The sequence below is a fragment of the Amblyraja radiata genome, chromosome 4 (assembly GCF_010909765.2).
Source record: "Amblyraja radiata isolate CabotCenter1 chromosome 4, sAmbRad1.1.pri, whole genome shotgun sequence".
Taxonomy (NCBI): domain Eukaryota; kingdom Metazoa; phylum Chordata; class Chondrichthyes; order Rajiformes; family Rajidae; genus Amblyraja; species Amblyraja radiata.
Genome location: NC_045959.1, coordinates 75,675,293 through 75,819,471, shown reverse-complemented (window position 1 = coordinate 75,819,471; position 144,179 = coordinate 75,675,293). Strand labels below are relative to the sequence as shown.

General features: G+C 42.7%; 1 protein-coding gene across 2 annotated transcripts; it reads right to left on the bottom strand.

Moving 5' to 3' along the window:
- Positions 1-25,255: 25,255 nt before the first annotated feature.
- ubxn2b (UBX domain protein 2B) lies at positions 25,256-64,182 on the bottom strand. 2 transcript variants are annotated; one of them, XM_033019766.1, is made up of 9 exons: positions 63,981-64,182; positions 50,007-50,107; positions 46,807-46,881; positions 35,350-35,515; positions 31,931-32,023; positions 29,066-29,175; positions 28,436-28,573; positions 27,365-27,523; positions 25,256-25,905 (listed from the first exon to the last, which is right to left on the bottom strand). In XM_033019766.1, exons 1-9 carry the CDS (start codon positions 64,080-64,082, stop codon positions 25,743-25,745), a joined length of 1,107 nt encoding a protein of 368 aa, XP_032875657.1. In that variant the 5' UTR covers positions 64,083-64,182; the 3' UTR covers positions 25,256-25,742. The 2 variants fall into 2 exon arrangements, with proteins under 2 accessions (XP_032875657.1, XP_032875656.1); XM_033019765.1 differs by having other exon boundaries at positions 46,807-46,884; positions 63,981-64,181.
- Between the last annotated feature and the right edge of the window lie 79,997 nt (positions 64,183-144,179).

The window sequence follows — 144,179 nt, the reverse complement described above, 5'->3', positions numbered from 1 at the left end:
GTAGCAAGGTGAAAAGTAAAAGTGGCAGGCAGCCAAATCTAGGGCAAAAATCAAAAAGGGCCACTTTTCAACATAATTGTATAAGGGGTAAGAGTGTTGTAAAAACAAGCCTGAAGGCTTTGTGTCTCAATGCAAGGAGCATTCGTAATAAGGTGGATGAGTTGAATGTGCAGATAGCTATTAATGTCTATGATATAGTTGGGATCATGGAGACATGGCTCCAGGTTAACCAAGGCTGGGAGCTGAACATCCAGGGATATTCAATATTGAGGAGGGATAGACAGAAAGGAAAAGGAGGTGGGGTAGCGTTGCTGGTTAGAGAAGAGTTAACGCAATAGAAAGGAAGGACATTAGCTTGGAGGATGTGGAATCGATATGGGTAGAACAAGATGGCGTCGCGTGCACAACGCGAGGCTCTGCGTCTCCGTAGTTTTTGTAATTTAGTTATTTTCCTATTAATCATTACCTTGGTTTTCGCCCGGAGCACCCGAGCGAAGACTCTATACGGCCGTCAGGAGCTATTGGAGCTCGGCCGTCTCTGCGTAACGAGCCCCAGAAGCGACTTTCAACTGCCGCCGGAGATCGCCAGGACACCGTGGTCTAGCGGGCCAGCTTCCCCGACAGGAAGTGCCCGGAGGCGGCGCAGGGACCGCAAACAAAGACGTGGGAAGCGGGGAGGCCATCGAGCTAGGCTGAAATTAAATCCTCACCAGCCAGCTCTGCCCAGCATTTTCCTCGCGAATGTCCGGTCCCTGGTGAGTAAAATCGACGAACTAAGGCTGCGGATCACCACACACAGAAGGATCGCCGACTGCAACGCCATGGTCCTCACCGAAACATGGCTCAACGACAACATCCCAGACAACGCCATCGAGCTGGAGGGGCGCACTGTCTTCAGGGCCGACAGATCAGTGGAGGACTCCGGTAAGACCAAGGGCGGCGGACTGTGCATTTATGTGAATAACACATGGTGCACGGACGTTGTTAGGATTGGTAGTCACTGCTCTGCTGACCTGGAATAACTGATGTTAAAGTGCAGGCCCTTCTATTTGCCCAGATAATTCACATCGACTGTTATCACTGCAGTCTATGTACCCCCGGACGCTAATGCCAGGCTAGCAATGGAAGAGCTGCAAGCTGCTATCAGCAAATATCTATCTGCTCACCCAGAGGGGGCATTTATTGTTGCGGGTGATTTCAACCACTCCGACCTTAAAGCTGTACTCCCCAGGTTCCATCAGCATGTTTCCTGCCCAACCAGAGGAAACAATATTCTGGACTTAGTTTATACTAATATTACTGAAGCCTACAAAGCCCTCCCCCTCCCCCACCTTGGTCAGTCTGACCACCTCTCTCTGTTCCTGCTCCCCAAATACACACCTCTGATCAGACGTGTGAAACCTACCATGAGGACAGTGAAGGTTTGGCCTGAGGGGGCTGTCTCTGTTTTACAGCAGCAGTTTCAGCAGATTGACAGGAGTCTGTTTGCTACTCAGTCCACCTTCAATTCACAAGTGGACATCAACTCATACACCTCAACAGTTATGGACTATATAAAATTCTGCACACAAAATGTCACTACCCACAAAGAGATAAAGACCTTCCCTAACCAGAAGCCGTGGATGAGCAGGGAGGTCAGACTACTACTGAAGGCTCGCGATGCCGCTTTCAGATCTGGCGACGCTGAGGGATACAGCTCATTCAGGGCCAATCAGAAAATGGGAATTAGGAATGCTAAACTCAATCACAAACGGCGGATTGAGGAGCACTTCCAAAACAACTCTGACCCCAGGCGCATGTGGCAAGGAATCAAATCCCTTGCCGATTACCATAAAGTTAACAGCCCCTCCTCCAGACAACGCCATCCTTCCTGACGAGCTAAACCATTTCTATGCTCGCTTTGACCGGGACAACAAAACCCCAGCCATCAAAGTTGCTCCACCCCCGAATGAACAACCCCTCAGTCTCTCCACCTCTGCTGTACAAGATGCACTGAGCAAGGTGAATGAGCGCAAAGCTGCCGGCCCCGATGACATCCCTGGCCGGGTGCTTAGGGCATGTGCTGGACAACTATCCCCAGTCTTCACCGACATTTTCAATCTCTCACTGGCCCAGGGTGTTGTCCCCACTTGCCTCAAGACATCAACCATCGTGCCAGTGCCCAAACAGTCAGCCACAGAGAGTCTCAACGATTTCCGCCCAGAGGCACTCACCCCTGTCATTGCTAAGTGCTTTGAGCGGCTGATCTTGGCTCACCTCAAAGCCAGCCTCCCCCCCACACTGGACCCCCATCAGTTTGCCTACCGGGCCAACAGGTCTACAGAGGATGCCATATCGGCGGCCCTACACTCTGCCCTGACCCACCTGGACAACAACAACTCCTACATCAGGTTGCTGTTCATTGATTTCAGCTCTGCCTTTAACACTGTCATCCCTGCCAGCTTGATCACCAAACTCAGCGGACTTGGCATCTCTACCTCCCTCTGTAACTGGACACTGGATTTCCTCACCAACAGACCACAGTCTGTCAGGGTCAACAACCTTACCTCCTCCACTATAACACTATGCTCAGCCCTCTCCTCTACTCTCTCTTCACCCATGACTGCATCCCTAAGTACGGATCCAACGCCATCATTAAGTTTGCTGACGACACCACGGTGGTAGGACTGATCAGTGACAATGATGAGTCAGCCTACAGAGAGGAGGTCCAGCACCTGACAACCTGGTGTGCCAACAATAACCTCGTCCTCAACTCCAAGAAGACGAAGGAAATTATTGTCGACTTCAGGAAGGTCAGAGGAGGCAGTCATACCCCCATCCATATAAACGGGACTGAGGTGGAGCGCGTCTCCAGCTACAAATTCCTCGGGGTACATATCTCGGAGGATTTGTCCTGGTCCCTCAACACCTCCAAGCTGATCAAAAAGGCACAGCAGCGCCTTTACTTCCTGAGGAGGCTCAAGAAAGCCCACCTGTCCCCCCAGATCCTGACCAACTTCTACCGCTGTACCATCGAGAGCATCCTGACCACCTGCTTCACGGTATGGTACAGCAGCTGCACTGTTGCGGACAGGAAGGCACTACAACGGGTGGTGAAAACCGCGCAGCACATCATCGGTGCCCCGCTCCCTGCCATGGATGCCCTCCACCGAAAGCGGTGTCTGAGACGGGCTGGGAAGATCATTAAAGACCCCTCCCACCCCAACCATGGACTGTTTGCCCTCCTCCCATCAGGGAGGCGGTACAGGAGCCTCAGGTCTCGTACCAGTAGGATGAGGAACAGCTTCTACAATTATACCATCACATTGCTGAACTCGGAGTCCCGCCGATAGATTTCTCCGGTCCCTCCGTCCCCATTGTTTAATTATTCTGTATTTTTGATTATTCTGTATCTTCTTTTTTTTAATTTCTATATGCACTACTACTACGGACTGACGCAAAACTGCATTTCGTTGTACCCATACCTAGTATTTGTGCAATGACATTAAAGTTGAATTGAATAGAGCTGCGAAACACTAAGGGGCAGAAAACGCAAGTGGGAGTTGTGTACAGGCCACCTAACAGTAGTAGTGGAGTTGGGGATGGCATCAAACAGGAAATTAGAACGTGCAACAAAGGTAAAACAGTTATAATGGGTGACTTCAATCTACATATAGATTGGGTGAATCAAATTGGCAGGGGTGCTGAGGAAGAGGATTTCTTGGAATGTACGCGGGATAGTTTTCTAAACCAACCTGTAGAGGAACCAACGAGAGAGCAGGCTATTCTAGACTGGGTATTGAGTAATGAGGAAGGGTTAGATAGCAGGCTTCTTGTGCGTGGCCCCTTGGGCAAGAGTGGCCATAATATGGTTGAGTTCTTCAATAGGATGGAGAGTGACATTGTTAATTCAGAAATAAGGGTCCTGAACTTAAAGAAAGGTAACTTTGAGGGTATGAGACTTGAATTGGCCAAGATAGACTGGCAATTGATTCTTAAAGGGTTGACGGTGGATATGCAATGGAAGGCATTTAAAGACTGCATGGATGAACTACAACAATTGTTCATCCCAGTTTGGCAAAAGAATAAATCAGGGAAGGTAGTGCATCCGTGGATAACAAGGGAAATCAGGGATAGTATCAAAACAAAAGATGAAGCATACAAATTAGCCAGAAAAAGCAGCCTACCAGAGGACTGAGAGAAATTCAGAGTCCAGCAGAGGAGGACAGGGGGCTTAATTAGGAAAGTGGAAATAGATTATGAAAGAAAACTGGCAGGGAACATAAAAACTGACTGCAAAAGTTTTTATAGATATGTGAAGAGAAAAAGATTAGTTAAAACAAATGTAGGTCCCTTGCCTACAATTTTTTTTCACACAGAGAGTGGTGAATCTCTGGAACTCCCTGCCACAGAGGGTAGTCGAGGCCAGTTCATTGGCTATATTTAAGAGGGAGTTAGATGTGGCCCTTGTGGCTAAGGGGATCAGAGGGTATGGAGAGAAGGCAGGTACGGGATACTGAGTTGGATGATCAGCCATGATCATATTGAATGGCGGTGCAGGCTCGAAGGGCCGAATGGCCTAATCCTGCACCTAATTTCTATGTTTCTATGTTTCTATGTTTGCAGTCAGAAACAGGTGAATTGATCATGGGGAACAAGAACATGGCAGACCAATTGAATAATTACTTTGGTTCTGTCTTCACTAAGGAAGACATAAACAATCTGCCGGAAATAGCAGGGGACCGGGGGTCAAATGAGATGGAGGAACTGAGTGAAATCCAGGTTAGCCGGGAAGTGGTGTTAGGTAAATTGAATGGATTAAAGGCCGATAAATCCCCAGGGCCAGATAGGCTGCATCCCAGAGTACTTAAGGAAGTAGCCCCAGAAATAGTGGGTGCTGTAATGGCTTGGTACAATATAGAACATGTATATACTGTAAATGTCAGTGCCGGTGATGTCTGTGAAGTAAAGAGGGAGATGCGATGTCTGGGCACGAAATGTAATATCTATATTACTAAAACTCTGTTCTTGACCGGTTTTGGCGAACTGTGCTGCGATTTCCGATAGAACGCCGCCACCTACGGCCGTCATTTTTGGCCACCTCGCTCAGAGCCCCCCTCCGCCGCATGTGTGCCGAGGATTTTTCCCATCAATGAAATATGACAGAGATATTAATGCTTTTACAAAATTCCCCATTCTCTCTGCTGCCCCCGCTGGAGGGAGGGGGAGGGACTATAAAACCAGGAAGTGGTGTGCCTCAATCAGTCTCTGCAAGTGGTGTGCCTCAATCAGAGCTCTGAATAACATCAAACAAATGTCTCCACAGCTGTGAGTACCCATAATGTGGTTTGAAAATGAATATATGGTTAGTTGGATGTAAAAAAGCACTGCCTGCAAATGGTTGTTTGGGTTGAAGTAAAAAGGCACTCTCTCTCTCTCTCTCCCCACCCCCCCCCCCCCCCCCCAACCTACCCCCCTCCCCCACCTCCTCGCTCCTCTTCCCCCCCCCTCTCCTCTCCCCCCCTCTCCTCTTCCCCCTCTCTCCTCTCCCCCCCTCTCTCCTTACCCCCCCTCTCTCCTCTCCCCCCCTCTCTCCTCTCCCCCCCTCTCCTCTTCTCCCCCCTCTCCTCTTCCCCCCCTCTCCTCTTCCCCCCCCTTCCTCATCCCCCCCTCTCCTCTCCCCCCTCTCTCCTCTCCCCCCTCTCTCCTCTCCCCCCCTCTCTCCTTTCCCCCCCTCTCTCCTCTCCCCCCCCTCTCTCCTCTCTCCCCCCCTCTTCTCCCCCTCTCCTCTTCCCCCCCTCTCCTCTTCCCCCCCTCTCCCTCTTCCCCCCTCTCCTCTTCCCCACCCTCTCCTCCCCCCCTCTCCTCTCTCCCCCCCTCTCCCTCTCCCCCCTCCTCTCTCTCCCCCCCCTCTCCTCCCCTCTCCTCTCCCCCCTCCTCTCTCCCCCCCCTCTCTCCTCTCCCCCCCCCTCCTCTCTCCTCCCCCCCCTCCTCTCTCCCCCTCTCCTCTCTCCCCTCTCTCTCCTCTCGCTCTCCCCCCTCTCTCTCCCCCTCTCTCCCCCCCCCTCCTCCCCCCCCCTTCCCCTCCCTCCCCCCCTCTCTCCCTCTCTCTCCCCCCTCTCTCTCCCCCCCCCCTCTCCCCTCTCCCCCCCCCTCTCCTCTCCCCCCCTCTCCTCTCTCCCCTCCCCTCCTCCCCTCTCCTCTCCCCCCCTCTCTCCTCTCCCCTCCCTCTCCTCTCTCCCCTCCCCTCCTCTCTCTCTCTCTCCTCTCTCCCTCTCCTCTCTCCCCTCCTCTCTCTCCTCCCCTCTCTCTCTCTCTCCTCCCCTACTCTCTCTCCTCCCCCCCCTACTCTCTCTCTCCTCCCCCCCTACTCTCTCTTCTCCCCCCCTCCCCCCCCTCCTCTCCCCCCTCTCCTCTCTCCCCTCCCTCTCCTCTCTCCCCTCCCTCTCCTCTGGCTCCCTCCCCTCTCCTCTCCTCTCCCCCCCCCTCCACTCCCCCCTCTCCTCCCCCCCCTCTCCTCTCCCCCCCTATCCTCTCTCTCCTCCCCTCTGCTCCCCCCCTCTCCTCTCTCCCCTCCCCTCCCCTCCTCTCTCTCCTCCCCTCCCCTCCCCTCCCCTCTCCTCCCCTCCTCCCCTCCTCTCGTCCTCTATCCTCCTACCCCTCTCCCTCCCCCCCCCTCTCCTCTCTCCCCCTCCTCTCTCCCCCCCTCCCCCCCCTCCCCCCCCCCCCCCCCCTCTTTCTCCCCTCCCTCTCTCTCTCCCCTCCATGCCCTCCCTATGTCTAGTATGTAATATAAATATATGTGTAATCTAAAGTAGAAGCTTGTGAAACTCGTGCCTGAGCCTCGTGATGGAGGTCAAGTAATTAGATTGTGTAATCTACAGTGGAAACTCGTGTCTGAGCCTCAAGACTGAGGCCAGGTGACCTTTAATTATAAAAAGCAGTGATTGCTGAATAAAGATGCTCTTTAACTCTAACTCAGTGGTGCACGTGTCTTCTTGTGCTAGTCAGAACAGAGCCTTGCCTCCGACAGAAACCTTTACAGATGCATTAGTGATAATTTTTCAAAACTTTAGGTTCTGTAGTAGTTCCTGAAGATTGGAGGGTAGCTAATGTAATCCCACTTTTTAAAAAGGGAAGAGAGAAAACGGGGAATTACTGACCAGTTTATTAGTATGCAAACTTAAAGCACACGGTATTGGGGGTTCAGTATTGATGTGGATAGAGAACTGGCCGGCAGACAGGAAGCAAAGAGTAGGAGTAAACGGGTCCTTTTCACAATGGCAGGCAGTGACTAGTGGGGTACTGCAAGGCTCAGTGCTGGGACCCCAGCTATTTACAATATACATTAATGATTTGGACGAGGGAATTGAATGCAACATCTCCAAATTTGCGGATGACACGCAGCTGGGGAGAGGTGTTAGCTGTGAGGAGGATGCTAGGAGTCTGCAAGGTGACTTGGTTAGGCTGGGTGAGTAGGCAAATACATGGCAGATGCAGTATAATGTGGATAAATGTGAGGTTATCCACTTTGGTGGCAAAAACAGGAAAGTAGACTATTATCTGAATGGTTGACGATTAGGAAAAGGGAAGATGCAACGATACTTGGGTGTCATGGTACACCAGTCATTGAAAGTAGGCATGCAGGTACAGCAGGCAGTGAAGAAAGCAAATGGTATGTTAGCATTCATAGCAATAGGATTTGAGTATAGGAGCAGGGAGGTTCTACTGCAGTTGTACAAGGTCTTGGTGAGACCACACCTGGAGTATTGCGTACAGTTTTGGTCTCCTAATCTGAGGAAAGACATTTTGCCATAGAGGGAGTACAGAGAAGGTTCACCAAACTGATTCCTGGGTTGTCAGGACTTTCATATGAAGAAAGACTGGATAGACTCGGCTTGTACTCGCTAGAATTTAGAAGATAGAGGGGGGATCTTATAGAAACTTACAAAATTCTTAAGGGGTTGGACAGGCTAGATGCAGGAAGATTGTTCCCGATGTTGGAGAAGTCCAGAACAAGGGGTCACAGTTTAAGGATAAGGGGGAAATCTTTTAGAACCGAGATGAGGAAAACATTTTTCACACAGAGAGTGGTGAATCTCTGGAATTCTCTGCCACAGAAGGTAGTTGAGGCCAGTTCATTGGCTATATTTAAGAGGGCGTTAGATGTGGCCCTTTTGGCTAAAGGGATCAGGGGGTATGGAGAGAAGGCAGGTACAGGATACTGAGTTGGTTGATCAGCCATGATCATATTGAATGGCGGTGCAGGCTCGAAGGGCCGAATGGCCTACTCCTGCACCTATTTTCTATGTTTCTACGTACTGTTACTCAAAATGGAGATCTAAGACGTTTTCAAGATTTGAAGGATAGATTTGCACTTCGGAACCAAGACTTGTTTAGAGATTATTCTGAGAGATTATTACAGTAAAAAGGGAGGCACTAGAAGAAAATAATCCAGTGATAGAAGTGATAGTTAATGCGTATCATCAAAAAACATTAAGGAGTATTTCTAAACTTTATCATAGTTTAATGGAATGTCAAGCTAAAACTACATTTTATGTAAAATTTAAGTGGGAAAAGGAATTGAACATCACAATCTCAGAAGAAGAATGGCAGCATATGTGTGTAACACTACAGACATCCACTAATTCACAAAAATGGAGAGAATTGAATTGGAAAAATTTGATTTGTTTCTTTATTATGCCTAACATAAAAAGCAAGCAAATTCTAAGGCAGCAAACATGCTGGAGGCAATGTGGCCAAACAGACGCAAATCATGCACATATCTTCTGGAGTTGCCCAAAAATAGAACCATTTTGGGACAGAGTGAATTCAGAATTAAAGGAGGTATTAGGATATATAGTTTCAAGAAGTGTTCCATTTTATACCTGGCTAACATAAATACAGTGGTGCTGAAGGAAGATCATTACTTGGTTAAAATCCTACTCACAGCTGGCAGAAAGGCCATTACAAGAAACTGGCTTGCAGTGACACTCCCAGACTTAAACAATGGTTAGACATAGTACAGGAAATATTTGTCATGGAGAAAATGACATAATCTCTAAGAGTGAAAGAAGACGAGTTTAACAGTAAATGGGAAAAATGAATTAGGTATAGAAAAAGACATCAACACTGTATAATTTTATTGACAATAATGTAAGTTATTGGAAAATGTTTTAATAAGAAAATAGTTCTGTATACTGCATTGTCGTATGTTTTGTTGTTATATTTGTGTTTTATTTGTGTATGCAATACAGACTCGGCTTGTACTCGCTAGAATTTAGAAGATTGAGGGGGGATCTTATAGAAACTTACAAAATTCTTAAGGGGTTGGACAGGCTAGATGCAGGAAGGTTGTTCCCGATGTTGGGGAAGTCCAGAACAAGGGGTCACAGTTTAAGGATAAGGGGGAAGTCTTTTAGGACCGAGATGAGAACTTTATTTTTTCACACAGAGAGTGGTGAATCTGTGGAATTCTCTGCCACAGAAAGTAGTTGAGGCCAGTTCATTGGCTATATTTAAGAGGGAGTTAGATGTGGCCCTTGTGGCTAATGGGATCAGGGGGTATGGAGAGAAGGCAGGTACAGGATACTGAGTTGGATGATCAGCCATGATCATATTGATTTGCGGTGCAGGCTTGAAGGGCCGAATGGCCTACTCCTGCACCTATTTTCTATGTTTCTATGTTTTTATAAGACAGTGAGGCTACACATGCAGTACTGCATTTGGTTTTTGGTCACCCTGCTATAGGAAGGATGTCATTAAGCTGAAAGAGTGCAGGGGTTTATGAGGTTTATGAGGATGCTGCCAGTTCTTGAAGGGCTAAACTATAGGGAGAGGTGGGGCAGGCTAGAACTTTATTCCTTGAAGTGTAGAAGGGTGAGGAGTGATCTTGTAGATGTACAGCATCATGAGGGGAACAGATAAGGTGAATGCAATCTTTTATTCAGGGTGAGGGAATCAAAAACTAGATGAGACGTGTTTAAGTTGAGAGGGACAAGATAATGATATGTACCTGGGGGGCAAATTCTTTTTTCTCTAAATGTATTGGGTATATGGAATGTGCTGCCAGAGGAGGTAGTTGAGGCAGATACTAAAACAGCTGTGACAACGCATCCTCCCTAAATACAGCTCCGATCCCCATTACTGGCAAATGAGCCATGAGGAGTTGAAGACCAGCTCCACGGATGGCACCTGCCTGTCTGAAAAAAACGTTACCCTGGACAGCGCTGAAGCCACATCAAAAAGAGCAACAGGTGCATCCAATTAGCCGGATTAACAATCCTGCCCCATTCATTAAAACTTAGGCAGTTCCAGCCAGCCTGGGGAGAGAAAGTGGGACGCTTCCCTACCAGTTGTGCTTCCCTTTGCAGACTCGAGGCAAGACTGAGCTGCCAGGACAAGCCTGGGACCACCAGGGCATCAACCTGGAGTGAGACCGAGCAGCTGGGACAAGCCTGAGATTACCGGAACCTCATCTGCCCACAGATAATGAAACTGTACCCCAAACAGTAAGCAAGACTGAGCATCAGGACAGGCTGGAAACTGCCAGCACTTCCTCCTTAGCAAGAAAAAACCAAGTGGCAGCTCAAGTGATGGCGAGGCTTCACTACCGAATGAGCTGTGTTTAACGCACCCTTCAATTGGGAAAATACTGATGTGCCTTCTCGGACTCCCATAGCTCCCAATGATATTGTAATCCCAGTCACCCAGGCCGACGTTAGAAGATCCTTCAAGAGGGTGAACCATCAAAGCACCTGGTGGACCTGATAGTGCAGCTGGTCGCATTCTCAAATCCCACGTGGACCAACTAGCTGGAACTTTTCGACGTCTCTTTATTGAGGTTTGAGGTTCCCACCTGCTTTTAAAGAGCATCAATAATACCACTGCCCAAGAAAAGTAAGGTGACACATCTCAAGCGACCGACCATGTATATGAATGCGCGAAGTATAAGGAATAAAGTGGACGAGCTTGAAGCTCAGTTAGAAACTGGCAAGTATGATGTTGTGGGAATTACAGAGACATGGCTGCAAGAGGGCCAGGGCTGGGAACTGAATATTCAAGGGTATACCTCCTATCGAAAAGACAGACAGGTGGGCAGAGGGGGTGGGGTTGCCCTGTTGGTGAGGAATGAAATTAAGTCCCTTGCAAGGGGTGACATTGAAACAGGAGATGTGGAGTCAGTATGGATAGAACTAAGGAATTGTAAGGGTAAAAAGACCCTAATGGGATTAATCTACAGGTCCCCAAACAGTAGCCTGGACATAGGGCGCAAGTTGAATCAGGAGTTTAAATTGGCATGTAGTAAAAATAATGCTGTGGTTGGTATGGGAGATTTCAACATGCAGGTAGACTGGGAAAATCAGGCTGGTACTGGACCCCAAGAAAGGGACTGTAGAGTGCCTTAGTGATGGATTCTTTGAACAGCTTGCATTGGAGCCTACCAGGGAGAAGGCAATTCTGGATTTAGTGGGTGGCGCGACTCTTGTCAGCAGCGGCCTCTGCAGTCCGTCTGTCTTTTTATTGTTTTCTGTCTTGTTCTATGTAGTTTTTATTTATTTTTTTGTCGGGGTATGTGTGTGGGGGTGGGTTGGGGTGGGGGAACTTTAAGGTCTTTCCCCTGCACGGGAGACCCGACCTTTTCTTTGTCGGGTCTCCGTTGTCGTTGGGGCTGCAACGTGGAGCGGCCTCCAACAGAATGACCTGGAGCTCCAGTCGCGGAGCTGCGGATTTACTCACCATCACGGAGCTGGCCGAGTCCGGAGCGGGTGGAGCTGTGGTGGCGCGCTGCTGTGACCCGACACCCGGAGTTTCGGAGGCTCCAACCGCAGGTCTGTGGACGGTAATGCCGGGAGCCCACGGGTCCCTGGTGGGAGACCGCTTTTCGGGGCTTCCGCAGCGGCGACTTCTCCCGCCCGAGTTGCGGGGTTGAAGATTACCTGGAGCGGGGCCTACATCACCGCCCCGCGCGGCTTGGAATGGCCGCGGGATTTTGTGAGCGCCCGCCCGGGGCTCCAACACCAAGAGCCCGCCGGGGCTCCAACACCAAGAGCCCGCCGGGGCTCCAACACCAAGACCCGGTGCGTGGCCTTGCATCGCCCGGCGTGGCTTTAATGGCTGCGGGACATTTAACATCGCCCGCCGGGGGCTTTGACTCTGTCTTTGACTCTGACAGGGGGGGGAGAGGGGAGTGCAGGGGAGAGATATGTTTAAGTTTTGCCTTCCATCACAGTGAGGAGGACTCACTGTGATGGATGTTTATGTGAATTGAATTGTGTTGGTGTGTGTCTTGGTTCTTTTTTTGTATGGCTGCAGAAACCAAATTTCCTTTGAACCTCATGTGAGGTTCAAATGATAATAAAAGGTATTGTATTGTATTGTATGTAATGAACAGGATTTGATAAAGGACCTCAAGGTTAATGAGCCATTAGGAGGCAGTGGCCAAAGCATGGTCAGGTTTAATCTACAATTGGAGAGGGAGAAGAGTAGATCGGAGGTGTCAGTGTTGCAGTTGAATAAAAGGGACTATGGGGCCATGAGGGGGGAGCTGGCCATAGTTGACTGGAAAGATACACTAGCAGGGATGACAGTGGAACAAAAATTGGGTGGGCGGCGTGACTCACGTCGCAGCGGCCTCTGCAGTCCGTCTGTCTTTTTAAATTTTTTTTGTCTCGTTTAAATGTAGTTTAAAGTGCTTTTTTTAAAAACTGGGTATGTGTGTGGGGACGGGGGGCGGGGGGCGGGAAACTTTTAAAATCTTTCCCCTGCACGGAGAACCCGACCTTTTCTCTGTCGGGTCTCCGTTGTCGTTGGGGCCTACCACCATGAAGCGGCCTCCAACCGGAACGACCTGAGACTCCAGTCGCGGAGCTGCGGACCTACTTACCATCGTGGAGCTGGCCGAGTTCGGAGCGGTGGTGGCGCGCTGCTGCAACACGACCCCGGAGATTCGGAGGCTCCAACCGCAGGTCTGGTGGACAGTGACACCGGGAGCCCGCAGGTCCCTGCTGGGAGACCGCTTTTCGGGTCTTCCGCAACGGCGACTTCTCCCGCTCGAGTTGCGGGGTTGAAAATTACCTGGAGCGGGGCCTTACATCACCCGGCGCGGCTTTAATGGCCGCGGGACACTTACCATCGCCCACCGGGAGCTTTGACTCTGACATCGGGAGGAGAATGAGGAGTGCAGGGGAGAGATAAGACTTTGCCTTCCATCACAGTGAGGAGGAGATTCACTGTGATGGATGTTTGTGTAAATTGTGTTGTGTCTTGGTTCTTTTTCTTGTGTGTATGACTGCAGAAACCAAATTTTGTTTGAAACTCAATGAGGTTCAAATGACAACAAATAAATTATATCATTGTATCAAATGGCAGATGTTTCTAGGAATAATACAGAAGGTGCAGGATCAGTGCATTCCTAGGAGGAAGAACGATTCCAAGGGGAGAAAGGGATGAACATGGCTGACAAGGTACGTCAGGGACAGTATAAAAATTAAAGCGAAGAAATACAACGTAGCAAAGATGAGCAGGAAGCAAGAGGATTGGGTAATGTTTAAAGAACAACAGAAGATAACCAAAAAGACAATACGGGGAGAAAAGATGAGAAACGAAGGTAAGCTAGCCAAGAATATAAAGCAGGTTTTGAAAAGCTTCTTTAGGTATGTGAAGAAGAAAAAATTAGTTAAGACCAAAGTTGGACCCTTGAAGACCGAAAAAGGAGAATTTATTATGGGGAACAAGGAAATAGCAGATGAGTTGAACAGGTACTTTGGATCTGTCTTCACTAAGGAGGACACAAACAATCTTCCTGATATAGTAGTGGCCAGAGGATCTGGGGTGACGGAGGAACTGAAGGAAATCCACATTCGGCAGGAAATGATGTTGGACAGACTGATGGGACTGAAGGCTGATAAATCCCCAGGGCCTGATGGTCTGCATCCCAGGGTACTTAAGGAAGTGGCTCTAGAAATCGTGGATGCATTGGTGATAATTTTCCAATGTTCTATAGACTCAGGATTGGTTCCTGTGGATTGGAGGGTAGCTAATGTTATCCCACTTTTTAAGAAAGGCGGGAGAGAGAAAAGGAGGTTCAGAATCTGCTAAGGGCATGCAACAATGCCTTTAAATCCAGGGACACTTCTGTCTACAGTGCTGCCAGGTTGAACCTGAACAAAGGTATAAAAAAGGCCAAAGACATCCGCAGGCAAAGGGTGGAAGACCACTTAAATACCGCGGACACCAGAAGCATGTGGCAAGGTGTCAGGGATATCACTGACTACAAGAGCAGGCCCGCCTGCCCCCACGGTGATATCACACTGGCCAACGAGCTTAACACCTTCTTTGCCCGCTTCGAAACTGGCAACACCACCAGGAGTGGAATAACCCCGGCCATGGCGGAGGGACAGGCCTTAACACTGAGCACTCAGGAGGTACAGTGCGTAGGATCAATCCACGCAAGGCTGCAGACCCGGATGGAGTCCAGGGAAGGGTGCTAAAGGACTGTGCTGTACAGCTGGCGGAGGTATTCACTAGAATCTTTAACCTGTCTCTATCTCTGACAACGGTCCCCAAGTGCCTGAAGACAGCTACCATAGTGCCAGTGCCGAAAAGTCTAAAGTCACCAACCTGAATGACTACCGCCCGGTTGCCCTAACTCCAATACCAATGAAGTGCTTGGAAAGGCTGGTCATCTCCCACATCAAATCCAGCATCCCTGCCTCACTGGACTCTCATCAATTTGCATACAGGGCAAATAGATCCACAAAGGATGCCTCTGGAATCAATTATAAAAGATGAGATAGCCGCACATTTGGATAGCAGTAACAGGATCGGTCCGAGTCAGCATGGATTTACGAAGGGGAAATCATGCTTGACTAATCTTCTGGAATTTTTTGAAGATGTAACTAGGAAAATTGACAAGGGAGAGCCAGTGGATGTAGTGTACCTGGACTTTCAGAAAGCATTTGATAAGGTCCCACATAGGAGATTAGTGGGCAAAATTAGGGCACATGGTATTGGGGGTAGAGTGCTGACATGGATAGAGAAGTGGTTGGCAGACAGGAAACAAAGTGATGAGTGATCACAGAGAGCCTCAACTCATGTGCAGCTGAAAGGGCAGTTTATCTTCGGGAACTAATGATATCAAGATGGGCGGCCAGGAGATGTGCCAATACTGTGAGATGTGGGAATTTGTCGACACCATTGATGTAGATGATCCCTACAGCTGCAGTAAGTGTTTGAGGCTAGCGGAACTCGAGCTCCGCATTGATGAGCTGGAGACCCAACTTCATACGCTGCGGAACATCAGGGAGGGGGAGTATTACCTGGATGTTTTGTGCCAGGGGATGGTCACACCGACCAGTTTAACTAATTCAGTAGTTAGTGAGCAAGGAAAGGAAGGTGTGGCCATAAGCGAGGCAGGTAGGGGGAACCAGGAGGAGATGCGGCAGGAGCCACAGCCCTTGTCCCTGACGAGCATGACCGAGGCTCTTACTCAATGTGAGGACGGGATCAGGGGCTGTGGGAGGGATGAGCAACCTGGCTGCAGCACCGTGGATCAGGGGGCCATTCAAGAGGGGGGAGTTAGAAGAAATGCCGTTGTGATAGGGGATAGTATTATTCGGGGGGTAGATAAGGTTCTCTGCGGCCAGCAGAACATGTCCCGAAGGCTGTGTTGCCTACCCGGTGCTAGGGTTAAGGATATCTCTGCGGTGCTGGAGAGAAATTGCAGAGGGAGGGGGAGGATCCAGTGGTCGTGGTCCATGTGGGGACCAATGACATAGGAAGGACGAGGAAGGAGGATCTGCTGAAGGAGTTTGAGCAGTTAGGGAATAAATTAAAAAGCAGAACCTCGAGGGTACTGATCTCCGGATTGCTACCTGAGCCACGGGCCAAATCGGCGAGGGTACGTAAAATTAAAAAGCTGAATGCGTGGCTCAAAGACTGGTGTGGGAAAAATGGGTTTGGTTTCTTGGGCCACTGGCACCAGTACTGGGACAGGGGGGATCTGTTCTGTAAGGACGGACTTCACCTGAACGGTGCTGGGACTGGGGTCCTGGCAAATCATATAACTAGGGCAGTAGAGAGGTCTTTAAACTAAGTAGCGGGGGGGAGGTATCAAGGGGGGTAATAACGGCAGGGGTAGAGGAAATAGAGCAGGGTATCAGTGGGGAAGCGGAAAATCAAAATGTGACAGGAGGATCCAGAATGTGTGAAGATAAAGCTCTAGATGTAAAAGGGGCAAAAACGGAAAGGAAGGGTAGTAAAAATCATCTGAAAGTGCTTTATCTAAATGCACGGAGTATTCGAAATAAGATAAATGAATTAACGGTGCAATTAAGTATATATAGTTATGATATCGTGGCCATTACGGAGACATGGCTGCAAGGGGATCAGGACTGGGAGTTAAATATAGAGGGGTACTCGACAATTAGAAAAGATAGACAGGAAAGAAAGGGAGGAGGGGTGGCCCTTTTAATAAGGGAGGGAATAACGGCAATAGAGAGGAAGGATATTGCGTTGAAGGATCAGGATAGTGAAACAGCTTGGGTACAGATAGAGAATAACAAGGGGAAAAAAACACTAGTGGGTGTAATTTATAGACCTCCAAATAGCTGTGACGCTGTTAGTCAGAACATAAATCTGCAAATAGTTGACGCATGTAAAAAGGGAACTGCTGTAATCATGGGGGACTTCAATTTTCATATTAATTGGGCAAACCAAACTGGGCAGGGTAGACTAGAGGAAGAGTTTATAGAATGTATTAGAGACGGGTTCCTAGAACAGTATGTCGCAGAACCGACAAGGGGGGAGGCAATCTTGGATCTGGTCCTGTGTAATGAAGCAGGATTAATTAAAAATGTCATAGTTAGGGACTCGTTGGGAACAAGTGACCACAATATGGTCGAATTCCATATTCAAATAGAAGGGGAGCAGGTTGAAACTCAGGCTAGGGTGCTTAGTCTAAATAAGGGGGATTATGAAGGTATGAGGACTGAGCTGATCAAAGTTGACTGGGATAGCAGACTCAAGAATAAGACGGTACATGAGCAGTGGTGTACGTTTAAGGATCTACTGTATAACCTTCAAGAAAAATTTATTCCTATGAAGAAAAAAAGGGGTAAGGGTAAGAACAGTCAGCCATGGCTCAGTAAAACTATAAAGGATAGTATTCGGCTGAAGGCAAGGGCATATAAGGTAGCCAGAGATAGTTGGAGGGCAGAGGATTGGGAAGCATTTAAAGGTCAGCAAAAAATAACTAAGAGATTAATTAAGACGGGGAAAATAGACTATGAAAGGAATTTAGCGAACAACATAAAAACTAATAGTAAGAGTTTTTATAGCTATATAAAAAGAAAAAGGGTGGCTAAGGTGAACGTTGGTCCATTGGAGGGTGAGACTGGAGAGTTGTTGGTGGGGAACATGGAAATGGCAAAGGCATTAAACGAGTATTTTGTATCAGTCTTCACCATAGAAGACACAAAAAATATTCCAACGCTGGATAAACAGGGGGCGGTAGGAATGGAGGAGCTAAATACTATTAAGATCACCAAGGAGGTGGTATTAGGGAAATTAATGAGACTGAAGGAGGATAAATCCCCTGGGCCTGATGGATTACATCCAAGGGTCTTGAGGGAGATAGCGGTGGGGATTGTGGATGCATTGGTGATAATTTTCCAAAACTCCCTGGAGGCAGGAACGGTCCCAGTGGATTGGAAAATGGCCAATGTAACACCTATATTTAAAAAAGGAAGTAAACAGAAGGCGGGTAACTATAGACCGGTTAGTCTAACATCGGTGGTGGGTAAAATGTTAGAGACAATTATTAAAGAAACACTAACGGGGCACTTGGATGAACATGACTTCATCGGACAGAACCAGCATGGTTTTGTGAAGGGGAAGTCCTGTTTAACGAATCTGCTCGAATTCTTTGAGGAAGTAACAACCCGGGTGGATAAAGGGGAACCGGTGGATGTGGTATACTTGGACTTCCAAAAGGCTTTTGACAAGGTGCCACATAAGAGACTATTGCTAAAAATAAAAAATTATGGGATTGGGGGTAATATATTAGCATGGGTAGAGGATTGGCTAACAAATAGGAAGCAGAGAGTGGGGATAAATGGTTCATACTCGGGATGGCAACCGGTAACTAGCGGGGTTCCGCAAGGGTCGGTGCTGGGACCCCAGTTGTTCACAATTTATATAAATGATTTGGAGGAGGGAACCAAGTGTAATATATCAAAATTTGCGGACGATACAAAAATGGGAGGAAAAGTAGGGGATGAGGAGGATAGGAAGAGTCTGCAAAAGGATATAGATAAGCTAGGTGAGTGGGCAACAACTTGGCAGATGAAATTTAATACTAATAAATGTGAAGTCATTCACTTTGGGAAAAAAAATGATAGGGCAAGTTATTTTCTAAATGAGGAGGAGCTGCGTTGTAATGCAACGCAAAGGGATCTAGGGGTATTAGTACATGAATCACTAAAAGTTAGTATGCAGGTGCAGCAAGCAATCAGGAAGGCCAATGGAGTTTTGGCCTTTATTGCTAGGGGGATTGAGTATAAAAACACGGAGGTCTTGCTGCATCTGTACATAGTATTAGTGAGACCACATTTGGAATACTGTGTACAGTTCTGGGGTCCATACTTAAGAAAGGATGTACTAGCCCTGGAGGCAGTGCAGCGAAGGTTTACAAGATTAATTCCTGCAATGAGGGGATTGACATATGAGGAAAGGTTAAGTAGGCTGGAACTCTACTCTTTGGAGTTTAGAAGAATGAGAGGCGATCTCATTGAAACATATAAGATCGTGAGGGGCCTTGATCGGGTGGATGCACCGAGGATGTTCCCAATGATCGGGGAAACTAGAACTAGGGGACATAGTCGCAGAATAAGGGGGGGCTCTTTTAAAACTGAGATGAGGAAGAACTTCTTCACCCAGAGGGTGGTTAATTTATGGAATTCACTGCCCCAGGGAGCAGTGGAAGCAGAAACGTTAAATATATTTAAGTCTAAAATAGATGGTTTTTTAGCTGCCAAGGGGATAAGGGGCTACGGGGAGAGGGCAGGGATATGGACCTAGGTATGGTTAGTATAGTAAGACCTGAGTGATCTCCTGGACAAGTGTCGATCGCCTGGATTGGGGTCGGAGAGGAATTTCCCGGATTTTTTTCCCGAATTGGACCTGGGTTTTTATCCGGTTTTTTGCCTCCCCCAGGAGATCACGCGGTTCTTGGGGTGGAGAGGGGTGATAGCGGTATAAAGGGGAGGGTAGTGTCTTGTGTTCTGTGTCTTGTGTCTACTGTTTGTGGGTAAGTGTGTCTGTTTAGTGTTCAGCCATGAGCGAATGGCGGTGCGGGCTCGACGGACCTGGTGGTCTACTCTCGCACCTACTTTCTATGTTTCTATGTTTCTATGATTAACGGGTCCCTTTCAGGATGGCAGGCAGTGACTAGTGGGGTACCGCAAGGCTCGGTGCTGGGACCGCAGCTATTTACAATATACATCAATGATTTGGATGAAGGGATTCAAAGTAACATTAGCAAATTTTCAGATGACACAAAGCTGGGTGGCAGTGTGAACTGTGAGGAGGATGCTAAGAGAATGCAGGGTGACTTGGACAGGTTGGGGGAGTGGCAGATGCATGACAGATGAAGTTTAATACAGATAAATGTGAGGTTATCCACTTTGGTAGCAAAAACAGGAAGGCAGATTACTATCTAAATGGCATCAAGTTGGGAAAAGGGGAAGTACAACAGGATCTGGGGGTCCTTGTACATTAGTCTATGAAAGTAAGCATGCAGGTACAGCAGGCAGTGAAGAAAGCGAATTGCATTTTGGCCTTTATAACAAGAAGAATCGAATATAGGAGCAAAGAGGTCCTTCTGCAGTTTTGGTCCCCTAATTTGAGGAAGGACATTCTTGCTATTGAGGGAGTGCAGCGTTACAAGAGTACAAGGTTAATTCCCGGGATGGCAGGACTGTCATATGCTGAGAGAATGGAGCAGCTGGGCTTGTACACTCTGGAGTTTAGAAGGATGAGAGGGTTTCTCATTGAAACAGATTGTTACGGGCTTGGACACGCTAGAGGCAGGAAACATGTTCCCGATGTTGGGGGAGTCCAGAACAAGGGGCCACAGTTTAAGAATAAGGAGTAAGCCATTTAGAACGGAGACGAGGAAACACCTTTTCTCACAGAGAGTTGTGAGTCTGTGGAATTCTCTGCCTCAGAGGGCAGTGGAGGCAGGTTCTCTGGATGCTTTCAAGAGAACTAGATAGGGCTCTTAAAAATAGCGGAGTCAGGGGATTATGGATAGAAGGCAGGATCGGGGTACTGATTGAGGATGATCAGCCATGATCACATTGAATGGCGGTGCTGGCTCGAAGGGCCAAATGGCCTACTCCTGCACCTATTGTCTATCGTCTATTGTCTATTGACCAGTGGCACTAAAACGTCCGTGCTTTGAAAGGTTAATTATGGTGTATATCAATTTCTACTTCAGCAAGAACCTGCACCCATTGCATTTTGCCTTCCATCACAATAGATAAATGGGGGACACAACCTCGTCGTTCTTCACTCTGCACTGGACCACTTGGACTGTTGTGCATTGACTACAGCTCGGCTTTCAACACCATCTCTTCCATACTTGTTACCAAGCTTGCAGAACTGGGACTCTGTACATCCCTTTGCAACTGGAACCTTTACTTCCTCATCAACAGAACACCCTTAGTATGAATTAGCACCAACACTTCCTCCTCCAACCATCAACACAGAGGCCGCCCAGAGCTGTGTCCCTGTCTCAGTCTCCTGCTCTAAGCACTCCATACCCATGATAGCGTAGCCAGACACCGCTCCAACTCCGTTGTTGCCCAAATTTTGAGTAACGATGTGTCAGAATATAGGAGGGAGGTTGATTGTCCGACTGAATGGTGCCAGAACAATAATCTTGCTCTCAATGTCAGGAGTTAATTGTTGACTTTAGAAGAAGATCAAGAATCCCCAAACCTATCTTTATCGGGTCGATGGTGGAGAGTCACCAACTTCAAGTTCCTGGGTGTACCCATCTCAGAAGATCTATCCTGGACCCAGCACATTGATATAATCACAAAGAAAACCCATCAACACCGCTACTTTCTTAGAAGATTGACGAGATTCGGCATGTCAATGAATACCCTCTTGAACCTCCACAGGTAGAGAGCACTTTGACTGGTTGCATCATGGCCTGGTTTGGTAGCCTGAGCACCCAGGAACAAAGGAAATTATAAAAAAAACTGGTGGACACTGCTAGGTGCCAGTCTCCACTAACAAAGGAATCTGTAGGAGGCACTGCTGCAAAAAGGCAGCCAGCATCATTAAGGACCCACAGCACACCGGCCATGCTCTCATTTCAGTCTTACCATCAGGTAGAAGGTTTAGAGCAGTGGCCTCTGTATTAAGAAACTGCTTCTTCCCAACAATTATCAGGCTATTGAAAGCTGCAAACAATGACTAAACAATGAACAGTCTTGGTTGCACTCAGGACTTCAACTTTTGTTTAGTTTTTGCACTATATTCTTTAAAAAAAAATATAGACCTTTTTTGTTTATTATGACATCGAGTATTGTTTTTACAGATCTGCAAGTAAGAATTAGTTCCATTTTAGTACATACTAGATGACCCATGGACGCGTTGGGTCCCCGTTGTGACGCCAGTCAAATACACACGGAAGTATTAGATCAAGATGGCGATCTGAAAATGGCGGCGAGCCCGGCAACCCTCCCCCAACTGCGCAGGCGCAGCTGACGGGCCCGGCAAGTGGGAGCGTACTGCGCAGGCGCAGCTGACGGGCCCGGCAAGTGGGAGCGTACTGCGCAGGCGCGACTGCCGCGTTGAAACTTGTCCCATTCATAGTATAAAGTTCATTAATGTTTATAAAGCGATATCACACGCTCTGCATACTTTCATCTCCGCAACATCTCCAGACTCCGCCCCTCCCTCTCCAAAGACAATACAAAAGTCCTCATCCACGCTCTGGTCACATCCCACATCGATTACTGCAACGCCCTCCTCACTTGCACCTCCAATAAACTTCTTCATCGCCTCCAATGCATTCAGAACTCTGCAGCCCGGATCATCACCCGCACCAGATCATCGGACCACATCACACCCATCCTCACTCAGCTCCACTGGCTCCCTGTGCACCACTGGATTAACTACAAGATTTTACTGCTGACCTTCAAAGCCCTACACCACCTTGCTCCCCAATACCTCTCTGACCTGCTGCTACCATACACTCCTTCCCGGTCACTTCGTTCCTCCTCAGCTGCAATTTTAACTGTCCCCACATTTAGACTCAGCACCATGGGTGCCAGAGCCTTCAGCTGCTCTGCCCCACGTCTCTGGAACACTCTCCCACCTCCCATCCGTCACCTGGACACTATCGATCAATTCAAATCACAACTCAAAACACACCTGTTTAGATTAGCATACCCGACATAACTTCCACCATGTTCACCCTGATTTTAATGACTTAAAATGTTTTGTGTATTTTTTTTTTGTTTTTGTTCTTTGTTTTTAATCAACTTGATTTTAATATTGATAAATGCATTGTGATTTTATGTCCTGTAAGGTGTCCTTGGGTGTCCAGAAAGGCGCCAGCAAATAAAATGCATTATTATTATTATTATTAAAGTGAATTACTTTTAAAATATAACAAAACTGCACACCACAGGCGACTGGTGAGTAAGGCGTCCCTAAAATTGTTGCACTATCGTGTACCCTTTTGGCTGTATTTCGGGAACTAACATACAAGATGAGACTTTTAGTTAGAAAAAAGATGCCAATTAAACACTTGAACAAAGGGACATATGAATCTGAGAGAAGCAAGTGAGAAGAATTTAAGAAAATAATTCTAAATTGTATATATTGTTTGAATGTCCTGTCACCAATGATTAAACAGTTGGCAGAATATAATGTTTGTCCAGATTGTGCAGATCTGGTAAAGCAGGATTTCGAGGAAATTCAGAGTGAATATTTCAAGTGACTTATTGGGATGCAGAACTGGTGGAAGGAGTTAACAAGACAATGGTCTTAATTGACTTAATTGACCGAGAGACGCAGGAGGTGGCAAGAGCTGATCGAGTCTACAAACATGACATAGTAGCACGAAAGCCTGGAAGACGACAAGGATATTAGGAAACGACTGCACAAAACTTCAACCCGGGTATGATGTCACAGCAGACCAAGTTGCTCATGAGCTCCCTGTGAACAATCGAGGAAACCCCCTGACCAACACCCTGGTACAGCTAAGGTCCCTAAGACAACAGAAGATCAACAAAGGGATACTAACCTTACCAGACCCTTCACCATGGATGAACTCCTCCTTGGCATCAAAGTAATGAAGAACAACAAAGCAGCTGGACTTGATGACATTCTATGTGAACAAGTCAAACACCTTGGGCCAGCCGCCAAACAATGGCTTCTTGACCTATTCAACAGTTGTCTCAGAACCAACCAAACCAAGCTACCAAAGATGTGGAAATGAGCAAAGATAGATCCAGCCGACTTCCGACCCATCTCCCTGCTCTGTCACACATACAAAATATTTGAGAGGCTAATCTTGAATTGCCTGAGCCCCATCACGGACCAGCAGCTTATTTCTGAGCAAGAAGGTTTCAGACCTGGAAAATCCTGCACAAGCCAGCTCCCGAATATGAGAAAGGACTTATTACTGGTGCCGCTTTTGTAGACCTGTCAGCGGCTTATGATACAGTCAACCATCGAATACTTGCACAAAAGCTATCCAAGATCACAAAAGATGCAAATCTGACAGCTCTGATCCAAAACATGCTGGAGAATAGACGCTTCTTTGTAGACCTCAGGGTGGATCGCAGCAGATGGCGCAGACAGAAGAATGGGCTTCCTCAAGGCAGTGTTCTTGCCCCTGTGCTTTTCAACATTTACACCAACGACCAACCCATCCACCCAAACACCAGGAGCTTCCTGTATGCTGATGACCTCTGTATCGCATCTCAGTGTCAGTCCTTCGCAGAACTTGATAAGTCCCTCACTGAAGCGTTAGACGGCCTTACCAACTACTATGCCCTAAATCATTTACAGGCAAACCCAGATAAAACACAAATTAGCACCTTCCACCTCAAGAACCATGATGCGAACTGTAAATTAACTGTTCACTGCTATGGGAAGAGTCTAGCCTACTCAGCCAACCCCATATACCTAGGAGTTACTCTTGACTGCAACCTAAGCTACAAAGACCATGTAATCAAGACAAAAACAAAGATAGGAGCCAGAAACAACATCCTGAGAAAGCTGGCCAACTCTAAATGGGGACCAGGACCAGAAACCATCCGGAGTACTGCCCTTGCACTATGCTATTCAGCAGCCGAATATGCCTGCCCAGTCTGGGGACACTCTTCACACACCAAGAAGTTGGATCCGGTGCTAAACGCAGCATGCAGAACCATGTCTGGTTGCCCCAAACCCACACGAGTTGACGACCTGTACCTGCTGTGTGATATTGTACCCCCTCCAATCAGAAGAGCAGTATCCTCAAAAGTGGAATGCACCAAGCAGAAGGATGTCCCTCGTCCAGGCACCTAAGAGGTTAAAATCCAGAAATAGCTTCCTGCATGCAGTTCAACCCCTGAATGATAACCCCCGCACCTATAGGATAGATGCTTGGGTGACACACCTACACTCAAAACCCCACACACTGACATTATACCCTGAGGAGTCCCTTCCATTGGGAGCGAAAGAGACATGGCCAGTCTGGCTCTGCCTCAATCGTCTCAGAACATGGGTCGGACGGTGCAAGGCCCTCATGCAGAAGTGGGGGTACAACAACAATGGACCAACCAAATGTGACTGTGGGGAGGCAGCCCACTATGGATCACTTACCTGCCTCCTCCTCCCAGAGCCCTGCAAACCAGAAGATCTCAAGGTCTTCAATCCACGTGCCAGAGCCCGCGTTACACAGTGGCTTGGAAAAGTGTCGCGAAAAAGATTGACTTGAAATACTTATTGCAGTTAAGCGATGGGTGCCTGGAATTCACTACCAAAAGTGATGGTTGTGGCAGCTGTGGTAGGGGCTTTTAGATAGGCATATGGATATGCAAGGAATAAAGAGAAATGGATCATGTCCAGGCAGACGAGATTAGTTTAACTTGGCATTATGTTCAGCGGTGACACTATGGTCCGAAGGGCCTGCTCCTATTCTGTACTATTCTATGTTCTATAATTTTATGGAATACATAAAGAACATTTTATTCTGCAATTATAATTACAAGCAGTATAAATTTTACTTTTATCTCTCTTGTCAGATGATAATCTAAACTTGTATACAGCCATTATGATGCATGCATATGTCTACCCTTATTATCTAGTAAATATCATCATGTCCAGATGCGTGATTTAAGGTTTCTGAAAACAAAATCTAAATTCGTAGGCTGAAAACAGTAGCAGTTTTAAAGGTTCACGATTATAAGAGTCCGAACATTCCCGTTACCGTTACACATTTCCAGTTAGTATTGTAGCAAATGATTTCCCATATTAGTAGATTTGCACATTAACAGTTCATTTCATGTATCGTCAATTGTTCTCATGTTCTCATGTTCTCAGACAATGAAGATTACCTTTTGCTGCAAACCATAGCAGTTTCATTTCTCCAAACATGCTAAAGTGTTTTGGAATATAATGTCAGTTTTATCAGATTTTGCTATTCAGCTCAGATCAGTGCACTTAAAAATTTGAAAGCTTACAAGATTAAGTTACTTCAAACGTTGAACAATCACTGCATTTAACACCTTGGCATCTTGCAGAGTTTGCTCTTCATCGGTCAGTTCTTTATTTGGGAATGTGGTCATCAGTGTAAAGGAGGTAGTAGCAAACACCGGATGATGTTCAATAATAAACTGGCGAATATCACTAATTCTGAAATCAGAACAAAACAGTCTGATTAGTTGACATTCAAGTTATTTGACGAGATTCGGAAACTGTCAAAAATTATGGAAGGGAAACTATTTTTGTTAAATTTATCTGAAATATACCATATCAAATGTTTGATATTCTGGGACGAAGCTATTTGATGAGAGATTGTGCGAGGAATAATATATTGGTTCTCTGTGTTTTCACCAGGCACGTGCCGTCAGGTAGGCACTGCTTACCCTGACTAAAATTATAAAATGGTAATTATTAAATATAAATAGTAAAAGTACAGGAGAATTATGCCTACCTAAGAGATCGATCTCTTAGGTAGGCATAATTCTCCCGTGCCTTTCATCCGCAGTACATGTAATACGCAAAAGTATGTGCAGCTCACGTGCCGTCGACGCTGCTTCAAGCCTTCAATGACAACGATCTATAAAGGCAGCTGAAATTCTGCCTTTGCACCGTGGACTGCGTGCATGTGCTATGCAGCGTAATGCGCATGCACAGTGCAAGTTTCTTGGCGGGTTTTTCAAACATGGATTGTCATTATCTTAAGAAACAAAGAGAGAAGAATGGAGTTCGTGTACAAATAATGTGGTAAGTAAATTTGTTTGAGCTATGTTTTTAAATACTTTATAGGAGATAAGGCTTCTGAAGACAAATTACTTTATAAAAGTCGACTGACTGCCTACCGTAGAGAACAATCTGCGCATGCGCTGTTTTTAAGATTTTTTAAAAGCCAACTGACAGCTTACGAAGAGGAGAACAATCTGCGCATGCGCGGTTTTTAAGATTTTTAAAAGCCGACTGACTGCTTACACCGAGTGCCTGGTTTTCACATAGTCCAAAATGAAATATGAAATGGTGATCTTAATCCACTTTTAATTGAACAAGTCATTTTGACAGAATCGCCCATGCAAGTCATGGCTGACATCACATTATCAAAATATCTGAACTCATTAATCTCATTAAGAGAGGTTGCAGAGATGGGGAAATCATTGAAGGCAGTCCCTCAGTTTATACAGCAACACTGCACATCACCATACGAGCATGAATCCTACTCATAAATGCTATAATACAGATTGCAATGTTTACAAGTTGTCAATTGTGATCAAGAGACAAATGTGGCAGTCAAATTTCCAACATGAGATACCAAACAAAATAATTGACCTATTTGTCCAGGTGTCAATTTAAAAATAATCTCAGAAAGCTATATTCCAACTTTGGATAATAGGTTGAGATCTTTTACACTGTTGGTAAGATTTATCCAAATGAGGGCAGAATGCTGACTGATGCTGTCAGCACAGGTTATGTTCTCAGTCCTTTTGCTGCAATAAAGCCACATTTTCAATTGTGAACGGTGCTCCATTTATTTACCAGAAATTAGCTGACATAGCTTTGAATTAACTTTGTGATCAAATCAAATGAAAGCAACACCTTGATATTACAAAACGAGTCTTACCTATGAGTTTGATTGAATTTCTGCACTAAGCGACTCCCATCTGCAAGACGAATTTGAACATTGGTAGTTGGCTCAGATTCATTCACATTCTCGATATTAATAAAGTATTTGAATTCTTCTTCTGGAGAAGATGGTGTGCTAACTATAGTTGGAGTGAGGCTGTACAAAAGGAAATAAAAAGCACAAACATTTCTGGGATCAGCTACAATTTAATACAAAAAAAAAACAACAAAATATTAATTTCCAGTAAACCACAGGATAAAGAATATATTTCTTTAAAATCTATCAACGTACAATATTGGTCAATCTTTTATCAAATTCTCTTTTGAAAACAGATAATATTCTGTTTCCACTTTCGCCAGATATTGGAAGAGTTGGGATATGAAACAAATACTTGAACTGATTTGTATAGGAATGGATTAAAGATTAAGAGAAGGAGAAAGAGCAGATTAAACACAGTAAAATTCTAATAATCCTTTATTCCAATGTTTAGAAATCCCAATAATTCAACATTTTGCTCATGAGTGCTAATTCACGGCTTCCATAAGAACACCAGAGTCCCCACATCCGTCAAGGCACTAGTGCTAGGGTTCCTGCACTTCCTTTAAACCCATTTGGGCCCCGTTTCCCACATTCCCTTTAAACACATGGGGTTTACCAGAAAAATGATTGTGCTAATGTACAACTTTTAAAATAATAGTCAATAAAAAGTGTGTTAATGTATTATTTGGAATAACATCCAATAGTTGTGAAAATCTGACAGTCTGGTACCAAAGTACCTAGCGTGTTAGATTAATGGAGTTTTACTATCTAAATCACACAAAACATTGCCACAAAGTTATTAAAGCAAATACAACCAGTTATTTAAAGAAAAAAAACTTTAATGCAAAACTATTTACAGAAAGTTTTAGTTTTTAAAACACTAGTTAAGAAATGCTAAGAATACGTCTGATTTTCAAGGACTAAGTTCATTGGCATTTTGATTTTTAACTTTGGGACAATCTACTAAAGCTCTGTAGAAAAGTTAAATCAACAAAATGGACCAAGAAACCACAAATACTTATGCCTGACCTTCCCAATTTTTGTCCATCGCCAGAAAATGCCTTGAACTTCAATTTATGCTTTAAATATTCTTCACTTCTGTGATCCTCCATATCCAAACTTACTTGATTTCCATGAACCAATTTTTGGAGCTCTGCAGGAATCTCTCTACATAGAACAATATACACAAGAAACAGAACATAAATGTCATATGAACAGCAAGCTTGAAATGATTACATACAAGCAAGCAGTGAGTAAAATTAGACTGAATAAGCCGTTAGACGAGAAGGAAGTAATGAAAGGACAAGAAAATAATCAGCAAAACAAACATAGCACACAATAATAAAAGGTCAAATTGACAAAGTGCTGGAGTAACTTATCGTGTCAGGCAGCATCTCTGAAGAACATAAATATGTGACATTTCGGGTCAGGACTATGGGTTAATTTGATGCGACACAACATGTATGCACAGGAAAGAAATAATGACAGGCAAATAATCCCTCCAGTTAGAAACTACGAGAAGTTCAAAAAATTCAATTAGCTTTAGACCCGTGTAATAGGTAACATAACTAAATATAAATAACAATTATATTTGTATTAAATATTCACATTTTAGATAGTTTATATAAAGCATCAGAACCACAATATGAATCATCTTACCCCTTGGTAATGCAATCCAAAAACTGTGCATTTTTGGGGTCTGCGTAGGTTCTGAGTTCCCCATCATCCAAACTAAAGCCATTTTTCCAAAGCTTCAGCAAAATCTGAACCTGTCAAGATTCACACCAAGGTCATACAAATTTATGGGCAAAAGAAGTCCTGGTAAACAGAATAATTAATGAGCAAGAATTGCTAGAAAGATCCCTTTAAAACACAGAAGTCTTAACAGTTTAGCTTTAATATTTATTACAGAGCCTATACAGAATAAACAATTCACTCAGAGGATAGTAAATATCTGGAATGAGCTACCAGAGGTAGCTATAGAAGCAGATACAACTTTTAAAAGACATTTGGACAAACATATGGCTAGGAAGTTAAGACCAGCCCAAAATGCCAAATTAGTTGACTATGATTGAGTAAGTGAGATAAGGCCTAGAGAAGGAAGCAGCTGCATGGTCAACTGAGCAGGAGATACAAAAAGAGAGGCAAGTAAAGTGGGAGTGGCCACCATGGCAGGAATTAGGGATAAAGGATATGGAAGCAGTGGTGTGTTCTTCCTGAATATTCTGGAAGATCAGGGGTATTTCCAATGTCTCCGGTGACTCTACTGACTGTACTGTACAGAGCACTCAGAGCTTTGGTTGAACCCGTTACGGAGCATCTGGGATGCAGAAAATGTCATAGCGTAATCAATGAGTTGGTCATGCCACAGATATAGAAAGAAAGAATAGATAACCATCAGGAAGGGCAGACAGTGTAAAAAAAGTGTTGGAAGTCCCCCTGATCATTCCACTATTTAACAGATATACAATTTTAGATAATATTGCTGAAGGATAGCCTCGCAAAGAAAAGCAGAAGCTACAGCCAATTTTGGTTCATTCAGATGCATAGCAGGCAAGGTCTGGTTTCAGGGCCAGGAATTTCTCAAATCAGGTACAGCACATCCTGAAGGGGGAGGAAGAACAGCAAGAAGTCATAATAAATATAGGTACAACAGGCATGAGTAGAAAGAGGTGAAGTGCCACAGTACACTGAATTTAAGAAGTTAAGGGCCTGTCCCACTTAGGTGACTTTTTAGGCGAGTACAGGAAACTCTGTGCTCGCGTCATGATCGCCACATGGTTGGCACATGTTCGCTGGTGGTCTCTTGTGAGTCTCCTTCATGGTAGAGAGGAGTTCCTGCATTCTGGGAACTAGTCGCGGCCTCAGTATGGTCGCAGCAAATTTTTCAACATGCTGAAAATTTTTCTGCAACCAAAAATTGGTCACCATGGAGAAAATCAATACTTTTGTAGTCGTAGGTGCAGTGGTAGTGGGGTCGCCATGTCGTTGTAAGTAATCGAGGTAGCCGTAGGTAGTTTTAGTGAATCTCCTTTGCTGACTGGGCATTTTCATTGGCTCATTGGGGGGAAAAAAACGTTAGCATGAGTTTTCAGAACCAAGGAAAACCGACCGGTGATGTTAAATGCCCGCTAAACTTCACAGTTGTGTATCTCTGGCTTATTAAAAGTTGTCTGGCTTCTTAAAAGTGTCTCCGCTCCTTCTCCTCCCTCCCCCCCCCTTTTAAAGGACTTACCGTACACTGTGCTAGCCGTCTTTAACCTTCCTGTTCATCACGGTGTGTGTCTGTATCACCTTGGCTCGGCACTGTGTGAATTTCAGACAGCGCTCCCCCGCTTTCCCTGGCCCCCGCCTTTGCAGTGTGTGTGTGTGTGTGTGTGTGTGTGTGTGTGTGTGTGTGTGTGTGTGCGCGCGCACGCGCACGCGTGTTCTGTGTGTGTGTGCGTGCGTTCCTCTCTGACGGTCGCCGTTCCAGTTCACGGTTCGAGTGTCTTGAAGGTCGCAGGCAGTCCACTGAAAAGTCGCCTAAGTGGGACAGGCTCTTTAGTGGGTTAGAAAGTTGAAGAGCAAAAATAGGACAGATGAAACATAGCTAAAGAGCTAGTGCTAGAGGGAGGCCATTAGGTACATGGATCATTAGGATTGCTTCTAAGGTAGATGGGACCTGAACAAGCAGCATGGTTAGCACCTAACCTGGAAAGACCAACATCCTCGGGAACTACTTTGGTGGGTTTAAACAAATTTGGCAGAGGCGTTGGAAGCATAGTAGCAGAACAACAAATGGGGAGAAAAACGTAGTGGATAAATCAAGCAGGTCCAGTGGGACCATCAACCACATTTACTTTAATGCAAGGACTCACAAAAGTCCGTCATATGAACTTAGAACATGCATCAGCACTTAGAATTCCAATGTCATTACATGCCCAAAATATGTGGTTGAGAAAAGGGCAGGATTGACAACTTAATTTTCCAGGGTATTGAAGTTTCAGATATGACAGAGTGGAATGCTAATGAGGAGCTTGAGACATGCTATTGGTTAGGGAAAGTATCACAAAATATCTTGTGAAAGGATTGTCCAAAATAGGTAGAACCTAGGACTAAGTCAGAAATTCCAACATTCCTCAGCGGTTATAAGAATGGGAAAAATCATGTTTGCATGCAGGCTTGGGAAATAAACATAGAAAATAGGTGAAGGAGGAGGCCATTCGGCCCTTCGAGCCAGCACCGCCATTCATTATGATCATGGCTGATCGGCCCCAATAACCCGTGGCTGCCTTCTCCCCATATCCCTTGATTCCACTAGCCCTTAGAGCTCGATCTAACTCTCTCTTAAATCCATCCAGTGATTTGGCCTCCACTGCCCTCTGTGGCAGGGAATTCCACAAATTCACAACTCTCTGGGTGAAAAAGTTTTTTCTCACCTCAGTCTTAAATGGCCTCCCCTTTATTCTAAGACTGTGGCCCTAAATAGGAGATAATTCCCACGACTCTGCTTCTGCCCAGCCTTCCGTTATCACAACTTACATCAAGACTAGAATCTTGTTTATTATCTTGTGAAACATATTCAGATAATTCTTGTGACGACGCTCCCAATCGGTATCCACCACCCACAAATGGCTGTAAAATAAATCAAAAACCTTTCGTTAAATATGATCATGTATACCGTGATCTGTGATCATGTAAAATACTGGAACACTAAAAATCTTTACCCAAAAACAATATATTGCCTAAATAAAAATTATTTATATTAGCAAAGTTTGCATATTACTCCAAGCTAAAGCTTTCATGTGGAACATTTTTAAATGTGAGGCACTAAACATGGTAGAAAATTACAGAAAATAATCCTTCTACGCTATTACCAGAATTTATTCAGAAATGATAGCAGAATACTAAGTACAGTAAAACTACAATAATCTGGCACATTTGAGACTTTGATGGTGCTGGAGTGACAAATTTTCTAGATTATTATTTGTTGTTTTTATTTACACTTCAGCATAATTGAAGGGGGGGGGGGATGATGGAAATCAACTAGCCAGCAGATGACAAATCATTGGGATTTCTGAATATATGGATAGAAGATTCTTGGAGTTTTCCAATCAAATTATTAAACCAACCAGTTTAATCATTGAGGTTTCTCTTATAGTTACTCTGAGGAATAAATGTCCTGCCACTTCTAGGAAAGACTTGGCTGATGAACTGACTAACGCATTCAGCTTACTTTCTCGTGCTGAGACAATGCAAACATCAAGAAAGCCATTTATCCTGTAGCTTAATTAACTTTCAACAAGTCTGTTCATCTTTCAAAATTTATACTACTGAACTTAATTTCTGATTTACCCCTCTATACTTCCCTCAATATCTCTTTCTGTTCTTCCCATATTAGAATGTCTAACTATTTTTAATATCTGACATTAAAGTGGACCGTCTATTCTATCTAAACTTGGGATTTTTAATAAAATGAATCTAGGTGCAGAAGCAATTCCTACAATGTACTCTAAATCAATTAAGACAATTGTTAACTCCTTCCACCAGTTCCGCATCCCAATAAATCACTCCAAATATTCACTCTGAATTTCCTCAAAACCTTGCTTCAACAGATCTACAGAGTATTCAACTATATAAACACAGTTTAGAATTCTCAAATTCTTCTCATTTGTTGAACATCTTTCAATTTCAAATGTCTTGTTGTTCACCTCTTATGTAGTCCAAACTCACTATAAAGTGCTCTGGTGGTTCAATGTATAAATCACAGCTTTTATTTGACAAACAAAATCAATTCATTTTGAAATTGGGAACCAATATGCGAGTTGGAAAAGCAATCAATTCGGAATTAAGTTTTCCAAAACACTTTTCAGAATGGTGTCGTTATTTCCCCTTGTCCATAAACTTATATCCCTTCCCCAACCATCATAAATTGAACAAAGCAAAAATAGCCTTCATTTCATGATTTTAATTTTTGCAGGTTAAATGTTTGATCTAATTCTTGTTTTTTTTTAATATAGATATGAGTGTTTCGTAAATACAGCACTCAGTAGTGAAACTGAAGGTCTCCAAACCTCCAGGTTATTTGCCTGTTTTTTATGTAATATACCCATTGTTCCATATCCTGTATTTTAAGTAGTATACATCATGTTGTATAGCCAAAATAATGAGATGAAGCAAAACTAAATAACTGTTTTTAACGAAGAAAAATATCAGGAAAAAAAAAGCCCTGTGTTATCTTGCCTTTTTTTGCGCGACATTTTTCAAGCAGGATTTCATCAAATCCTTAGGCTAACTTATACCAGAAAGATTATATTAATTTTGCAATTAAATAACTTTATATAGGTCAAATTCTGATTGCTTATGATTTTTATCATTTATCACCCGATTACATGGTTTTCTGAGGCCCCTAGTTTTTGCAGCAGAACGCGAGTTGCAGTGTCAATTTGGTCACGTGTTAAATGTGTGAATTAAAAGCAGAATAACCATTTTTATACATTGTTTCTTTTTTTATTGTTTATATTTTGTGTTTAAGCTTTCCATTGAAATACTTAATGAATCTAGTTTGCTCACCTATTTTAGCGATGTCTCATTCTGCTGTCCATCGCCCCCCCCCCCCCCGCACCCCATTGAGAAACGTCATGAATGTTATTTATAGCACTATAACGGGGTTTTTTTGCACTCATCGCGATTTAAAAAAAATTCAAACAAGACGATTTTAATGACTAGTGTGAACTACAGGCCTCGTGCTGGGTTAAGTGTCGACATTTTGTAAGGGAGCTTCAAAATCAGTAAGTGTCCCATATGTCATATCTTTTATAAATATTTTGTTTTCTCATTTTTTCCCCTCAAACTTTGAAAGTATTACATTTGGATCATATTTTGGTCGATTTTGATCACAAATTATCATAGGTAGGCCCATTTTCTGTGGTATTTCATTATGATTTAATAACTTTCAAATTTAGCCACCCATGTCACAGGTTGGTACCCTTATTTACTGAAACACCCATTTACTTTCTCATAATGGGCTTACACAGGCAGAATTGTTTCAGAAGAAGTTGAACATGAATTTGATGATATAGATTTTTCATGTACTTGTAAGAAAACAACACTCATTGAATGGTCCACTGTCTCCCTAATTTTTGCTGAACTTTAATGGGATAAATCATCATAGAATACATTAGAATCCCAGAGGCCATTCGGACTGTAAACGCCTATCTCACCAGGGACTAACTTTACTGAACGTTTTTCCTTCCATTATTTATTATGTAAAGGTATATGTGTGTTATGATTGTGTTTATAGTTTGTTTGGTTGTTTGGTTGTTTGTCTTTTTGCACAAAAGTCTGCGAGCATTGCCACTTTCATTCCACTGCACATCTCATATGTGTACGTGACAAATAAACTTGACTTGACTTGACTTTATTACTCGGCTGTGCTGCATATTTATTCATTTTTATTTGTATTTCATTATGTTTACTTATTAAATAATATTGTAATTATTATACCATACAACATTATTCGCCAGCGTACTTCTATACCATTCTAAGTCATTTTGGAGAAGTGGTTATAAAAACTGATAATGTGGAGTTATGATAAATGATTTTCCATCTCAAACACCAACTCTGTTTCTCTTTCCATGTGTGGTGATTCATAAGTTTGTCATGGGAGCAGAATTAGGCCATTCGGCCCATTGAGTCGACTGAATATTTCAATCAGATTTCCAGCATTTGCAGTTTTGTTTTGGGTGAACTGAACACTTGTTTCCTTCATCCACAAAGATAGGTTTCCATAATTATGCCACATAATGATTGTTCTCTTCCTTTATCATGCATTAAAAATTACTTCTGCTTTTCAAAAATGGAGTATGACAATTTTTTAATATAATCAAAAAAAGAGCAAAAATACTTTTTGAGACCCATGAATTCACAATGCCTCGTAAGGTATACCAACATTCTCTTACCACAGCTCTGTTTGCCTCGCCTACACCTTCTGCCCAGTGATCCACTGGAACTGCCCCATTTTCCTTAGCTTCTTTAAAAAGGTCATCCACAATTTCATTTAGATTATTTTTCTTTGACGGTTCAACTATTTGTTGGCCACTGTGTTCAGAACCACCTGCATAAAACCTTAAAAAAAAAAATGTAATAATGAGTGAAATCCACTGCTTTCACAAACTGACAAAAGTAGCACAAGGAACATTAACAAATGACTATCTTTATCATTACATTTGCTTGTTTCCTAAGCAGAGTATTATAAAGTACTCCTTTCACAAAATAATGCCTCAAAGAAAAATAAAATGTTTTATCTCTTGGAAGTCTAGATTAATCACCTGTAAGATAGATAACTCAAATAATGAAATATATTTGAATAGCCGCAAATATGCTGCAGTAAGTTAATACTGTAATTCAAGTAAAAAGAGGTAGAAACAAAACTGAATTTAAATAATGCCTTGGATGTTGAAGATTTTACAATTAATCACTTCTGCAGCACAAACATCATTATATTTACTGTGAGTTTTTAAAGTGGAACTCCAAATTAAAATTACTGTCCAGCAAACGCCTTTAAAACATGAGCACTCTTTGATGTACAAAAGACATCTTCTAACTGATGGCACCTCAGCAACTATGATGCATTATTTTTGCTTGATGCCAGGAATTATTTGAATCGACAATTGGCAGGTCCTAAAGATCTGCATCATGACTGTGACTATTTTCTTCAATGCCCTTAGCAATGACCCATGTCTATGTGGATAAGTACAGCTCCAATGCCACCTACAAACTTACCGATGACATCACAGTGGTTAGCCAAATCACCGGTGGTGATGAATCAACATACAAGAGAGATAGAACATCTGAGTGAATGCTGCTGCAACACCAGACTCTCTCAACATAACCAAGATCAAGGAAGTTATCCTTAATCTCACAAAGGGGATGTCAGGTGACCACATGCCAATTTTTAGTGGTGAGTCAATGGTGGAGAGTCAGCAGCTTCAAATCCCTAGGCATTAACACCTCAGATGACTGGTCCTGGGCCCAGAAAACAGATGCAATCACAATGAAGGCATACCATCAGCTCTGCTTTGTTAGAAGTTTGAAGCGATTCAGCACTTCAATAGCTACTTTAACAAACTTTTACAGATGTACTGTAAAAGTATCCTGACTGGTTGCATCATTGCCTGGTATGGCAATTCTAGTGCAAGAGGCTGCAAAGTGTGGTGTTCCAGTATGGAACAATTCTGCTCTCCATCAAAAGTATCTAAACAAGGTCATAGTTGTAGTGTATTTAGGGACTTGGAACTGACTTAAAAGAACTCTCAGATACAGGAGTAAACTAACAAGCTTCTTTATTGCAGGACGCCACCTTGAGTCTCCCCTAGCGCATGCGTCCCCTCACACAAGACATAACATATGCTAATTATATGACATACATCACACTGCTCCCCCTTTAACTTGGAGGCAGGTAACAGCATTTACATTATATACATTACACTGCTCCCCCTTTAGCTTGGAGGCGAATAACACCATTTCTAGTACATTAAATATAATTGATTAACACACAGTTGCAAAATTATATTATTTCAGTCATCTTACATAACATCCTCATAACTGTAAACTGTATCTAAACTTAACACTTATAATGGTTCATTCCACTCATCTTCCTTAAACGAAATACATTACCCCTTGGTTTATGTGTTATCCTTTTCCGTTCCCTTCTGTGTGAATTGCACACTCTTTCTAATCACTCTAGCTCTACCTGTATCTCTGCCTCTTCCCTTTTTAAATATCCTAATCTAATTTGCAGATTTCTTCCTGTTCTTGAAATTCTGCTAAAGTTAACATTTCCTCTGTTTCTGTTCCTTATTTGTAGGTGGGATCTGACACGTGACTGCAGGTTTTCGTTTTTCAGTCGCTCTCTGTCGCTCAATTTCCTGGCGCTACATATTTATCTGCTCTTGTTGTATAATGACATTCTGCAATGCATAAACATTTGTCCATTGCTCAGTGAATGAAGCTCCATGCTGGACTATACTGAAGTGTCCTAATCGCAATCGGTCCTGCATACTTTTGTCTCGACCGACAAGCCTCTCTTCTTTAGACTTTTCTATTAACAGCGTTTTGCTCATCGTCACACATTTATTTAACCGCTCTTTGCAACGTTTAAGCATTTTCTGTTGTTCGTCTATTTGTCTTCTTAAATCACCTTTCTAGTTATTCATCAAGAAGTAGGACCTATATTGTCTTTGCCATACAACAGTGGCTTTGATTTGCGCTCTGTATATTTCTCTTGAAGGGGTGCACAGTGCTTCTACCTCATCAGAGGGGAGCACTGCGGGTCAGTTCTGGGCTGACCTGGAAGAGGGGTCCGCAGAAGGAAAGACAAGTGTGCAAGGGGTGCAGGGACTGTGCAAACCTGGGACCACAAAACCACCAATACTATTGTTTGGAGACAACCTATCGAAGCAAGTCAAGGAGCTCGATGAGGAAGCAAAAACCCTGGGACTAATAAAAGGGACTCCAACAAAAACCCACTACAGCCAAAGACAGCACCCCTACGCACCCACCAGCAGAACTGGTGAAAGCTCGAAGGCCCGGTACTCAAAACATGAGTCTTTTTAGGCCATGGCCTAGGCCGGCCTTCTTGGAAGATGCGGGGACCTCCAACGCCAACCAAACCGAAAATCCAGACACCAGCGCAACAACAGCAGCGAAGAACCTACAAAAAAGAAGTAAACCTGCCACTGGTAACTATGGAGGCAGGTGGGTCTGGTTCCCTACAAAATACAGGGAGCATGGAGGTTGGGGGGAGATTACACTCTTTTCTGAATGCATGGAGCATGTTAACAACCGATACTTACATCTTAAGCAGTATCCAGGGATATACAATAGAGTTTATACACAAGTACAGCCCTCCAGTTCAACATATACCGAACCGAATGTTCGTGCTTTCTGATAAAGAAAAATCAAAAGCACAAGCTGAACTGGAGCGGCTTTACGTAAAAGGTGTAATTGAGAAAACTCAACACGAACCATTAGAATTTGTGTCCAATATATTTACCAAAAACAAAAAAGATGGTGGTTGTCGCATCATCATAGATCTGACAAAATTGAATAAATTTGTACAATATATTCACTTCAAAATGGAAACCTTTGTTACTGCTAAACAATTAATTTCCAAAGGTTACTTCATGGCCAGCATCGATTTAAAAGATGCTTACTATTCAGTGCCTATACGAGGTGACCACAGATGTTACTTAAAATTGAACTGGATGGGACAACTCTGGCAGTATAAAGCACTGCCAAATGGTTTATCATCAGCCCCCAGGCTGTTCACAAAAATTTTGAAACCAGCCCTAGCGTTTCTACGGAAACGTAAACACATGGTCATGGCATATTTAGATGACATACTCATTGTGGGCAAAACTTTGGAATTGGCCAAACAAACTGTAACAGCCACAAAACAGTTATTTGAAAAACTGGGATTTATTATCCATCCAGTTAAATCTAAGCTAACGCCTTCCACTACTATGGACTATTTGGGGTTCACCATTGACTCAATTCACATGTCGGTGACTCTGCCTAAGGGAAAGGCTAGAGATTTAATAGAGGCTTGCAATAACCTCATTGACATCAGCAAACCATCCATCAGATTGGTAGCAAAAGTAATTGGCAAAATGATGGTTGCCTTTCCAGCCACACAATTTGGACCTCTACATTACCAAAACTTACAGAGAGCAAAAATACAAGCACTCAAAATTAATGCAGGTCACTTTGACAGACCTATGAAACTACCAATCAAAGCTAAAATGGAACTAAAATGGTGGATAGATCTGGCTTTGTTCCAATCCAATCATTGTCAGTAACCCTTCCATGGTACTACAAACTGATGCCAGTGCACTTGGGTGGGGAGCCACCAATACCATCACCAGCTGTGGAGGTAGATGGACTGCTCAGGAGGCATCATTAATACTCACACTGGGCATAAACTACCTGGAAATGTTAGGTGCATTCCATGGCCTAAAGTCATATTGTACTGGGTCATATCACCAGCATGTTAGACTACAGATAGACAATACCACCGTGGTAGCATACATTAACCACATGGGTGGAAACAAATCGACATCATGTGACAATCTGGCTAATACAATTTGGCAATGGTGTATCCAGAGAGATATTTGGATATCAGCCACTTACCTACCAGGAAGACTAAATTTAGTGGCAGACACCAGGTCACGCAAATTTAATGAAAACACCGAATGGATGTTGAATAAAAAAGTATTTGCTGATATTACAGCAAAATATGGAACACCAGATATCGATCTATTCGCATCCAGACTTAACCACCAGTTATCAAATTATGTTTCATGGGAACGAGACCCTGGGGCAGCGGCGGCAGATGCATTTTCGCTGCATTGGGGGGAAATTGTTTATTTACGCATTCCCTCCTTTCTGCCTCATCAGTCGGGTATTAAGGAAAATACAACAAGACTGGTATTTTGGTAGTACCCGATTGGCCTACTCAACCATGGTTCCCAGTGGTATTAAACATGGTATTAGAACCATGTATCACCATCCCACATAGACCAGATTTATTGCTACATCCCGTAACAAGGGATAGCCACCCATGCCATAAACATTTGAACTTATTAATTTGTAGAGTTTAAAAACACCTCTACTACAACTGGGACTGACGGACCGAACAGTGAACATGATCTCGACGGCCCAAAGACAGTCAACCAAAAAACAGTATCTGGTCTATATCAGGAAGTGGGAGATGTACTGCCATAAAAACAACATCACCTACAGAGACATGAACATCCCGTCCGTTCTGGAATATCTGGCAGGCCTCCACTATGATGAGGGGCTCAGTTACAGTGCCATCAACTGCGCCAGAAGTGCCCTATCGACTTACCTATGGCAGGGGACAGAGGGTTACTCTGTTGGGACTCACCCACTGGTAACAAAACTTATGAGGGGAATTTTTAATACTAATCCCCCAAGAACCAGGTACTCCCAAATATGGGATGTAAGTATTGTCCTGAAGATGCTCAGGAATTGGTCTCCAGCAACAGCTCTGTCCCTATACAGGCTGACATTAAAAACAGTCATGCTAATGGCATTGGTCACGGCACAGAGGGTACAGTCACTGCATAAACTAAGACTGGACAACATGACTTCCTCAACAGAAAATATTACGTTTCATATTTATGAGTTAGTAAAGCAGAACAGACAGGGATCAGCAGGCCTCAATATACAATTTAGGTCATACCCAACAGATGACCGTCTCTGTATAGTAAGACATCTGTCGTTATACATGGAGACAACGAAAATCCTAAGAGGCAATGAGAAGGCACTTTTGGTCAGCCACAAGCAACCACACAAAAGAGTGACGGTCCAGACCATCTCAAGATGGCTGAAACAGGTGCTAACACAGGCTGGGGTGGATACTAATATTTTTAAATCTCATTCCACCAGGGCTGCAGCTACATCGGCAGCGATACAGTTGGATGTACCAATGGACCAAATCCTCAAGGCAGCAGGATGGTCTGGGGAAAAAACATTCCAATTATTTTACAACAAACCAGAAATGAAACCTGGAACGTTTGCAGAAACAATTTTAAGTTCTGTAAATTAATTTAAACCCATAAAAAGGGGTTATAATTTTGTGTTAACAAATTTTATGATTTCAATGTCGAATTCATGTCCATATTATGTTAACACAATTCCTCCTACAGTCATCAAGGCAGACGTGATGCATGGACTCGTTTCCAGGGCATGAAATCACAGAGCTTTAAAATCTTCACGTAGTCACTCACGTGACTCCGAAGTAAAATAGTAAGATTAAACGAGAACTTACCAGTTTGAAGTTTGATCTGTATTTTATGAGGAGTTACGATGAGGGATTACGTGCCCTCCGCTCCCACCCTTGATCATATACTTAACTGGTATCTCTTCTCTAATCTTACTATGTTTAGCCATTATAGTTATCTGTGATTTCACACCGCTGCTTTGAAGAATGACACGCATGCGTCCTGGCGGGCTTCTTCACGTAATCCCTCATCGTAACTCCTCATAAAATACAGATCAAACTTCAAACTGGTAAGTTCTCGTTTAATCTTACTATTATAGCTGCCAATCTCATTGCCTTGTATTGACGGTATACTCTGTGCATTCTAACTGCTGCTTGTATTACCATTGCTGCCTTCTGTTCGTTCCGGATCTCTCTCCGTACCTTCATACCCCTGAATGCAGCTTGAATAGCTAGGGTTGCCCTTTGGATTGCAATTTCTCTTTGCCTTTGACTTCTGCCACTTTGCATTTGCCCTTTGTCCCTTAGCACTTGACCTGTGTCATTTTGCACTTGACTTGTGTCCCTTAGCACTTGACCTGTGTCATTTTGCACTTGACTTGTGTCCCTTTGCACTTGACCTGTGTCCCTTTGCACTTGACTTGTGTCCCTTTGCACTTGACTTGTGTCCCTTTGCACTTGACCTTTGTCCTTTTGCACTTGACCTTTGTCCTTTTGCAATTGACCTTTGTCCTTTTGCACTTGACCCTTGTCCTTTTGCACTTGACCTTTGTCCTTTTGCACTTGACCTTTGTCCTTTTGCATATGACATTTGTCCTTTTGCACTTGACCTTTGTCCTTTTGCACTTGATTTTTGTCCATTTGCACTTGACCTTGGTCCTTTGAGGGACTCTCTGCCCTTTTTAGTTCAGGCTCCTTGCCTCTGGATGCCCTTGGAGGTTTTGGCGAGAAATGAGCCATTAATGCCTCCTTACACTCCTCGTACATTTTATCTGTGGGCTTCGCTGGCAGCAGTAACATACGTAAGGTCTGATAACCCTCTCTTCCTAAGCCTAATATGAACCATGCTCTCTTCTTCTCCTCTGCAGCGATATCATTGGAAATGAAACAAGCCTCCAAGACTTCGGTCCATTTCTCAAAATTACACCCATAATCTAACTGGGGCACTTTTCCTACAATTTGAAAAGCCATGCTACCTGTTTGCTATTCAGGTGCGCTATCTTCTGTTCTCTCACTGTGTATTCTGCACTAGACTTAATCCTTCTACACACTAAGAAGTGATCCAGCCCACTGACTATTACTATTTCTTATAATAATAGATTTATACTATTAACCAACATTTCATGTTAATAGACATATAGAACATTTTAACCATATTCCTGCTATGCACACAGATTTACTATTAATAACAGTGACCAATACATTACATCCAAACAGTCCCGCTTTTACTGTGAAGGAATAGTGAACAATGCATTACATTCAACAGTCCCGCTTTTACTTTCACTGGTCCAGCTTGTCGGCCTATGGACTCCGGTGCCTTCTCGACCTCTCGAGCAGTCCCCACCGGTACTTTTGCTGCTTGCCTTGCCAGACCTCCACTTTTGCTGCTTTTGCTGGCTCCTCCGGGCTTCACCGTTACTTTTGCTGCCGCTGGCTCGTTGCCAAGTCGACTACCGCTGCTCTGCTGACTTGCCTGCCCGCTGTCTCCACAGCCCTCCCGGATGCTACTGGACCCGCTGCTCGGCTCGTCGCTGGCTCCGTTGACACCCTGCGGTAGGTGTGTCACTGCTAGTTACCGCTGCTAGTCCCCGCTGTTCCAAGCATCAGGACTGTGCCCTGCCGTCGGGGGCTGGCTAAGCGCTGTGTCCCGCTTCTCTCGCACGTACCCGCTTCTCCCTCGGCCAGCTTTCTCTCGCGACTGGGCTTTCTCCACTTTCTGCTCACGACCGGGCTGACTCTACTCCCGACCGGGCTGAAGTGCTTGAGCGCTGTGTCCTGCTTCTCTCGTGCGGACCCACTCTTTGCTCGGGGCCGGACTTCCTCTCACGTCTGGGCTTTCCCCCTCGGCCGGTCCGCTTCTCTTGCGCGGCCGGACCCTCTTTTCTGCTTGCAATCGGGCTGACTCTGCTCCCGACTGGGCTTTCTCTGCTCACGGCCATCTCTTGCAACTGGGCTTTCTCGCAAGACCGGTCCGCTTCTCTCGCGGCTAGTTTTTTATTTTTATTTTACTCTGCTGGTCCGCTTCTCACGCGGTCGGCTTTCTCCCTCGACTGGGCTGACTCTTCTCCCAGCCGCGCTGACTCCATTTCGTCGGTGGCTTCACTGGACCTGTCCGTGACCTACCCGGTACTAGGCCCTCACTCGACGTCGTTGGCGGCTCCTGGGCCTGGCTGTGGGCTACACAGCCCTGGAAAACGTCCGAAGTCGGTGGCGGCTACTGGGCCTCTTCTGCCCCTTTGCCTTGGCTACACAGCCCTGGAAAATGTTCCAGGTAAGTTGACACCGTCGCTGTCCTGCTGGTTAGGCTTCCAGCTTTCTGCTGCTTTCTTCGGTGACACTTACTTACTGCCCCACCTGTTTTCCTTGCTTCCTGTTCCGACCTTTCTTTTGTTTGGCGCCAATTCAAAACCATTTGGCGCCAAATCTTTTGGCTTGGTGCCGTTCCACTTTGTTTCCAAACACAACCTTTTTTTTCTGACAGTCCTTCTTCTTTCCTTTTCTGTTCTTTTATCCTCTTCGTGCTGTTGTTGTGTGTTTTGGTGTAACAATTCACCTAAAACTTATACAAAGACTATTCAGCTTGAGGAATTTGACAAAAAGAAAATAACTCAGTCTAAAATGAGTAACAATCCGAAGGACGACATCTTGCCACGTAGACACAACATAGAGATAGCCTGACAAAACTCGCCGACTTGTACAGCTGATGTTTTAAATGCAGTCCCCGGCATAGAGGGATCTGCAGGCCTCTCTTGTCCAGCTCGCAAACAACTGCGACACAACTCCGTATCTACAGTTTAAACTGTTAAACAATCCTATGTGTTGCAAAACAGTCCTGTGGGTGAGTTCACAAACTCTATCCCATCCTCGTCGCCAATTGTAGTGTATTTAGGTACTTGGAACTGACTTAAAAGTACTCTCAGATACAGGAGTAAACTAACAAGCTTCTTTATTCCAGGACGCCACCTTGAGTCTCCCCTAGCGCATGCGTCCCCTCACACAAGACATAACATATGCTAATTATATTACATACATCACAATAGTCATAGTAATACAGTGTGGAAATAGACCTTTCGGCCCAACTTGCCCACACTGGCCAACAATGTCCCAGCTACACTAGTCCTACCTGCCTGCGCTTGGTCCATATCCCTGCAATCGTCCTATCCATGTACACGTCTAACTGTTTCTTAAACGATGGGATAATCCCAGCCTCAACTACCTCCTGTGGCAGCTTGTTCCATACACCCACCGCCCTTTGTGTGACATAGTTACCCCTCAGATTCCTATTAAATCTTTTCCCCTTCATCTTGAACCTATGTCCTCTGGTCCACAATTCCCCTACTCTGGGTAAGATACTCTGTGCATCTACCTGATCTATTCCTCTCATGATCTTATACTGCTATAAGTTCACCCCAAATCCTCCTGCGCTCCAAACAATAGAGACCCAACCTACTCAACCTCACCCTTTAGCTCAGACCCTCTTGTCCTAGCTACATCCCCGTAAATCTTCCCTGAACCCTTTCAAGCTTGACAATATCTTTCCTATAACATGCTGCCCAGAACTGAACACAATACTCTAAATGCGGTCTCACCAACCTTCATACACGATAGTACCTTCAGTATTACTTCAACGGTAATACTGACTGCTCTCAAGACATCTCCATTGACTGTCCCAAGTTCCTCAGTAAATACAGAGGAGAAATACTAATTGAGGACCTTGCCCATCTTCTGTGGCTCCACACAAAGGTGACCACTTTGATTCCTGAGTGGTCCCACTCTCTAGTTACCCTTTTCTCCCTCATGTAGCTATAAAACCTTTTCAGATTGTCCTTAATGCTACCTGCCAGAGCTATCTCCTGGCCCCTTTTTGTCCTTCTGATTTCCTTTTTCAGTTTACGCCTTGGTTCCTGAAACTCCTCCAGGGATGCATTTGATCCCAGCTGCCTATACCCGTCCCAGACATCCTTCTTGTTTTTTTACCAATGCCCCAATTTCCCTCGTCAGCCAAGCTTCCTTACGTTTGCCTCCCTTACCCTTAACTCTAGCAGGGACGTACATATCCTGAGCTTTTGTCAGCCCACTTTTAAAAACATCCCACTTGCCTGATGTTCCTTTCCCCTCAAATAATCTGCTCCAGTCAACTTGAGCGAAACCTTCTCTCATACCCTCAAAGTTGACCTTACCCCGTTGAACATTTTAACACGTGGGCCCTCTCTGTCCCTATCCATAAATATCTTAAGCCTAATTGAAATGTGGTCACTGGTCCCAAAAGGCTCCTCCACAAACACTTCATGAACTATTGGGAAAGTTAAAATCCCCTACAACAACCTTTTTTGACCTGCAGCTGTCTGCAATCTCCTGGCATATTTGTTCTTCTAATTCCCATTGACTATTCCGGGATCTGTAGTCTGTTTATGAGGTGGTGCCTCGTAAAAGAGGCATCTATCATCAAGGATCTTCACCTTCCAGATCATGCCCTCTTCTCACCGCTACCATCATGCAGGTTGAAGCCTGAACTCCCACGCCATCTTCAGGAACAGCTACTTTCTTACAACTACCAGAGTCTTGAACCAACCTATACAACCTCAATCCCATCCCAACAATGGAAGATTACAGCCAACATTTTGCATTGCCATGGATTTGATTTTTTCTAATTAGGTTTTTATACCATTGCCCTGTTTAGTAGTTTTCTTTCTTTTACAATTTTGTGTGATTTATGTACAATTTATTTTTGTGTGTTTGTCAGAGTCCATGTGCCAGTGATACTGATGTAAGCATGATTTTTTCATTGTACCTGTAGCTCACCATGTTTGTGCAAATGACAATAAACTTGAACTTGAACAAGGCATTTATACTAGATCACTGTGGACAAAAGTAAATACATTTGCTTCACTGATAACCACAAAATCCATTTCATTGTTACCGTGGGTACAAGATTGATCATGAGCATGCTCTAAGGTTTCTCTACGAATAATGGCAAATTGGTTTCAGCCAAGTTCTCAAACCTTTCTTATCTTCATAGGAGGAGATGGTGAGGACCAGGAAAAGAGCTCAAAAGTTACTTTGGTACTGATTTATAAAGTGATATTTTGATATGTTCCATTTATAGCCATCTGCTGGAAAATAATCATTGAATGAAATATATATTGATATTAACTCTGCCTCGTCAAAGGAAGTTCACTGCAGGCAAATATTTTATTCTATTTAATTGAGCAATCAGCAATTAACCCCATAGATCATCTCGGCATGAAAACACCAACTTTATGGAAAATGTCATGTGATCTCTATTTCACATTGAGGTTAAATTACCCACAGGGATATTATTTTTTTGATATTCAAATAAAAAATTATTGGTGTTTCCAAGTGCTGTTGTAAATTTCAAAGAAGCTCTTACCGTTCACCTTCATCAGCCGAACTGTTACTCTCTTCATCCCTCAAGTCTTTCAAAGAAGCTATTCGGGAAGTACCACTGCTTGAAGTAGAAAATTCAAAGTATCTGTTATTCGATCATTGAAGTAAAAGATTTTAAATAATATACAGTTCCAACTGGTAGCCGATTACAACTAATCACGTTCACAGTACCTCAGTGTACGTGACAATAAGTGAAACTAACTAACCAACTATTTTAGAGTCATAGAATCAGAGTGATACAGTGTGGAAACAGTTCCTTCGGCCCAACTTGCCCCCATTTGCCAACAATGTCCCAGCTACACTCGACCCACCTGTCTGCGCTTGGTCCACATCCCTCCAAACCTGTCCTATCCATGTACCTGTCTAACTGTTTCTTAAACGATGGGATGGTCCCAGTCTCAACTACCTCCTCTGGCAGCTTGTTCCATACACCCACCACTCTTTGTGTAAAAATGTTACTCCTCAGATTCCTATTAAATCTTTCCCCTTCACCTTGAACCTATGTCCTCTGGTCCACGATTCCCCTACTTTGGGCATCTTCCCAATCTATTCCTCTCTTGATTTTGTAAACCTCTCGCTTTAGCTCACACCCTCTAGACTTGGCAACATCCTCGTAAATCTTTTCTGAACCCTTTCATGCTTGACAATATCTTTCCTATAACATGTCATATGTGTTATTACGTCGCTGAAAGTAATTTTTGAAAGAGTTCTGATCCTTTCTCACACCTCCCTCTGGAAAATGAACCAACACTGAATGTCAGGCCACTTTGTCCTTCTTGTCTGACTTTGTCCCTCATTTACATGGAAGATCATCCAGCTTCACAGTTCACTATTTACATACAGCCTTTTTCTTCCTCCTCCCCAAATACATTTCCAGAACTATCTGGGCATAAACCAATTTCTAACTCCTCTTATTCCTCAGAAGTTAATATTTCATACCCCTAAATCTGAACTACAAGCAAAATTGAAGTGCCTGGGACTGAAAAGAATTCTGAATCATAAATGGTAAATTTGAGAGTCAAGTTTTAATAATTATTGTTTATTAACATGCCTCCTACATTTAATTAGTGGAGAGTAATTAGCTTTTTTTAGCCTACTCTGCGACAATAACTTGCATACCAACTAAGGCAATTAGTAAAAAAAAAGTGATAATGTGATTAATAGGCATAAGATGAAATGATGAAAATCCATTGTTTGGGTTTAACCCAAAAATACTTTTAACATTTTAAAATAACTTACTGTTTCATGTTTCAAGACATTGATTAATTCTTCCAAAAATAACAAAACTTTCTGCGCTTTAACGATTGCATTGCCATTTACCCAATGTGTGCTAGAAATAGACTCTTTAAAATTGCATTTCTTCAGATATTTTATTAAAAATACACATTAACATAGTGAAAGGCCTGGATTGATTTAGATATGACGAGCATGTTTCCACTAGTGGGAGAGTCCAGGACTAGAACCTCGGAATAAAAGTACGCACCTTTATAAAGGAGATGAGGAGGAATTTATTTTGTGTGTGGTTCATCTAGGAAATTCACTGTCATGAAAGGCTGTGGAAGCTAAGTCTTTGGGTATTTTGAGCAAGATTGACAAATTCTTGATTAGTTATAGCCCTGTCCCACGGTACGAGTTCATTCCAAGAGCTCTCCCGAGTTTAAAAAAATCAAACTCGTGGTAAGCACGGAGAATGAACGTAGCGGGTATGTCGGAGCTAACGGCAGGTACTCAGGAAAACTCGCTAACGGCAGGTAAGCACGGGAAGACTCGTGAAGATTTTTCAACGTTGAAAAATGTCCACGAGAGCCCCGAGTACCGACAAGTGGTCATTACCGTAAATCTCTGAGTTCGAATCAGGGCAAACTCGGGAGTGTTCTTGGAATGAACTCGTAACGTGGGACAAGGCTTTAAGGGTGTCAATGGTTATGGGGAGAAAGCAGGTGAATGACATTGAGAGGGAAAGTTAGAGCCGTATGAGGGCGATAGATCAAAAATTTGACAGATTTCTGGTAATATTAATGCATAGGAACATGAAGCTCTCAACCATTTCCACTTTGTCACCATTGATGCTGATTGGCATACTCTACCATGCTTCCTCAAGTCAATAACTAGCTCCTTTGTCTTGCTAATATTGAGGGAGAGGTTGTTGCCCTGACATTATGCTACTCCTGGGGACGCCGCACGATTGGCAGCCCCGCCAACAGTCTGTGTATTTTTTCGTCTTTTTTCTATTTTAGTTAAAAGTTTGTGTAAATGTTGTCCAGTTTGTTTTATGTGGGGAAGGTGGGGGGGGGGGGGGAGAGAAGGAAACTTTTTTTCAGTTTCTTACCTTGCCGGAGATGCGATTGATTTTCGGGTCGCATCTCCGGTCGCTCTGCGGCCTACCATCGATGGAGCTGGAGTCATCCTCGGACTGACTAGAGCCCCACCGCGGAGCGTGGACTTAACATTAGAGCTGATCCCTTGCATGGGGCACCATCAAGAGCTCACAGTCTCGGGAGAGACCGAGTCCGGAAGCTCCAACGACGCAGAGGCTCGACCAGCCCCGACCCGGGGTCCGATCGCTGGCGCGAGGGAGCTGACATCCATCGATGCAGGAGCTGATTGTCCCCTCAATGGAGGGCTCTAGGCCCCTGGCCACGGGAGAGCATTGAAGGGAAGAGATATGAACGTTTTTTCGCATTCCATCACAGTGAGGAATGTGGGGGAGTCACTGTGGTGGATGTTTATGTTAAAATGTATTTTGTGCATTACTTTTAATTTGTATTGACTTGGCAAATTAAATTCCTCGTACGTTGCAAAACATATTTGGCTAATAAAGTATTATTGTGATTGTGATATTTGATTGATGTTATTAAGTTCTTTATTGTCTTCCTAGACACTCCATTGGTCATCATCCAGACCACCTCAGCGTGTCATCTGCAAACTTTTCAATTAATTCAAAGACAAATTTGGCCGCAAGTCGAGAGTATAGTAGGGGAATATAGCGGAGCATCTGTGTTGAGAATACTTTCTCCTACACAAATGCATATTTGAACTCGTGTCTCTGATCCACCTGCCAGCCATGTAACTTAAATTTTACCATATCCAGTGATATAAAATCTAAAGCAACAGAATGGATAAAAAGAACAATTGGGTTAAAAAAGTAAATAAAAGCTGACTATACTAATTGTTACCTCTTACCTATGAACCACAGGTCTGAAATTAGTGGCATTTTTAAACGCTGGGACATCTTGAACTGTTTGATTGCCATCGTCATCCTCATAGAAACTAGCCAGAGCTAACTGCATAAGAAAACACAGCAAAAAATAAGCCAAAACATCACTTCAAATTTAAACCACCTTTTAAAATACATAATACTATCAGATTTTATCTGGAACATGATTACAACAGCAGCAGAGTGACGCAGCTGGTAGAGTTGCTGCTTCACAGCGCCAAAGACCTGGATTTGATCCTGACCTCAGGTGCTGTCTGTGTGCAGTTTGCACATTCTCCTTGTGACCGCATGGGTTTCATTTGGGTGCTTCAGGTTTCTCCCACATCCCAAAGATGTGCGGGCTTGTAGGTCAATTAGTCCCTCTAAATTACGCCGAGTGTGTCGGAAGTGGAAGCAAAAGTGGAATAACTTAGAACGAGTGACGGATAGTCGTCTCTCACTCGGTGGGACGAAGGGCCCGTTTCCATGCTGCATCTATAAATTACACTAAAATGATTCCATAAAAATATTTCACTATTACAGTTAATCATAAACAGCAGATTCTAAATTCAGGTGCACATAGTTCTTAAAATTTAATTTTGAATGCACCAGTAAAATCTAGATTGGTTAATCAAATAACTAATTTTCATTGCTGCTTGGATAGATGCAAATACAGTATATATTTTTTCAATCATGGAGGGCCATTCCAAATAACCAATTAATATACAGCAATTCCAGTGCAAACATTTAAAACAGCCAGCTAATTTTTATTGTTCCCTATTCAACGTTATTCCATATCTCAAATTTTTGGATAGTGATCTGTGAATTCTCCAAGGGCAAATTTCCATAACTTGAATAGCCTTAATGTGAAGGGTCGCCTATATTCAAATAGCTTGGAAAGGATCAATGGGAGACACATTTTATATAGACTAACCAATGAGCTTTATTAAGGAAGGTGACAACATTGATTGTCCAAAGCTGCAAAATGGTTAGGAAGAAGAAATAAATCATAGGCACAAATTATATAATTTATGACGTTCTTAGCGGTAATTTTAGTACCATGACCAAACCATATAACCATATAACAATTACAGCACGGAAACAGGCCATCTCGGCCCTACAAGTCCGTGCCGAACAATTATTTTCCCTTAGTCCCACCTGCCTGCACTCATGCCATAACCCTCCATTCCCTTCTCATCCATATGCCTATCCAATTTATTTTTAAATTATACCATCGAACCTGCCTCCACCACTTCCACTGGAAGCTCATTCCACACCGCTACCACTCTCTTAGTAAAGAAGTTCCCCCTCATGTTACCCCTAAACTTCTGTCCCTTAATTCTGAAGTCATGTCCTCTTGTTTGAATCTTCCCTATTCTCAAAGGGAAAAGCTTGTCCACATCAACTCTGTCTATCCCTCTCATCATTTTAAAGACCTCTATCAAGTCCCCCCTTAACCTTCTGCGCTCCAGAGAATAAAGACCTAACTTATTCAACCTTTCTCTGTAACTTAGTTGTTGAAACCCAGGCAACTTTCTAGTAAATCTCCTCTGTACTCTCTCTATTTTGTTGACATCCTTCCTATAATTGGGCGACCAAAATTGTACACCATACTCCAGATTTGGTCTCACCAATGCCTTGTACAATTTTAACATTACATCCCAGCTTCTATATTCAATGCTCTGATTTATAAAGGCTAGCATACCAAAAGCTTTCTTTACCACCCTATCTATATGAGATTCCACCTTCAAGGAACTATGCACGGTTATTCCCAGATCCCTCTGTTCCACTGTATTCTTCAATTCCCTACCATTTACCATGTACGTCCTATTTTGATTTGTCCTGCCGAGGTGTAGCACCTCACATTTATCAGCATTAAACTCCATCTGCCATCTTTCAGCCCATTCTTCCAAATGGCCTAAATCACTCTGTAGACTTTGGAAATCCTCTTCATTATCCACAATAATCTTGGTATCATCTGCATACTTACTAATCCAATTTACCACACCTTCATCCAGATCATTGATGTACATGACAAACAACAAAGGACCTAACACAGATCCCTGAGGCACCCCACTAGTCACCTGCCTCCAACCCGACAAACAGCCATCCACCATTACCCTCTGGCGTCTCCCATTCAGCCACTGTTGAATCCATCTTGCTACTCCTGCATTTATACCCAACAGTTGAACGTTCTTAACCAACCTTCCATGAGGAACCTTGTCAAAGGCCTTACTAAAGTCCATATAGACAACATCCACTGCTTTACCCTCATCAATTTCCCTAGTAACCTCTTCAAAAAATTCAAGAAGATTAGTCAAACATGACCTTCCAGGCACAAATCCATGTTGACTGTTCCTAATCAGACCCTGTTTATCCAGATGCTTATATATATTATCTCTAAGTATCTTTTCCATTAATTTGCCCACCACTGAAGTCAAACTAACAGGTCTATAATTGCTAGGTTTACTCTTAGAACCCTTTTTAAACAATGGAACAACATGCGCAGTACGCCAATCCTCGGGGACTATTCCCGTTTCTAATGACATTTGAAATATTTCTGTCATAGCCCCGGCTATTTCTACACTAACTTCCCTCAATGTCCTAGGGAATATCCTGTCCGGACCTGGAGACTTATCCACTTTTATATTTTTCAAAAGTGTCAGTACTTCTTTTACTTTGAAACTCATAGTATCCATAGCTACTCTACTAGTTTCCCTTACCTCACATAATTCAATATCCTTCTCCTTGGTGAATACCGAAGAAAAGGAATTGTTCAATATCTCCTCCATCTCTTTTGGCTCTGCAGATAGCTGTCCACTCTGTCTCTCCAATGGACCAATTATATCCCTCGTTATCCTTTTGCTATTAATATAGCTGTAGAAACCCTTTGGATTTACTTTCACCTTACTTGCCAAAGCAACCTCATATCTTCTTTTAGCTTTTCTAATTTCTTTCTTAAGATTCTTTTTACATTCCTTATACTCCTCAAGCACCTCATTTACTTCATGCTGCCTATAATTATTGTAGATCTCCCTCTTTTTCCGAACAAGATGTCCAATTTCCCTTGAAAACCAGGGCTCTTTCCAATTTTTACTGTCTTCTTTCAACCGAACAGGAACATAAAGATTCTGTACTCTTAAAATTTCCCCTTTAAATGTCCTCCATTTCTCTTCTACATCCTTCCCATAAAACAAAATGTCCCAGTTCACTCCTTTTAAATCATTTCGCATCTCATCAAAGTTAGCCTTTCTCCAATCAAAAATCTCAACCCTAGGTCCAGTTCTGACCCTCTCCATAATTATATTGAAACTAATGGTATTGTGATCACTGGACCCGAAGTGCTCCCTAACGCATACCTCCGCCACCTGTCCCGTCTCATTTCCTAACAGGAGGTCCAGCACTGCCCCTCCTCTAGTAGGTACCTCTATGTATTGCTGCAAAAAACTATCCTGCACACATTTTACAAACTCCAAACCATCCAGCCCATTTACAGAATGTGTTTCCCAGTCTATGTGTGGAAAGTTGAAATCTCCCACAATCACTACCTTGTGCTTACTACTAATATCTGCTATCTCCTTTCATATTTGCTCTTCCAATTCTCGATCCCCATTTGGCGGTCTATAATACACCCCTATAAGTGTTGCTACACCTTTCCCACTTCTCAGTTCCACCCAAATAGCCTCCCTAGATGAGCCCTCCAATCTATCCTGCCAAAGCACTGCTGTAATATCTTCCCTGACAAGTAAGATAAATCAAAGCAGAGTTGAAAATATTTAAATAACAATCCATAGCTCCTGGCCAACACAACTGAAAATTGACAGCTTGCTTAAGAATATTGTGCAAGGGCAAACTAGAACTAGGATTGTTGTGAGAAGATAATGAGCTTTTGAGATAATGTCAGACCAAGTATACGTAGAACTTTTGGAAGTTGCTTCATCACTCTAGTAAAGAGATATCTGCACAAAAAGTCATAAATTCAGAAATCTGTGCAAGAGCTCATTGTTGATAACAGTTCAGTTCCTTTGTAAAAGTCTACTTAAATAGCATGTCAATTTGACATCATGAAACTTCTGTGAAAGCATACATTGGTAGCCACTTCCTTAAACTTTGGCTTACTGAAGTAAAAAAGACATACAAAAGCACGCAAAAAAAATAATGTAGATAAAATGCAAAGTTTCTTTTGCCATCAGTCTAATTATAAATTCTGAATGGATCTGTTTCTACCTTTACATTCCTCTTCTCTAGTATGTCAACTGCATGTTCCACTTTCAGACATGTTAACATTTACTGTATAGCTTTAAAATTGATTACAAAATTATATGGTATCTGTCTAAATCTATTAAAAATATCTAAAATATTTACAAAGATATACATGTTCAAGATTCAATTTAATTGTCACATGTACCAATTAAGCTACAGGGAAATTTGAGTTACCCTGCAGTCATACTAAGTAAAACGCAAAAATACACACAGCACATAAAATGAAGTTTAACATAAACATCCAACGTCTGAAGAAGGGTCTCAACCCGAATCGTCACCCATCCCTTCTCTCCAGAGATGCTGCCTGTCCCATTGAGTTACTCTAGCATTTTGTGTCATTCTTCGATTTAAACCAGCATCTGTAGTTCTTTCCCACACATATGCAGTTATTTGTTTCTAAATAAAAGCTCATTGTGCAGGAGGTACAAAAATGGCAGTAACATGAACCGTAAAGAGGATAGGGATAATTGCAGCAGCATATGGACAGACATGTAGCAGATTAAATTTTATTCAGCAAAATTAGGCGATGCATTTTGGTAGAATAATCAGAGGTAATATTGGATAAAGGATACTGTTCTTAAAAGAAGTGCATGATCAGAGGGAACTGGAGGTGTGTGCGTGATAAATCATGGGAAATGACAGGGCAAGTTGAGAAAATGATAAATAAGGTATACTCAATTTTAGGTTTCATCAACAGCAACATGCTGTTTTATTTTGTGAGATTGTGACTAACAGAATAGCTGAGGCTGGAGAAATCACAGAAAAGTACAGCATAGGGACTGGTCCTTCAGCCCTTCCAGCAATCCCAATCAATAAACAGGCAGCTTTGAGGCCATAATAGAATATAAGGTTTTGCAGATTTGAATCATTAAATGGAGAAAGAATATTTCAGTTACAAACAACTATATTGTAACAAATTATTGGAAAAACATGAAGAAAGTAATAAAATGTCAAACCCCTCTGCTCGTTAAGTCTTCCGTGATACGAGCAGTGGCCAGTTGCAATGAGTCTCATGGCCTTCTGCCCATCAGAGAATCCTGTCTGCGATGGCTGGTCTAGAGAACTCGAGGGTCCTGGCATTGTTCCAATCCCAGTCCAAGGTGAAGTCTCCTCTCTCTTCAACCCGCCACCTCCCGAAGGTGAAGTCTTAAAACTAGTAACAAGTTTCACAGCCTTCTACCCATCGGGGACTTCTGCTTGTGGAGAATGGGAATCCTGGCATCGTTCCGGTTCCGGTCTTAGGTGAAGTTCCAAGACTCATAATGAAACTCCCCCTTTATACACCAAGACTAACCTAAGATAAACAACTTCTCGTGACAATTGCTTAGTCTATATCAGCAGTTTTGGAGAAAAAAAAGATAAAGAAAACAAAATTCACACAGCTGTGCATGCTAATCTGCACGTACCAATTTAACTCATTAGTTGCTGGATATCATGCCTTATGAAATGTTATGAAACGGTGCCTTATGAAATGTTATAGTATCCAGATGTGACTACACCTACAAGAATGCATGCAGGTTTGGTCTGTCTAAGGAAAAATATACCTGCAAAAGAGGGGAACACAAAGTTTAATCAAACTAATTCTTGAGATAGAAAAAGTTATATAGAAATATTAAGCATTCTGGGCTCTCGATCTATTAAGCATTCTATGCTCTCGAGGGTTTTGAAGATTGAGAGCTTTTCTCATTGAAGCAGGATAATGATTTGCAACCAGAACCAAGGTGGGGTGGGAGTAGGGGTTATAGGTTAAATATGGTTATAGCCTAAGGGCTCGTCACATACCTGAATAGGAAGACATTTCTTCACCTAAAGGGAAGTGAATCATTTCCATTATTTAGTTTTGAATTAACAAATTTTCATATTCAGACTGTTCAACAAGAACATTAATGAGAGCAGGTTATGAAGTTTTAGGAATCGTCTTTCAGTCTTGACATGTTCACTGCCCTGGCGGTCAGCCTAAATGTTAAGGGCCCGTCCCTTTAGGCGATTTTATCGGCGACTGCCAGCTACAGTCAGTCACAGCAGGACGCCGAAAAGTCGGCCTCTGGACCCACCCACGACAATGTCTACGACAACCTACCACCTAGTCGACATCAAGCTACGTCAAGCTATGACTACCGGCGACCCAATTCTTCGCGACTTAGGACATCCACCTACGACCACACCTACAACAACTTACGACCACATAGGCGACAACCTACGACAACCGAAGTCAACCTATGTCCACCCGCGACAAGCTACGACATACTACATACATACTACAACCTATCGGCCACAACTGAAGACAATTCAGTCCCCTCTGCCTGTCGCCGGTTGACGTAGGTAGTTGCCAATGAAATTCACGGACGTCATCATCCAGCAACAACCTACGTCACCTGGCGACAACCTAAGACAGTACCTACGACAGGAGAAGACAAGCTACGTCAAACCCACAGTCGCCAAAAAGTTTGAACATTTCCAAATCCAGCAGCGACAAGAAAAAAGTTACGACTCTTTTGCCGACTTGAGGAGACAACTCAGGACCATACAGGTGTCACCCCGCGACCATGTGGCGACAGCCTAGTCGCCGAAAAATTCAGGACAGGCCCTTTAGGCTACGTAATGAGTTGAAGGGCGCACACAAGGAAGACTGGAAACCAGTTAGGCATAAAGTCAGGCACAATAAGGATATACGAAGGTCAGGATTGGTCCCCAAGCCCCAATGTATCTGGATGACTTGCAGGGAAAATTGGGGGACCTGGGAGGGGAAGAAACCCTTTGCTCCTCCTAGCTATTCAATTCTCTGCTACTTTTACGATTCCCTGCCTGACTCAACAATTGGCAGACAAACCAGTAGAACCGGTTAAATCAAAAGGTTAGCAACATAATTGTTTAAAATGTTAATTAATCTTGGGGTAGGCTGGGTGTCTATCCAACTCCACCTCTGCCAAACTCAGATGAGATTAGGTTGGGTTTCATATTTCTTAATTGTAACTTCTGATACAACCACCACCACAGCTCTTCTGGCGGGTTAAAATATCACCCATCTCAGTAATGGGCCTGTCCCACTTAGGCAACTTTTTAAGGGCCTGTCCCACGAGCATGCGACTGCATCTATTTAATAAAGTGATTGTTGCATTTGTTTGTTTATAATGTAATCAAACATTATGGGCGAAAGTTCCTAAATTTCTAATATCTAGTCTGAGTCAAATACAAGGATAAATATTTAATATTCAAGTCAAGTGAAGTGGACTAGAATTGATTGGACCTAGCCCAGTCCATCATGGCGCAGCCATCCCCACTATCAAAAGTATTACGAGGAGCTGTCGCTGGAAGACAGCATTTATCATCAAGCATCTCTACGACCTGGGTCATGTCTTTCTCTCACTGCCACCATGGGCCAAAGGTTCCATACCAGCAAGTTCCTGAACAACTACTTTCCTGCAATCATTAGGTTAATGAACCAGCCTGTTTAACCCTAATCCTACCTCAACAACGGAACACTACAGATCTCCTGTTTCTCTGTCCTGGATCTCCTCCATGTCCAGAGTGAGCAACACCGGAAATTGGAGGAACAGCACCTCATATTCCGCTTGGGGAGTCTGCATCCTGTGGGCATGAACATTGAATTCTCCCAATTTTGTTAGCCCTTGCTATCTCCTCCCCTTCCTCAGCCCTCGGGCTGTCTCCTCCCATCCCTCGGCCCTCGGGCTCCTCCTCTTCCTTTTTCTTTCCTTCTCACCGCCACCCCCTATCAGCCTGAAGAAGGGTTTCGGCCCGAAACGTTGCCTATTTCCTTCGCTCCATAGATGCTGCTGCACCCGCTGAGTTTCTCCAGCATTTTTGTGTACCTTCGATTTTCCAGCATCTGCAGTTCCTTCTTGAACACTATAGATCTCCTGTTCTGCGATGGGCTTGCTTTATAATTGTCGTTAACACTAATGTTTGCACTTGCTTTTTGCAGAGTATTTTTATTTTCATTTTATTGCATAATATATGTACAATTTAATGTTGTACGTGTTGTCTGAGACTCTTTGCCTGTGATGTTGTTGCAAGCAAGAGTTTCTGTGTACCTGTACCTCACCATATTTGTGCATATTACAATAAACTCAACTTGAATATTAAATGTAAGAACAAGGATAATCAGAATGAATTATTCAATGGTACACCTTTCTATTTCATATCAAGAAGGTCAAGGTCAACAGAATGGTATCCAATCAAATAAATATATATATATATATATATATACTTAAAAGATCCAACCACAAACAAACATGTTTGGTATACAAACAATGGCTTACAAGTTTTTCTTTCATTTTGCTAACCAAATGGAAACTATCGATTGGAATCACAGAGCCATAGACATACAGCTTGGAAACAGGCCATTTGGCCCAACTAATGAGAAAGTCTAGGACCACAGGACACAGCTTCGGATTAAAATGACGTACCTTTACAATGGAGATGAGGAGGAATTTCTTTAGCCGGAGGGTGGTGAAACTGGAAATCATTCTCACACAGTGGTAGAGGCCAAGTCAATGGGCATTTTAAAAGCGGACATTGATAGGCTTTTGATTAGTAAGGGTGTCAAAGGTTACAGGGAGAAGGTAGGAGAATGGAGTTGAATGGAGAAAAATAAATCAGCAATGAACAAACGGCAGAGCGGACAAGTTGGGCCAAATGGCCTAATTCTGCTCCTTTGTCTTATGAACCTGCCCATGCCAAGTAAGATGCCCCATCTATGCTAGTCTCATTTGCCTGTATTTGGCCCATATACCTCTAAACCTTTCCTATCCATATACTGTTATGGTTATGAAAATAATCTTAATCATATACAGTACAACAGTCCATGCTCATTATTAGAAATGTAGCCTCTCATTTTGTGGAAATACTAGCTACTATAATAAATAGTACACATTCGAAAGTAGGACTGCTCATTCGTTTTGAGGATATATATCTGATAATTGAAGTTCAAGCTTTCATTAGTGTTTACTGAATTCATTAGCAGCATTAGTTCTGGCAAAACAAATATATCAGAAATAACTCCTCAAAAATAACATTCTGTAAATTGATTTTTTTTCTCATTCTTTTTTGGTGACAAAATTACCAATATTTGAGTATATTTCTGATTGCAATGCAAGATTAAACTATACTGACAGTATAAACTCTTAAAACCAACAGAATCAAATTCATGGAGCTCAGTAGCAGTAATTCACTGTACAATTAAAGTACAGTTATATGATTCACCCCTGCCACCAACCACCCATCATTCCACTAAACTAATGCACTAAACTAAACTGAAGCATTTGAAAATGTTTGTGGTAATCTTAAAAGACTAGAAAATAATTAGTTTTCTTTGGTTATATAGTTAAACTGTATCCTAAACCACAGTTTCAATGCAAGGTTAAAAGCATGAAAATATTACATTGCAATAATTGGGAAATAATAAAGATCTGAGAATTAATACTTCTGAAAAGAATACTGATATGTTGGCGTGAACTAAATATCTAGGACTGCTTTGAATCAATTACGAATAGTCAACATATAAAATTCTTAAGGGGTTGGACAGGCTAGATGCAGGAAGATTGCTCCCGATGTTGGGGAAGTCCAGGACAAGGGGTCACAGCTTAAGGATAAGGGGGAAATCCTTTAAAACCGAGATGAGAAGAACTTTTTTTCACACAGAGAGTGGTGAATCTCTGGAACTCTCTGCCACAGAGGGTAGTCGAGGCCAGTTCATTAGCTATATTTAAGAGGGAGTTAGATGTGGCCCTTGTGGCTAAGGGGATCAGAGGGTATGGAGAGAAGGCAGGTACGGGATACTGAGTTGGATGATCAGCCATGATCGTATTGAATGGCGGTGCAGGCTCGAAGGGCCGAATGGCCTACTCCTGCACCTAATTTCTATGTTTCTATGTTTCTAATATTAATAATTATTTCCAACTATTGGCTGTAAATAACCCTGTGTCTAATCAAGGGTTTCACAATGGTGCTGCTGGTAAAGCTGCTGCCTCAGAGCTCCAACAATCTTGTTTAATCCTGACCTTTGATGCTTCCCTGTGAGGAGTTTACATGTTCTCCCTGTGAATTAATCAGTAACTGCTGTGGATCTTGGGGAGCTGAACTGGGTTGTATGTGATTAGATGAGATCATATGGGTGTTGGCTAGTAGAGATGATTTGCAGAGGGAGAAAAATAAATGACTGTCTGGATCAATGGCCTGATGTTCAGTGGTAAGATCATGGTCCAGTACAGTTATGAGAATGAGTCAGAGAGCCAATGATCAAGATACAGATCATCAAACAGCACTGCCCTCATTAGCAAGTTTGATACTAATATTGGGATTGGTTCTTGGTGGACATTGATGGAGTGATCCTTGAACCAATCACCTCTTTCATACCCCTTCACAAAGGTGCTGCCATGTACTTCTAACCTTACCTTTACCCTTTTCAATTATTGCACATCAAATTTTTTAGCACTTCGTCACATTGCACAACAATTGTGCACCATATGTATATATGTAGTTTACCCTGCGAGTTTCATGTGAAAAAAGAATTTCATTCCATCCTGGTGTGTATGGCAATAGAGTAATCGGAATCTGCATGATCGGAAGTAGAGTCATAGTCATACAGTGTGAAAACAGGCCCTTCGGCCCAACTTGCTCACACCGACCAACATGTCCCATCTACACTAGTCCCACCTGCCTGCATTTGGTCCATATTGCTCTAAATCTATCCTATCCATGTACCCGTCTACATGTTTCTTAAACTTTGCAATAGTACCTGCCTCAACTACCTCCTCTTTTTTGACCATCCTATCTACCTGTGTTGCCACTTTCAAGGGAAGTAGATGGGTTAGAATGACTAAGTGGAGTTGAAAAACAGAACATTCAATATCATGCTAGCAGTGTACAAAGAATAAATCAAGATGTTATAAGGAGGGAAATGTCCAGGTAAACTGGGATCTGTACCCTGGAAAAAAGTAACACGGGTGAAATCTCCTGACCAAAGAAATAGACATGATGGCAAAGTGGAGGAAGAGAGCTGGATCATCATATTGGGCTCAAAAAGCACTGAAACACAGGGAATAAAGCAGAGGTCTCTGCTGAAGAATTATTCTTCATTCATGTTCCGTCTAGTTTTATGCAAATTTCACGTTTTGCTTCTGCAATGTTTAGTTCCAATAGGGGTTTGTTTTGCCCCTTTCATTTTGTTTACCTGTTTTCATTTGTTTCCTTCTATTTACATGTCCTCCAGGCAGATCATCTATCATTAATGAACATGTTTTACCACCACTGCTTGCCATTCAATTCCCACTTACCAAATATCCCTGCTGTTCTCACCAATGATCTTAGAGCGGAGCAAGTTGGTCCACTCCTGCGAAATCCAATGGACTGACGTGTAGTACGCACCGGAGCGTAACTTCCACCATTTCAGTAAATACGACCAGACTTCAGTTATGCCTCTCGCAGTGTAATGAGCATTGCGGAGGAACAGTTTGTGTGTTTTAAAATGTTTTAAATGATCTTTTACATTTTATTTTTAAATGCAGTAAACCTTCATCAATTTCCCCCATCACTGTCAGCAATTTGGTCGCCATTTGCTGAAGTAAGTGTGTGTGTGGAAACTTGCGTGATTGTTAATCTGACTGGAAGCCAAATCTGACTGGACACACGCTAATATACACGAAAATGGCACATACCTTGTACAGGGAGAAACTGTAGATGCTGATTTAAACCGAAGACAGACACAAAAGGCTGGATCAGGAGAAAAGGTGGATCAGGAGAAAAGGAATGGGTGATATTTCGGGTTGACTTTTTCGATAGCTGCCATGACCTGTTTGATGTGACCCTTCGCCCTGCTCCTGGTCTCGGCCCGCACCGATCTGCTATGTGTGTGTGCGTGTGTGGCGGAGTCTGAGGGGAGAAGCGCCGGCACCAAGAGCGAACGAACACGCGGACAGACGGACGAAAGCAACGATCATAGAGCGGAATAGGTGAAATAAAGAAAAAACACCCCAAAGGAAATACATGTTTAACAAAAAAAGGGGGGCCGGCAATTGCTCCGTGTCCGGGGTGGGGGGGGGAGGATGGCTTGAGTTCCACTTTCCCCTGACTCAGTCTGAAGACGGGTCTCGACCCGAAATGTCACTTATTCCTTTTGTCCAAAAATGCCGCCCGACCCCCTGCATTTTGTGTCTACCCTTTAACCTCTCAGCCTGATATAGCAGAATCTCCATGAATTAGCTTGACGTCATGATAGAAGCCGGTTATGGAAATGGCGCTGAAGCTTACCCATCACCTACTACGGATTTTTCGCGGAGTAAACCATCTTGATCTAAGATCTTTGGTTCTCATCATGTTCAATGTTCAGCTGGTGTGTACACTTTAACTTCACACTGCTGGCCATTTGAGAATGGAGAATCCGTCAGGGAAAACACACTGCAATGAAGCTAGCAGAAGACCAGGTAAACTGGCGAATTCTAGCCTTCATTTTACTGTGCAAAATCAGGCAGCAGAATACCACTTTATTTAATCCTTAGTAATAGTGACTACTGATAGTTATTTAATCCTTAGTAATAGTGACTACTGATGGTCTAATCTTTAATCTTTAAGCTTAATATAAAATCATAGTCAAAATCAACCTCCTCAATGGCCAGAGTCAGTCAAGAAGAATGCATGTCAGTAATGTTCCTGTTACATTTGTTGATAAATACAGGACCACAGAACATAAAACAAGAAAGAGCAGGAATACTCTAGCTCAACTGAATCAAGGCTGACCTACCTCAGCTGCATTCTGTTTTCTTGCAACTTCCCTATGTTCTTCGAATCACTTAATATTCAAAAATTGGTCTCAGCGTTGAATAAAATTACTGATTCCCACAACTCTCCTTGATAGAGAATTCCAAAGATTCACCACCCTTCGAGTGAAGAATTTTCCCTTGCTTTTTTTTTATCCTAGTGGCCTTGCCCTCATTAAACCCACTGACTCCCACAGCTATTTAGACTACACTTCTTCCCACCCTGCTTCCTGCAGACTCTATCCCCTACTCCCAATTCCTCCATCTACACCGCATCTGCACCCAAGATGGGGTGATCATGGCTGATCATCCACAATCAGTACCCCGTTCCTGCCTTCTCCCCATATCCCCTGACTCCGCTATTTTTAAGAGCCCTATCTAGCTCCCTCTTGAAAGTATCCAGAGAACCGGCCTCCATCGCCCTGAGGCAGAGAATTCCACAGACTCACCACTCTGAGTGAAAAAATGTTTTTTCGGAAATGTCAATTCCCTTTGCCGTTTTCACACCTTATCTATGTAGACATGTCCCCCCCCCCCTTGACGTCAATCTGAAGGGTCTCCATCCCAAACGCCTCCCCCCCCCCCCCTCCCTTTCCTGCTGCCTGCCTCAGTTACTCCAGCATTTTTGTGTCTATCCTTGGTTGCAGTTTGCGCAGTCAAGGTGGAATATTCTCCCCCCACCCATAGTGTCCACCCCGTGAGAAATGTTATATCAGTGTCAGAACCACAGCACTGCAGCCAGGCAAATGTTCACTCTTCTGCTGTGCTAACTGGAGTGGAGAGATGACCAACGGTGGCGAATAGGGACATGTTTGACACACTGGAGAGCTGCGCCAGACAGGCTGAGCCCTCCACACCCGGTCCCGGTCCCTGTCCCGGTCCCTGCACACGCACGGAGCGCCCCGGGAGAGTGAACCCCGTCACCTGCATGTCCCAGCTGGTCGTCTCCAGGCGGGCTCTGGCTCCTTCCTCCGCCGCCCCGGTTAACCGCACCAACCGCAGAGCTCGCTCCTCACCTTCCGCCATCTTCGCATTAATGTATCCGTGCCCGGGGCGGCCGCTGCCCGTGACCCGCCCCCCGCGCTAGCGAGCGAGAGCGAACCCCCGGGGCCGCCCTGCGCTCTCAGGAAACACTGGCTTTGCAACCAGCAGCCACCTGCAACACTCTGCCCGACTCGCTCCTCTATAATCTTTGTCCACTAGCATTTATCTTTCCCGCAAGCTGCCCCCCGCGAGCTCAAGCTGCCCATCGCTCTCCTCTCCAAAGTCATTGAACACTTCCAAAGAACCCGCTTACCACCTTCTACCTAATCAGCAACTCGACATTTCAACATCTTTAATGCACCCATCCTGCAGAACTGGCCAAACTTAAAACGACAGTTTGTTATATAATTTTTAATCCTGGGGCTTCTTTTTACTCCCTTCAGGATCACCTTTTCATATTCATTCCATATTCCCCCAACACGTATTACTATATATCTCCTTGCCAATCCAATTCATTGGAAATATTGAATTTACCTAATACTGAGAAATGCATACTACTCTCCGAGGTCAACACACATTTCTCAATATGCAACTCACAGTGAAGTTCTATTACACAGAGTTCTGGCGCATGTTTCCTAACTCTATTTAGACCTTTTAATTGCAATAGACAAAAGATGCAGGAGTAGGCCATTCGGTCCTTCGAGCCAGCACCGCCATTCAATATGATCATGGGTGATCATCCACAACCAGTACCACGTTTCTGCCTTCTTGCCATATCCTCTGACTCCGCTATCTTTAAGAGTTCTATCTAACTCTCTCTTGAAAGCATCCAGAGAATTGGCCTCCACTGCCTTCTGAGGCAGAGAATTCCACAGATTCACAACTCTCGGGCTGAAAAAGTTTTTCCTCATCTCTGTTCTAAACGGCCTACACCTAATTCTTAAACTTTGGCCCCTGGTTCTGGTCTCCCCCAACATCGGGAACATGTTTCCTGCCTCTAGCGTGTCCGATCCCTTAATAATCTTGTATGTTTCAATAAGATCCCCTCTCATCCTAAATTCCAGAGTATACAAGCCCAGGCGCTCCATTCTATCAACATATGACAGTCTCGCCATCCCGGGAATTAACCTTGTGAACCTACGCTGCAAATGTCCTTCCTCAAATTTGAAGACCAAAACTGCACACAATACACCAGGTGTGGTCTCACTAGGGCCCTGTACAACTGCAAAAGGACCTTTTTGCTCCTATACTTAACTCATCTTGTTATGAAGGCCAATATGCCATTCGCTTTCTTCACTGCCTTCTGTACCTGCATGGTTACTTTCAGTCACTGATGAACAAGGATCCCCAGATCTCATTGTACTTCCCCTTTTCGCAACTTGACACCATTCAGATAATAATCTGCCTTCCTGTTTTTGCCACCAAAGTGGATAACCTCACATTTATCCAAAATAAACTGCATCTGTCATGCATCTGTCCATTCACCCAACCTGTCCAAATCACCCTGCATCCTCATAGCATCCTCCTCACAGGTCACACCGCCACCAAGCTTTGTGTCTGCAAATTTGCTATTGTTACTTTTAATCCCTTCATCTAAATCATTAATGCATATTGTAAATAGCTGCGGTCTCAGCACCGAGCCTTGCGGAACCCCACCAGTCACTGTCTGCCATTCTGAAAGATCCCTGTTAATCCCTACTCTTTGTTTCCTGTCTGCCAACCAATTTTCTATCCATGTCAGTACCCTATCCCCAATACCATGTGTTCTAATTTTGCCCACAAATCTCCTATGTGGGACCTTATCAAATGCTTTCTGAAAGTCCAGGTACACTACATCCACTGGTTCTCCCTTGCCCATTTTCCTAGTTACATCCTCAAAAAATTCAAAAAAAGAGTACTCAAGCATGATTTCCCCTTCGTAAATCCATGCTGACTGGGACCGATCCTGTTACTGCTATCCAAATGTTCCGGTATTTCATCTTTTATAATTGACTCCAGCATCTTACCCAACACCGATGTCAGGCCATCTGGTCTATAAATCGCTGTTTTCTCTCTCCCACCTTTCTTAAAGAGTGGGATAACATTAGCTACCCTCCAATTCACAGGAACTGATCCTGAATCTATAGAACATTGGAAAATGATCTCCAATGCTTCCACGATTTCTAGAGCCACTTCCTTAAGTGCCCTGGGATGCAGACCATCAGGCCTTGGGGATAGAAACATAGAAAATAGGTGCAGGAGTAGGCCATTCAGCCCTTTGAGCTTGCACCGCCATTCAATATGATCATGGCTGATCATCCAACTCAGTATCCCATCCCTGCCTTCTCTCCATACCCCCTGACCCCTATAGCCACAAGGGCCACATCTAACTCCCTCATAAATATAGCCAATGAACTAGCCTCAACTACTTTCTGTGGCAGAGAATTCCACAGATTCACCACTCTCTGTGTAAAAAATGATTTTCTCATCTCGGTCCTAAAATAGTTCCCTCTTATCCTTAAACTGTGACCCCTAGTCCTGGACTTCCCCAACATCGGGCATGTGATGATCGAAAATGTACAGCAACACATTCAAACACATTACAATTTTTTTTAACGATGCACAAACTGTTAGTATTTAAGCATTACAAAGGTTATGAAAAGAATAATCATTATTTTGACAGCACATATTACATTTAATTGGGCATTGTTTGAAATGTGCCCTGACTGATGAATCAACATTGTAACATCATGGTGTTCATTCTGCAGTTCCTGTGGCCTCAGCAACTTTCATATTCTTGAGGAAACATATGGAAATACCCTAGGCAGACACAAAAAGTTGGAGTAACTCAGCGGGTGAGGCAGCATCTCTGGGGAGAAGGAATGGGCGACGTTTCGGGTTGAGACCCTTCTTCAGACTGATGTCAGGGGAGGGGGCGGGTAAAAGATAGAATGTAGTTGGAGACAGTAAGAATAGTGGGAGAACTGGGAACGGGAAGAGGATGGAAAGAGAAAGCAAGGGCTATCTGAAGTTAGAGAAGTCAATGTTCATACCGCTGAGGTGTAAACTACCCAAGCGAAATATGGGGTGCCGTTCCTCCAATTTGTGCTGGGCCTCACTCTGACAATGGAGGAGGCCCAGGACACAAAGGTCAGATTGGGAATGGGGGAATTGAAGTGCTGAGCCACCGGGAGATCAGGTAGGTTAAGACGGACTAAGCGGAGGTGTTCAGTGAAACATAGAAACATAGAAAATAGGTGCAGGAGTAGGCCATTCGGCCCTTCGAGCCTGCACCGCCATTCAATAAGATCATGGCTGATCATCCAACTCAGTATCCTGTACCTGCCTTCTCTCCATACCCCCTGAACCCTTTATCCACAGGGGACACATCTAACTCCCTCTTAAATATAGCCAATGAGCTGGCCTCAACTACCTTCTGTAGCAGAGAATTCCACAGATTTACCACTCTCTGTGTGAAAAATGTTTTTCTCATCTCGGTCCTAAAAGACTTCCCCCTTATCCTTAAACTGTGACGTCTTGTTCTGGACTTCCCCAACATCGGGAACAATCTTCCTGCATCTAGCCTGTTCAACCCCTTAGTAATTTTTGTAAGTTTCTATAAGATCCCCCCTCAATCTTCTAATTTCTAGCGAATACAAGCCGAGTCTATCCAGTCTTTCTTCATATGAAAGTCCTGCCATCCCAGGAATCAGTCTGGTGAACCTTCTCTGTACTCCCTCTATGGCAAGAATGTCTTTCCTCAGATTAGGAAACCAAAACTGTACACAATACTCCAGGTGGGGTCTCACCAAGGCCCTGTACAACTGCAGTAGAACCTCCTTGCTCCTGTACTCAGGATGGAAACGATCGCCGAGCCTGCGCTTGGTCTCGCCGATGTAGAAAAGTTGACACCTAGAACAGCGGATACAGTAGATGAAGTTGGTGGAAGTGCTGAGAATGCTGATGGAGATGGGCAGGTGTGGCCATAGTGGGATCCCGTTGGAGGTGGTGAAAATGTTGGAGGATAATGTGCTGTATACGACAGCTGATGGGGTGGAAGGTGAGGACAAGGGGGACTCTGTCCTTGTTATGAATGGGGGGAGGGGGAGTAAGAGCGGAGCTGCGGGAGATCGAGGAGACCCTAGTGAGAGCTATAATGGAAGAGGGGAAACCCCGTTTCATAAAGAATTAGGAGATCTCCGATGCCCTGGTATGGAACACCTCATCCTGGGCGGAGGAATTGGGAGTAGGGGATAGAGTCTTTACAGGAAGCAGGGTGGGAAAAAGTGCAGTGAAGATAGCTATGGGAGTCAGTAGGTTTGTAGTAGATATCGATCAATAGTCTGTTTCCTGTAATGGAGACGATGAGATCCAGAAATGGTAGGGAGATGTCGGAGATGGCCCAAGTGAATTTGAGTGCAGGATGGAAATTAGTGGTACATAGAAAAATAGAAAATAGGTGCAGGAGGAGGCCATTCGGCCCTTCGAGCTGGTGAAGTTGATATTCAGTGAGTTCATCATCTGACGACTGCAGGAGGTATCACCAACGCAGTCGTCAATGTAGCGGAGATAGAGGTCGGAGATAGGGGCAGTGTACGCCTGGAACAAGGATTGTTCGACATACTCTACAAAGGGGCAGGCATAGCTAAGGCCTATGCGAGTGCCCATAGCTACGCCTTGGATTTGGAGGAAGTGGGAGGAATCGAAGGAGAAGTTGTTGAGGGTAAGGACCAGTTCTGCTATGCGGAAGAGAGTATTGGTAGACAGAAATTGGCTGGTTCTGCGGTCGAGGAAGAAACGGAGGGCTTTAAGACTCTCCTAGTGAGGGATGGAGGTCTAGAGTGACATCCATAGTAAAGATGAGGGAATGGGGGCCTGGAAAACGGAAGTAATTGAGGAGACGAAGAGCATGTGTGGTATCTTGGAAATAGGTAGGGAGGGGTTGGCAAGGGGGGATAGGATGGTCGAGGTATGTGGAAATTAACTTGGTGGGACATGAACAAGCAGAAACAATGGATCTGCCAGGACAGTTCTGTTAGTGGACTTTGGGGAGAAAATAAAATCAGGCCCTGCTGGGCTGGGCAACGATAAGGTTGGAGGCTCTAGAGGGCAGAGAGACAGAGGTAATGAAATCAGTAATGGTGCTTGAGATTAAGGCCTGGTGCTCGTCTGTGGGGTCATGGTCCAAGGATAAGCAAGTATTAAGTATTAAGTATTCACTTTATTGCCATTTCACTGAGTACTTGCATACACAGAAGAAACAAAAAAATCAGTTTTGTCATCAGTGCAATTAATGAAAACAGAAATAAATACTTATGTTAAAAATTACCATCTCTAAAATAGAACTAAAATAGAACTAAAACAGAACAATCGATCATTAACATAGGAACAATTTAAAGTGCTGTTCAGTGGCTTTGGCTTGACAGGTGACTAGCTGTCAAGGTGTTGGGGGGGTTAGATGTGGGGGTGTGTGTGTATGGGGAGGGGACACAGTCCGTTAACCATTTTTATTGCTTGTGGGAAGAAGCTGTTTAGCATCCTGCTGGTTCTACAGCTGATACTCCTGTACCTCTTCCCAGATGGCAGGAGGGAGAAGATGTAGTGGGATGGGTGATAAGGGTCCTTAATGATGGAGATGGCTCTGCGGATGCAGCACTTCTGGTAAATCTCCAACAGGAAAGGGAGGGGGGCACCAATGATCCTGCTGACTGTCTTCACTATCCTGTTTAGCTGTCTTTGTTCGTAGGCCTTGCAGCTCCCAAACCAGGAAGTGATGCCGTAGGTCAGTATGCTTTCAATGGTACCCTTGTAGAAGGTGGTAAGGTGAACAGTGGGGAGACCTGCTTTTCTGTGTCTCCGGAGGGGGTGGAGCCGCTGCTGTGCTCTATTGATGACTGCAGTGGTGTTGGTCGTTGAGGTCAGGTCATCCGCTAGGTGAACTCCCAGGAAGTTCACGCTGCTGACCCTCACCACAGCAGCACCGTCAATGTGTAGCGGTGTTTGATGGTGTTTGCCAGCCCTCCTGAAATCGATCACCATCTCCTTTGTCTTGTCCACGTTGAGGGTGAGGTTGTGAAATCTTCACCACTCTGTAAGCAGCTCCACCTACAGCCTGTATGCTGACTCATTATTATCACTGATGAGACCCGCCACTCTTGTGTCGTCAGCGAACTTGATGATGTAATTGTTGCTGAGTCTGGCAGTGCAGTCATGGGTAAGCAGACTGAACAGCAGGGGGCTCAGGACACAGCCTTGGGGTGAGCCAGTGCTCACTGCGATGGTTCTTGATATACGGCTGCCCACCCTGACTGTCTGCTGCCGCTGTGTCAAAAAGTTAAGGACCCAATTGCAGGTGCCAGTGTCCCCCTTCAACAGCTTCAGCTTTTCCACCAGCTGCTGTGGAATGATTGTGTTAAAAGCTGAGCTGAAATCTCAGGAGCAGGAGGTGTCTGTTTCCTGTGATGGAGACAGTCTTCTTCTTTTCGTGTCCATCTTGTTACAAATGTTGACCTCGCTGTCATCGTCCGTCGTGAAAAGGACGCTAACTTCTGGCGACAATCCATCACCTATCGCAATAGATGATGGTGATAGCAGAATTAGCTCAGGATACTTCCAGTTCCCAGCCCCTCGACGTGGACACTTCTGCTTTGGGGCCATGGAGGCGGTGAGATTTCTGTTTCCTGTGATGGAGACGGTGAGATTCTAGATATGATCAATTGTGTCATCAAAAATTGTCAATAATATAATATATAAGACATAGCATATTGAAAAAAGACCTAAAAAATAATTTCTGTTTCTCTCTCCGCAGATGAAAGCAAACATGCTGATGAATATTAATAATGCTCCTCCTCCAAATATAATCATGATATCTACTCAGTAGTTGTTCAGTCATAATTTGTCACTGTTAACCTACTGTTGTGCATTGTGTGATTTGTCATGCAAACTTTGAAATTGTTAAAGCACAAATTTAATTCAGTTTATTATTGTCATGTGTAAAGCTTTTGTTTGCGAGCTATCCAGCGAAAGAAAAGGCTGTACATGAATATTATCTAGCCGCCCACAGTGCACAGATAAAGAATAAAGGTACAACATTTAGTGCAAGATATAACACTGAAGTTTGATAAAGTCTAATTAAAGATCGTTCGGAGGTCTCCAATGAGGTAGAGGGGAGGTCAGGACCGTATTCTAGTTGATGAGAGGGAGGTTCAGTTGCCTGAAAACAGCTGGGAAGGAACTGTTCCTCAATCTGGAAGTATGTGTTTTCAAACTTCTGTGCCTCCTGCCCGATAGGGGAAAGCAGAAGAGGGAGAGGCCGGGTTGAGACTGGCTTTTGATTATGCTGGCAGCCTTGCCGAGGCAGCGTGAAGTGTAGATGGAGTCAGTGGAAGGGAGACTGGTTTGTGTAATGGTCTGTGTTGCATACACAACTCTGCAATTTCTTGCGGTCTTGGATGGAGTTGTTCCCAAACCAGGCTGTGATGCACCCAGATAAGAAGCTTTCTAAGGTGTATCTGCAGAAGTTGAAGATGGAATTTACAAGAAGAAACTGACCATCTGACAGAATTACTTGTGTGTAATAGAACATATAGAACTTAGGGAGAACATAGTTCAGTAGAGACACAAGTATCTGCAGATACTGGTTTACAAAAAAAAGCATTGGAGTAATGAATGCATGGAGTAAGACAGCATCTGTGGAGGACATGGAAAGGCAACGTTTTGGGTTGGGGCCCTTCTTCAAATTGATTGCGATAGGGGGGAAAGCTGGAAAAGTGGTGGGGATGGGACAAAACCCTGCAAGTGATAGGTGGATACAAGTGAGGAATGGTTGATTGACAGATGGGTGAACAGAGATGACAAGGAGACAAAAGAATTTCAGATAAAGAGAGAAGAGTGAAATGAAAGCAGGGAGAGATTTCGATGGAAGGGGAGGGGAGAAGGAAAATTAGGGCAGGATAGTGAGAGAAATGGGTGTGCACTAGGATGGGGTGCAGGAACGAGAGGGAGGAAAAAGGGGAGGTCAAAGGTCAAAGGTCAAAAACTTTATTTGCCATTTGTGCTTACACACATAGGAACTCTTGTGCGGCTATTCAGAGAGTCAAGTTAAGTTAAAAATTAAAATTAAAAATTTAAAAATTTAAAAAAATTTAAAAAGACACACAGAAGACACATAGAGCATTGTAACTTGCACAAACCCTATATCAGGACATCAGTTCATTTTGTTGTGTTTTGGCCAAGAGTCTCACTGTTGCAGGGAAGAAGCTCTTAAAAAAGCGTGTTCTATTTGTGGCGATACTGTCCGCTCGTCTGTGCCTGAGGTTGTATGTGCAGTTTTTGTGTTTGAGCAGGGAGTGAGCTGGATGTAGTGTGTCTCTAATGATTCTCTCTGCTCTTTTTTGACAGCGCTGTGTGTAGATTGTGTCCATGGAGGGGAGTTCAGTTCTGATGATCCTTTGGCATCCATGGGAGAATGTTCATACCGTGGATTGTAAGCCACCCGAACAGAATATGAGATCATGTTTCTCCAGTTTGCATGTGGCCTCACTCTGGCATTGAGGGCGACTCAGGACTAAAAGGTCAGTATAAGAATAAGAAGAGTTAATGGTTAACAACTGGGAGATTTTGCAGGCCTAGGTGGACCATTCACTGCTCCTCCTTTACATAGTTGAGAACTAAGAGTAGACTTGGCGACCATTTTGCCAAACACGCGCTCAGTGCTCCCAGGCCTCCTGGATCTCTGCTAAACATTTTAACTCACATTTCCATACCCAACCTTTCTGTCCTGGGCCTCCTTCATTGCCAAAGTGAGGCCACGTGCAAACTGGAAGAACAATATCTCATGTTCTGCTTAGGTACTTATAACCCAACAGTATGAACATTGAATTCTCAAATTTTAAGTGACAACACCTCACTTCCACCACCGTCCCCCCCCCCCCTCCCCTCTCTTTCCTATCCTGTTGTGCACGCATTTCAATTACTATCCCACCCGCCTTTCACTTCCTCCCCCCTCACTCTGTCCCTTTCCACCTATATCTCTCCCTATGGCTTTCCTTTACTCTTCTCTCCTTACAGAATCTGACACAATTTTGTCTCCTTTTCATCTCCAGACATTGTCCACCCATCGGCCAATCATACAACCGTCACCTGTATCCATGTAGCACTTGCCAGACTTTGTTCTCCCCTACATCTTTTTCCAGATCCTCCCTTCCCCCCTCCCACCCTCCCCCCCCCCCCCCATCCCCCCACCCATGGCTTCCTCTGTCTGCAACTCCACCAATTTTGGTGTTGTCTATGAATTTACTAACCAACCCAACAGTATTTCCACCTAAGTAATTTCAATATATCAGTGGTCCCAGTGTAGATCCTGTGGAACATCACTCGTCACGGACCTCTAGCTAGAATAACACTCTTCCACCACAACCTTCTGCCTTCTATGGGTAAACCAGTTCTGAATCCAAATAACCAAATCGCCATGGATCACCATGCATTTTAATCTTCTGGAATCAGCGTGGCCGGAGGGACTTTATTAAATGCCTTACTAAAATCCATGGAGACAATACCCTGTCCTCTTCCCTCATCAATCTGCTTCATCATCTCCTCAAAATTAAAACTTTTCTTGTTTCGAGTTTTACCCATATTACCTCAGTGGATGAATCATCCAGTATGCCCTCTGTGAGTGCTGTTGTGATATTCTTACTGATTAGTAGCGCAACTCCTCCATCTCTTTTACCTCCCTCCCTATCTCATATGAAACATCAAAACCCTGGAATTTTGAGGTACCAGTTCTGTCCCTTGCGCAACAAAGTCTCCGTAATGGCCACAACATGTTCTGATCTAGACTCTAAGGTTAATTTGCTTTATCCAAAATACATCTTGCATTGAAATATACACACTTCCACCCATCATCCTCCCCATATTAATTTACCTCTCCATGCCTATACCTCCTTTGAGACTAACTGATCATTACCTATACCTTTCCATTAGTCCTTCCATTTGCTGACCTGCAGTTCTGGTTCCCGCCCCCGCCACTCTGGTAACTTTCCTGAGGAGCACAAGCAGACGTGCCTACAAGGTTGGACACAGAGTGCTGGAGTAACTCAAAGGGTCAGGCAGCACCTCTGGAGAAAAAAGATGGGTGACGATGATTATAGTTTCGGGTCTGAAGAGGGACTCAACCCAAAATGTCACCTATCCTTTTTCTCTAAAGATGTTGCCTGGCCCGCTGAGTTACTCCAGCACTTTGTGTCTATCTTTGGTATAAACTAATATCTGCAGTTCCTTTTTTCTACCCCTGCCTACAAGGAAACTGATTCCCCTCCACTTCAGGTGCAATTCGCCCTCGTGAACAAATCCCACCTGTCCTGAAAGAATACTCCAATGACATTTTGTTTTATGGGAAAGATGTAGAAGAGAAATGGTGGACATTTAAAGGGGAAATTTTAAGAGTACAGAATCTTTATGTTCCTGTTCGGTTGAAAGGAAACAGTAAAAATTGGAAAGAGCCCTGGTTTTCAAGGGAAATTGGACATCTTGTTCGGAAAAAGAGGGAGATCTACAATAATTATAGGCAGCATGAAGTAAATGAGGTGCTTGTGGAGTATAAGGAATGTAAAAAGAATCTTAAGAAATAAATTAGAAAAGCTAAAAGAAGATATGAGGTTGCTTTGGCAAGTAAGGTGACAGTAAATCCAAAGGGTTTCTACAGCTATATTAATAGCAAAAGGATAACGAGGGATATAATTGGTCCATTGGAGAGACAGAGTGGACAGCTATCTGCAGAGCCAAAAGAGATGGGGGAGATATTGAACAATTTATTTTCTTCGGTATTCACCAAGGAGAAGGATATTGAATTATGTGAGGTAAGGGAAACGAGTAGAGTAGTTATGGATACTATGAGTTTCAAAGTAAAAGAAGTACTGACACTGTTGAAAAATATAAAAGTGGATAAGTCTCCAGGTCCTGACAGGATATTCCCTAGGACATTGAGGGAAGTTAGTGTAGAAATAGCCGGGGCTATGACAGAAATATTTCAAATGTCATTAGAAACGGGAATAGTCCCCGAGGATTGGCGCAATGCACATGTTGTTCCATTGTTTAAAAAGGGTTCTAAGAGTAAACCTAGCAATTATAGACCTGTTAGTTTGACTTCAGTGGTGGGCAAATTAATGGAAAAGATACTTAGAGATAATATATATAAGCATCTGGATAAACAGGGTCTGATTAGGAACAGTCAACATGGATTTGTGCCTGGAAGGTCATGTTTGACTAATCATCTTGAATTTTTTGAAGAGGTTACTAGGGAAATTGACGAGGGTAAAGCAGTGAATGTTGTCTATATGGACTTTAGTAAGGCCTTTGACAAGGTTCCTCATGGAAGGTTGGTTAAGAAGGTTAAACTGTTGGGTATAAATGCAGGAATAGCAAGATGGATTCAGCAGTGGCTGAATGGGAGAAGAATGGGTAATGGTGGATGGCTGTTTGTCGGGTTGGAGGCAGGTGACTAATGGGGTGCCTCAGGGATCTGTGTTGGGTCCTTTGTTGTTTGTCATGTACATCAATGATCTGGATGAAGGGGTGGTAAATTGGATTAGTAAGTATGCAGATGATACCAAGATAGGGGGTGTTGTGGATAATGAAGAGGATTTCCAAAGTCTACAGTATGATTTAGGCATTTGGAAAAATGGGCTGAAAGATGGCAGATGGAGTTTAATGCTGATAAATGTGAGGTGTTACACCTTGGCAGGACAGATCAAAATAGGACGTACATGATAAATGGTAGGGAATTGAAGAATACAGTTGAACAGAGGGATCTGAGAATAACCGTGCATAGTTCCTTGAAGGTGGAATCTCATATAGATAGGGTGGTAAAGAAAGCTTTTGGTATGCTAGCCTTTATAAATCAGAGCATTGAGTATAGAAGCTGGGATGTAATGTTAAAATGGTACAAGGCATTGGTGAGACCAAATCTGGAGTATGGTGTACCATTTTGGTCGCCCAATTATAGGAAGGATGTCAACAAAATAGAGAGAGTACAGAGGAGATTTACTAGAATGTTGCCTGGGTTTCAACATCTAAGTTACAGAGATAGGTTGAATAAGTTAGGTCTTTATTCTCTGGAGCGCAGAAGGTTAAGGGGGGACTTGATAGAGGTCTTTAAAATGATGAGAGGGATAGACAGAGTTGATGTGATCAAGCTTTTCCCTTTGAGAATAGGGAAGATTCAAACAAGAGGACATGACTTCAGAATTAAGGGACAGAAGTTTAGGGGTAACATGAGGGGGAACTTCTTTACTCAGAGAGTGGTAGCGGTGTGGAATGAGCTTCCAGTGGAAGTGGTGGCGGCAGGTTCGTTGGTATCATTTAAAAATAAATTGGATAGGCATATGGATGAGAAGGGAATGGAGGGTTATGGTATGAGTGCAGGCAGGTGGGACTAAGGGAAAAAAGTTGTTCGACACGGACTTGTAGGGCCGAGATGGCCTGTTTCCGTGCTGTAATTGTTATATGGTTATATGGTTATATGGTTATATGGTTATATCCTTCTAAATTCCAGTGAATACAAGTCCAGTTGCCCCATTCTTTCATCATATGTCAGTCCAGCCATCCCGGGAATTAACCTCGTGAACCTACGCTGCACTCCCTCAATAGCAAGAATGTTCTTCCTCAAATTAGGAGACCAAAATTGCACACAATACTCCAGGTGCAGTCTCACCAGGGCCATGTACAAATGCAGTCGGACTTCCTTGCTCCTAAACTCAAATCCTCTTGCAATGAAGGCCAACATGCCATTAGCTTTCTTCACTGCCTGCTGTACCTGCATGCTTACTTTCAGTGACTGGTGTACAAGGACATCCAGGTCTCGTTGCACCTCCCCTTTTCCTAATCTGACATAATTCATATAATAATCTGCCCTCCTGTTCTTGCCAGTGGATAACCACACATTTATCCACATTATATTGCATCTACCCACTCACCCAACCTATCCAAGTCACCCTGCAGCCTCAGAGCATCCTCATCGCAACTCACGCTGTCACCCTGCTTTATGTCATCCGCAAACTTGGAGATGTCACATTTAATTCCCTCATCTAAGTCTGACAGGTTAATGAAAATACAATTGTCTAGCACATGCAGTTCTCTGCCATGTCAATAGGTGCCAGTCAATATACTTTACACTCAGTAATAATTCATAAGTTGGGATGGCAGCAGAAGGCCAATGCTCTTTCTTTATGTTGTAATGTTATTCAAAAACAAAAAAAGTGGAGAATTTCATATTTAGAAATAATTTGATTACAGTAATAGACCCTTTCAGTCGTACAGCTTTTAATATTCAAATGGGTGTGTACCATTTGACATGTTTGAGGATGATCGGCATAAACTAAGCTTTTATTTAAAATAACTGCACTTACCAGACATCAGACATTCAATAAATGAGTTTGGTATTATAACTGCGCATGCCCAGGTCATGGGTCATTCGGGATAAATAGCCTCGCCAGCTGAGCTACTGTGTGTGTACAGACCCGCGTTTCATATGTATTTTCCAGTTTTGCTTCTTTGAGGTAAGAAAATACTGCTTTCAAAACTATTAACTAGGTGTATTTATGGTTATTTTGTACAAAACTACGCTGATTTTGGTGGTTTTAATAATAATAATAATACATTTTATTTATGGGCGCCTTTCAAGACTCTCAAGGACACCTTACAAAATTTAGTAAACAGAATACAAAACATGTAAGCCGAATGAAACAAAACTAAAAATAACGACAAAAAAATAAAAAATAAATAGTAAAGACATCAACAATACACAATTCAAAGACACAATTCAAAGACACAATTCAAAGAGAGAGCAGTGGCAGCTAATCGCACCAGCGTTCACTCTCCCTTCCGGCAGCCATCCTGGAAACGGAACAATAAGGATCTTTAACATAGAAACATCCCCCCACAATGGTTACCATTATGGGGGAAGGCACAATGACCAGTCCCCATCCCCAGTTCACCCATAGTCGGGCCAATTGAGGCCTCCACAGTTGCCTCTACGGAGGCCCGATGTTCCAGGCCGTTCTCACCGGGAGATGGTGCTCCGGCGTCGGGAGAGTCCTCTCAGCGACTAGGGACACCTGGAACGGCCGCTTCCTTACCAGAGACCGCGGCTTCCGAAGCCGACAAGGCCGCGACGGTTGGAGCTCCACCACTGGCGATCTCATCGAGAGATCCCAGGCTCCAGATGTTGAAGTCAGCGCCGCCGCCCGCAGCTGCCCGCTCCGCAGACCCGCAGCTCCGCAATGTTTTTATCGGCGGTCTTCAGCTCACCGGAGCTCCAGCGCGGCGACCCAGGCAAGGCATCGCCCGCTCCGCTCCGTGATAGCGCTCCAGCGCTGTGCCGCCGCCGAAGCCGAGGTGCTGGGTGGTCCCCTCGGGAAAACGCCGCTCCAGGCCCGCTGGTAGGCCGCGAGGACGGGTCGCGAGGACGGGTCGACGGTGCAGCCCGGAGAAAAGCTGCCTCTCCGACCAGGTAGGGACCTAGAAAGTAGTTTCCCCCTTCCCCCCCCCCCTCCCCCCACATAAAAAAGTCTAGACCTCCTAAAAACAAACACTGAAACTCACTAAAAATTAAAGAAAAGAGTGAAAAAGACGGACAGCTGCTAGCTAGCAGCCGTGCCCCAAGATGGCACCCCCTTCCTTTATTACTTTATGCTTCAATGAGTGAGCGAGCGTAACGATGAATAACGTATAATTGACAGTTATTTGGTGCAGCTTTTTAAGTTGTTTCTCCCCAGTGGGTAAGAAAGCAGCCAGTAAAGACTTCAAAAGTAATCCCAAAAGTAGTGGCATTTAAGATAAGAGTATGTTGGCAATCCCATTCAGTGCTGTTGCCATTTCCCCATGTAATCTAGCCTGACCAGGTTTATGCTTTTGCAGAATAGTCTCTTTGTCAGTGGTTTTTTTCTGTTCAGTAGCAGCCTTTAGATTTGTGGTATTGTATTAGGTGTAGTGGATTGCTTCGAGGGAAATTGACCATGGTGTCGAACCTGCATTTTTGGTAGATGCCTGAGAAATTGGGAAAACAAATGGTAAGCTGATATCACAATTAGCCCAAAGGTAAGTGCAGTTATTTTAAAGAAAAGCTTAGTTTATGCCTATCATCCTCAAACATGTCATTATCGTGGAAAGGTTATTGTCACCTTTCCTTCGAGAGGTGAGATTCAGCATACTGCATAATCCCTTTCTAAACTGGACCTTATCCAAGTCAAATATTTATCTTCTCAGCAGAGATCACTGCAGACATTGGCTAGGAACAATTAAATGAAACTGATGGACTGGTAGGAGGATATTCCACCTTTCGCTTTCTTTCTTGGTTTTGTTTTTCCCAAAGTTAAAACTATTGCTTTCAGCTGCTGTGGATTGCTGCCTTAGATTAAATATATTTTTACACATAAATTATGAATAAAGATAAGAAAAATTTCAAACACAAGTAATATTTTCTCATTCCAGTAGCAAACACATTAAGGATTAAATGAAAATAATAAATTCTTTAACTTTTTGAATATCTCATAATTGCAGATTAATGAACTGAACTCGAACTGGGATTGTGTAAATTGAGTGTGAACAGCAGAAGAAGTAAGGAAGCTATTGAGTTGACAGAATTCTAGATTAAATCCTTGGTAGAATAGTTAACCATTTATACACAGTTTATACAGCCCTGCGTTCGCATTTGTTTAATCCCGAATGACCTTTGACAAATTCCATGATTCCTTCTGTTTAATGAGATAATGAACTTGCTTATTACAATAACACTGAAATGAAAATGAAAATCTGAGAAATAAACCAGTTATATAATCAGCTGAAGCTGAAGTATGTACAGGTCGTCCTGAAGTTGCAGCAGGATTCTGTTCCTATGTACTGTTGTAAACTAACACTTCACAAATTGGAAATGCAGGCACAAAACAAAGTCCCACATGGCAAAAAATGCCTGGAGAAGCCAGCAAACCCCAACTGCCCATCTCGCAAACGCTCGTTGATATGTGCAGGCGATACACATCAGGTGTTCATAAACTGGGGAGGGCTTTAAGATTAAATCTGTTTTAATAATGTCCAAAAAAGAAAAACAGTTGACTTTAATCATATCTTCAATAATCCTATGTCAATGATCTTTTTAAGATTTGAAAATTGTGAGTGATGTTCATAAAAAAGTGTTAGGTTTTGGTTGATCAAATTTTGAGGACTGTAAGAAATAAATGTGAATAATGAACATATTATGAATATATATTTCATTGAGAAAGTTCTATAAAAATCATCACTGTAGACTTAAGGATATGATATAGCATGGGAGAGCAAAGTTAATTTTTTGGTCAGATATAAAGTTATTGAATGGTGGGGAATGGTGAGCTGAATGGCAATACTCTTTCTTTATATGTTGTGATGTTACTCAAATGGAAAGAACAGTAAAGAATTTCATTAAAAATGTTTTTTAATTATAATAATAATCCCATTCTATTAGTGTTGTTATTCATATTCAAGTGGACGTGTATCTATCTAAATAAGTGGGAATTTGAAATAAAATCAGAAAATGCTGGAATTTATTATAGGTCAGGCAGCATCTGTGGGAAGAGTAGAAAATTAACATTTCAGGTTAATGCTCCTTCATCAATATTGGGAAGGCAACAATAGTGGCTTGTTAAACTTCCGGGTGGGTGGGAGAGGGGGTTAGTGACTGAATAAAACCAGAGTAACCACGAGGATAAGAGCAAAACAAGGTTATCTGGTCAATGAGTCAATGGGAGCAGTGAGAGAGTCAAAACACAGACACAAGAACGTTGACAAAATAATATGTGAATTGCAAAATGCAGAGCAGGAAGACATACTCAGCAGGTTGGCCTCTACTACCAGAGATGGGGGAAAAAACAAGCTTCCCAGAAGGTAGTGCCAGGGTTGGGAGGGGTGTGGAGTGGAAGCAGATGTGATATTGATGTTAAAGATCACTTATGCAGGCACATGAACATGCAGTTAATGGAGGAATATGATCCATATCCTTCGAAGGGCCTGTTCCAGTCCTATGATCTCTGTTCTAAACTGAGTCAACATCATGGATAGACTGTTGATACAGACAAAAATAAAATTACCTTGAGTTGTAGAATTCAACATTAAGTCCAGAAGTCGGCAACATGTCGCAGCAAAGACCATTTCAGACCCTAGATGTTAAAAATTGTCCAGTAATGCCCTGGTTGCACAAGCTGGACAAAACCAATCTGGCTAATTACCACCCAGTCAGTTTACTCTTTATCATCAGCAATGTGATAGAAAATGTTGTCAGTCAATCACGTTCAATCAATTAAAAAAAATGAAACCAGCCGACATTTTGGGCCCCATATTTGAGGAGGGATGTGCTGGCGCTGGAGAGTGTCCAGAGGAGGTTGACGAGAATGATCCCAGGAGTGGGTTAACATATGATGAGCATTCCACAAGTAGGAGAGTCCAGGACCCGAGGTCATAGCCTCAGAATAAAAGGGCGTTCGTTTAGGAAGGAAATTAGGAAATCCTTTAGATGAATCTGTGAATTTCATTGCCACAGAAGGTTGTGGAGGCCACGTCAATGGATATTTTTAAGGTAGAGGTAGATAGATTCTTGATTAGTATGGGTGTTAAGGGTTATGGGGAGAAGGCATGAGAATGGGGTTGAGGGGGAGAATTAGATCAGGCATGATTGAATGGCGGAGTAGACCTGATGGGTCGAATGGTCTAATTCTGCTCCATTCACAGATGTACATGAACTTATTTTCTTGCCAATAACTGGATGCGTAGTTTGAAATTCACCAGCCTCCCTTGGCTCCATACCTCATCATAGTCCTGGACCAAACATGGATAAAAGAGCTGAATTGTAGAGGTGAGCTGACAAAACTGCCATTGACATCAAGGCAGCATTTGACTATGTGCGGCATCAATTATTACTGGTAAAACTGAAAACAAAGGGAATCAAGGGGAAAACATTCCATTGGTTGAATACATATATTGCACAAAGGAAGATATTTGGAGATCAATCATCCCAGTCCCAAGGAATCATTGTAGGAGTTCCTCAGGGCAATGTTATAGGCCCAACTATTCTCAGCTACTTCTCCAAAGGCTGTCCTTCCATGATAAGGTCAGAAGAGGGGATATTTGCTTATGATTGCATAACAGATAATTGCATTGGCAATGGATATTCATTATTGATTGCATAATTTTCAATTTAATTTGGAATATTTGCAAGTGATTGCACAGTATTTAATTTAATTTGCAATTCCTCTGCAAATTAAGCAGCCCTTTTTTTATACAGCAAGGTCTAAGCAACGTTCAGCCATGAGTTGATAAATGGCATGAATATGTGTGTCATGAAAGTGCCAGGCAATGACCATGTCCAATGTGGGAGAGTCCAATCTTTTCAAATATGTAATTAAAAAAAAATATATATATATTTTAAAAACTTTAAAATTTTTATTGCCTTCCATCACAGTGAGGAATGTGGAATCCACCGTGGTGGATGTTTATGTTAACTTATATGTGGTTGTGTGTCGTGTTGCTTTTTCACTTAGTATGGCTGTATGGTAACTCAAATTTCACTGTACCTTAATTAGTACATGTGGCAATCAACTGACCTTGAAACCTTATCAATGTCAAGCATTTAATTATCAAAATCTTGGAGTTAACATTGACTACAAACTAAGCTACACATGCCACATAAATACAGTGGGTACAAGAACAGGTAGAGGCTAGATATCCTACCTGTCAGTAATCTCTTGACATCCCATAGACTTTGCATCTTAGGACACCATCAACCAGCATAAACATGTGTTTCTTGCACCACTGTCATACAACGGCTGCAATGCATACAAACAACATAGCAGATGATCACCCCAGCATCTCAAACACCTGACCTTATCATCAAGGCAAACAAAGGCATCGGGGTTGTAAGAACACCATTACAGGTTGTCCTTTAAGTTGTGCACCATCTTAGAATTATAGACATTAAGACATACAGCATACAAATGCGGCCCTAGGTCCAACATGCACATGCCGATCAAGATAGCCCAACTATGCTAGTTCCACCTGCCCATGTTTGGCCCATAATCCTCTAAACCTTTCTTATCCATGTACCTGTCCAACTGTTTTAAATGTTATTTTAAATGTGATTTCCAAGTCTAGATATGGAAATATATCACCAGTCTTCTTCACTGCCAAGTCCAGATCCTTTCCATCAGTTCATCTAACAGCTTCATCTAACAGCAAGATGGCGCCTGCCTGCGGCGACTTTTGCGGAGCTCCGGAAAATAAAAGGCTCAACTACAACTTCCAACAACTTACCTGGATCAGAAAAACGGCAGAAATCGGTGCCGTTTCGGACAAGCTGATTGAGATCCTCAAGGCTCTCGCAATTTCGCGAGCTCCCGCAGCTGCGGGAATCCAGGACTTTAAACTTTCCCACACTGGCTGTGGAACTCCCGACCCGACTGCGGATCACAGGTACTGTACCTTGAAACCCCGGGATGACCCCCAGAGCCGACGGGCTGGATCTCCCAGCAACAACGGAGCTGCAGTTGCCGACTTTGAGGGAACCCCTGTTCGTTATGGAGCTGGAGCTGCCGTCTGTGAGGGAATCCCCGTTCCAGCGCAGGTCCGCAGAAACAGCAGGTACAGCAAACACAGTACCTGGAAACAAAGGGGAAGCCTCCATTGTGTCCGGAAACGTGGCCGTCGGGCAGGACTTCAGGTCAGAATGAAGCGCAGGGGCCTCCGGCCCCCTCTCCCTACTATCCTACTGGCTAATGAACAGTCCCTTGAAAACAAAGTGGAGGACTTAAGGGCAAGGCTGCTTTATCAAAGGGAGCTGAGGGAATGCTCTGTGTTCTGTTTCACAGAGACATGGCTCACCCCCAGCTCCCCAGACTCAGCGGTCCAGCCTGAAGGGTTCTCCATCCACCGCATGGACCGTACCCTGGCATCTGGGAAAGGGAGAGGAGGGGGCGTCTGCCTCATGGTCAACTCTGCGTGGTGTTCCGACGTGGCAGTCCTGTCCAACTCATGCTCTCCACACCTCGAACATCTGGCGGTGAAGTGCCGTCCCTTCTACCTCCCGAGAGAATTCACCTCCGTTATCCTGACCGCGGTCTACATCCCACCCCAGGCAGACGTCCGTCTGGCACTGGAGGAGCTGCAGGCCGTGGTCAACAAACACCAGACGTCTTACCCCGAGGCATTTACCACCATTGCTGGGGACTTCAATAAGGCGAACCTCAAGAAATCACTCCCCAACTTCCACCAACATGTCTCCTGCTGCACCAGAGGACCAAACACCCTCGACCACTGCTACACCACCATCAAGAATGCCTATCGTTCTATCCCTCGCCCTCACTTCGGTAAATCCGACCATACCGCGGTGCTGCTTCTTCCTGCCTACAAGCAGCAATTAAAGAGCGCACCCCCAGAAGTGAGGACAGCACAGAGCTGGTCGGGGGGGGCAGAAGAACAACTCCAGGACTGTTTGGAGTCTGTAGACTGGGCAATGTTCAAGGACTCGGCAACGGACTTGAACGAATACGCCACAGTCGTTACAGACTTCATAAAGAAATGTGTGGAGGACTGCATCCCTACAAAAACCTTCCGAGTGTTTCCCAATCAGAAACCTTGGATGAACTTTGAGATCCGCACTCTCCTGAAGTCCAGACACAGGGCATTCACCTCCGATGATACAGTGGCCTACATGAAGACCAGATACGACCTTGGTAAGGCCATCAGAAAGGCCAAAAGGGACTTCTGCTCCAAACTGGAGGACGAGACAGATGTTCGGCAGCTGTGGCAGGGTCTGAATGCAATCACCTCCTACAAGGCAAAACCAGGAGGCAGCTCGAATGCCGGTGTAACATCACTCCCTGACGAGCTCAATGCATTTTACGCACGCTTTGACAGGGAGAATACTGATGTGCCTTCCCGATCCCCCATTCGCTGCGATGGCATTTCAGTCTCAGTCACAGAGGCCGATGTCAGGAAATCCTTCAGAGGGGTGAACCCCCGAAAAGCACCTGGTCCTGATGGTATACCCGGCCGTGTTCTAAAAACCTGTGCGGACCAACTGGCGGGAGTTTTTACGGACATTTTCAATCTCTCACTTCTGAGGTCTGAGGTCCCCACCTGCTTTAAAAGGGCATCAATTATACCGGTGCCCAAGAAGAGTAAGGTGACATGCCTCAATGACTATCGACCAGTGGCACTAACGGCGGTGGTGATGAAGTGCTTTGAGAGGTTGATCATGGAGCAAATCAACTCCTACATCGACAAAAACCTGGACCCACTGCAGTTCGCGTACCGCCACAACAGATCAACGGTGGATGCGATCTCGCTGGCCCTCCACTCCGCACTGGACCACTTGGACAACAAAAACTCATATGTCAGGCTGTTATTCATTGATTACAGCTCGGCATTTAACACAATCATCCCCTCCAAACTGGTTACCAAACTCGCAGAACTGGGTCTCTGCGCATCCCTCTGCAACTGGATCCTCGACTTCCTCGTCCACAGACCACAGTCTGTTCGTATTGGTGGAAATGTGTCAGCCTCAATAACAATCAGCACGGGAGCACCTCAAGGCTGCGTGCTCAGCCCCCTGCTGTACTCACTCTATACCCATGACTGCGTAGCGAACCACAGTGCGAACTCCATCATCAAGTTCGCTGACGACACCACTATTGTGGGGCGTATCACTGATGGGGATGAGTCAGAGTACAGAAGAGAGATCGAGCAACTGTCCATATGGTGCCAGCGCAATAACCTGGCCCTCAACACCAGCAAAACCAAGGAACTGATTGTGGACTTTGGAAGGAGTAGGAGGGGGACCCACAGCCCCATTTATATCAACGGGTCGATGGTTGAAAGGGTCAAGAGCTTCAAATTCCTGGGCGTGCACATCTCTGAAGATCTTTCCTGGTCCGAGAACACTAATGCAATCATCAAAAAAGCACATCAGCGCCTCTACTTCCTGAGAAGATTACGGAGAGTCGGATTGTCAAGGAAGACTCTCTCTAATTTCTACAGGTGCACAGTCGAGAGCATGCTGACCGGTTGCATCATGGCTTGGTTCGGCAATTTGAGCGCCCTGGAAAGGAAAAGACTACAAAAAGTAGTAAACACTGCCCAGTCCATCATCGGCTCTGACCTTCCTTCCATCGAGGGGATCTATCGCAGTCGCTGCCTCAAAAAGGCTGGCAGTATCATGAAAGACCCACACCATCCGGGCCACACACTCATCTCCCTGCTACCTTCAGGTAGAAGGTACAGGAGCCTGAAGACTGCAACAACCAGGTTCAGGAATAGTTACTTCCCCTCAGCCATCAGGCTATTAAACCTGGCTCGGACAAAACTCTGATTATTACCAACCACTTTCTGTTATTTGCACTATCAGTTTATTTATTCATGTGTGTATATATTTATATCATGGTATATGGACACATTTATCTGTTTTGTAGTAACTGCCTACTATTTTCTGTGTGCTTAAGCAAAGCAAGAATTTCATTGTCCTATACAGGGACACATGACAATAAACTAACTTGAACTTGAACTTGAACTTGTTGGAGTACTGTCAGCTGAAGGACCGCAGCAGTTCAGGAAGGCAGCTCATCACCACCTTTACAAGAGCAGTTAGGAAGGACAATAAATGCTGGACTTGGCATCAATGCCCAAGTTCTGAAAAATGAATTAAGAAAAAGTTACACATTGTCCATCTCAAGAAAAAAAAAACATAATCCAGAACAATGACCTTTTCCTGGTGAGTCTCCTATAGTGGCTTCTAACATCCCCATTTCTATATTTGCAGTTTGGTCGTTGGAACATTTATTGTGAAAGATTTCATTTCAACAGCTAAAGTTTAATAGTGGTGATTTTAAAATATATTGTGACAGGTCTTTAACAACATTTCTGATACTTATACTTGATGATGAGGGATTCCTGCAGCAGCATGGACTAAGCCACAAGTGTAGTATTGATATGAAGGTCTGTGCATTGAATGTTCATGCAAAGCACCTGGTTTGAACTAGTAACGCTAATTTCTGTTGTCTCTTTCCATTATTGGATGCCGGTTGTCAGAAAACGCGAGGTTGAAAATCCTTCCTCCTGCACAGTCAGGTAGTGCCCGCTCAAGAAAAGCGGGGTGGCACAATGACACAGTACATAAAGCTGTTGCGTCACAATTCCAAGGACCATGTTTGATTTGGTTCTGTGTGTAGTGTTTGCATGTTCTCCCTATGATATTGTGAATTTCTGTTTGGTGCTGTCTTTTCTTCCCTCATCACAAAGTGCTGTTAGGATAGTTGGTGACAGTAAATAAGCCTTAAAGTAGGTAAATGGCAAAATAATCAGAAATGAAGTTGGTGGGTTAGAGAGGGGGAGACCACAAGAGAGTGAGAGGCAGAGAGAAAGAAAATAAGTTGTACATCTGCAGGGGGGATGCAAAGTGGTTATTGGACTGATGGAACAACTCTGGGAACTGGCATTGAACTGAATGTTCTCCTTAAGAAGAAACAAGGAACTGCTGATGCTCGTTCACAAATAAAACACAAAGTATTGGAGTAACCCAAGGGGTTAGGCAGCATCACTGGTTAAAATGGATAGGTGAAAGGTCCCAATCCAAAACGTCAGAGTCTTCTTCAGAGTCTGAAGAACGATCCTGACCCAAAACGTCACCTATCCATGTTCTCCAGTGTTGCCGCCTCACCCGCTGAGTTACTCCAGCATGTTATGTCTATTTTTGGTTTCCTTAAGTGTGACATTAAGTACAAATTTAAGGTTTTGTATCCAAATCTTACCACTCAACAAAAAGAAATCCACAGCTTTGAAAAGTCAACAAATGCTTAATTAATTGCTGTTCTTGTATGAATATCAAGGAAAAATAGAATTCTGTTGAATTTCTTCAGTTGTTTAAACACTAGGTGGCAGACAACAACCATCAGACACTTTTCCGTTGAGCTGTATTTAGTGACAACACAGCCTGCGACAGTGGAGCCGATTTGATGTTTTGTTCAGTCAAGCAAACTCAATAAATATGCAACACATGCATTCTTGTGCATTCCTTAATAACTAATGAAGTCCATTTGCAGACTGTGCCAGTCGATTCATGAGGCACACACAAGTCAGAACAAGGTGGGTCATCTTTATACGTAAGTTCCTCGAAGACTGTCTGTCAGCAACTTTCTACACGATTGCCACATCAAGCATAATCCATAAAGCACACAACATAATCCATAAAGAAATAAATGCATTAGTGCAATTATTGTTCACAACCAATAAGATATACTAGTCTTTTCCTTTTGACTTCAAAGAAACAGTAAAACTGAATTAACATATTTGCAAACATGACTAATTTTAGAAGTTTAACTGATTCATTGTCTGGCATTCTTTCTGTGATCTCAATATTGCTTGTGTCACCTGTATTGATTGTTGATTCATCAGACTATTGACTCATCATGACTCCCATCAGCAATATCACAGTCTTCCATCTCACTCGAGACAGTTTCTTCCATACTGCATTTGTTGAATGTGAACTGTAGCTGAATTTCTTGTTAGATTTTATGCATTCTGCACTAATGTATGCTTAAATAAAATATAACCACAATTCAGGACTAAGTGGTTGATCAATGATTCTTTATAGCGCTATTAATCTAGCATGGGAAATAACACATTTTGGTCACAGATATTTCTAATGCAAAAAAAAAGAAAACTGTTTAGAATGCTGATATTGATCCTTGTAGGTCTGAGTCAAAATAAAAATTAGCTTGGTTGATATGCTGCGGAATTCTTAGCTTGAGGAACTAATGTTAACTATTTTGTGAAAATGGAAAGGTCACGATTGCCTTATTAAAAACTGATTGTGATATTAGTCTTCAGCTTTTTCAGGCTCATTTTCAAAATTCAGAACAGATGCTCATGGTATGTTAGCCTTTATCCCAAGACATCTGGAACACATATTTAAGGAAGTAACATTTTGATTGTACTGAATAATGTAGTCATGCATCACCAAACAGGCCCTTTGGCCCATTGAATCAATGGCAACCATCAAGTAACTACTTACATTAATCTCATTTTATTGTCCCCACATTCCCATCATCTCCCCTCATACACATATTTTGCAATGGTCAATTAACCTAAATGTCTTTGAGTTGTGGGACACTGGAGCACCTGAGTGACACCCAGTCACAGGGTGCAAACTCCACACATTTCTCTGAAGTTCAGATCTGAACTGAGTGTGTTAGAGCTGTGAGAAAGTAGCTCTACTAGCTTTGCACAGATTAAAATCTGGACAACACTGCTCATTTTCAAGCTGCAGGGAATATATGTTAGAGCAGTTGAGTCTGAAGCTAAAGAGGTGCAGGATTTGTGTTTGTGGATATAGTCCATGCATATTTAATGAAGAAAATATCACACAAACTTAACTGCACATGTAATTTTCAAAAACATACACACAAAAATGTTGCATTGAACATTTTATTGAGCATCTAATGTCAGATAACCCACAACCCATCCACCTAGTTTTCTTCTCCCTTTGTTCACCTCTCCAGTTTCACCTCCTGGTTCCATCTGCCGCTCATCATCTCCCCAACTTGTTCCACCTGTCACCTACCAGCCCCTGTGTCACCCCCATCTCCCACCAGGTTCTATCTACACATTATTATTAACCCATTGTCACATTGATCTATCAGTTCCCATCCTCGTCCTACTAATAATCCCTTGTACTTCTATATACTGGCAAGCTTTCCTCTTTTCTCACTGTCCTCAGGCAGTGTTTTTGACCTGAAACGGTGACTTACCAGATTTCTCTTTTTTTTAAATTTCAGATCCCAGAATCTGCAATCTGTTTTGCCTTCATTAAACAAAGTTTGAATAGCCAGAATTGTGGATCAATATACTGACCTGGAATTAGGATTTGATTACAGACAGAAAACAAAAGTAGGAATAAATGCTTTGGAAGGCCCTGGCAAATATGGTGCTGCAAGGATTGGTGCAGGGGTCCCCACTGTTCCCAATCTATTTTTATGATTTGGATCAGGGGATAAAGTGCAAAATATCCCAAATTACAAATGATATAAAGCAAGTTGGCAATGTAGGTTGGCAAGAGTATACAAAGACTTCAGGGTGATATAGACAAATAAAGTGAATGGGCCAGGGTGTGGCAGATGGACTATGAGCATTCATTGTCCATCCTTAAATGCTGCTGAGAAGATGATGGTGAGCTGTTTGCGTGTAGTCCTTCATGTGTGCTCCTTAAATAGAATGTTTCTAATTACAAAATTATACACCTTGCCTTGAAGTCTCAAGGCATTAGTTTATATTTGATTTGTCATTTCTCTTATTTTATTAGCACCTTGATTGGATGACCTTTCCAGTTTCTGTACTTAAGGAAATACATGTTTTGACATATGTGAGTAAATTTTGATTAATTGCAAACATGGACAAGATATAGATTAAAGGGGCAGCATGGTGGCGCAGCGGTAGAGTTGCTGCTTTACAGCGCCAGAGACCGGGGTTCTATCTTGACTGGGTGCTGTCTGTCTGGAGTTTGTACCTTCTCCCTGTCATCGCGTGGGTTTTCTCTAGGTGCTCCGGTTTCCTCCCATATTCCAAAGATGCGCAGGCTTGTAGATTTATTAGCTTCTATAAGTTGCCCCTAGGGTGTAGGATAGAACTAGTGCATGGGTGAACGTTGGTCGGCGTGGGCTTCATAAGCTGAAGGGCCTTTTTCCATGCTGTATCTCTAAACTAAACTAGGGAAATGGAGGTGAGGAATAGCTCAACAGCATTGCAACTGAATGATAGAACAGATTCGAGGTGCTGAATGGCATACTCTTGTTCTCATATACTTAAGTTCCAAAGCTCTGACACAATTCATGTGAAAACTCCTTTGAAGGCAAAGAGAAAACGTTATGGTTTGAATTTTCTTCGGCATTTTCTTCAAAAAGGCTATGTGTTACTTCAATGCAAAGGGCTGACCTTGCATGATGCAAGCACTTTATTGATGTTGCAATGTCAGTGCGTTGCTAAATGGGTTATCTGCTGAAATGGTAATGTAGGTGCCCTGTATATTGAAGTGCAGCCTCAACTTAACACTTTCATACAGAGTTAAATGTTCTCCCTGAGACATCCTAACAACTAGACAGGAATGTTTTCTTTCTAAAAGCAGCAGACATTGGAAGTCAGAAAGTGCTGCAAATACGCAACAAATCAGGCAGATGTGTGGAGAAAGAAACAGAGTTAACACTTCATGTTGATGTGATGTTTATGTTGTTTTATTGACTTGTTTTTTGGTTTTGTTTCTTTGCTGTCTTTGCCTCCAAATATTCAGTCAAAGTGAGCACTGGCATACATTTTAAATCTCAGTTTGAGTCCAGCTGGACTTAAAGCATTGGGTTAAACCACATTGAAATATAACTGAAAAGAGAACTAATCAAGTAAAAATGTCAATGCTTGGGTTGGTTATCTCTTCCACATTTCATAGAAAACAGAAGCGGAAAGACACAAAATATAGAATCATTGATTATTTCTAAAAAATAATATATTTCTGCTTCCTCCTTCATTAGATAGGATCACAGACCCGACTGGGGTCATTGGTGAAGTAATCATCCTCTCACAATGTAGTTTTCTTAATTAAGTACTGCTGTATTCTCTCTTTATTGCCAAAATCTGCAGTCCTCATGTTCACTTGTGACTAACTTGCTGAATAACTAGCCAGCCTTTTCCTGGATCCACTGTAAAATACAGTTCAAGGAGATCAACTGGAACACAGTAATTAATATTCCCTCTCAGTAGAAGTAAAAAATATTAGTGGAGTGGATTCAATCCACAAAAACTAAAATCAAACAATGTGGCATGCATATTCTTACAAGCCAACAGATTTGAGAAGTACGCTTGGACTAATTGGTGGCATTATCAAATTAAGTAACCTGCAATTCAAAATAAAGTTATAATTTTTGCATCTAATCCAAAAATTGATGCAATAAATAAAATGTTTGGGTAGGTTTAGTGTCGTGGAGTACATATCTATCTATCTATCTATCTATCTATCTATCTATCTATCTATCTATCTATCTATCTATCTATCTATCTATCTATCTATCTATCTATCTATCTATCTTTATATAAAAGTCTGTGGCTGCCGCCTGCCGTCCGTCCATCCGGCTGCCGGTTGCCTTTCTTCCTTTTGATTCGTTCCATCGTGTGATGTCACAATGCCCAATGTTCACATATGTCCAATCGGAATGGATCCATTTACATATGCCTTTGCAGGAGCCCCAGCCCATGGTGAACGTTCCATTGTGTGATGTCACAATGCCCAATGCTCAAAGACATTCTTGCCATAGAGGGAGTACAGAGAAGGTTCACCAGACTGATTCCTGAGATGTCAGGACTTTCATATGAAGAAAGACTGGATAGACTCGGCTTGTACTCGCTAGATTTTAGAAGATTGAGGGGGGATCTTATAGAAACCGATGTTGGGGAAGTCCAGAACAAGGGGTCACAGTTTAAGGATAAGGGGGAAATCTTCTAGGACCGAGATGAGAAAAACATTTTACACACAGAGAGTGGTGAATCTCTGGAATTCACTGCCACAGAAGGTCGTTGAGGCCTGTTCATTGGCTATATTTAAGAGGGAGTTAGATGTGGCCCTTGTGGCTAAAGGGATCAGGGGGTGTGGAGAGAAGGCAGGTACAGGATACTGAGTTGGATGATCAGCCATGATCATATTGACTGGAGGTGCAGGCTCGAAGGGCCGAATGGCCTACTCCTGCACCTAATTTCTATGTTTCTAAGTTTCCCTCTTCCCACCCCTCTCCCTCTCCCACCCATCCCTCTCTCCCCCACCCCCCTTCCCTCTCTACCCCACCCTTCCCTCTCTCCCCGCCCCCTTCCCCTCTGTCCCTCTTTCATCACTCCCCCTACCCCTCTCCTCCTCCCTCACAACTCTTCCCCTTCTCTCCCCCTTCCCCTCCACTCTCCCTCCCCACTCTTTCCCCTCTCTCCCCCACCCCTCTCCCCATCCCTCCCTCCCTCCTCCCCTCCCTCCCCATCCCCCCTCCCCCACATCTCTCTCCCCATCTCTCACCCCCTACCCCGCTCTCCTTTCCCTCCCAAATCTGTTCCGTTTCCTCCTCCTCCTCTCCCCTCCCTCCCCTCTTCTCACCCCCCCCTCCCCCCACTATCCACTCTGATTACATTTCGTCATGTTTATGTACACATTTTTAATCAAATCCTTCTTCCCCCCCCCCCCCAATATATCCAAAAAAAAACTGGCTTCTCACCCATAGAAGCAGCCCCAGCCCCTGGTGAACATTCCATCGTGTGATGTCACAATGCCCAATGTTCACATATGTCCAATTGGAATGGATCCATTTACATATGCCTTTGCAGGAGCCCCAGCCCATGGTGAACGTTCCATTGTGTGATGTCACAATGCCCAATGTTCACATATGTCCAATCGGAATGGATTCATTTACATATGCCTTTGCAGGAGCACCAGCACCTGGTGAACGTTCCATCGTGTGATGTCACAATGCCCAATGCTCAAAGACATTGTTGCCATAGAGGGAGTACAGAGAAGGTTCACCAGACTGATTCCTGGGATGTCAGGACTTTCATATGAAGAAAGACTGGATAGACTCGGCTTGTACTCGCTAGAATTTAGAAGATTGAGGGGGGATCTTATAGAAACGTACAAAATTCTTAAGGGGTTGGACAGGCTAGATGCAGGAAGATTGTTCCCGATGTTGGGGAAGTCCAGAACAAGACGTCACAGTTTAAGGATAAGGGGGAAGTCTTTTAGGACCGAGATGAGAAAAACATTTTTCACACAGAGAGTGGTGAATCTCTGGATTTCTCTGCCACAGTAGGTAGTTGAGGCCAGTTCATTGGCTATATTTAAGAGGGAGTTAGATGTGGCCCCTGTGGCTAAAGGGATCAGGGGGTATGGAGAGAAGGCAGGTACAGGATACTGAGTTGGATGATCAGCCATGATCATATTGAATGGCGGTGCAGGCTCGAAGGGCCGAATGGCCTACTCCTGCACTTTATTTCTATGTTTCCCTCTTCTCACCCCTCTCCCTCTCCCACCCATCCCTCTCTCTCCCCCACCCCCCTTCACTCTCTACCCCACCTCCTTCCCTCTCTCCTCTCGCTCCCTTCCCCTACCCCTCTGTCCCTCTTCCACCACTCCCCCTACCCCTCCCTCCTCACTCTTCCACTCTCCCTCTCCCCACCCCTCTCCCCACCCCTCTCTCTCCCCCACCCCTCTCCCTCACCCTCCCTTCCCCCTCCCTCCCCTCTCTCCCTCCACCCCTCTCCCCCTCCCTCCACACTCTTCCCCCTCCCTCCCCTACCCCATCTCTCTCCTCCCCTCCCTCCCCATCCCTTTCCCCCTCCCCCACACCTCTCCCCTCCCCATCCCTCTCTCCTCCCCCTCCCCCACCCCTCTCTCCTCTCCCTCTCCTCACCCCTCTCTCCTCTCCCTCTCCTCACCCCTCTCTGTCCCTCTTCAACCACTCCCCCTTACCCCACCCCTCTCCCTCTCCCTCTCCCTCTCCTCCCCCACCCCTCACTCTCCCCCTCCCTCCCCTCTCCCCCCACCCCTTCCCCCTACCCCTCTGTCCCTCTTCCATCACTCCCCCTACCCCTCCCTCCCCACTCTTCCACTTCTCTCCCCCCCTCCCCCCCACTCTCCCTCCCCACTCTTTCCCCTCTCTCCCCCACCCCTCTCCCCCTCCCTCCCTCCTCCCCTCCCTCCCCACCCCCCCTTCACCCCCACACCTCTCTCCCCATCCACCTCTCTCACCCCCTAACCCACTCTCCTTTCCCTCCCAAATCTCTCCCGTTTCCTCCTCCTCCTCTCCCCTCCCTCCCCTCTTCTCACCCTCCCCTCTCCCCACCCCGTCTCCCTCTCCCCCCCTCCCCCCACCTGTGTGTTTGAGGGGTGGTTAGTGTGAGTGTAATGCCGCAGCCCCCCCCCCCCCGCAAACGTCGTTGGGGAAACAGACCCAACAGGTCTGCACTTGGTGTAGTTCAATTATAAAAGTGTGCACATGGGTAATATTTTCAAACAAATGATTCTGCTGCTCAGTGTCCAAGGCACAATTCTTGTATTCCCAATATGTGTTCCTGGTTGCTGAGGCTTCAGAACAAAAAACATCTATCTCTTACTAAGAATGTTAATTGCAATCAAGGAAAGGACAAACCTATTGGAATGTTTTATGCCTTGTGTTGCATGGACAATAACAACCGGAAAATAATGCTGGAGATTTTGAGGCATTTTCACTTTTGACATCAAAATGATGTTCCATTGTCCCAATTTCACCCCGTTGCAGTGAATGTTCTATTTTTCTAGGGGTTTCTTCTGGATTGAGATGGTAGTTTCTATAAATAAAATCAAACCAAGGCCTAGAGGCATAAACACTGCAATAATTTCCTTCCTTGTGTCAGACTCCAAAGAAATTGGCCTGAGGAATGATTTAAACAAATGATTTAAACAAATCAAAGAGGCATCCCACTGGGTTCCCTTTTCACGACAGGCAACCCTCAATTATACCTGAATATTCTTCATTCAGGCCTGGAAGGCATTGAGTCCCTACTGGAGTTGCTCTGTGGTTTTCTTTCCCATTTGGATTTTGCTGGCACTACATTAATGAGAGCGTCCTCTAAACCTACAAGGCCTCTTGCTGTAAGTTCGCTGACAACTACTGCATTGGATGAATTGGTGTTGGCTACAGTCAATGCCTCACAGTCACCTCCACACCTCAGGCTAGCTCACAGCTGCACCACCCATTGTGTGTGGTTGCCAATAAAGTAAAGGTCATACCACCACTACTGCCCAGTGAATTGGAACAGTCGACAGGTATTAACTGCTTAACCTAGAAGGGTTAACTGACGTAAGTTGGTTAACACAGTGACATCAAATAAAAGAAAGCAAAAGAAAAGCATATCATTTATCTTTGCTGACCTTTTTAAAGGACAGAGTTAGATATACCAGCTGAGGGAACAAATCTGGACGTTATGGAACCTTCCAGGATTCAATGGTGGGTCAGATGTACTTGCATTGACTCTTGCATGTTTTATAGTTCTGCACTGCAGTGCACAGATGCAGTCAGGAATGCAATATTACACTCACTGCAGCTAGCCAATGATCTCTATAGACTACCGGCTACCCACCAGCATGATCAAGCTTAATCTTTTGGCAACCATCAAATAAGGTACTAAAAATTGTGTCCAAAATGATCTGCTATAAATGCCCACTGCAGTCATAGATAACACAAAGGCCAAGTGCAGGATAATGTAGTATTCAATATTCTAGCCTGTGGAAGTGCAAATATTAGATTTATTTTAAATCTCAGAAAGATATATGAATCTACGGTGTACTGTCTCACAAAACACAATTTTGTGGAGCCCAATGCTACACAGAACTCAAACTTCATTAAAATTTCATACCGGGTCATCATTACCATTTGACTTTGATTTAATCGAGCCCTTATGATATGCTTTTCAATTTTGTAAACTGGGTTTCATAATCTCAAGGACCAGGGGCAAAATATGTCTTTTTGAAAGCTGTTGATGAAATAAAAGAGCAAATTGAGCAAATATTTCAAAGGAAATTATTCACTGCACATCTCCAAAGCAGCATACGTAAAATCATAATGTTGATCATTAAGAATGAAGAAACAGATAGAATCATCAAAGGCATTTTAAACAAAATGACCTTAAGTGTTTTGAATAAGATAATTGGAAATAAAATATCAAGCGAAATTACATCAATAGATTTCACAGAGAAAATGTGAAAGTGAGAGATGTACTGAGGTGAAAATAAAAATAATCATAAATCTGTTAAAAGTTTAGTGGGAAGTACAAAACACAGAATAAATCGTAATGGCAAAAGCAAAACATTGGAGATATTGGAAATAGACACAAAAAGCTGGAGTAACTCAGCGGGACAGGCAGTATCTCTGGAGAGAAGGAATGGGTGACGTTTCGGGGCGAGACCCTTATTCAGACTAGTTAGGGATAAGGGAAATGAGAGATATAGATGGTGATGTGGAGAGATAAAGAACAATGAATGAAACATATGCAAAAAAGTAACGATGATAAAGGAAACATAAGCTGTTTGTTGGGTGAAAATGAGAAGCTAGTGCGACGTGGGTGGGGGAGGGATAGAGAGAGAGGGAATGCCGGGCCTACCTGAAGAGAAATCAACATTCATACCACTGGGCTGTAAGCTGCCCAAGCGAAATATGAGATGCTGTTCCTCCAATTTGCTTTGAGCCTCACTCTGACAATGGAGGAGACCGAGGACAGAAAGGTCTGTGTAGGAATGGGAAGGAGAATTAAAGCATTTAGCAACCGGGAGATCAGGTTGCTTCACACGGGCTGAGCGAAGGTGTTCCATGAAACGATTGCCCAGTCTGCGTTTGGTCTTGCCGGTGTATAAGATTGAGGTTGTTTGAAAAAGTAGGTTGCACCCAAGCTTATAGGAGGACCGTTCAGTGGTCCGATAACAGAGGGGAAGAAACTGTTCCTGAATCTCTACGTACGTGCTATTAATCATCTGTATTTTCAGCTGAGGGGAAAAGGGTGTAGAGGGAATCAATGACTGGGGTGAATGAGGTCCTTGATTATATACGCTGCATTCCTCATGTGTTGCACCAGAGTCCCGGGTTTGATCCTGACCTCAGGTGCTGTCTTTGTGGAGTTTGCACATTCTCCCTGTGGGTTCCCTCCAGGTGCTCCGGTTTCCTCCCACGTCCCAAAGATGTGTGGGTTTATAGGTTAATTGGCCTCTGTAAAATTCTCCCGAGTGTGTAGGGAGTGTATAAGAAAGTGAGATAATAGACAATAGATGATAGGTGCAGGAGTAGGCTATTCGGCCCTTCGAGCCAGCACCGCCATTCACTGTGATCATGGCTGATCATCCACATTCAGTACCCTGTTCCTGCCTTCTCACCATATCCCCTGACTCTGCTATCTTTAAGTAGTAAAAACATAAAAGTAGTGTGAACGGATGATTAATGGTCATTGTGGACTCGGAAGGCAAATGGGCCCATTTCCATGCATTTGTGAAGATATTATACACTCAGATTCTAACTCTTCACTTGGAGTAATTCATTGCAGGCTCCATTCATCACTAGTTTATCCCATTTTTTTCTTCCAGAAGGTTATTCTGCCTGCTTCTGTTGGCGATGAATAGTATAATCAAGGACAAAAAGAGATGTGCATATAGATGCCATTCATTTGCTTCTGAGAAATGCTGGACAATGTCATCTGCTACTTTCTTCCTGTTGTCAGATAATGCATCTCTGGGAACAAGGGTGGGTTTTAATCAGCTAGGTACAATTCTGCACAAGACACCTCAACCATACATATTTATTATGTGTTTACTGTGATCGGAGTGTGATCGAGCAGTCATATTTAGCTATAGTGAGTCAAAATGCAACAACAGTAATGCATTGGATGGACGGATTTTCAGAATGTTATTCTGTACGATTATCTTGAAATTTGGTATGTAATATTTTGTGATTAATTGCAAGATCCAGTCTGTGTTGCCACTAAATACACTCGATGTTTCTGAGTGTGGCACTCTAATGTGCTCGAAGGAGATTCAGGTGTTGTCCCAGATCCTAGTTTCTTAGATTGAAGACTCCAACTGGGGTTTTACTGCAATTGGGTTTAGATGATTGGGTGGGTGGAGATCTGATATTTCTTTCAGAATCTATTTTCTGTGGTGGGGTGATGCAGAGATAACTTCCATGATGTATCCTGGAAAACTCCTAGAAGGTTATTTCTATCAATAAGCTGTTAATGCCAAGGAAGCATTGGATAAAATATTTATAATCATCAAGTAAGAAAGAAAACAAACTCACTTTAACAATATTGTACTTTATTCTTTAGACTAATGGATGTGAATAGATTTCATTTCCAAATGCATATTTAGCAATGCCTGCTGGGCTTCATTCTGTGGGTAGTTAATGGATTCCATAACTTATGCTTCCTAATTTACATTCAGATATTAGGTACACAATGACAACTTGATTCCTGATATGATACTTTCAGTAAATGTGCTTCTGTCTTTTTACAAGGAAAAACAATTATGCTCAATACATATTTGTATAATGCATAATTTAAGGGAAAGATTTATCAAACAAGGTAAACTTCAGCTATTAGTCACACAAAATAGTGCTAAAAAGAAACTACTTAAAGGAATGAACTTGTTAGGAAACAAATGTGAGGAAAAAGATTCAATCATCTAAAACCTTTCAGTCATTTATCCACCTTCTTCTTCTTGCGTATGGCGTGCACAGCCTAAAGTTGTAGGACAACTTGTTCTATTTGATCTTATTTGATTGTGCACACCAGGTTGATTGCCTTGGTCGAAACAGGGCGGACCACATGAAGGTTGCAATCTCTCACCCCATTTATCATTCCAGTGAAATTGACCATGGGGTTACACTGAAGATTGAAACAAAAATGTTGGAGTAACTCAGCAGGACAGGCAGCATCTCTGGAGAGAAGAGATGTCTGAAGAAGGGTCTCGATCTGAACATCACACATTCCTTCTCTCCGGAGATGCTGCCTGTCCCACTGAGTTACTCCAGCATTTTGTGCCTATCTTCAGTTTAAACCAGCATCTGCAGTTCCTTCCTACACATGGAATTAGACTGATTGGATGAAAGTTTCCATTTAACTTGAAATCCCCCAAAGTATGCTTATGTAGTCTGTGTGACTCAGAGGATGATGTCTACAAAATATTGACTTGTATTTGTATTGACTTTGTATTAGTTATATAATGTGCTGGATCTTGCTGGATAATGTAGATGTTCAACTGCTGAAGCTGCATTAAATCCTGGGCTTATGTGTATGCACAAACAAGCATAAAGTCTGTAATTCACTAACAGATTTAGAAGGTCAAAAGGTTTGCTCCATCATTGGGCTACCACATTTTGGAGAATGATTTAATAGGCAAAGGGAAAGTTAACTTACTTCTTAACATTATTTTGTTCTACTTTATTTTTATTTATTTTTTAACTGTTTTATGTATTTTTTAGCTTTCTATTTTAGCCATTGTTTTCTTTCAATCAATCACATTTTAAAAATAATTTTTACAGTGTGCGCCTCTGAATGTCATAATTTTTTTTTAAAAAGTTTAATAAATTGGAACTTTTACTGTTGGCAAAGTTCGTCTCCTAACGTTTCTGCATTGTGAAAAGCCTTGAGAAGGCCCTCACCTGTGCACTGTCAGAAGTCCAGTCAAACCTGAGAGTATGCTGCTGGATCCAAAAGTCCATTGAAAAAGGTCCTCAAATCCAACCCATGGATGTTGAGGGACCGCAGATGGTAATTTCAGTTGAGGTGGTTTGGCTAGAAATTCTGCCCATTTCCCATGGCATCATTGGCGAAGCCAGCATTTATTGCCGATTCTTCATCCCTTAGAAGGTGGTGTTATGTTATCTTGTACCAACAGTCCTTCTCATGAAGACATTGGTTCGGAGTACCATGACTTGGAGTCAGATATGGTAATGATGCAACAGTATACTTGGAAGTCAGGACAGTGTGAGACATGAGGTATGAGAATATGCAGAACTGGGGATACTCTAGGTTTAAAGGGTTATGTATTCTGTTTTTGAGGATCAAGGGCTGATTGAAGTTAGAAATTAAGTTTCGCTTTCTTTACCGTGACATCATTTTTCTTGGAAAACATTGAAGTTCGATGCTATTGTGATTGGCTAAGATGTATTATACTGTGTATGATTGTAAATGGGTGGAATGATTGTCCCCCACCTGCATAACCATGTGATACTGTAGTTATTGGTCTAGAATTACTGTCCATTGTAAGTTGTCCATATATATTGTCCACCATATATATATGCTTATTCCTTTGTTTGAACCCATGTGTTTCTCCGTGATCCACTGGGTGGGCTTCCCAGGGCGGTACAGAGAAACTTGGTCACCATGATGAAATAAAGGGTGATTCTAGTATTCTAGTCAGTGTTTTCACTGAACGGTCTAAGGGATATAAATACCGGAATTATCATTTGGGGGCTCGTCCGGGATCGCAGAGGAGGCCCTCGCAGGTTTACGGTAAAAGGGTTGAGTCATCGGGTGAGGGAATCTAGGAATTGAGCTCCCGAAGAGTGATTTTACTCCATCGGTTTTCCTCTGGTTCGCTGATCCAGCTGCTGGGCAATTCACTGGCCTTCGAGACGTTTCCCGAAGAGACTGTGGTTAGTAGTCTGAAGAATACTGATATTGGGTTGGGTATATTGATAAAAGGGTTCAGCTGAGGAAACAATTCAGTATTGAGGTAGTTGGAAATAAGTTTCGGGCTAAAGTAATAATTTGACAAATTACTTTAAAATCAGCGCTGAGATAGAAAGTCAGGATAAGTAAGATTGATAACTTACTTTGAGAGCTTGTACCGTGTAAAAGGTTGAGAAGGGGAGTCTGCGGTATTTCACGACTGCGATCAAAAGTTTTCTGCTCTAAATTCTGTTAAATCAAAGTGTTTTATTGAATGTTTGTTGTTTAAGTTTGTGTGGTTTAATTTAGTATATCGTGACTGATGTTTTTGCTTAAGTTTGATTATATTTTTGCTTAAGTTTGCTTATGCTTTCGTTTAAGTTCATGTGATTTTGCTTTAAAATTGAAGAAGTAAGGAGGATACAACATTTTTCTGATAACGGCATTCCTTTGCTGATAAGAATTCTGCTAGGGTCCAGTGCTTTCACTTAAAGCGGCACACTCAGATTCTTTAGATTTAGTATTGAAATCAAATACTTTTATTAGAGTTTGTATGATTTTGTTCTAGCATTGTTAACTTTTGTTGTTCTAAAAAACTCTGAGTTTTGTGGGGGGGCCTTGTGGAATTTATTTTGTGTGTGAAAATCTTGCATTGTGGAATCTAATTGTTGTGTGGGAATCTTTGGCCGAAATGGGAAATTGTGTTGATGCTACGACCGATCCCAGGAACCCATTAATAACTTTATGTGATAAATATCCTGATAAATCAAAACAATTTTGAGGATTATCCGGTGAAGAGATTAGGGAGTGAATTGTGGCCATTGGGAGGAGCTAGAACCCTGGAAGGGGTAAAAGAAGCTCGGAGCATAATTTGGGAACGTAATGGAAATGCTGTTGCAAAGGGGCTTATTGATCTTTGCAGACAGCACGATCAAAATAAGAAGCTACCATGTTAGCCAGCTGGCAGGATAATGCTTTAAAACTAGGAGTAGAACTCACGGAGGGGTGAGTGGCCAAATCTGTGGATGTACTTAAGAAGGAATGTGCTCATACGAAACGTGTAAAACAGAAGGGGTTTTGAAATTCCATGGTTGGCTTTAGTCTCACAGAGAGAGACGATGAGGATTTGAGTGAATGGGAAAGTAGAATCCGTACTGATGGTCAAGTGCAGGAGAGAACTTGGGGTTCCGAACCCAAGACGCGCTGGTTAATCAACGCTCAAAATGAAGCAAGAGAGTAAGCAATCCTTACCGCCCTCACTACCACTCTGCAAAAACCTATTGATATCTCCAAGATTCTGGATACTAAACCCAGGAAAGGAGAGGGGGCAGAAGAATTTTTGGAGAGATTTTCAAGATATATGGCAGTCAGTCGGGGGATGCTAGGTGTCGAGACGGTCAGAATTCACCCGAGTACTGTGCTATCCTAGTACATTGTCTCCCAGCTACTGTCGCAGAGGCAATACAACTAACAATATGGACTGGACTGACAATTCTCAGAGCCAAATGGCCTGTGCAGTTAAATGCTACTTTAATTGTATCCAGCGGGAGGGGGTTATCAACAAGAACAAAGGGGAGGTTGGCAAGGAGATCGAGGACAAGGGAGGTACACAGACTTCTCCCAGGCTAATCCATTTCCTCAATGCTGACTAGCCAACTTAGTGGTGAACGGGTGTTACATTGACAAGGAACCTATTCTGGCATTACAAGTTGCGGGAAAACAGTGTACATTCATGGTGGATACAGGGGCATCCATGTCATCCATTCAGTCCACTCACAACCTCCCCAAATCCGACAAGAGTCAGAGATTATACGGATTTCAAGGACAGATATGCCAGTCAAAGTAACATACTGGAACAAGGCAGTACAGCATCAGTGTGTAATCACCACAGGGAACAGCAGAGTATGCTGAGGTGCCTTCAGAATTGTGGAAGCTGGACTGTGAGGTTGCCCCGCATATAACAAAGAAAGTGAACTTCCCATCTCATGCAAAGGATTTAGGGGCTATGGTTTTTTCAAGCAATCAGCCCGGTGGATCCAAACACGAGCCATGAACAAGAATTGCCTAATAATTGTACTGTTCAATTTTATCAGTCACCAAGGACGGTTACTACGCAGCTACACCATCATCTGGGGAGTGAGGCAACAGAGTATGTGGACCCACAGGTGTGGGCAGAAGACTCTACTCAGGTAGGATGCGTCCAGATTAACCCAAGTAGCTCCCCAGAAAATGTAACACTGCCCTCTATATGACAGTGCCCGCTGAAGCAGCAGGCAAGTTTGCAATTTAAGTATTGTACCACCATCAATCCGGCATCCTTTCTTGCCGAGCCACTGGAGAAACAAGCTGTCAGGACAGGACTGCCTATTTGTGATTAAAGAAGATACCTTTGTTCGGGAAGATTTGACAGATATTCCCATGATAAACCCTGACTTAACTCTGTATGTAGATGTGAGTGCATCAATTGGATCTTTAGATGAAAGATTTTCAGGATACGCAATCATAGATCAGAATGGCAATAATGTGGAGGCGGCGGCCTTTGAAACACCTTCCTCTACCCAACATGCCGAACTGTTTGCCCTGATATGAGCCTGCATCTTAGGGAAGGACTTGAGAATAAATGTTTATACTGACTCCAGATATGCTTTAGGTCAGTTGTGGAAAAATTGGGGATTCTTGACTTCAGCAGGAACACAGACATCCCACCAGAAATTGATATCAGACCTGTTACAAGCCCTTTTGTTGCCAAAAGATATTTCCATTATAAACTGTACGGCCCATACTACGGGCCAAACCCCAGTAGACATCGGAAATCACGTGCCGACCTAATGGCTAAGGAAGTGTTCCAAAGTGGTACCTAAAAGGATGAGGCAGACTAAAAGCATAGACAAAGACAAGTCTCCCTTGAAAAGACCAATGCCAACCATCCAAGATGTCATTAGATTACAGGAGGATGTAGGTATGTTGCAAAACCTACCTTAAGCGTCGCTGTAGATCTGTCCAAGCCCGTGTGTGCGATTTTGGCGCCGTTGAGAGGGGGGCGGGTTTAAAACCGCGATTTTCCCTAGGCTGTTCAAATCGAGGTTGTTCAGCCTACTTAGTTGCTGACGAAAAATCGCTTGGAGGTTTGTTCGCTGGAGCTATTTTTACATTTAAGGATTTATTTAATTATTATAGTAGGTTAAAGATTATCCTCCAAACACGCGACCGCCGACCACGGGCCGGATCTCATACAGGGGACAACGGAAGGTAGGTTGTTTATTTTTACATTAAAAAGAGCTTCTTAAGATCCCTTTATATAAAGTTTTATGTTTCGAGTAGCTAATTTGGGGCCCCATTAAATCCCGCAGTATTTTTCTGGGCATTTGGGGTACAAATCTACCGCAATGGGAACATTCTAAACCAGCGCGTTCCACAGGATCCCACTCGAAAGCTGATTTAAATGGCCATTAATTTACAGCAATTGAACACTAAATTCCTTCCATTTGGCCTATAAATTAATGTAAATGAGATTTTAAAATCATGTTTTATTGTGAATTCTTTGTGAATGTTATTTGGCTATTTAAAAATGTTCATCTTTTCTTAAGAAATGGATAGATGTTTAGATCTAGTAATTGAAGTTTGGAATTAGCTACAATTGGGTAACTAACTAATTATATGCTTTAATTTCAGGTCATCCAAGTAAGATTGTTTTATATTTGTTTCGGAATGCTTCAATCTATGATAACTGAAAATTTCATTCAGTTCTCTTAATTTTTCAGAAAGTTACGGGCTTTTGACTGTCCACGATCACAGCTTTTTTGTTATGTCCATAGAAAATCAATAGGGAACAAGATGCTAATTTCCGAGTATGAAAATGGCCATAACTTTTTTAATACTTGAGATATGAAAGTGAATTAGGTGTCAAATTAAACTTCTTTTTATGCTTTATCTGATGGGATAAATTGCAGACTTGATTTTTAAAATCTCAAAATTTTGTAACATTGCTAGAGGATGGTCCTGGCCAAGATATAGAAATGTGGAAATAGCTCGGTTGTAAAGTTGATTGCATGTCAAGATTATGAGTTATCCCGGCAGGGCAAACATGTATGTTAGATGAACTCGCGATGTGGGTTATTGAATATATTGTAGCGGGTGCGTGGAAAGCCCGGAACGACGGCGAGGATCCAGGTGAATTCTGTAAAGGCTTTAATTAGTACAGCACACAACTCTCTGCTTCAGTGGGAGACTGAAGACCAACTGCCACACCAACTGCCGCTCCTATTATACTCGTAGCTGGGCCCCGCCCCCGGACCAGTCCATTAAGTGCCGAGGGGGGTGAACCAGAGAGTAGCCTACTTCCCAGGAACCGCCACAATATATACTTTGCAACTCACTGTGGTGCCCGAGCAACTGGTGATACGCTTTTAGATACATGGTGGCATCCAAAGTTGCAGACTCTGGCTCAGGGGATTAGTAGTCGTTGTCTGACCTGTCAGCAATATAACCCCGGGAAAGGTATAGCCTGCTGAAAAGAGAGAACCTTCTTACCCATGGGTCCCTTTGAGACCCTCCAGATGGACTACATTGAGTTGGAAAGATGTAGCGATGTTACAAAACCTATCTTCAGCAGCGCTGCAGTTCTGCCACTGGCCGTGTGCGTGACTCTGGCGCCTTTGGGGGGGGGGGGAGGGCGGAATTAAAATGCAGGTTTGTATCGCTTGTCGTAGAGGGATTTCTTCGGGCTGCTAATCGATGAAGAAAAATCATTCGGACTTCCGTTCCCGGTTTTATTAATTAAAAAATCGCTGGACAATTTAATAGTTGGATTAAAGTAAAAAGCGACTTCGAACAATGCCTACAACGTGACGGATCGTAATATCAGGACAATTACATGTGAAGTCGTCTATTTCACATGTAATCTTGCTTCTTGGGGTGGCTTTAATCTAATTTTACGATGCGAAAATTTTATTTGGGACCCCTAAAATGTTATTTGGGACAGCCATGTCTTTCCTGCCGATATGGGGTTTAAATTCACGGCAGCGGCAACGTTCCAATCGATCGCATTCCAGAAACACCCACTCGCAAAATGATTTAAATCCTCATTTTTTTTGGACAATCAAGTCATAAGAGCATCTAAATAGTCTATATTTTGTGTAATTGTCTATCCATAGTCAATATTTTTATTCTAAATATTCACAACAGTTTTAGTCACATGTATTGTGCAAAACATAATAATTTTGATTATATTGAGATTGGATGTTTCTAGATTAATTTATGGGAATTAAACATTAAATTCCTTCCATCTGGCATATAAATTGACGTGAGATTTAAAAATCATGTTATATTGTGAATTCTTGTGTGAATTGGGATTAGTTTGTTATTTGGATACTTAGGCTATTAAAAAAAAAAATCCTTTTCTTAAGAAATGGATAGATGTTTAGATCTAGTAATTCAATTAGATGAATTGATTAGAAGAATTTAATTGATTTGATGACACTGATGAATATGAATTTTTTGTTGGGTATTTACTATTTGTTTTAGCGTTTAACTTTATCATTCCTACCTTTTTTCTAAAACTGCAAATAATAACTTGTTTCTGTTAATGCTGTTCAGTATTTTTTTTCCTTTACATTTTAAACAGATGTCTCTGAAGAAGAAATGCAAAATTGTCAATCCAAATGCCCAGCAAAAGAGACTGATTTAGGCAGCATCCGTAGAGATTATCCGAATTTGAACTACTCCAAATGTGATGATCTACAGGACATTCTTAATGGGAAAGTAGTAGGCAGAAAGGCATGTCATGCGTGGTTTGAAGAGCAAAAACTTGTAGTTTACAATGCCAAAATTGAAAAGTTGAGGAAAGACAAGGTGTACAGTTGCTTATTGGTTACAATCTGAGGAGTATGATGATGCTACTGATTATGATATGCCAATGTACCCGTTAGCAACTGACCTTCTCCATAAAGACTTGGTCTATTGCTAGAAATTGTAATTTATTTACCTATCTGTTACGGACTTACAGCATATAATACAATAATATTAAAGTTCTGATCTTGAGAATATCACATTTTTGAATTTTCAAGGCAGTCTGGGTGTTTATTACTTTCACTCACAACGGTCAATTTTGTAATCAGCTACAATTAGGTAACTAACTAATTACATGCTTTAATTTCAGATCATCCAAGTAAGATGTTTAATATTTGTTTCAGAATGCTTCAATCTATAAATAACTGAACAGTTCATTCAGTTCTCTTAATTTTTAAGAAAGTTATGGGCTTTTGACTGCCCTCGATCACAGCTTTTGTGTTAAGTCAATGGAAAAGCAATAGGGAACACAATGCTAATTTCCGAATATGAAAATGGCCATAACTTTTTTAATACTGAAGATATGAAAGTGAATTAGGTGTCAGATTAAACTTCTTTTTATGCTTTATCGGATGGGATAAATTGCACTTGATTTTTAAAATCTCAAAATTTTGTAACATTGCTAAAAGATGTCAGTATTATAAATATGTATTAGTTATTATTGATGATTTTAGTAAATGGATTAAGGTTTATCCTACCGTGGACAACAAAGCTTTTACGGTTGTTAAAGTACTTATGAAAGAAATTGTATCCAGGTATGGAAATCCAACTGGTCTGAGCGGATAATGGCCCTCATTTTGTGGGAAAGGTGACCAAAGAATTTTGCATTCAGATGGGCATCCAACAGCAATTACATTGTGCCTATCGGCCACAGGCTGCTGGACTCAGAACGAGCCAATCAAACATTGAAAAACAAACTCGACAAATTACAGACTGAACCAGGGACCAATTGGCTTGAACTACTCCCTGTGGCGCTATTCCAGATGTGCACCACCCCAGCAGGGAAGGCTCGGTTGAGTCCAGCAGAGATTGTATATGGCCATCGACTAAGAACCCCATGGATTCAGAATACTCCAAAGGCTGTTCACTTTCATCACATGCCAATGGAAATGACTAACTATATTTTATAGTTAACCAGGGCATTGAGAGATCTACCCTCTTCTTTCTTTTAATAAATCCCTTTCTAGGAGTTGAGGCAGTTGGACATACCGCTGTTGTTCGCCTATCTTGGGACATTGAAAGCCATCGTGTCTGTGAAAAACAGAGTATGCCGATGTAATCTATCACCTATGTGAAGGAGGTGCACTGCAATGTCATGGTGATAGGTGCTCCGAGAATGTTATTGGTAAGACAGGATGAAGTGTGTGATGAAGAAAGACTGAGTAGGTTGATAGGGTGCAGGAAGTGTTTAAACAACTGGGAAGGATAGAAATAAGTAAGAACATGGGGAGTTTCATTGAATGACAAAAGGGGGGAATGAGAATATGCAGAACTGGGGATACTCTAGGGTTAAGTATTCTGTTTTTGAGGATCATGGGCTGATTGAAGTTAGAAGTTAAATTTCGCTTTCTTTTATTTATTTATTTATTTATTTATTAGAAGTAGACATATTATAAAATGTAGTTACATATTATAGTAAAAACACTTTTCATATACATCAGTCATACATTATTAAAATTTTCCATTATCAATTACTTCTGCTTCTAGTGTTTTTATTTTTTATAGAAAGAGGGAGAAAGAGAGGGTAGAAAGTTACAAATAATTTTTTTTTTTTTAAACACAACAGAAAAACAAGGGAGGTGGAATGGGTTACCTGTAATACATCAATGGAGATAGGTTCGTAGGTTATAAAGTATAGCTTTTCATCTGGTCCTGAGTTCAAGTTTCTGTTGGGTCCTCGTGCTGTTCCAATCTATCCCTTCAGATAGTTAATGAATGGAGCCCAAATTTTATGGAAAAGATCTTGTTTGTCCATTAAGACAAGTCTAATTCTTTCTAAGTATAGGGTCTCCGACATTTCCGTAATCCACATTTTAATTGTGGGGGTTGTAGGGCCTTTCCAAAATTTTAATATTAATTTTTTCCCGGTTATTATACTGTAGTTGAGGAAATTTCTTTGGTTTGTTGTGAGTGTTAAGCTTTGTTCTGATATTCCAAGTATTATTAATTTTGTGTCTGGGTCCAGTTTTGTATTAATAACTTCTGAAGTTATTTCAAAAATATCAGTCCAGAAATGTTTAAGTTTTATACAGTTTGCAAACGTATGTGTTAAATTAGCCTCTAGATGTAGACATTTATCACAAATAGGAGAGATTTGTGGGAAGATTCTATTTAGTTTTATTTTAGAGTAGTGTAGTCTATGTAAGACCTTGAATTGTATTAAAGTATGTCTGGCATTTAATAAATACATTGATGTATTTGTTGTAAACTTTCGTCCCACATATCTTTCGTGATAGGGTGACCTATTTCATTTTCCCATTTGTATCTATATGGTTCGGTCGGTGGTACCTCGTTGTTTAGTAGGGTGTTATAAATATAAGCTATTAGTTTTTCAGTATTAGGATGCTTGTTCAAACATTCATCAAGAATTTCTGATTCCCTATTCCTGTAGACTTGTGTATTAGATTTAACATAATCTCTAATTTGTAGATATCTGAAGAAATTATTTGAGTGCAGTCCATAATTCTGTTGTAACTCTTGAAATGAAAGAAAAGTACCTTTCCCATAAAGATGTCCTATATTTTTGATTCCATAATTTTTCCATTGTGTGAAACCTTTGTCCATAAAGGATGATTTGAATAAAGGATTATTTACAATGGGAAGGCAGAGTGGTATATTATTCAATTTTAAATCTTTTTTTATTTGTTTCCAAATTCGTATTCCACTATGTATTATGGGGTTTTCTTTATAGGTTTTTTTGTGCAGTTTTGTGGGAGCGAATATGATCGGTCCAATTTTAAAGGGTAGACAGTCTTCCTTTTCCATCATTAACCAATCTGGTTGTTGATCCATTTCTTCCAGCCAGAAATTCATGTTTTTAATATGGACTGCCCAAAAATAAAATAAGAAATTTGGCAAAGCCAAACCTCCATTTATCTTTGACTTACATAAATGTATTTTACTTATTCTATGATTCTTATAATCCCAGACAAAACTTGTAACGATGGAGTCGACTTTTTTGAAAAAAGTTTTTGGGATATATATCGGAATTAATTGAAGTAGGTACAGCAGTTGCGGTAAAAAAAATCATTTTTATAGCATTAATTCTCCCAAGCATAGAAATGGGGAGTGTTTTCAAGTATTGAATATTCTTATGTAGTTTATTCAGTAAGGGTGGGAAATTTAGTTTAAATAAAGAGGTATATGTCTTGGTTACATAGATTCCTAAGTATTTAAATTTATCTTTAACTATTTTAAAAGGGGATTGTAGTATTGTATGTAAATTGAATTTTGTTATTGGCATGATTTCGCTTTTATTCCAATTAATTCTATATCCCGAAAACTGACCAAATTGAGTTATTAGATTTAATAGGTTTGGAATACTAGTTTCTAATTTTGTAATATATATTAGTACATCATCTGCATATAAGGAGATTTTATTCCTTGTGTCTCTAGTATTGTATCCAAATATTCCTGGATGGTTTCTAACGCTTTCTGCTAGGGGTTCGATTGCAAGAGCAAATAATAGTGGGGATAGTGAGCATCCTTGTCTACAGCCTCTAGAGAGATTAAATTTAGTTGATAACATATTGTTTGTTAATATTCTAGCTGTTGGATTAGAATATAACAATTTAACCCATGTACAGTACTTCTCTCCTAGTTGAAATTTTTCCATCACCGAAAATAAATATGGCCATTCTACCTGGTCAAATGCTTTTTCAGCATCTAACGAGATAATTGCAAGCTCTACGTTAGGGATTCTATTGGAGTATATAATATTAAATAATCATCTCAGATTATAAAATGAATACCGTTTGGGGATAAACCATGTTTGGTCGGGATGTATTAATTTGCTGATCACTAACCTCAATCTATTAGATAGAATTTTAGTTAATATTTTCTGATCAGTATTTAAGAGGGCTATAGCTCTGTATGAACCTGGGTCTTCAAGATCCTTGTCCGTTTTTGGTATGAGTATGATTGTAGATTCATTTAGAGTTTCTGGGAGTTTCTGTTGAGTATATGCGTATTTGTACATTGTCTGTAGGCGTGGGGAAAGCAAATCATAATTTTTTTTATAAAATTCAGAATTTAGACCATCGGGTCCTGCAGACTTTCCGTTTTTTAAAGATTTGATTGACTCTTCGATGTCTTTTATCGTAATTTCAGCCCCTAGCAATTCTCTCTCTTTCTGATCTAGACCCGCAAACTTACAATTCTGTAAAAATGTTTCCATTCCCGTTGATTGTTCTGTTATTTTAGATGAATACAATGTTTGGTAGTATTGTAGAAATCTATCATTAATATCTTTAGGCAGTGTTAATGTTTCTCCCTTGTCTGTTCTAATTTTGTATATTGTTTTTTCCCCATCCAATTTGCGAAGTTGACGCGCTAATAGTTTTTGTGGTTTATCACCAAATTCAAAATTTAATTGTTTTGTATGTTGATAAAGTTTTATAACTTGGTCTGAATATATCTTGTTTAATTTATATTTCAATACTGCAATTTTATTGTGTTTTATCGTGGATGGTGCTGCTGCATTTTCTGTGTCTAATTGCTTTATTTCCATTTCCAGTTTCTGTTGTTTGGCCCTATTCTCTTTATTAAAAAATGATTGGGAAGAAATTAATGCTCCTCGTACAAATGCTTTAAATGTTTCCCAAAGAAGGAAGCAGAGATTTCAGGGCTATCGTTAGCCTCAAAAAACATTTTAATCTGTTTTACTAGGTATTCATTACATAACTTATCTTTTAAGATTTGGGGATTAAATCTCCATTGTGACTGTGTCTCTGCCATTCCGTTTACTTTGATCATAAATGTTAATGGAGCGTGGTCTGAGATTATGATGTTATGATATTGTGAGTTATAGGTAAATGGGATAAGTTTTGAATCTACTAAAAAATAGTCTATCCTTGAGTAAGTTTTATGTACTGGTGAGTAAAATGAATATTCTCGGCCCGATGGATTTTCAATTCTCCAAACGTCCTTAATATTAGTAGTATTAATGTATGAATTTAAAAATTCACTTGATCGAGATTTTAGTTTTCTTTGAGTTGATGATCTATCCAAACAAGCATCCAATGTACAATTTAAATCTCCACCGATTATTAAGTTTTGTTGTGTACATTCCGGGATATTGTTAAGAATTCTCTTAAAAAACAGAGGGCTATCAAAATTTGGTCCATACACATTGAGGAGAGTCACTTTTTTAAGTATAACTCCCCTATTATTACAATATATCTGCCTTCAATGTCTTCTATCGTTGATATATGTTTAAAGGGTATACCTTTACGAATTAATATTGCAACACCTCTAGATTTATGTGAGAATGAAGAGTGGTACGCTTTAGCAATCCATTTTGCTTTCAATCTGTGTTGTGCTTCCTTTTTAAGATGTGTCTCCTGGAGAAATATTATATCTGTTTTCAATGATTTTAAATGAGCTAACACTTTGCCTCTCTTGATAGGTTCATTAATTCCCTTAACATTCCAACTACAGAATTTAATTCCCTCACCCCCAATTTTTATATTCATGTCTTGCATCTTGTGATTAAGTGGTAGAGCAGATGATTCAGCACACTCAACCCTACCTTATACTTGAACATCAGGTAGATGAATTTTAGGTCACGTCTGTTTTCCATCCGAACATATCTCCTTAAATAAAATATGCAATTCCATTCCAAATACAAAATATAATATGATATAAGATAAAAAAAAGTGATAGCAAATTGGGTTAGTAAAGTGTGGAAAGTAAAAAAGAAAAGCAACTACAACTACAATTAGTGCAGTTAGTGATAGCCACCCTAATGTGGCTAAGCATCTATGGACTTCCGTAGCTTTTGGTTTATAAAAATACTAGCTCCGTACTTTCCTTGAAAGGAAAGTTTCCAATTCGATGCAAACAATTTATGGGGGGTAAAGAAATAATGATTATATTCCATTAATGGTATAATTAGTAGTCTCAAATTGAAATGTTAGTTTTGTATAATATAAACATTTATCAAAGAATAATCAAAAACAAAAACATCAGAGAGAGAGCCACCATACATTTCTCATTATAAAATACCTGAATCACACTTTACTTATATTTCATACTTTTAGTTAATTCTTAAATAATCTAAATAATCTTATTATCAATAGTTAGTGTTAGTTAGTATTCTTGATTATTAATAGTTGTTAGAAGTTAGTACTAAAATGTAAATATTATATATCCGTTGCAGGATATTTACCCAATTCTTATTGCGAATTTTAGGCAACTCTTAAATATAATAGTTTAAAGTTTAGAGTTCCATATCTTCTCTGCGAGATAGCAGTATCCAGGTAGGTGTTAAGTGTTGAATATTTTTCAATCTTCGATCTTGTCTTTGATGTTCTTGGCAAATTCAAATGCTTCCGTATACTTGATGAAGAAGTATTCCTTCTTCTCGTAACTAACTCTTAGTGTTGCGGGGTATAACAGTCCATATCTCAGATTCTTTATGTTCTTCAGTATTCTTCTTGTTTCTGTGAACAATGCCCTTTTCTTAGCAACTTCCACAGGATAATCTCTGAATACGCTAATCTTGTCTCCTTCATATACAAGATTTCTGCTTTTGCCAATTTTCCTCATCATGTCATCCAATACATGGTCATATTGGACCTTTACTATCATTGTTCTTGGAGGGTCGCCCACCTTTGGGGGACGTCTCGGCACTCTGTGCGCTCGGGCAAGTAATGGCGCCTGGTCCAGGTTCAAAATAGTTTTCAGTACATCTGCAGCAAATTCACGGGGGTCACGAGTCCCCTCTCTGCCTTCCTGGATGCCCACGATTCTTAAGTTCTGACGCCTCTGTCGTCCCTCCAAGTCTGTACATTTTTCGGTTATTTGACGCAATAACTTTGATAGGCGTTGGTTCTCAGTGATGAGTTGTTTTGTAGTTGCGGTGCTTGTCTCAGCAAGTTCCTCAAGTTCTTTTACAATCTTGTGGTGTTGGTTTAATGTCTGGAAGATAGGTTCAAAGTTTAGAATCAAATCTGGATTCCATCATATTCAGTTTTTCATTTACTTCTTCAACATTTTGAGTCATATTTCTTTCCATATCTAATTTCCAGTCTTCAAGGACTTTGTGTACAATCTCTGTAACATCTTCTTTAATTTGTTCTTGAATTTCTTTTTTAAAAGATGTCAGCTCCTCTTTAAAGTTCTGTCTAAGATTTTTAAGTTCCTCCTTAAGAAACGTTTTTAATTCTTCCAACTCAGTCTTTTTCTTCTTCTTTGAGATGTCTTCTCGGGATGCTGTTAAACCTGAGGCCGAGGCTTCGGTTGGGCCTACCTCTTTAGTCTTGCCGTTTTTTGTCTTGTGGGGGGGAGTATGCTGAGTCGACATACTGCCGGTGTCGCGCGCCTGATGACGTCACGGGCTTACTGCAAAACAATCGGTGCCGTTTTCTGCAGGTAGGATCTGTCTTTTCCCCCCGTTTTTTCGTTTTTTTTCACGGAGCTAGTTGGCGCGAGTCTCTCCTACTCCATAGCGCCACCGGAAGTCTGAAATTTCGCTTTCTTTACGGTGACATTATTTTTCTTTGAAAACATGTGATGTTCGATGCTATTGTGATTGGCTAAGATGTATTATCCTGTGTATGATTGTAATTGGGTGGAAAAATTGTCCCCACCTGTAAAACCATGTGATACTGTAGTTATTGGTCTGGAATTACTGCCCAAAGTTTAATTACCTCCCACTGTTGATCAATTGGGAGAACTTCCCAGGGTGGTACAGAGAAACCTGGTCACCATGGTGAAATAAAGGATGATTTAAAATATTCTAGTCTGTGTTTTTACTGAATGGACTAAGGGATATAAATACCGGAATTATCAGGTATATACAGTGCCTTCCATAATGTTTGGTTCAAAGGCCCATCATTTATTTATTTGTCTCTGTACTCCACAATTTGAGATTTGTAATAGAAAAAATCACATGTGGCAGTTATCGATGTAGCGGAGGTAAAGGTCGGGGATGGGTCTCAAACAAGGATTGTTCAATGTACCCTACAAAGAGACAGGCATAGCTAAGGCCCATGCGCGTGCCCAAAGCTATGCCTTGTATTTGGAGGAAATGGGAGGAGTCAAATGAAAAGTTATTAAGGGTAAGGACCAGCTCCGCTAGGCGGAGGAGCGTATCTGTAGACGGAGATTGGTTGGTTCTCTGGTCGAGGAAGAAACAGAGGGCTTTGAGACCCTCCTGGTGGGGGATGGAGGTGTAGAGTGACTGGACGTCCATGGTGAGGGGATGGGGGCCTAGAGAACGGAATTCCCGGAGACGGCGGAGAGTGTCTGAGGTGTCTTGAACGTAGGGAGGGATTTAACTATGGGGGATAGGATGGAGTCGAGGTATGTGGAAATAAGTTCGGTAGGTCACGAACAGGCAGAGACAATAGGTCTACCAGGACAGTCAGGTTTGTGGATTTCTGGGGAGAAGGTAAAACGGGCCGTGCGGGGCTGGGGAACGATGAGGTTGGAGGCTTGGGGGGGCAGGGAACCGGAGTTGATGAAGTCAGTGATGGTGCTCGAGATAGTGGCCTGGTGCTCGTCTGTGGGGTCATGGTCCAGGGATAAGTAGGAGGAGGTGTCTGATAGTTGGCGCGTGGCATCAGCCTTGTAGAGATTAATGCGCCAAACTACCACGGCACCCCCCTTGACGGCGGGTTTGATAACCCAATCTAGGTTGTTGCGGAGTGAGTGGATGGCTGTACGTTCAGGGGGGGAGAGGTTAGAGTGAGACAGGGGAGTGGAGAAGTTGAGGCGGTTGATGTCCCGCCGGCAGTTTAAAATAAAGAGGTCTAAAGCTGGAAGATGGCCATGAGGGGGGTACAAGAGGAGGGGGTCCATTGGAGACGGGAAAAGGGATCATCAATGGGGGGCCATGACTCCTTCCCATGGAAGAACGCTGTGAGGCGGAGGCGACGGTAGAAGAGCTCCAAATCGTGGTGGGCGTGGAACTCATTGAGGTGGGGACGAAGGGGGACAAAGGTGAGGCCTCTGCTGAGGACAGACCGTTCGGTATCTGAGAGGAGGAGGTCAGGGGGGATGGTGAACACACGGCAGGGATGGGGGTTGGGGCCAGATGAAGGCAGGTGAGTAGACTGAGGCCGAGGTGCTGTATGGTGGGGGGGGGGGGGGGGGCTGAGGGGTGGTCAGGGAGGAGGGGGGTATGAGGACTGTAGTGTGGGTGGGGAAGAGCTGGGGTCACATGGTTTGAGGGGATGGGGAAGACCCAGTGGAACAACCATTGAGGTTACCAGGGTTGACTGGCACTAGGACCCAGCGCAGTCAAACCCAGGGGAGTGGGAGTTTGCAGCGTGGAAGCTTTAGGCCCGGTGCTGTCCAGGCTGCATGTAAGGCGATGGCTGCGGGCTGCTGGAATGACGAGGGTCGGTGGAATCAATGGTGGAAGTCCGCGGGTAGTGGAGTCCGAGTCAGCAGGCGAAGCGTGGGAGGTCCCGGTGGGCGGATGGTCAGTGGGGCGGCGAGGTTCGGCAGGCCCGGTGAGGCGGCGAGGTGAGTTATGTTAAGCGTATGCTTTTCCATACAAATAACCAATTAAATTGAAATCTAATGAAATAGAAATAAGGCATATAAGAATGTCACACCTGTAATTGTTGAGATCCTCATTTGCCTTGCAGACTGTAGTCCCCTTATCTGATTACAACTTCTGATCTCATACAATAAACACAACAACCTCTTGATTAGGTAAATGCTGAAAGAAATGTTTGAGATTAATGCTGATAGTTAGATAAATTAGGTTATTTAGATATGTCTTTTATCTGACTTCCAAATCTATTTTGATATCCACGTGCTTCACCACTCTTTACACATCCCAAATTGAAATGTTCTACCCCAACATTATGAAATAATGAATTCCAACAATGGCTTTTGAAGGTATAGCTCCACAAACAGCACCTTAATGTAATATCTCCAAAAACTACCAAATACCTGGTAAAGCTGCTGATTCCCAGGTCCAGAGACCCAGGTTCAATGTTGACCTTGTATGCTACCTGTATGGATGTTTTCCCTGTGACCATGTGGGTTTACTCTGGGTGCTCTGGTTTCCTCCCATGGACCAAAGACATGCAGGTTTGCCGGTTAATTGCTTTCTGTGAATTGCCCCTAGTAAAGAGGGAGTGGATGCGAAAGTGTGAACCAGTGAGAACAGGTTATTGGTAGTCTGGATAGACTCAGCGGGATGAAGGCCCTATTTCCATGCTTATCTTTCAAGCAATCAAAACAATGGAGATCAGACTATAACAAATTCAGATAATTTTCTATGTAATTCATGGTCCATTCATGGTCATCATCAGCATCATGGTGAAAGGAATTTTGCCTGAATGCATTAACTAGTTAAATACTGTATTTCACTCCAAATTTCACTCTATGGCTTCAGTGAACTGACGTTGGAGTTAGAATGGACAGAGGTGGCAGTGGATCCTACATTAATTTTCTGGCTGGATAGGCAAGTTTATTTTGTGATTAAATGAGCTATATAAATAAAAACATTTTGGATACAATCGTTGATCTGCACTGTATAAATTGAGCTCACCCTGGGGCAATTATAGGAATAAAATTTATGTTAGACCATGCAAGGAGCAGGAGAATTGGCTTGCTTTACTGCATATAAATGCTATCAGTGACATTCAATAGAAGTTCATGCAACTTGGCAGGCTGCCATTTTAACGGTAAACACCTATAAATGATCATACTCAAAGATTAATGGATTTTTTTCCCCATTAGTAGCAGAAAATCATTAATAAATGGACTACCAGCCAACCCTTTAAAATAGACCAGATATCTCAAAGATGTCATATTTGTACTCATTATTTTTTTCTTTCTGCATACAATGAAAATTAACAAATGATTACACACCAAATGAACACAATGATTTAAAAGAGATAAGATTTATATTATTGATTTATACATACTTTCATTTTATATTTTGACAGGTGTTTACATAAAGCTTTTGAATTGGAAACTGTCGTTAATAAATTGTGTGCCCCATGCCCCTAACTTTCCTGTAGTCCTTGAAATTTTAATCCAATAACATTTATTAAAAAATTAAAATGATGTTGTGCTAAACCCTTGGCAGTAAGATTTCAATCAGTTGTGATTACTCAAAACAGTATGAGGATATTGGTCAGAAGATATTTGATTGAGGTAATGGAAACTGACTGGTATTGAACAGCAGTCCTAGAAACACTAGAAAAACTAGAACATTTCAATTTTACTTCGTAGTCACGTGAGTGACTACGTGAAGAGCCCGTCCAGCACGCATGCGCGACATGAGCGTTCACGCAGTGCAACAGCGACGAACGGGAGTACAGGGCGCTCCCGCTACAAGCTTAAAAAAGACGGACCGTCAGGTCAGTTTATTCTGAGGTCGTATTCAAAAACGTTGCTTTGCTTTGTCTACACCAGGTCGAGACAACTGTGAAAATTGAGCAAAGCAAGGCAAGCAAAAAAGACCGCCTCCTGTTCGACTCCAACAGAGGAGCGTTCCATCAGTGGGGGGCGAGAGGCGGCAGGACCGCACACGCTGCGGTCCGCTATTTCTGACACCGAGCCGAGCCCAGTACCGCTAGCGCAGCCTGAGCAGCGGGCTGGAAGTAAATCAACACGGAAGACAAACTGGCCGGTAACATTGGACAAAGTCAGCATGGATTTACAAAAGTTAAATCATGTCTGACGAATCTTATAGAATTTTTCGAGGATGTAACTAGTAGCGTGGATAGGGGAGTACCAGTGGTTGTGGTGTATCTGGACTTCCAGAAGGCTTTCGACAAGGTCCCACATAAGAGATTAGTTTACAAACTTAAAGCACACGGCATTGGGGGTTCAGTATTGATGTGGATAGAGAACTGGCTGGCAAACAGGAAACAAAGAGTAGGAGTAAACGGGTCCTTTTCACAATGGCAGGCAGTGACTAGTGGGGTACCGCAAGGCTCAGTGCTGGGACCCCAGCTATTTACAATATATATTAATGATCTGGATGAGGGAATTGAAGGCAATATCTCCAAGTTTGCGGATGACACTAAGCTGGGGGGCAGTGTTAGCTGTGAGGAGGATGCTAGGAGACTGCAAGGTGACTTGGATAGGCTGGGTGAGTGGGCAAATGTTTGGCAGATGCAGTATAATGTGGGTAAATGTGAGGTTCTCCATTTTGGTGGCAAAATCAGGAAAGCAGACTATTATCTAAATGGTGGCCGACTAGGAAAAGGGGAGATGCAGCGAGACCTGGGTGTCATGGTACACCAGTCATTGAAAGTGGGCATGCAGGTGCAGCAGGCAGTGAAGAAAGCGAATGGTATGTTAGCTCTCATAGCAAAAGGATTTGAGTATAGGAGCAGGGACGTTCTACTGCAGTTGTACAGGGTCTTGGTGAGACCACACCTGGAGTATTGCGTACAGTTTTGGTCTCCAAATCTGAGGAAGGACATTATTGCCATAGAGGGAGTGCAGAGAAGGTTCACCAGACTGATTCCTGGGATGTCAGGACTGTCTTATGAAGAAAGACTGGATAGACTTGGTTTATACTCTCTAGAATTTAGGAGATTGAGAGGAGATCTTATAGAAACTTACAAAATTCTTAAGGGGTTGGACAGGCTAGATGCAGGAAGATTGCTCCCGATGTTGGGGAAGTCCAGGACAAGGGGTCACAGCTTAAGGATAAGGGGGAAATCCTTTAAAACCGAGATGAGAAGAACTTTTTTCACACAGAGAGTGGTGAATCTCTGGAACTCCCTGCCACAGAGGGTAGTCGAGGCCAGTTCATTGGCTATATTTAAGAGGGAGTTAGATGTGGCCCTTGTGGCTAAGGGGATCAGAGGGTATGGAGAGAAGGCAGGTACGGGATACTGAGTTGGATGATCAGCCATGATCATATTGAATGGCGGTGCAGGCTCGAAGGGCCGAATGGCCTACTCCTGCACCTAATTTCTATGTTTCTATGTAACGTCTGACATCTCCGACGAGGACGTCTCGCCACCCGAGAGCGGCAGACACAGCCGCCTGAGCCGCATGGAACGGCTCGTGGAGCAAATGCTCCAGCGAGACTTGCTTCGGGAGCTGGAGCAGCCTCGCCAAGGGAGTTCAGGCACTCGCGCCACAGTGCCTTACAAAGCACTGCCATCGCTTCTCCCTCAGCCGAAGGCAGCGTTGGCGACCAGGGCTGGGCTGGTCAAGAAGAGGGGTCACTGGCCGAAGATGTCGGGAGTACGCTTGGGGTACAGGACCAGGAAGAGGTGCTGGGTGTGGTCAACCACTACGTGGCTGCACCACGAGCAGGACGGCCATTAGAGCCAAAACTGGCGGCCAGCATAGACTACCTGTCCTTCAAAGCCCTACAAGAGCAGGTAGTCAATGAGGCACTAGAGCTGTATTCGGCCCCAGAAAACTGCGCTTCGCTCAACGTACCGACAGTCAACAGCCAAATCTGGGGGTTTATGTTGGGCAGAACATCCGCAACCAAGAATTAAAATCATAGTGTATTCTCAGGCTCCTGACGTCAGCCATTACTTCTTATGCTCGTTCCGCGGATGGGGTGGATAAGACCACAAACCAGCAAGATACATTAGCTCTGCTGTGCAACACCCAATACGAGATAAACAACCTCCATAAGGAGATAATAAGACCTGCCCTCAACCCGAAATTTGCAGGATTGTGCAAAACATCGGCCTCAGAGCCACAAATCCTGCTCTTTGGTAAGGACCTTTCTAAAAAAGTGAAGGACCTGGAAGAAGAGTCCAAAACATTTGGCCTCATGAGGGCAGGCCCCGGAACGAGCAGATCCACAAGACCCAGACGGCAGTACCCCACCGCGTCCACCAGTCGACGTCAGCCTCATGGGACTGGTGACCGCATATCATCCCCAAAAGCCTGTTTTAGGCCAGGGCCCAGAGCGGACCCCATGGAAAATGCGCCACCCCCAACCAGCAGTACATCAGACAACACATCGTCAAACGAAGAAACACTCATAACCATGGAGGTAGGTGGGTCTGGTTCCTACCAGCATATAAAAAGTGGGGGATCTATACTAACAGGGGGGAGATTACACCTGTTTGTGGAAGCATGGAGGTCTATCACGAATGATAAATATATACTCAACAGTATTCGTGGATACAAAATAGAATTTGTTCAAGAAAACATGCCACCAGTTCAGCATACACCCCAAAGGGTCTTTACCCTCTCAGTTTAAAAAAACTAGAGGGTCAAGCAGAACTGGTGAGGCTACTTACAGAGGGTATCATTGAGAAAACCAAACATGAACCCTTGGAATTTGTCTCAAATATATTCACTAAAACCAAAAAAGATGGTGGATGTCGCATCATCATTGACTTGACCTCACTAAATATGTTTGTTAAGTATATACATTTCAAAATGGAAACATTTGCAACTGCCAAACAACTGATTTTCAAAGGATACTTCATGGCAAGCATCGACTTAAAAGATGCTTACTTTTCAGTACCAATTCAAAAGGATCATCGCAGATACCTGAAATTTACCTGGATGGGGCAACTATGACAGTTTAAAGCGTTGCCTATTGAGTTAACATCAGCCCCAAGATTATTTACCAAGATGTTAAAACAAGCCTTGGCAATATTAAGAAAACAGAAACATATTGTCATGGCATATCTTGATGATATCTTAATAGTAGGCAAAACCATGGAATTGGCTAAATCAGCTGTGTCAGGTACCAAACAATTGTTTGAAACCTTGGGATTTGTCTTACATCCAGATAAATCTAAGTTGACGCCATCCACAACCATGGACTATCTAGGATTCACAATTAACTCAGTCCACATGTCTGTAACGTTGCCAAAAGAGAAAGCAGCAGAATTGGCACAAACATGTAACAATTTAATGGTCAACGATCGACCAACCATTCGACAAGTGGCAAGAGTAATTGGCAAAATGGTAGCAGCATTTCCAGCTACACAATTTGGACCTCTGCACTATCAAAACTTACAAACAGCAAAAGTGCAGGCGTTAAAACAACATGCAGGTCACTTTGACCGAGTTATGAAATTACCCATTGAAGCAATATCAGAATTACAATGGTGGGCAGGGAACGTTTGGCATAGTTCCAGCCCTATCATCATCAATAACCCAACGTTAATTATTCAAACAGATGCCAGTGCTCAAGGCTGGGGAGCATATCCAGCACAGGTGGTAGATGGACTAATCTAGAGTCATCTTTACTACAGACACTGGGCATAAATTATCTGGAAATGTTGGGTGCATTTTATGGTTTAAAAGCATATTCTACAAATATGCACCACTTGCATGTTCGTTTACAAATAGATAATACCACAGTGGTGGCCTATATTAACCATATGGGCGGAATAAAATCGATATCATGTGACAATTTGGTCAACACAATCTGGCAATGGTGTGTCGATAGACATATTTGGTTATCAGCAACTTACCTACCAGGTAAGCTAAATATAGTGGCAGACACCAGGTCACGCAAATTCAATGATAACACAGAATGGATGTTAAATTCCAAAGCATTTTGTTAAAATTACAAAGCAATATGGCACGCCAGATATCGATCTGTTTGCATCTAGACTAAATCACCAGGTACCAATGTATGTCGCTTGGGAACCAGACCCTGAGGCAGCAGCGATAGATGCATTCGCGCTGGCCTGGGGAAAATTCTTCTTTTATGCTTTTCCTCCCTTCTGCCTCATCAGTCGGGTACTGCGCAAAATACAGATGGCCTCTGCTTCAGGTATTTTGATAGTACCCGACTGGCCTACACAGCCATGGTTCCCAGTGGTCCTCGACATGGTCATCGAAACCCCAATGACTTTTCCCAGTAGCCCAGACTTATTAACTCACCCGGTATCAGGCATAAGCCACCCATGCCACGATAAAATTAAACTACTGGGTTGCAGATTATGAAAAGACCACTGCTGGGCCTGGGATTGTCAGACAGCACTATCAACACAATGACAGCATCCCACCGCATGTCCACAAGGAAACAATACTTGTCGAACATCAAGAAGTGGGAAAGATACTGTTCGAATACAGGAACTACATATTCAACTACTACAATAACCAATGTACTGGAGTTCCTGGCAGGCCTTCAACACAATGAAGGACTCAGCTACAGCGCCATTAATACAGCCAGAAGTGCTCTGTCAGCCTACTTAATTCAGGCATCAGGACAACAGGCCATAGGGGCCCACCCGCTGGTGATCAAAGTCATGAGAGGCATATTCAACTCTAATCCTCCCAGACCTAGGTACACCCAAATCTGGGATGTCAGTGTGGTCCTGACATACCTTAGGGGATGGTCACCAGCCATATCCCTCACCCTGGAACAGCTAACCCTGAAGACGGTCATGCTGATGGCACTTGTCTCAGCACAAAGAGTCCAGTCCCTCCATCTATTACGATTGGACAATATGGTTATAACACCAGACCGTGTCTCATTTACCATTCAGGGGCCGGTCAAACAGAGCAGACCAGGAACATCAGGTCCAGTCATGGAATTCCAGGCATACCCACCTGAACCACGGTTATGTGTCATGACCCACTTATTGAATTACATCGACACAACAAGAAATCCCCGAGGGAGAGAAAAAGCCTTATGGGTCAGCCACAAGAAACCTCATGGTCGGGTGATGAGCCAAACTATCTCAAGATGGCTCAAGCAGGTACTGGGAGCTGCTGGAGTAAATACTAACATGTATAAATCTCACTCCACCAGGGCAGCATCCACATCGGCGGCTAAGAGGATGGACGTGCCTATGGACCACATCCTGGCTACAGCGGGGTGGTCTAGGGAGAAAACATTCCAAACTTTTTATAACAAGCCGCTGGCAGAACCTGTATCGTTTGCAGAAAAAGTATTAGAATCTGCAAATATATAATTTAAGCCCGGGGGAGCATTTTTGTTTTTTGTTATTGTTTAATAAACACCATTATTGTTTTTACAAACAGATTCATGGTTGATTACGATAACATACTTCCTCCCTCGAATGACTTCGGCAGCGAGTGAAGTATGAACTGTTACACGGTTTGAAATCACAGAGCTTTAAAATCTTCACGTAGTCACTCACGTGACTCCGAAGTAAAATAGTAAGATTAAACGAGAACTTACCAGTTCGAAGTTTGATCTGTATTTTATGAGGAGTTACGATGAGGGATTACGTGCCCTCCGCTCCCACCCTCAACTATAGAGATCAACTGGTATTTAAGTTCTCCTTTTCTTTACTATATTTATTTCAATTATTGTGTCTTTCTGTGATTCCACACCGCTGCTTTGAAGTATGTCGCGCATGCGTGCTGGATGGGTTCTTCACGTAATTCCTCATCGTAACTCCTCATAAAATACAGATCAAACTTCGAACTGGTAAGTTCTTGTTTAATCTTACTATTAGAGACACCCATTGAAATGGAATTATTTTAAATAGAGAAGTACTATAACTAGATCTTTAAATGGTGACAGAAATTTCTGATGTAGAAGCAAACAGAAGATAGGAATTTAAAGATTTTAGATCTCTACCTCGGTTTAATTCCAAGTAGTTTATTTTTACCTTAAAATAAAAGCCATAAGTTGATATTACTATTTCATATAATAAGGACAAGGATGGTCAACATTGAAGTAGAACAAAACAATTACAATGTTGCTGAGATAATCAGACTTCTTATCAAGTAACTGGCTGGAGAGAAATAGTTTAGATTAAAAAGAAAGCAAGCAGTATCAAATTTACTGACAAGCAGTAACTTATTGCTGTAACATTATTTTGGTATTGAATCATAAACCTTCAACTAAATGAATTGTATATTGAATGATTTTGCTTTTCCACTGAAGAGTTAGTGGAATTATAATTTTAAGTGTAAGTATCCCAAGGAACATGCCCACAGCTATACACTCCCACTTGAAATGCTATGCAATATAATTAAGAATGCATAAAAACACCTACAGAAGTTCTGGTAGCAATTGTGAATGACTAATGACCTGACTAATACCAAATATATGTTACATTATGGTTCTGTTAGTTTAAGAAATTATCAAAAAATCAGCTACAAATTATTGCAAGTATTTCCGGCATAGTTGGAATACCCCCAAAAATAATTATTGGAGTATAATTTAAGAAAATAATGTAATTTATAGATATTAAGAGTTTTATATTTTTGGCTTTCTTTGGCAAAAAAATGTTTATTATCAAAATCAGGAGGTCATTAATCAGATAAGAGACTAGCACCTGTTTCAAATACATGCCAAATTCTGGAGGAGTGAGTGATGGCAGAAAATATACCTCCAACCAAGGTGCTGGTGCATTCAAATAACTGAAAAGACAGATAAAACCCCTGTAAGACAGAGTGTGATACCTTCATGTTTTGGTTAACCAGGAAGCAGATGAATTCAAAACTTTAATTGATTACAAACTGTCTCAAATATTGTTTTGACTGAAGCCATTAGACAAAGATGTTTTTGAATTCTACTAACAAGAAAGGATTGCTGAAATTCCTTTTGACAGTTTAAGGCAGGGACTATTTACTTCTTATTCTTTTGGCAAAGACCTCTTAATGTAGGTGTCAATGAAGCAGTTGCTATGAATAATGGAAACAGAATAAATGGGAAAAGAAAGCAAAAATAGTGGCCTTATATCAGTGCAGAAGACCAACAAGTGGTATCTCTCTATTCAAAACTCTCCCACCTGAAGCTCCAGCTAGACAGGAAACTCTCAATGGAATCTACAAAAAGCCACAATTCTCCATCTTAATCTACAAACAGCCAGTATTCTCCATCTTAATCTACAAACAGCCAGTATTCTCCATCTTAATCTACAACAAGATGATACCACTTAATTTGAAATTAGAATAAAGAGTAAATGCTTCATCCACTCACCTGAATCAGCAAGTGGTCAGGACTCTCCAACCGAATGTAAAGCCAGGCGACACCCCAGACAGCATCACTGCCTGCACCTACAAACGTAGAGTATCCCTTGATCTGCATCTATAACTAAATCGCATCACTCTATCTGAACCAACAATGCGACAGGACTTGAACCTACAACTAAACAGTGGCTCTTTATTTGAATCTGGAACTAGGTAGATTACAGATGGAACCAGATGGGAAGTGGGCATTAGGCAGATGGAACCAGGTGGGGAGGAGGAAAGGGAAGGGTGTATAAAAGGTGAACAAAGGGAGAAGAAAGTAAGTAAGAATAAGAGTGTGTATGTGCGTGTATGCGTGGAGATCAACGGAGATATAGGTACCCAAAATTGGAAGATTCAACATTCATACAATTGGGTTAAGATATGCCTTGTCCGTGGTATAAATTATATTCTCATGTGTAGTCATGCTTTCACTCAGGCCTCAATGGATTTTTTGGAGGCTGGTGTTTTGGACTATGCATTGGTATTGTCTATTTTTTAATCTATTCCCCAGCACATCAGTTGTGTACAATGCCCGATCATCCAATCCACCTTCGCAGCGACGAAGAGCCGGGCCCGACCCCGACCACGGACGAAACGCAAGCCTGCACAACACAGCACCACCGTTGCCTAGACCAAAGATAGTAGAGGAGCGCTCCTCTGGGATCTTTGCTTATAACAATGGAAGCAAGGTGTAAAATAGATAGCTGATCTGATACTATCTGGTATATGCAAGTGCCAGAAATGAGAGTTTCTTACATTGTATCTGTCCAGTGTTAAGTCCTGGGAGAGTGTTCCACATTGGCTCAACATTTCATAATATGATTTGCATAATACTTTCCATCAATTTAGCTGATGAATGATAATGAAAAGCATCTCTAATTGAGCTGTCCCTTTGCTCGTGTTCCCTCTTATTTCCATATGGAGAGACAATGAGAGTGCGGAGTGAAAGGATAGAGAAAAATGGTAAGAGGATGAAGTTGATGAAAGGAAAGTAAGAAAGAACAATGAAATAAAGGAAAACTTGCTGGCATTATTTTCAAACTCGAACATGTTGGACATGTTAGCACTAACATGACCAGCCGAATCGCTTGAGAAACCAGCAATGCTCAGGAAAGTAAACTAACCCCAGTGTGAAGGAAGCCAAGTCACATGTGGGTCACAGACAGCCTGGAAATGTTTGGACGGATTCCTTCTCAAAAGAACAGATGTTAGAAACTTGATAGTCAGTGTAAGGGCAACAACAGATTTGTTGCAGTTATTTAATACCACTGGGACGAAAGCTAGAGAGCGTTACAAAAGTATTTCATTCTTCACTAGCTCATGCTGCTCACACATAGTGTCAAATACATTTTTTAACTATTCGCTCTGCTCTGTTGTACAGGCAAAATCTGAACCAAAGTCTTTTTTATGCAACACATGATCAACAATAAATTTTAAATTCTTGGTTTGGAATTAATCCTGTCAGATTAGAAAAAGCATATTATTTGCAAAAAGCATTGCCGACCCTGATCAACTTATTCAGAAGTAGCATACAAAATGAAACTGGTTGGCACAGATTCCATTACAAAATTACACATGTCATTATCTTGGTATTTCAATCAAATCATTTCATGGTTATATCCATCGCGGTACCCAGTTCCGGACAGCAGTGCAAAATGATGCAAATTAAAGCTGGTCTGCATACCCACCTTATCAAGTTTGGCCATTAGAACTTCAACAAGGAGCAAACTAGATAAATGTAAAAATGCCTCCAGATACTAAATTGGTCTAAAAATATGCTAATTGATAAAAAAAATCGTAGTCAGAGCCGGAATACAAATGATCCTTAAATTAACGTCGTTTGCTAATGTAATTGAGGACATTCTGTAACACCCAAGGGTTTAATTACACAGCTCAGCTTTGAATCACCATACAAAGAAAAGCCCACAGCATTTCATCGACCACCATGTTAACCTCAATGCATGGGTATATTATAGATTGCAAAAAGTGTACATTGAGTAGAGTTACTACTGGAGATGCGACCATGGTTCTGATTGGCATCCATTGGCATGTTTCCAACACCAAGCTAGGGGTGCAATGGATGGATATGTGCGATGAGGAAAATTCAAAGAGACTCCAGTGTGATTTAGACAAATTGGGTGAGATGCAGTTCAATGTCGATATATGTGAGGTTATTAGTTCTAAAACGAGAAAGACAAGTTCTTGTCCGAATGAACAAGCAACAACATCTGTTGACCAGTTCATCTCAGATTTCCAGTTTGTACTGCAAACATTAGGAAGATTCATACATAATGAGATACTGATGACTGAAAGCCCGCGGTTGCCCTGTATAAGTTGTGACAAGATGATTGCAAGAGAATCAGAAGCAACATGAGAAAACATGTTTTTACACAATGAGTTGTTGTGATTTGGAGTAGTCTGCCTGAAGGTTTGGTGGAAGTAGATTCAATATAACCTTCATAGAGGAAATGGATTTAAACTTGAATGCAAAACATTTATTGAGCTATGGGCAAAGAGTCTGAAGTGATCTACCTTGGAGACATGGAAGGGGGACTCAAATGTTTCCTTCTGTAATTCAATGTTTTTAGAAATTCTATCACGTGGAGCTATGTGAACAAATATAATCACAACATAATTACTAAGTATCATTGGCTATTTAACACATTATTCACAATGAACATTAAATTTGTACTTATTGACATGGAATAATTAAATTTGTACTTATTTACATGGCATTCAAAAATACACTGGAGCCCAACAATTTCAATATTATTAGTGCAAAATACATGTGCACATATCTGGCCTGCAAGTGAAACAGATAACTCATTTTGAAATAAACCTTCACAAGGCAGATGACCCCTGCTTATGGGTGGTTGAATGAAGATTAGCCCGACTTGGAGAATTGCCATGGAGTTTTTTTTAATTTGTTTTTAGGATCATAGAAACAAAGAAACATAGAAAATAGGTGCAGGAGTAGGCCATTCGGCCCTTCGAGCCTGCACCGCCATTCAATATGATCATGGCTGATCATCCAACTCAGTATCCTGTACCTGCCTTCTCTCCATACCCCCTGATCCCTTTAGCCACAAGGGTCACATCTAACTCCCTCTTAAATATAGCCAACGAACTGGCCTCAACTACCAGTTGGCATTTCTAAACTAAACAAATTGATTGTGTATCCTTCTTCTTCAGAATTTCTTCACCTCTCCACTTCACCAATTTTGGTTTAAACTGCCACCATCTCAATGTTCTCACAGTCCAAGTTGTAATGCATTTATATGTGGTCCTTTCTCCAATGCCTTTTAAAAGTCTGTGTACGCCTGTGTACAAATTACCCAAACAATCATCATCATTTTTTTTTGATAATTACATTTAAGATTGCAATCAAGTTAATCAAACGTGATTTGCTTTGAACAAATGTGTGGTAATCTTCAATTATCAACTCATATTTTTCCAAATGTCAGTTGATTTTTTTTCTTGGATGTTTGCCACTTTTTTAAATGTCAGTTGATTTTGCACTGGAATACTGCCACTGTTGTCCCATCAATGACATTAAACTGACTGACCTGTAAATGCCAAGTTTATCCCCCACCTACCTTTTTAGACATTTCCAATCCTCCAGATTTCTTGTACAACTATGAAAGATTGTAGCCAAAGCTTCTGTAACTTCCACCTATAAATCATTCAGTAAGATAGAATGTGTCCTAGGAGACTTTTATATTTAGTAACACCCAACCTTTCATGCCTGCTCTTTACCATTTTATTTGCCTTTCAAGTTGAGTTTATTGTCATATGCACAAGCATTGAGGTATAGATAAAATGATAATCTTGTTTGCAACAGCACAGGCACATAGACAAATGCAAAAAAATCAAAAAAATATCCATAAATTTACATAAAACTACACATAAAATTTTGCAAGACGGTAAAAAGGAAGACTAATAAAAGCAGGTTCTTTGTGTAAAACACATTTAGAATAAAAAGTAAGTGCCTGGTAATGCAAGAAGTGGTCCATAGTGTTCCGTTGTCTAGGTAGGATTAGGATCCTGCGGGTTGGTTCAAGAACCTGCTAGTTATAAGGAAGTAGCAGTTCCTAAACCTGGTTCTGTGGGACTACAGGCTTCTGTAGCTTTTGCCCGATGGTAGCAGGGAGAAGAAGGTATGATGTCTTTGAGAACCAAAAGATGTTACTACTTGCTGCATTAGGAATAACCTTTTCTTTAGCAAAGAAAGCTGAAAATTGCTCAGTTAACAACAGCAAAACCTTCTCTCTCCACAATCTGCTCTTTTGGGCTCCAATTTTCATTTGCATATCATTTTGCTATTTATGTGTTTATAAAAGGCTCTTAAGTTATCCTACCAACTTTCATAATCTTTTTGCCTATAATTCCTCTTCTTAGATTTCCTCTGTACTTAAATTAAGCTGGGTTCTCTGACTGGTTCATGAACCTTACATTTGGTATTGGTCAAACTTTATCATCCAGGGGGTTAAGAATCAAAGGAATAGAACATTTAGATGCCCGTCCTTACCCTCTTGTGATAATTTGTCCATTCACTGCAAACTCATCTTTTTGAATATCTGCCATTGTTCAGATATTGTGTTACTACCATTTTTTAAAATTGCATTTGATCACTTTTCAATTAATTGTATTTAGCCTTTCTCCAGATGTTCCTTTTCACACTGGATTGCACTGTGCTTTTTCATAATGGTGATAAACATGATGAGATCATGATCTCAATAACCTACATGGTCCCTAAAACATACTCCACTTGTCTAAATTCATTTCCAAGCCCAAATCTAGTATAGCTCATTATAGGTAAGGTACAGGTAGATAATGTTTGAAAGATCAGGAAAATGGGAGCGTTGGGATCCGGTACCGAGGAAGAGTTGGGACCTGGGGTGAATTAGCTATGATTGTACTGAATGGCAAGGCAGACCTGAGAAGCCAAGTGTCCTACACCAGGTCATATTTTCTTGTGTTATTGCTCTGCTCCTCACTGAGCTGGAAACACATCTATCCAGGAAATTCTTGGAATTCTCCCTCTCTTAAACCTATTCTATTCCTTTGATTCTTGCTGGTAATCTTTTTCTGGTCTCAGTCTATAGTAGGATACTCTTTTATCTCTGCTCTGTGATTTGTTCGTCTTCCCACTTCATACTAATTGACAGCCCACAGTTCACATCCAGAAATATAATGACTCCTCTATTTTCATTTCTCACAACATTATTATTGAAGGGAAATAGTTTATTTCAGTTGCCCTGTCTGGGCCTCTCATAATTTTATAAATCATATCTTATTATTTGGCTCTTTCATCACATCATCTCTCGTTTGATCTACACTGGCAACGCACTCCTCTTTTCAGAATACTTGTGGCTAGGAATACTAAGTTCCAGCTCTTTCTGTTCTTTGAGGCAGTTTTTTTGTTTTGTTACTATCATGGTGTCTTCTGCCAACTTGTCTTAGTACAACACTCTCAGCCATGTGTACAAATGTGTTACCTGCATTTATACACCTCACATATTCTCATATCATGTCTATTCACTGCTATTTATAAACTTGTTTGCCCTAATGTTATTTGTTCCTCTTTGTCTTCTGTGCATCTTAATACTTCTTGCTAAAATTTCAATCTGGTGCTCATTCTCTGGACAAGTTATTTTAACCTTTAACCATTGTATTAGTTAACCTTCCAGCAAAGACCATGTCCCCTTCTTAATGCTGTTTATTCCATCCACCTTGAACTGGTTTCCCCTGGAATCATTCCCAATGTCGCAGGGGTATAAAATATTTTTATTATTCTGTATCCTCTTTTTTTTAAAATTTCTATATTGCACTACTACTACTACGGACTGACGCAAAACTGCATTTCGTTGTACCCATACTCAGTATTTGTGCAATGACATTAAAGTTGAATTGAATTGAGTTGAATTGAATTGTCTTGTTCCCTGTGCAGATACTTTCCACATAATATAACATGTAAAATTACATAGTATTACATATTACATAGTTCGTAGAACAATCCAGCATAGGAACAAGCCCTAAAACCCACAATGTCTGTGCCAAACACGATGCCAGGTTAAATTAATCGCTTCTGACTGCAAATCATCTTCTTAGGCCCCTTTCGGTCATGGCTGACCATGGGTGTCTCCAGGTTCTTATTCCCTATATGGAGGACGCCTGTGTGTGACTTTGTTTAACGTAGGAAGACTGGTGCACAGACAGTCACCCCACGGTCCTTGACAGATCTGGGTCAGGATCTAGTTGCATGGAGTCCAAGACGACCGTGAGCCCTTTTCTGCTGCAGCCTTCATCCGCCTTCCCAGCCGTTGTGACGCTCCACTAAGGTCAGCCATCGTCCTCCGCCTGTTCCACCATTGAGGTCTTGGTTGGATTGCTCTTTGTCAGAGACCTCCCCCACAACGTTACTGCCATGGGTAGCCCTACCAGGAGCATAGCTCCAGACGGCATCTCTCTCAGGATCTCAGGTCCACACAAGCTTCTCCACCACGACAAGGTGACAATCCACATCATCTATGTGCCTCCATTCCCAGTATGTCCATGTGCCTATCTAAAAGGCACTTCAATGCCACAATCGTATCTACCACTCCTGGCTAGGTGTTCCAGGCACCTGGTACTCTCTGTGTAAAATAATTGCCCCACACATGAAAAGAACAGTTAGGGTGAATGCACAGAGTTTTTTTTACCCAGGGTAGGGGAATAAAGAACTAGAGGATATGGGTATTAGGTGAGTGGCAAAAGATTTAAATGGAACCTACCGGGCAACTTTATCACACTGGATGATCTTTTTGGGATGATCTGCCAGAGGAGGTAGTTGAGGCAGATGCATAACATTTAAAAGACATTCGACAGGTACAGCAATAGGAGAGATTTAGAGGGGTATGGGCCAATACAGGTGGGACTAGCATAGGTGGGCATTTGGTCAGCATGGGCAAGTTGAGCAGAAGGGCCTGTTTCCATGTGGTGTGATTCTATGTCCTTGAAATTTTGACCATGTCACCTTCTCCTTCCTCTTCAAAGCCTCCACATCCTGCCTCTAATGGGGCAACCAGAACTTTACACAATACTCCAAATGTGGCCCAACTACGTCGTATAGAGCTGCAACATGATTCTTCTACTCAATGGCCTGACCGATGAAGCCAGCCATACTATCTGCCTTCTTTATCATATATAATATTTTATAATACCAAAAACTCTTTGTCATGTTTGTGGCTGTGGGTGTGTGTGTGTCAATATCTCGTTAATTCCTATTTTCTTCCAAATGCTGGGCCACAGCCTTCCCATTTCACACATTCTACTCACATTTTCCCCGTCGTGGCGATAAACATCTTCCCCTTTGCATTCCCACCTGTATTTCTGAAGTTTTTAAATCAATTAAAATTTTAAAAACAGCCCGAAATCTCACCCTTTTCAGAAAGAAACCCGAGTGACGTCACAATGCACTTGCAAGGCAGAATGGGACACTCCGGGAGGGAGGGGCACTCGCAATGCCGACGCCCGGTGGAGAGGGTGGTGCTGCGGGCCCTGGCTGGAGTGGAGCCTGGCGCTCGAGCAGGTGTGAGAGCAGAGCCCGGGGCTTAGGATGGAACCGTAACCGGGGCCAAGAAAGAAGCCGCTGCTGGAACCAAGGACGAGCCTGGGTCCGGGGTCAGGTACGACTGGACTGCAGCCCAGGCGGCAGCCGAGCTGATGGCTGGAGTCTACAGCCAGGGTCGGGCCAAGTACGCGAACTAGGCTGAGTTCCAGGCCCTGGTGCTGCTCAATGACCTGGGTAGGGAAATGGTAGAGGCAGATGGGGGGGGGGGGGGTGCGGAGGTGGGAAATGGGGAGGTGGTGAGGGGTGGAGGAGGGAGTTTCTCCCTTCCTATCTACCCTCACATCCACCCTTTCTACCTCCCTCCCTCTATAACCCCTCCCTCTCCCTCTCTACCCTCCCTCCCCCCACTCTAACCCCCTAACTCTCCCTCTATCCCCTCTCCCTCTCTATCCCCTCCCTCTCTGCCCCTCTCCCTCTCTACCCCCTCCCCCTCCCCCTACCTTTCCTCCACTCCCCTCCCTCTCACTCCCTATCTACCCCCTTCCCCTATACCCCCTTCCCTCTCTACCCCCTCCCTCTCTACCCCCCTCCCTCCCTCGCCCTCTCCCCCTCTACCCACCCTCACCTCCACTCTATCCCCTACCCTCCCTCTATTCCCCTCCCTCTCTCTCTCTCTCTACCCCCCTCCTCGTCTGGAGGATCTTGAGATTTTGTAGAAACGATGAAACAGTTAGACAGGTTATGAATAGTAGGGTACAGATCTGATCGGCACACTACTGGAGGAAAGTGAAAAGAGTAAAGAGGCCTCAGAGATTTATGAAGGTGTTGCCAGGGCTTGAAAAGTTTAGTTACAAGGAGAGTCATGTATTTTGTCTTTTTATGACAGTTGGCAGATCAATTTTCCTCCCGGAGTAAATAAAGTTCTATCGTATCGTATCGTATTAGGATTGTTTTAATCAGAATAGATGAAGCTTTGTGGAAATTTAATTAAGCTTTATAAAGTTGAGAGGACTAGACAGGTCCTCTCTGTTGCTGCAACATTATATTCTGCAGTCTGTTTATTATGCCTTTTGCACTATCTTTTGTACTCATGCATGATATTATCTGCCTGGACAGTATGCAAAGCAAAGATTTTCACTATATCTCAGCACACGTGTGACAATAATAAATCAGTACCAATACGGTAAATTGGAAGTACATATCGGTCAAAATGTCGGGGATTTAAGGTAACTGAAAGAAGGAGAGAGAAAAGTTGATGTTTTCACTCATAGGAAGGTGAAGATCCAGAGCTCACTTACGGAGTGTGATGGAGCTAGTACGTCTCAATGTATTTAATGTACTTGGATGAGTACTTTGATGAGCACTTGAAGAACTTGGATATGGATCAAGAGCTCAGATGTAGAAATAGCTTCAATAACTCTTAAAGGTCGCGACCCGAAACATTGTCCATCCATCCCCCCCACAGATGTTGCCTGGGAATCTGAGTGTCCAAGTCCATGAAAGTGGCAACCGAGTAGATAGAATGGTAAAGAAGGCATACAATATGCTTGCCTTCATCAGTCAGGTCATTGAGATCTGCCAGCACTTTGGGTTTTGCTCAAGATTCCAGCATCTGAAGTTTCCTGTCTCTGCTTTCTATTTTGTTTGGTCTGAAAAGCCCCTTCAGCATTGTGTATTTATTTCTGATTTCTGTAGTATTTGTCTTTTCCTGTTGTATAAAACTGACTCAGTTTCTGCATCCTGGAATTGCACTGCAGCTGTGCAAGTCAGCAAGTTCTAACATAGGTTCTCTGACCTGAAATATTAAGAGCATAGGACATAAAAAAGTACAGCACAGGAACAGGCCTTTGACTCACAATGCCTGTGCCAAACATAATGCCAAGATAAATTAAACTAATCTGCCTGTATATGACCCATCTCTCCATTCCTTGCATATCCATGTGCCGATCTAAAAGCCTCTTAAATGACACTGTGTATCTGACTCAGTCCTGGCGTTACAGGCATTCACCTGTGTAAAAAACATGTCCCGTATATCTCCTTTAAACTTTGCCCCTCTCACCTTTAAGCTATGTCCTCTAGACTTTGACATTATTCTTTCCCTAGATGCAGCCTGACCTGCTGAGTATTTCCAGGTTTTGATTCACCAAATTCTTAACTTGCCACATCCTACACAAACTATAGCCACTCCTGAAATGAACTCGAGCATTTTCTGCCACCAAGACATCCAGGACACATGAAGGTCTGGGGGTTCTCACATGGAACTGGGACTAGGCCTCCGTTGTTCCATCAATTAACTTAAATGTCTAACTGTTTATATTTTAGAGATGATATTAATCCTGCACCATTCTCCCTGCTACTTATTGTTCAATTTACTTATGTCAGCATTTTTATTTGATAAGATTTGAACAACTTTAACCTTTCTATCCTGTATTCAGTATATTTTATTTTGATTCTCTCAGATCGAATTAATTACTCTGATAATTCATTTCTGCATTTATTGATTTTTTTAAATTTTGCCCCTTGGCTTACATTCTGAACACTTTCTTTAATGCTGACCTGAATTCTTACTCCTAATACCATCAAATTATTGATAGGCAAGCAGTTGCTAGATTTAGAACCACAGATGCTGATGGTACAGGGATGTATTTCTAAATCAGGATGATGTGCACCTTGAAGAGGGATTTGCAGGTAGTGCTTGCAGCCCTTCTCCTTCTTGATAATAGGAGTACTGTTTTTAGTTTAGTTTAGTTTTGAGAAACAGCATGGAAATGGGCCATTCAGCCCGATTCTATGCCGATTTCAATCATACGTTCAAACTAATTCTATGCAATAACACTTGCTCATACACTTCCTACAAATTAAAGCCAGTTAAACTACAAACCCACATGAATGCAAAGTGGAAAAACCCATGTAGTCACAGACAGAACATACAAACTCCCCACAAACAGCACTCAAGGTCAGGATCGAACCAGGGCCTCTGGCGCTGTGAGGTACCAGCACTATCAGCTGCGCCACTGTATGTTTGGGAAATACTGATGGAATAATCAAGATGAGTAACTGCTGTAGATAACCTTTGTCGGAGGTACATACCACAGCCATGTACCAGTGATGGAAGGAGTGAATGTTTATGGCACGAGATAGAGTCATAGTCATAGAATGATACAGTGTGGAAACAGGCCCTTTGGCTCAACTATCCCACACCGGCCAACATGTCCCAGCTACACTAGTCCCACCTGCCTGCGCTTGGTCCATATCCCTCCAAACTTGTCCCATCCATGTACCTGTCTAACTGTTTCTTAAATGTTGGGATAGTCCCAGCCTCAACTACCTCTTCTGGCAACTTGTTCCATACACCCACCACCCTTTGTGTGAAAAAGTTACCCCTCAGATTCCTGTTAAATCTTTTCCCCTTCACCTTGAATCTATGTCCTCTGATCCTCGATTCCCCTACTTTAGGCAAGAGATTCTGTGCATCTACCCGATCTATTTCTCTCATGATTTTATGTGCCTCTATATGATCGCCTCTCATCCTCCTGCGCTCCAAGGAATCGAGACCCAGCCTATAGCTCAGACCCACTAGTCCTCGCAACACCCTCGTTAAAAATGAAGTGCCATTTAATAAATCCTGATATTCCTTTCATCTGACTTTTACCATACGATACACACACTCACATCTACAGTGAGCAATGAATGCCACTTATGTCATGCAATATATTATCCTTAACTTTTCATTTTCTCAATTCAGGTTGACTATACATCTAACAACCTAATGTGGTAACTTATGGGGAAGTTGAAGGCTGCTCAGCTCTATACAGGTTGCCCCATATTTACAAGTGCCTGACTTATGGACATCCCCACTTACGAGCAAGTTCCCATGATATTATTAAATTCAAAAGCCCGATGTGCGCACATGTGTGCTCATACGAGTGGCAGAACTAGTTTCATTTCTCTCCGCTTTTAATAATTGTTGTTTCTTATCAGGTATACATGCTTTTGATGACTTTTGTTATAATATCGTGGAGAGGGTTATAATATCAAGTAATTTTAATGTATTTTCTGACATGGACAAAATTTACATGGACATCTGCAAAAACAGCCCTTCATTACCCTGTGTTGGCTTGTAAGTTCCATTCTCGCAGTGATATTTTTAGATTCTATTCATGTGCCCTCTCCCTTTCTTCCTCCCATCACAGTGAGGAATGTTGATTCCACTGTGGTGGATTTTTATGTTAAATTTTATTTTATGTGTGTATTGTGTTCTTTTCACTTAGTATGGCTGTATGGTAACTCAAATTTCACTGTATCGTAATAGGTTAAGTGACAATAAATGTGAACTTGAACTTGAACATACTTGAAAATTAAGCCAATTTTATATGTATACCATTTGAGAACAGCTCAAATATAAAATTATTCACCTCATGCAGTGCAACTATCACTACAGAAGATAGTCTGTACAGTATTGCATCAGTCTGATGAAGGGTCCCAACCTGAAATGTCATCAATCCATATTCTCCAGAGATGTTGCATGCCCGCTAAGTAACTCCAGCATTTTGTGACATTTTTTTGTAAATCAGCTCCTGCAGTTCATTGTAGACACAAACTACAGGAGTAACTCAGTGGGACAGGCAGCACCTCTGGAGAGAAGAAATGGGTGACATTTGGGTCCAATCCCATCCTTAGAGTCAGGGGAGAGGGAGTCCAGAGATATTGATGGATAAGGTGTGAAAACAATAGATTAAGGCAGATGATGATAAGAAAATGTAGAGTGGTTCATTGGCTTGGGGGAAGGTGACAAGGAGGCATATAATCCGTAAAATTAATCAGAAGGACAGTGAAACTACTTGGAGAACTATGATGGGGGAGGGATAGAGCGGGAGGGAAAGCAAGGGTTACTTGAAGTTAGAGAAATTAAATATCATACTGCTGGGTTGTAAACTGCCCAAGCGAAATATGAGGTGCTGTTACTTTCTAAACATTGCACCTGCAGTTCATTGTCTAACCTTCTGTATTGACAGAGGAACAATGAAGAGGATTATGACATTGGCCATAGGAATTTGAAAGAACTGAGCTATCAAGCTCAATGCCAGCTCAAAGCCATTCTCAGCTGCTGAGCCCAATCTTTGTAGAAATCATGCTACTTTTCATTTGAATATTTGCCAAGCAATCTGTGCATACTGAGAACAAGTGTGAAAGCATGTACAAACTACAACTATGCACCCCATACATTATTCCTGCACAGTAGTCCTCTGGGAAAATGCATAACTCTAGTCAACAGGCGTAGAATTAACAGTTACCAGCCCTCCAATCTACATTGATTTTGGTTCAGGTCTTATCATGCTTGTAACATGTATTGCACATGTAAAGCATCACATGTGTTCATCTGTAGAGAAGGGAGATACTGGGGTAGTGTCTTGCATTAGGATCTCTGCCAGACAAGACAAACTTTGAGCAACTGACGTTCGTGTGAGTTCTTTTAACGGAAATAGACAAGAGTATTTTCTCTTTTACCTCATTTGGTAAAAGAAATATGATCATATTTTGAGGGCATTTTGTATACAATGGAATGACCTGGGAATTTGTAGTGCTTTGGGAAAAAAATATTTAGGGTTGATGTAACTAAGGTATTTAAAACAGCTAAAAATATATATTTTGGAATTTCCACCATCTCCAACAAGATTCCACCACCAGGCACATACTCTCCTCCTATTTCCTTTCACCATTTTGAAGAGAGTGCTCCCCTTGCAACTCCCTGTTCCACAATCCCCTCCCCTCTCTACATCTCTCCACTGTATGGCACATTTCCTTCCAATTGCGAGTGGTGTAATAACCGTCCTTTTACTTCTTCCCTTCACCATCCAGGGACCTAAACAGTCTTTCTAAATAGGGCATTGTGTCACATGCACTTCTTCCAATCTCTTGTATTGAATGGAGATGCAATGTGGTGTACTCTACACTGATGAAACACAGATTGAGTGGTTGCAATGTGGAGCACCTGTGTTCAGTCTGCACGAATGACCTTGATCTTGCCCTTGTCAGCAATTTTAATTCATCATCCCACTCCCAGTATAAACTCCTGGTCTGTACCTCCTGCACTGTCACAATGAGTCCCAATGTAAACTAAAGGAACACCTCATTCTTCTGGGCACGATACACCCTGCAGGAATTCAATATTGAATTCTCCATCTTCAGATAATGTGTTCTTTCCTTCTGTTTGTATCCGAACTGGACATCTATACGTCATCCTTCTCCCTCTTTTGGTATGTTGGCCTGTTCAGCACATTCCAGTAGGCCAGACTATACAACATCACCCAGACTTCACAAAATTGGAAACACAATACACAGCCTCACCTGTATCAACCTATTGTCTGCCAGTCTCTGTCCTGCCCCTGCTCTCTTCCCGCTGCCTCCACCTCTCCCCACCCCCTCACAAGCTGAGATCAGTTGAGATAACGACGATCCCTTTTGTATCTTGTGCAAGCCTAACCTCTGTTCATTTGCTACTTGAACCCTCATCCAGTATAGCTTCTATGGGTGACTCCTCCAACATTGGTTTGCTGTGTCTCTTTGAAATACCTATGAAAGATTTGAGAAAACTCTACACTCTGCCACTGCTGCTCATTTTTTTATTTATCTCTCACTGTAAAGAATGATGTTATTTACTAACATAAGGAAATGATTTCACCCAAGCCTTATTTGCCTTTATGTAAGATTTAGTTCTGGTTTAGTTGAGGGTAAATATCCAAAGGGAAGGTTTTGAATTGTAAAATGGCTCAAACTAGCATCTGGTATAACATATTTATGCACAGACAAAACAGCACAGAGCAGCTATCGTCATTTTAATGTGTTACACAAATGTTTCATTATTCAAGCATACCTCAAAAGAAATGCTGCAATACCTTCTAGCTCAATGAACATTATTCATACAAATGCAAAAACTGTGTGAAGCCATTTTATGATATTAATTTCTATTCTGTTATCCACTCTTTGTTTTCAGGTCAATTATCCCGCACGACTGCCTGCCTTACATTCTGAATCAGTAAGGAAGATCTGGTTGTTACTACACATGAATGATTTCATATGTCTGGTAGTTTATTCTGCCAAGTAGTTACAGTATAGATTTTGTGCAGGAGAGTTGCAATTCTACATTTTGCTTCTACTTCATTCATACAATTCAGTGTTGCGAAGGAAACACCTTCATCCTGCTTCCAATAATTAACAGCCGGTGCTTTCTTCCTGACTGTTCAATAATCATGTATGTATTCAAAGCATTTTCTGCTTCATTGCTGTATTGAGTTTATTGCCTTGTTCACACACATATAATGCATTCTGGGTTCCATGTATCCTGATGAGCCTATGACGAGTCTGAAGAAGTATACCAGTCTCCATGTAATATGTCCGAACAAGGTTAATCTCACCAACACCTCCAGTCACCTTCCCCCATCTCCTGCTTTCTCTACTGGCCTCCTTAGGGAGTTTTCTGTCAGACCAAATCTTATAGCGATCATCTTGATGGATAAAATTCTCTCATAATGTGTCATACAGAAACACCACAGGCATTTGTACTTGATAGCAGCAGAAATTAGTGATGCATAACATTTTCCTTTCTACTATTGCAGAATAGAATTGCTGTGTGATGCAGCTGAAATACGTGTAGGCTTTCTGAACACTAATTGTAATAAAACTATATTATGCTTTTTACATTGTTCGGCTAAAGCCTCGCCGTGATAGTAGCTGGATAGTTATCAAAATAATTGATGGTTAAATTGTGAGTTTACAGCCAGAATGCCATTGCACGTTTTTGCAAATTATTGGAAGAATAATTCATAATTGTCAGCTTCATCCAGGGCAGGTATTCTTGGTTTATCATTAAACAAGTGTGCATCCCCATCACATTGCATGTGAACGGCCTCTTCTAATAGTGCACGAGGGGTTAAATTAAAGAACTGCAAGTTAATACACAAAAGGACGCAATGTGCTGGTGTAACTCAGCAGGTCACGCAGCATCCATGGAGAACATTGATAGGTGATGTTTCGGGTCGAGACCTTTAGGGGTGCCTTGCGTGTAGAGCACAGTGGGTCATATAATTTCTTATTATATATCCCTACAGAATGTCTTCAATGTCCTGAGGACATCACGACCAATTAATTATGTTTCAAGTGATGTCGACATGCTGAATTTGCAGTCTCTAAGGTCCGATAACCATATAACCATATAATCATATAACAATTACAGCACGGAAACAGGCCATCTCGACCCTTCTAGTCCGTGCCGAACACGTATTCTCCCCTAGTCCCATATACCTGCGCTCAGACCATATCCCTCCATTCCTTTCCCGTCCATATAACTATCCAATTTATTTTTAAATGATAAAAACGAACCTGCCTCCACCACCTTCACTGGAAGCGCATTCCACACAGCCACCACTCTCTGAGTAAAGAAGTTCCCCCTCATGTTACCCCTAAACTTCTGTCCCTTAATTCTCAAGTCATGTCCCCTTGTATGAATCTTCCCTACTCTCAGTGGGAAAAGCTTATCCACGTCAACTCTGTCTATCCCTCTCATCATTTTAAAGACCTCTATCAAGTCCCCCCTTAACCTTCTGCGCTCCAAAGAATAAAGCCCTAACTTGTTCAATCTTTCTCTGTAACTTATTTGCTGAAACCCAGGCAACATTCTAGTAAATCTCCTCTGTACTCTCTCTATTTTGTTGACATCCTTCCTATAATTAGGCGACCAAAATTGTACACCATACTCCAGAATTGGCCTCACCAATGCCTTGTACAATTTTAACATTACATCCCAACTTCTATACTCAATGCTCTGATTTATAAAGGCCAGCACACCAAAAGCTTTCTTTACCACCCTATCTACATGAGATTCCACTTTCAGGGAACTGTGCACAGTTATTCCCAGATCCCTCTGTTCACCTGCATTCTTCAATTCCCTACCATTTACCATGTATGTCCTATTTTGATTTGTCCTGCCAAGATGTAGCACCTCACACTTATCAGCATTAAACTCCATCTGCCATCTTTCAGCCCACTCTTCCAACTTCCAACTTCCATAAGGTCCCATAAATAAGATATTGAATTGATAATCTGCTTTAGTGACCTTGTATGTGGGGGGGGGGGGGGATGGGGGGGGGGGGGGGGGGATGGGGGGGAGGTGAAATACTGGTCAGATGCTGCTTGTGTTCTTTCAGCATCTGCAGCCTTTTTTCTCTTATGGTCTATCAGTCACATTCCTTTTGTTCTCTCCATTCCTTTGCTGCTTTGGGCTTAAAACATGTTTGATTTTTAACTTTTCTTAGTACTGATGAAACGCTATAAACCTGAAATATTAATGTTATTTCTCACTCCACAGTTGCTACCTGAACTGTTGAATATTTCAGGTACTTTCAGTTTTTAATCTGTGAAATAGTACCACATGATTTTTTTCCTACTTTTCTTAGTTCTGATGAAATGCTATCACCCTGAAATATTAATGTTGTTTCTCACTCCACAGATGCTACCTGAACTGCTGATATTGCAAGTACTTTCAGTTTTTAGTCTGTGAAGCAGTATCACGTGATTTTTATTTATCCAACTAAACGAGAAGACAGGGCTCCAGTCTAATGGTTCATCTAAAAGACAGGCATTAACTCAGCAATTCCTTTGTACTGTACTGAAGTGTCAGCTTAGATTTGTGTGCTGACAAATGATAACTCGGCTGCAAACTCGAATCCACATATTCAGATTCAGAAGCAAGAGTTGTTCTATGAGAAGGATTTTCCATCAACTTAAAATATTCTATTATATCTCTCATTCATAAAAAAAACAATTGTTTCACGTAAAATATGTTTCTTCAGTCTGAAAAGAAGGGTCTTGACCCGAAACGTCACCCATTGCTTCTCTCCAGAGATGCTGCCGGTCCCGCTGAGTTACTCCAGCATTTTGTGTCTATCTTCAATTTTCTTGGCCCCGCTCTGGGAGTAGAAGTGGGGGCGGATCCAGACCGTAACGGCCATGAGCCCCAGGCCGAGTTCGGTGATCGTATGCCCGCTTCTGCTGCTGTTGAAGGTGAGACGTTGCGTCGCGCCAGGGTCTTGGGCCTGTCCCACTTTGGCCGTCAGTTCCGCGACAGGCCGTTGGCGCGCGAAGATTTTGTTCACTACAAAATTTTCGGAGCCCCGTGCGATGTCGCGTACAACTACATACCCCTCCACGCTTCTAAGTGGGACCAGCCCCGCGCTGCCATACACTGCCCGTATGCCTCAAATCGACCATGAGGGCGCGTAATTTGCATGCCAAGGACACGTAAGTGGGACAGGCCCTTTAGGGTTTAGACACTCAGGTAGGCGCATGCCAAATGAATCAGAGTTGCCAATCCTCCAGCATTGATCATGGGCTCGATTGTAGTGAACTTTTAC

Coding starts and splice junctions, on each gene's coding strand:
- ubxn2b (XM_033019765.1), bottom strand. CDS start 64,082: ATGGCGGAAGGTGAGGAGCGAGCTCTGCGGTTGGTGCGGTTAACCGGG. Junction 32,024..35,349: donor GCGAGGCAAACAGAGCTGTG/GTAAGAGAATGT, acceptor TTTATTTTACAG/CCATTTGTGGGTGGTGGATA. Junction 27,524..28,435: donor GATGGACAAAAATTGGGAAG/GTCAGGCATAAG, acceptor CCTTTTGTACAG/CCTCACTCCAACTATAGTTA.